The sequence below is a fragment of the Suncus etruscus genome, chromosome 12 (assembly GCF_024139225.1).
Source record: "Suncus etruscus isolate mSunEtr1 chromosome 12, mSunEtr1.pri.cur, whole genome shotgun sequence".
In the NCBI taxonomy this organism is placed as follows: domain Eukaryota; kingdom Metazoa; phylum Chordata; class Mammalia; order Eulipotyphla; family Soricidae; genus Suncus; species Suncus etruscus.
Window position 1 is genome coordinate 96,570,739 of NC_064859.1, and position 144,179 is coordinate 96,714,917.

A 144,179-nucleotide genomic window follows, 5' to 3' on the forward strand; every position below is an offset into this window, starting at 1 on the left:
AGGAAGAAAATCCTGTCAATCTTTCTGCAGTGGGTTTTCCCTTATTTATCATTTACCTAGGACTTGCCTTTCCACTTTCCTAATGGATATTACACACATACCCACAAACACACACAATTGGCACTCATAGTGGGGGCAGCTTCAGACTGATAGAAATCCCCAGACCAGGCGACAAAGGTTCCCCATTGCCTTTTCTAGCTCTGGGTAAATAGAGATAAATTGAAGGAAGTAAAGAGGTATCACTTAAAGGACTCCGCATCATTGAAAAGATAAAAGTATCAATTGCATTTTTGATTAAATCATGATGAGATCATAGAAAAAACAGGGATATTTGTGCCTTATAGGAAGAGATGGAGAGATAGAAAGTCACAAGTTTGTTGTGAGGCACTTTAAATATGAGATGCCTTTAATACATCTGCCAGTGGTTCAATTTCTCACACCATGTACCATCTCTGAAACTAGAAAGCTACGACTAGCAATTTATGTGGAGAATAGATCATAGCTTTCATTATCCCACAGAACCCGTGAAAACCTATGAGAGAATGCATTCTGTTCAGATAGAAGGGAATCCTGTGTCCAGAAAACAATTAAGTATATGAGCCAGAAGCTCATAGAGGGGGGTTGGTTTGGGATGGAGACTTAGAACAGGTAGAAGACATGTCTTGTTGGAACAGATGTCTTGTTTCAAATCATGGAGCCAAAGGGAATTCCCTGAAAGAATAGATAGTAAGGAATCTAACTTAACATTTTTTTTTCTTCATTTTTATAAAACTACCGTGGTTTACAATGAGGCTGATACATTGATGCACATGATCTCAGCACCACAGACACCACCAAGTACTTCGAATATAGGACTAAGGCCTCCTCTTCTACTGCCCTACTCTCTATCTGGTAATCTCTGATCTCTAAACCAATCCTCCAGTTCTGTTGCCTTTGGTCATTTGTTGTTCCAATCCATGTTTCTCACTAATACACAAATGACACAAGTCTTTCTATAACCATTCTCGACCTGACTGTGTTCACCCAAATGATTCCATCTAGTTCTATCCATGTACCAGCTCACAGCATGATACGTTTTTAAACTTACTCTCCTATTGTGTGTATAAGTTTTTTTTTTTATCAATTTCTTTATTCAATTATCTTTTCTTTAATACTTGCTTGTTTACTTGTCTTGGATATTACTACATTGAGGATGAGCACGATGACTTTTAAAAATTATGATAGGTAACCATAGTGGGATTTATCAATTGTTCTGCCTGGAATGCAGAATACCTCAGAAGAGAGAAGTTGCCCACTCTATCTTGTACACTCCTCTTTTGCCTTGCCCCAAAATGTGCCACCACATTTGACATTTTGTTTCCATTTTAAATCTATGTTGTCTGCTTTATTGATGGTCATTTAGTATTTTTGTCCTTAAGAATTATTTTCTGGGGCCGGAAAGGTGGCACTAGAGGTAAGGTGTCTGCCTTGCAAGCGCTAGCCAAGGAAGGACCGTGGTTCAATCCCCCAGTGTTCCATATGGTCCTCCCAAGCCAGGGGCGATTTCTGAGCGCATAGACAGGAGTAACTCCTGAGTATCAAACAGGTGTGGCCCAAAAACCAAAAAAAAAAAAAAGAATTATTTTCTAGGGGTGAGAGAGATAGCATGGAGGTAAGACGTTTGCCTTGCATGCAGAAGGACTGTAGTTCAAATCCCAGCATCCCATATGGTCCCCAGTGCCTGCCAGAGGTTATTTCTGAGCATGGAGCCAGGAGTGACCCCTGAGCACTGCCAGGTGTGACCCAAAATCTTAAAATAATGAAAATTATTTTCTAGCCTTTGATTTTAAACATGTATTAACCCTTTTAGACTTTCTCTTGTGCACAGTAGAAAGTTTGGTTTACTTCTTTAATCCATACTACTACTAAGTGTCTCTTGATTAGTTAAATCACTGGATATTGGTGAAATTATTGAGATTATGGGATTGGTTATATCATTTGGTTCCAAAATCATTTTTTACATTTTGTAACTGCTATTTCTGCTATTTCTCATTTGGATTACTTTCTCAATTAGGCAAGCCCAAGTTTTAGAAAGCTTTTTGTCATTTTTGCCATCAATAGCAAATAAAAAGGGAAGGCAACATTGAGGGTATTTTGTCTTCAGAGCTGACAGTACTATTTTGGAGAGAATAGACATGAGGCTGAAACGTTGAATGAGTTGAATATAGAAAGAGAAGTTATACTGGGGCTGGAGAGATAGCATGGAGGTAAGGCATTTGCCTTTCATGCAGAAGGTTATTGGTTCGAATCCCGGCATTCCATATGGTCTCCCGAGCCTGCCAGGAGTGATTTCTGAGCGTGAAGCCAGGAGTAACCCCTGAGTGCTGCCATGTGTGACCCCCCCCCAAAAAAAAGAAAGTGAAGTTATTAGATATGACATATGGTGGCCATTGGTGACATTTACCTGAACTTGAGTTAAGTGATGGAGACTAAAGTTATTTCAAAATGGGTATTAGAAGAGGTTGGGAAGTTCACTGGGGACCAATAATAGCTCATGTTGGAATTGATAACAGTGATGAGAAAACTCCTGGAGAGGATATGAGAGGCCAAATAAATGGCAGGAGATATCAGATAAGGCAGTTCCTGAGAACACAGGAAAAGAATATAGAGTTTGATGCTACTAATTTTTTCTGTTTGACATGCTCAACCTATCCTGTATTGTCTGCCTGTTTTGTCACTAGGAATGAAATGATCATAAGATTGCAGTTTCATAAACTTGAAGGAAATAAGAGGAACTATTGTGATGCTCCTCTTGACTGATGCTTGCATTTCAACTTTTTCTTTATGCTCAAACACAAACACTCCAAGGTGGCATTGCCAACACACAGTATAATGTTGCCCTTAATGTTGGTCAGTTCATTGTCTTGCCCTACTCCATATAGCTCACTTTCTGCAGATGTAATCTTTGAGCTGATGCATCCACTTCACCCTGTTATTTCACCCATGACATGACATGACAACCATTCCTCTTCCAGTGTCACAAAGGGACACACAAAAAGTGCTCTGCAACAAGAAAAAGCAAAATCATGGGCTCAGAGTAGTCAATAGTAAGCATATCCCCTTTCTTTTTCTTTTTGGTCATAACCTTGAGATCAGGAGCTGAAGAGTTCAAGATAAGTACTAAAGCAAATCACAGAGTGGGCGTAAGTTTAATACTCAGAGCGGTGCCCTCTCAGAGTGGGCTACATGACAGGATCACCAACCAGTGCATATGCTAATTAAGGAAGATAGGCAGAAGCTTCTTGTCCTGGTTTTCGTATCAAGAATAATCAAAAATCTTTCTGGATTCTCATTGCTCCTAAAATGTTTCAGGAAAAGCCCTTTGCACCCCAAAGTCAGTGGGCCTAAATAATGCCGCACTGCCAGAGTCAATCCTCTCCCATGAGACTTAAGCTGCTTGACCATGTATTATAGAAGTGGCCCCTTTGGGCCCCTAAAACATCATTGAACTACCTCCTAAATCTAAGAAAACCTTGACAAGTTTAGAAGAAAGTTCCCATTTATTAAGGTTTACCATCTAAGTCTAATAAATGTGTCATGATAATAAAGATTTTAGAATTATCCTGATAAATACAATTATCAACCACTTTATACAATAGAATACTACAGTGACTGTTCTCACATCTATTTTTCAGAATTCTGCACACTTGCATCTTCTCTTACGAATCTGAGTCTTCATGGGTGAATCCCTGGTACAAACCAGAAGTTACACTTCTGGTTGTTGACCTTGTTGTTGACTTAGAATTCTGTGAGTTCTAAGGCAAATACAAATACATTTCTATCCCAAGATTCTGATATCTTCATGCTGACCTTGCAAACACATAGAACAGAGTGAGCTCCCTGGCTCTGTCTTCTTTTAGGTATCAAACTGTACTCTTTCTCTCTCCAGCTGGAACCTGTTGGCTCTAAGAGCACAGCCTTTAATTTCTCGCACAGTCGAAATAAACTCAAGTGCCCCAGTAAGGTGAGTATAAGTCCCACATAGCTGGTTTGGAAAAGGCTTGGACTTTTTAGAGGGATGATCATCACCTCCTACTGGCACAAAACAAACCCCAGGAGACTTTATCTTCAGCTCTTTCCATTACCCCTTACCACCTGCTTTCTTCTCGCTGTCAGAACAGTTCTCAATTTCTTATGGCTTGGTAGTAGGGTAAGGTGGGAGAGAGAACATGTAATTTCAATGAGGGTTAAGAGAGACTCTCAGAGAGGTAGAGAGTTCACACAGGCAAGTCCAGCCATAAGGCCACATAAGGTTCCAGGAATCCTCAGTCCTACACCAGGAAGAGGAGCTCTCTCAGGCAAAACAGTCTACTAGGCTATGGGAATAATCAAGTAAAGAAAATGTAGGCTAAGAGGCAGGCTGTCTTTCTTTGTCCTGAGGTCTCTTTTACCTCCTATTACAGCCAGTCCCTGGTTCTTTCTGTCATTGCCTGAACCATTGAGAAAGCCCCGCATTAACATCCTGACCAGCCAGAACCTTAATCAAGAGTGCTTGCTGGTCAAAATACTCTACCATGAGGTTTGAATTGCAAGGTTCTCTTCTGTGTTCCTTCCATTTCACATCATTGCCAGAAATGACTAACTCCAGTCTTGCCGAGGCTACTTGAAAACCTTTCCTGATCCCTACCTCCTTTGGGGGAGTCCTAAAGGAGGCCCATATTTCATCACAGGACAAACCTTGTGCTTCTGTGACTGGATCTGACCCCCACAGGAGCCCATGATGGACCCTATCTATTTTGACCTTTCTCCATTCTCCTGCTGCTGAGTCCCTTCCCTGTCTCTAGTCTCTGCCTCTGTAGCATGTTCTCAGCCTTAAAAGCCCAGTATGACTTTCCATAGACAACCACACTGAGCACAGATACATTGATTGGTCTCTGCTGTTTGTCCCTTTTCCTCCTCAGCCCTGACTCAATCTCCTCCTCTATGATGTGCCTGTTTGCTAACATGGCTTCTCTGAGAGAGTAGAGTCACACCCTCTGTGTTTCTAGTTTGGGAATAAATTAACAGGATACTCATATTCCTATGGAAAAGAAAAGAGTTGTGGGGAGAAGAGAAGTATATATCTAATGAGAATGGTTTGTAATCTTTATTCCCCACAATGCTTCCTTGGATCACAAGCTGGACAAAAGAGTTGGACAGGTCTACAAAATTGTGCTGTTTTCTGGTTGGGTACTAAGGCAGCCATATGAATTTTAGTGGTCCTAACTACTGACCTTTCCTCCTAAACAGGCCCATCCCTATTTCTACACTGAGAAGAACAGTGTCTATCATTGGACCCTCTGGCTCATGGTTTTTGTTATATTTTTATTGCTCTTTCTCTTGCTTATCCTCATTTATGTAAGGATGTTTAAAGAGTAATGACTAAATATGATACATAATTTAGACTCACTAAGCACTAGTTTAATAAACCTCAACCCTCTAGCCTTTAGGCCTTGTATGATGATGTTTTCCTCTACCCCAGACTCCTTTCTCACAAATTGTATGCCTCAGCCACTCCTGACCACCAAACAGAGTTTATGCTTCTATACAATATAAACCCAAGGGACCATCACAATGTTTGGGGTCTTGATCCAATTCATTTTACCTCATCTAATTGAAATAAAAGTTTGTTTCTCTGATCTTGGGTGGTTCTGTTTAAAGCTCTAGTCACCCATGTGTTATGCTGCCTTTGGGGTGGGATCTGGAGTCTCTGTATTGTTCCGATCACAAATGCATGAAGACCAAGGCCAGATCTCAGATTGCTGAGGTTCCATTTTAGAGATGAATGTGGGAGAAAAGGTGGTCACCTGGTAATAAATATACAATGATGCTTATGTTGGCATTATAACAAACAACACACAGAATGAATAAATAATCAGGATCTTATTGAGGGAAGTAGAAAACAACAGGAAAAAGCACACTGAACATTGCTCTATTATCTTACATTTGTCCAGTTCCTTGCCACCAGTGGCTTTCAGGAGCATCAATTGGGCTTACTGAGCATTGCTAGCTCCTTTCACTATTGGGTATGTTGGAGGCAGGTGGAAAAGTTAGGGCAACGCTGCATATTCATCCTATGGCTTTTCTTGGCAACCCAACCAGGCTTGCATATCCACCATCATTGAAAGATGTCTTTTCAAAAGTGCAACTGTTGAGATTTTGAAACAAGAGAGACTGGATTTCCACTTAAATCTAAAAAAAAAACCTTAAAAGTGCTAAGAAGCATGAAGGAAATCTCACTTCTACTAAACAGTGGGGACTAAAGACTTTCCTGCCTTTCTCACTGGGTTGTACTGTGATCTTTACAAGAATGAGTTCAATTCACAGTTACCATGTCATCCATTAGCAGTGGAGGAAGCCATAGGAAAAGGATTCACCAAAACTAATTTTGAGGGACTGGAGGTATAGCACAATAGGCTTTTTCCTTTCATGCAGCCGAACTGGGAGGGACCTGGTTCAATTCTCTGCAGCCTAGCCTGCCAGGTCCCCTAGCCTGCCAGGGACTATTTCTGAGTACAGAGTCAGTAATAACCCCTGAGCATCTCCAGGTGTGGCCAAAAAAATCAATCAACCAACCAATAAATAAATAAAGTTTAAAAGAAACTGATTTTGAGACAACCATATCAATTGTTCCTTTTTAAAAATATATATTTATTTAAGCACCATGGTTACAAACATGTTTGTAGTTGAGTTTCAGTTATAAAAAGTTGCATTCACCAATGCAACCTTCCCACCACCAATGCCCCCCTTCTACATCCTTCCTCTGGGTCAAGAAATGGAAAATGTAGCAAGGAAAGCCTCTTCAAGTAGTGCTGGGACAACTGGTTAGCCACATTGCAAAAAAAGGTAACACAGACCTCCATCTAACCCCATGTACAAAGGTCAGATCCAAATGAAATATTGACATGTTGCAGAAATTATACTATTATTTGTTCTATAACATTTGACTTTGCATTCTTTAATAACTTACTAAACTGTTACAGTAGACTTACATATAATTTTTTACTAACTCACTTTAATGAAACATTAAAATTTAAGTTAAATTTTACAGATTAATTTCTTTTATTCACCAAATGCATTCAAATATTAATCTTTTCAATTCTAGGTCTTTTCATTTTCCTTTTTTGGTGACTTGATGAAAGATGGAAACTATAAATTTAAAAAATGGAAAATTTCTTTGTAAAAGATATTGATGAACCGCAACAGAGTTTAGGGAGGGAAGAGGTAACTGTCAATTGCAGAAAAACTGGAAGTTCTAGCCAATGTAAGGCTATTACAAAGTTGCCCATGGTTATTATTTCTACTTGCTAAGTGTGTCTGAAAATGCATGTCTTCCTGTTTTATCCCACTTCCCAGATCACTCACTGATTATTGGATTTAAAAATCTAATTGAAGGGAATCCAATTGAGAGTCTGAAATTATTTGTATGGAATGTACTTGGGGAACGAACCTCTTTCCACTCCTTCCTGTCCACTGTTCCCATCTGCTCCTCCTGCTGGTGGGAAAACATCCTGATTGGACAACATGCTGGGGGGTGGGGGGAAGAGCAGGGCACAGCAGGGCTGGCCTCTGAGACTCTCCAGAATGGGACAGTTCACTTTCTATGGAATCAAGGTAGGGGTAGTGGTATTTAAATCAAAACACTGGCAGTGTTGAGTCTATCTGTGCCTTTCTCAACCCTAAAATTAGATTCCTTAGGAAATCAACTTTAACAATGACTTTAACTTTAGGTTTAACTTGGTTGATTTTGTAGCAATCATGTAAGCCATGTATGTCCCCAGTGCAACTGAGGACAGTTTAATATCCTTGTTATTACATGTGTCATGAACCCTGCCTACTGCAGGAGAATCACAGGCCAAAATGTCACCGGTCCCAGTTGCAAGTGTCAGATGTATGACATTTTACTAAAATATCTCCATCAAATTTATTGTCAGTGTATTAGTTTTATTTTGACATTGGCAGACATAAATATTAAAATCTATACAAAAGAATCAATATTTGAGTCACACCCATCTTTGACAGAGGATTCCAGGGCATGCTGAATGTTGGCCATGGATTTAGGCTCCATCACTGCTCTGAAGTGAGTCTAACACAAAGCAGTTTTTCACCTGAGGGTTAGCTGATCAGGGAAATAAGAGTAAATCAGGGAATCTTGGGGTTGCCTTGCTCTATCACGGTGAGTCCAGGTCATTCACCTATCATGCAGGGCTAATGGCAGGTAACTGGAAAAAAGAAGTGAAGTAAACTACCTTTCCAGGGATGACTGTAGACTCAGGCTCCAGAGACCAAATCTGCTTGTTGAACATCCCCTCCTACTTATAAAAAGGAGTATGATTCAGAAAAGGATCAGGCCCTAAGTGAGAGAAGGCTGGAGCCTACTATTCTTATGTCAGAGGATCTGGGTGTTTTCCTCTGTTCTAAAGAGTTTATCTTCTTATTTGTCAAATCATGACAAGAGAAAATTTCATATTTCCCAAGGAATATTTCACCAGAAGGCACACTGGAATGTCCGTCCCACACCGCCCACCCCACATGAATCACTTTCTTAAATATTCCCAAGGGATATATTACCAGCAGGCCCGCTGGGATGTTTTCCCTCCTATGTAAACCACTGGAAATATTTTTGAATATCAAGTTATGGTACTGACACATCTCCTTCACGTTTATTGGGATTTCTCCCTTCTGCTGTGTGTATGATAAGCAAAAATAGCCTTGATTAATTTTTTTTAACCTGGATAATTTGTGCATCAAATTATAGATACTTGTATAACAAGTGTCTATAACAACCTTTTTTTCCCCCTCTCTGTAAATTTTCCTTGCAGATTCTGCTTCTAGGAAACAAAAAGGATTTGGCCACAGTGCAGATTTGAGCTGTTAAACTTTTCCTAGGAATGAGAATTGCATCTTTTTGGATATAACTCTCTCTCATTCCCTCCAAACTTTTAGCAATAAAACTCTGCCTTTGGACACAGAGTTCCAGCTTCTCACTAATCCCCTAGGTTACATCTGAGGCTGGTCTGCCAGTAAATACTTTGAAATGTTAAAATTAACCCCCTTTATAATTCAGGATTCTTACTACTTATTCCCCTAGACACGTGAATGGTTATGTATATCAAACAAGGCTACTGTTAATGCATATGTGTGACTAGCAATTTACCTTATATATGCCTGTCCCAGGCATTAAACTTAAAACACTGTTTCTTCACACACATTTCATGCTCAATTTTGTTTATAGTTTGCCTCCATGCATTCATTCTCCTCGAGGGAACTCAAAGAAGTTCTCTAACTCAAGAGAACTACTCTGTGGCACTTTCTCTCAAGTCTGATGGGTAGAAAAAGCATGGTGCACCAAAGACAGTCTGTGGCCTACAACAATTTTCTCACTGTCTATAATGAATTTATAAATAGTGAAAGGGAAGGGATCTGAATCTCTCATTGTGTGTCACCTACCCCAAAATTTTGATCTCACAGTCTCTCAGGAAATTTAACTTGCACCAACAAAATCCCATCAGAAAATTTTGCAACCTTCTGAACACCTGCTTTATCTGCAGTAGATTCCTCATAATGCAGCGTGATGGTCAAAAATCAAGAGGCATTAATAATGGCTGGAGTTTTTGTGTGTTTTTGTATTGACTTTAAGACCACACCCAGCAATGCTCAGGAATTACTTGTGGCTGTGTCCTCAGGAACTACTTCTGGTCATGCCTAGAGACCATATGGGATTCCAGAGATCAAATCAGGTAGGCCATTGTGGGTATCTCTTCCCCCAACTTAATATTTATCCAACCTGAAGGATCAGAACTGACCACACCTGGAATGGGCCAGTAGAGGAATCTGCATGGTGTGTGTGTGTGGGGGGGGAGAGGGATTAAGAAGAGTTATTTTTCACTACTGGTGGGAATGCCGTCTAGTCCAACCTTATGGAAAGTGATATAGAGATTAATCCAAAAACTGGAAATTAAGCTCCCATTTGATTCAGCTATCCTAGGTATATCCTAGGGATATACCTTAGGAATAAAGAATTCAATACAAAAATACCTTCTTCACACCTATATTTACTGCAGCACTATTCACAATAGCCAGGCTCTGGAAACAACCATGATGCCCTTCAACAGATGAATGGCTAAAGAAACTGTGGTACATATACACAATGGAATATTATGCAGCAGTCAGGAGAGATGAAGTCATGAAATTTTCCTATACATGGATGTACATGGAATCTATCATGTTGAGTGAAATAAGTCAGAGGGAGAGAGAAGCAGAATAGTCTCACTCATCTAAGGGTTTTAAGAAAAATGAAAGACACTTTTTCAAAAATCCTCAGAGGCAAAGAGAGGAGGGCTGGAACTTTCAGCTCACTTCATGAACTCACTACAAAGAGTGCTGAGTGCAGTTAGAGAAATAACTACACTGAGAACTACCATAATCATGTGAATGAATGAGGGAACTGGAAAGCCTGTCTAGAGTACAGGTAGGGATGGGATGGGGTAGAGGGAGATTTGGACATTGGTGGTGGGAATGTTGCACTGGTAAAGGGGGTGTTCTTTACATGACTAAAACCTAATCACAATCATGTTGTAATCAAGGTGATTAAATAAAGGTATTATAAAAAAAGAAAAAAGAAGAGTTAGAAATAGAACTAGGGGCAGAAGCAAGAATCAACAGCAAGATTTTACAGAGATTCAGTATCAATTCGACAACAGCAAAGAATCAGCAGCAGTAGCATCAGCAAAGGGAGTTTGTCAGCAAGAAAGCCTGGAAAAGCAGCGGAAAGAGAAACAGAAGCTGATAGTGCAGGAAATGTAAAGAAGTAGCTGCCTGGAAAAGGCTAAGCATATAAGCCTTGTAAGGAAATGTATATGTTAGGTTATGACCGTGAAATAAAGCTGGCTGACTTCTGGAACTTCATCTGACTGCTCTGTGATTCTCTCTGCCCTCACCCTGCAACCTTCAGACCTGCCAGGCCATAGGGGCTGTGGGATCTGGGTCGAGCCCAAAAAGGCCTCACCCATCCATACACCAACACTAGGACTCATTAATTTATATTAAAATAACAGGCCATGCACAAGAAAAATGTGCCTACCCTCTTACTCCACCCATAGTGGCCTTTTTTTTTTTATAAATATTTATTTTAATGAAGCTGGTACAGACAATGTCCATTTAAATTCCATCTCCAAGGCCAGAAAGTACAAAAAAAAAAAAAAAAGAGCAGTGTTCAGTTGTATATACTTCTGTATGAAAAGCTTTAACTGCTAATGAAAGAACTTTTCTGGAATCCTCTGACAAGCTTTTTTTTTTTCCCTCATTAATCTTAAAATGCTTTCTCCAGTGAAGCCATCTTTGAAGTTAGTCATGACTCTCATCACAGCTGTCATTTATTTTGTTTCCAATCTGATCTTCATTTTTCTTTTTGGTCCATACCCTCAGATTTTAAAAGTAGCTTCAAGTTAAGGAAAGGTCATTTTCCACAGTTCAGTTCTGAAAAACTTCCATCTCCCACTGAAAGTCGTCATAGTCCAGGAGTGAAGCAATCACATGCTAGAACATCAGGGCCAACTGGAAAATCATTACAGACACTCGCATCGGTTGGCCCTATTTATCACAAGTCTGAAAATGCATAGTCCCTGCAAAAGGTGGCCACTCTGTGCACCGTCATTTCTAAAAGGAGAGCAATGTCAAGGGGCTGAGGCCTGATCACCAAAAATCAGCACAATGAAAACAAATGATAATGAATAATGGGCACTAGAATTCAAATTGCCAGATATTTAAAGAGACTGGGAGCCTGTTCTCAATTCTTTTTTGAACACCACATTACAAAAGAAATATTTTTAAAAATATAAAAGAATTGAGGATAAAGAAAAAAATAAAAAGAATAAGTCCTTGAGCGACTCCCTGTTTGTTCCTGATAAACTTCAATCACATCTTCTTCCTCCATTCCCAGTACTTTTGGAGTGTGATTATCAGCAATTCTCTGATCTTCAAAGAGAAACCTGAGTGAATTCATTGAAACTCCCTGTCTTTGACAGTAAGATTCTTTGAGTTTCTTGAGATATGTGGTCATTTTCACTTTAAAGTGAATCTCACTGCTACTGTCCAATAACTTTGAGTTTTATGTATTCTCCTTCCTTCCTTATCTCCCAAATCCTTAGATGAAGGTTTTGCCTCCTGATCCGACATGGTGCCACTGGGCTGTCTGCAGGGTCACGGGCCTCAGGCAGGCAGGACCTTGCTGGGGCTCCACAGTGCAGACCGTCTCCCACCGCTTCCGGTGCAGTCACTTCCTACTGGCGAGGCCGGGGGGGGGGGGGCTCATAGTGGCCTTTTTATTGGTGAAAAAAACTGACCCATGTAACCTCTGTGACATATTTAGGAGCCAGTGCATGCCAGACACCAAGGCAGACTTCAGATCAACAATACCTTCTACCAACATCTCTGATATCTAAGCCTAAACCTTAGCTTTGACTCCTGTCCTTCTAAATGTAGGTGAAAACTGGCTGGTCCCTTGTCAAAGACCAACCTTGCATTAACTAGTCACCTTATTGGGTAAAGCAAAGTACTGGTCCCTAATAAAATCCCAAATGATAGGATATGACTCAAGGTAAAGCTTATGTGTTATAATGCAAAAGATTTACAAAACTGAATCTGGGAAATAATATAGCAGGGGAAGAATGGGCTAAGTCATAAATTTATCCCAGTGTAAAAATGCACCAGGCAAGCACAGAATAAGACTGTTTAGGCACTTTTATATGAGAGAACAACATGGGCAAACATGAAATAGGCTATACACAACTTTATGTCACAATGTCACATGTTTAAAAGGGCCTGCTGATGAGTTTTGTGAAATACTCCAGTCTCTGATGTCAGCCTAAGTGGGAAGTGATATGATATTGAGTAAGAAACAGGACTAGGTGACCACTCATGGCTGTCATTCAAAGTCAAGATTAGCTGTGTGTGTTTGTCCTCCATTGTTGGTCTCATTCTTTGTGATCAGCCTAACTGGCTGAGGCTTCAGGGCCTATTTGGTAGAATTAAAGACAGTTAAGTCTCTAGAGGCCGCACCAAAATGGAAGTCTATCATTAATCTTTAGAGAAAAAGACAAATCTGAAACAAGAGTTCACATTTGTTTCCTAGCAGGAACCTAGAAGACATGTGATTCTGCTGGTGTTGGGGAGTGTTAGTTCCCTTTCAAAACTTGCACCTCTGAAATTCAAACCAGACAAACATCATTACACATTTGCATTCCCAGAGGAGCTGATAGGAAGTAACGTGAAGATTCTATAGTTCTTAGCTTGTACCACACCCCTTGTCTGATTCCACTTATTCCAGCAAAAGCATGACCGGTCTTTCTGCTTGATCTCATTGAACAAGTCCAAGTTCCTTCCTCTAAGACTCAGAGACAATAGCCAAATAAAATAAAAATAACATAAAACCTTTGAAAACATGTGTTCATATAATTTTGGTCTTCTGTCCAGTTCTCAGATGAAAGCTGCAAATGCAGGACACAGTATATTAGCATTCTGTTACCATAAAACTAGATGAGCTCCAAGATGGGTCCTTGAATTTTATAAGTAAAATTAGTACATATAAACCTCAATGTTTGGGAAATGAAATTTATTCTCACAATTTTAAGAAGGTAGTATTGGATGCCCTGATGTCAGATGGCCAAGTTTTGCTGTTGGTGTTCATCATCTTTGTCTAGGGAGACCTTTACCACTGTCTATTCCTGGAATCACACCTATATTTTCTTTTTTCTTTTTTTTTTTGATTTTTGGGCCACAGCTAGTGATGCTCAGGAGTTACCCCTAGTTTATATTTTCTTCTATAATCACAATCCTAAATAATTATTAATGTGGTGTTGATTTGTCATAACATCAGGACAAGCAGAACTGTAATTTCTGTTATCTGAAATTTCTGTTATTTATGATGACCATAGTTCCTCCCATGTTCAGTGCTGGAATGGAGCCTTCAACAGGCAATATGAGGTCTGGCATGTATGTCCTCAGCAAGTTGTGATTGGGAGAAGACAGGAAAGCTTCCAGTTTCCATACCAAAACAGAATAACAAATAGAGTATTAGAGCTTCAAACAAAATCACTCATTAAAAATTTTTTTTAGAAAAAAAACACTCAATATGAGAAAAGCATAGATTTTTATTTTAATTAGATGATCCAACATGGGTTAAGTCCAGGCACCCAAACATTGTGATAGTCCCTTGGAATTCTGTTGTTATTGGCATTGGAAATATGAAATCTGGTTGTCAGGGGCAACTGAGGTAGGCAACTGGCAAGAAATGAGATTGGGGCAGGGCAAGGAACCTTCACACAAGGTCTAGACAGAGGGCCCAGGTTCACTAAACCTAGGCTTAGTGAACCTAAATTATACACCATGTCTAGGCCTCTTCAGATGACCCTCATCCTCTACCTTTGTCTAATTTGTGGGACGGGAACGAAGCTCTCTACAAATCCTAATAGTAATTAAAATAACTAAGAGGAACAGCACTATACATATAAGAATAGTCAGGACCCATATGATCCATTTTTCAGATGGGCTCTTCAAAGTGGAGAAGTAGGGCTGCTCCTGTGCAGGAGGAAAAGTCAGTAATTAGGACCACTAAAAAATAAAACCATCCATCAGCTCACCTATAGTTGCCTGGTCCCCAACCTGAAAGAATACTTTTCTGTAGACATGTGAGTATAATCTCACATCAACTCTACATATCAGGGGATAAAGATTACAGACCTCACACCAAAAAGCCTGGAAGATGAGGCATGTAGGACTTTCTCTTCATATATATTCTTTCATACTCTACACTACTCTGCTTTCTTTTCCCTGGTAATATTGGGTATCCTGTTAAATTGTTCCCAAACAAGAAGCACAAAGGGTCTGATTCTACTCTCCCTCTTAGAGAAGCCATGTTAGCAAACAGGCGCATCATAGAGAAGGAGATTGATTCAGGGCAGAGGAAGAGAAAGGACAGAGACACCAAGCAGGTGTATCTGCGCTAAGTGTAGTTGTCTATGAAAAGTTCAAACCTCATGGTATAGTGTTTTGTCCAAAAAGATCTCTATTAAAATTCTGGTTGCCTAGTAGACTGTTTTGCCTGAGAGAGCACCTCTTCCTGAGTGTAAGACAGAGGATGCTTGGGTCCCTATGTGGCCTTATGGCTGGACTTGCCTGTGTGAACTCTCAGCCTCTCTGAGAGTCTCTCTTCACTCTCACTGAGATTATATGTTCTCTCTCCCACCTTACCCTGCTATTCAGCCACGAGAAATTCACAACTGTTCTGACAATGAGGAGAAAGCAGGTGGAAAGCGGTAATGGAAACAGTTGAAGATAAAGTCTCCTGGGGTTTGCTTTGTGCCAGTAGGAGATGGTGATCATCCCTCTAAAAAGTCCAAGTCTCTTCCAGACCAGCTATGTGGGACTTATACTCACTTTAGTGGGACATTTGAGTTTATTTCGACTGTGTGACAAATCAAGCGATGTGGTCTTATAGCCAACAGGTTCCAGCTGGAGAGAGAAAGAGGACAGTTTGATTCCCTCAAAGGAAGAGAGAGGCAGGGAGCTCACTCTGTTCCATGTGTTTGCAAGGTCAGTGCAAGATACCAGAATCTTGCGATAGAAATGCATTTACCTTCGAGATCACAGAGTTCTAAGTCAACAATTAGATCAACAACCAGAAAGGACCAGCTGAGACCTGGGCCTGTACAAGGGATTCACCCATGAAGACTCAGATTCCTAAGAGAGAATGTATTTGTGCAGAATCATGAAAAGTGATGTGAGTACAGTAACTGTAGTATTTTATTGTACAAGGTAGTTGATAATTGTATTTCCAGGATAAATCTGAAATTATTTATTATTACCGTGACCCATTTATTACATTTAGATTCTCAACCTCAATAAATGAGAACTTCCTTCTAAGATTTTTCAAGGTTTTCCTAGATTTAGGGGGCAGTTCAAACACTTTTTAGGGGCCAAAAGTGGCCACTTCTAGTAACACAGGGGCAAGCAGCCTAAGTTTCATGGGAGAGGATTGACTATGGAAATGTGGCATTATTTAGGCCCATTGGATTTGGGATACAGGCAAGTATTTCCTGAAACATTTTAGGTGCAATAAGAATTCAAAAAGCTTTTGATTATTACTTGATATGAAAACCAGGCCAAGAAGCTTCTACCTATATTCCTTAATTAGCATATGCACTGGTTAGTGATCCTGTCATGTAGCCCACTTAGGGCTCTGAGTATTGAGCTTCTGTCCATTCTGTGATTTGCTTCAATGCATATCTTGAGCTCTTCAGCTCCTGATCTCAAGGTTACGACAAAAAAGGAAAAGAAAGGTGATCTGCTTACTACTGACTACTTTGAGCCTATGATTTTGTTTTTTCTTGTTGCAGAGCATTCTTTGTGTATCCCTTTGTGAAACTGGAAGAGAATTGATTGTCATGTCATAGGTGAAATAACAATGTGAAGTGGACACATCAGCTCAAAGACTAGATTTGCATAATGTAAGCTGTATGGAGTGGGGCAAGACAATGAACTGACCTATATTAAGAGCAGCATCATGCTGTGTGTTGGCAATGCCACCTTGCACTGTTTGAACATAAAGGAAAGGATGAAATTTAAGCATCAGTCAAGAGGAGCTTCACAATAGTTCCACTCATTTTCTTAAAGTTGATGAAGAGGCATTTTATGATCTTTTCATTCCTAGTGTCAAAACAGGCAGACAACACAGGATAGATTGAGGATGTTAAACAGAAAACAATTGGTGGAATCAAGTTCTATATTTTTTCTGTGTTCTAAGGAACTACCTTATCTGATATCTCCTGTCATTTATTTAGCCTCTCATAGTCTCTCCAGGATTTCTCTCATCAATGCTATCAATTCCAACATGAACTATTATTGGTCCCCAGAAAACGTTCCAAACTCTTCTAGTACCCATTTTGACATAACTTTAGTCTCCATTATTTGACTCAAGTTCAGGTAAATGTCACTAAATGGCAGCCATATGCACATTTCCATATCATAACTTCTCTTTCTGTATTCAACTCATTCAACATTTCAGCCTCATTCACCTAGGTCTATTTTCTCCGAAATAGTGCTGTCAGCTCTGCAGACAAATACCCTCAATGTTGCCTTTGCTATTCATTTGCTATTGATGGCAAAAGTGACAATAAAGCATTTCAAAACTTAGTTGGAATAAGTCAGGGCTCGCCTAACAGATAAAGGAATCTAACAATTCAAATGAGAGCAGAAATAGCAGTTACAAAATATAAAAAAATGATTCTGGTATCACATGATATAATGAATCCCATAATATCAATAATTTCCCCAATATCTAGTGCCTTAGGTAACCAACCAAGAGACACAGAGTGGTAGTATGGATAAAACAAGTCAACCCAACTTTCTGCTGTTTAAACTTCTAAACAGCCAAGGTAAATGCAAGTTCAAAATTAAAGGCTAGAGAATTATTATTGTTAAAGACAAAAATGCTAAGTGATCATCAATAAAGAATAATACATAGATTTTAAATGGAAGCAAATGTCAAATGTGGAGGCACATTTTGGGCCCAGGCCAAAGACAAGTGTGTAAAATAGAGTGGGCAACTTACCTCTTCTGGGGTATTCTGCATTCCAGACAGAACAATTCATAACATCATGTACGAAGGTAAAATCCAAATGGATTAAAGACCTCGATATCAGACCCAAAACCATAAGATATATAGAACAATACGTAGGTAAAACACTCCAGGACATTGAGGCTAAAGGCATCTTCAAGGAAGAAACTGCACTCTCCAAGCAAGTGAAAGCAGAAATTAACAGATGGGAATATATTAAGCTGAGAAGCTTCTGCACCTCAAAGGAAATAGTGCCCAAGATACAAGAGCCACCCACTGAGTGGGAGAAACTATTCACCCAATACCCATCAGATAAGGGGCTAATCTCCAAAATATACAAGGCACTGACAGAACTTTACAAGAAAAAAACATCTAATCCCATCAAAAAATGGGGAGAAGAAATGAACAGACACTTTGACAAAGAAGAAATACAGATGGCCAAAAGACACATAAAAAAGTGCTCCACATCACTAATCATCAGGGAGATGCAAATCAAAACAACGATGAGATACCACCTCACACCACAGAGAATGGCACACATCACAAAGAATGAGAATAAACAGTGTTGGCGGGGATGTGGGGAGAAAGGAACTCTTATCCACTGCTGGTGGGAATGCCGTCTAGTTCAACCTTTATGGAAAGCGATATGGAGATTCCTCCAAAAACTGGAAATCGAGCTCCCATACGATCCAGCTATACCACTCCTAGGAATATACCCTAGGAACACAAAAATACAATACAAAAACCCCTTCCTTACACCTATATTCATTGCAGCTCTATTTACCATAGCAAGACTCTGGAAACAACCAAGATGCCCTTCAACAGACGAATGGCTAAAGAAACTGTGGTACATATACACAATGGAATATTATGCAGCTTTTAGGAGAGATGAAGTCATGAAATTTTCCTATGCATGGATGTACACGGAATCTATTATGCTGAGTGAAATAAGTCAGAGAGAGAGAGAAAAAAACGCAGAATGGTCTCACACATTTATGGGTTTTAAGAAAAATGAAAGACATTCTTGCAATAATAACTTTCAGACACAAAAGAGAAAAGAGCTGGAAGTTACAGCTCACCTCAGGAAGCTCATCACAAAGAGTGATGAGTTTAGTTGGATAAATAACTATATTTTGAACTATCCTAATAATGAGAATGTATGAGGGAAATTGAGAACCAGTTTAGAGTACAGGCGGGGGTCGGGTGGGGAGGAGGGAGACTTGGGACATTGGTGATGGGAATGTTGCACTGGTGATGGGTGGTGTTAAAAAAAAAGAGTATGCATGATTTAATTGACATAGTTGATCAAATAATTTTGTTTTCAGATAAGCATGAGTAAAATTGTTTAAAAATAGAGGGAACAAAAGCACAGTGACAAGCAAATTTGTGAAAATTATTGTTATCTTCAATTGTTATTAAATCATTGTCAAAAGGTTTAAAAAAATAAATCCCACTATGGTTACCTATCATAATTTTGAAAATTCATTGTGCCCATCCTCAGTGCAATAATATCCAAAAAATGTAATCAACAGGTATTAAAGAAAAGATGACTGAATAAAACATTGATAAAAACATATACACACAACAAGAGAGTATTTAATAAGATGAAAAAACGATCATGCTGTGAGCTGCTACATGGGTTGAAGTAGATGGAATCATTTGAGTGAATTATTCATGGTCAGGTCTAGAATGGATATAGAAAGACTTGTGTCATTTATGTATTATTGAGAAACATAGAGTGAAACAACAAATGACCAAAAGCAACAGAACTGGAAGATTGATTTAGAGATCAGAGATTACCAGACAGAGAGTAGGGCAGTAAGAGAGGAGATCTTAATTCTATATTGGAAGTACATGGTGGTGTGTGTGGTGCTGGAATATTGTGCATTAATGTATCAACCTTATGGTACTTTCATAAAATGAAGAAAAATTTTTAGTTGTATTCTATTCTGTCTGTTCTATCAGGGAATTCCCTGTTGGCTTCATGATTTGGAATAAGACATCTGTAATTGTCTTCTACATGTTCTAAATTTCCATCCCAAACCAACCCCCTCTCTGAGCTTCTGCTTCATATACTTGATTGTTTTCTGGACACAACATTCCCTTCTATCTGAAAAGACAGCATACTTTCATGTTTTTGCGGATTCTGTGGGATAATGAAAGCTATGGTCTATTCTCCACATAAATGAATGTCCGTTGCTTCCTAGTTTCAGAGATGGTGCGTGGTGTGAGAAATTGAACCACTGGCAGATGTATTAAAGGCATCTCATATTTAAAGTGCCCCACAACAAACTTGTGACTTTCTATCTCTCCATGCCTCATTCTATATGGCACAAATACCCCTGTTTTTACTACAGTATCATCATAATTTAATCAAAAATGCAATCTGATACTTTTGTCTTTCAATGATGGGTGGTCCTTTAAGTGATATCTCTTTACTTCCTTCAATTTATCTCTATTTAGCCAGAGCTATAAAAGGCAGTGGGGAACCTCTGCAGTCTCATCTGATTATTCATATCAGTTTGAAGCTTCCCCCACTTTGAGTGTCAATTGTATGTGTTTGGGGGTATGTGTGTAATATCCATTAGGAAGGTGGAAAGGCAAGACTTAGGTAAGTAAGGGAAACACCACAGCAGAAAGATTGACAGAATTTCCTTCCTATTCAGGAGTTTCCAACTGCATGTCTGAGGTGGCTCCCAGGTTAATGAGGTCAAATACAAGGAGTCTGGGTATGTTCTGCAAATGGTTCTGGCCATCTATTCCTGAACTCTTAAAGTATTTGCATGGTGAGGTGAAACAAGAGGATGCTCCACATCCTGACTTCAATGTAGAATATGCAGATTCCAGGATATTTAATACAGAAACATGATACCAACAACAGAGACTGTGTGAAAGATAATAGTGTGTTGGCACTACAGACAATGTCTTGGATTGGACAATCTAGCTTGCCCGGAGCTTAGAGTTGGCCTTATGCCAGGAAACTTCAGGGGTCCGGTCTCTATGTATTTAGGCCAAGGTTATTCCTTTCCATGTCCCTCATATTTTGGTGGGACTATGCAAACAATTGCCACTCTAACACCATTTTTACTGTGCTCCTTTGACTCTAATCCTTAAAAAAAACACTTAAAATTTGAGGTTAAGTTAAGGTAATATGCATGTACATGGAAATGTAAAAAATCACTATGCCTCTAATGTTTAAGGAGTTATGTAAGTTTTATGGCTTTAGATTGCCTTGTGTGCTGTTAAGAAATATAATGTGTTACAATCTGGGGACTTGAGGGGCAAAGTAATTTTACATGGATTCTGTTTTATTTATCTTAATGTTCTTTGGCTGAAAGTTCAAAGTTAAGATATCAGCAAGGGGACTTCTTCTGAGAATTATGTTATGGGTGATTGTCCTTCCACTGTAACTTTACCTTGTCCTCTTTCTTTGCATCTTTGTTCTCATAATTAAAAATTTAAAAAAATTAAAAAAAAGAGTTCAGGAATATTTCTTTTTGTTTTTGTTGTTGTTTTTGGTTTTGTTTAGGGGACACACCCATTGATGCTCAGGGGATACTCCTGGCTATGCGCTCAGAAATTGCTCCTGGCTTGGGGGGGGGCATATGGGACACCAGGGATCAAATCGTGGTCCATCCTAGGCTAGTGTTTGCAAGACAGATGCCTTACCTCTAGCGCCACTGCTTCAGCCCCATGACTTCAGGTATATTTGTTTTGGAGATATCACCAGGAGAGAAATAAATAGTTGTCCGAAAACAAATTGCTATACATGAATGTCAAAGTCTTTTTACAAAATGACTGTTCCTGTTCCCTCTGATTGTTTTTAAAACCAGAATGAATCAATGTGTAGCCAAAATTGATAACTGACATAATATGTGTGATTATCATAAATAAAGGTGACTGAGTAACAAACTAACATCACCAGTTATCTGAGGAGAGAAAGATGACATTTTCAGTGGGCAGTCACAGAAATAGAGCATACAACAAAGGAGAAATAAAAATAAAAAAATACAAGCAATGCCTAGTGCTGTGATGTTTTTAGACTTTGGGCAAGTCTCTAGAGAAGCTACTGGTTGATCCTGTATAATTTTTATCTATATTTTGTCCTTGGGAACAAACAGTCTTCATAGAATAATGTAGCTATGGAAGCAAGAGAATTTCACCAAGGATGGCTCCCAAGACACTCCAGAAATGGCAGTATGACTCAGGTATTCCCCAGAAGGTATGTTAAGGTGTTAAGGTAAATTAAGCTATTTAGTTTGTGGCTTTGACACTCAGCAATATTGGTCACTGGGGAAAATCCCATCTATCTTTCTGGGTAGCTCCTCAATCTGCACACTCACCATGTTGTTCCAGAGAGCAATGGCCATTTGATTCTGCATAAGGGATGAGAAGTATTGGCAATTCAAAGATAAGTAGGAACTGGAATCATTCTGCAAGCAAAGGAAAAGAAATTATCTTTCTAAAAGAAGGCTTTCCTCTCCACCTTGCTGGTGCCACAGCATTTTCTCTTGAATACTTTGTGTTTTGCTATAATTCTATTGGTGGATAAATTTGCCACATTGGAATTTATTTAAATAGAATGGAATGCTCAGGTTTCTCAGAATACCTATCCCAAGCCATTTTTATCACCATTGGTCACCCTTGATCATATAAAATGTATCAGAGGAGAGGTTTTAGTTAATTTAAAGCAATCAATATAGAAGATCACATAAACTTTCAGAATCTTGGTCATTGCTAATTTCCTCCCTTTTATTCCCATGAAGTAGCAAGTATGAGTATGGGTAGGGTTAGCAATGAGTCATAGAATATAGCCATAGCATTATTGAGAGAAGTTCGGCTCAAAAAACCCAAAGTAATCAAAGAAGCATACATTTTGGATACAACTTATAGACACAAGAATGGAGGAATATATTTTAGCTGATTCTAGCATCAGTTCAGAGGTTAAAATCCCTCTAGAAAGGAAAATCTCAAGAAGGAACAGAGATTGTGATTAGAACATAAAAGTGCACCACCTAACATTCAAAACTTTCCCTCGACAATGACCCCAAAATTACTCCTAACACAAAATATCATGATTTGAGTGTAAAGTTATAAAACCAACTTTCCAAAGTATAATAGCATCTACACTCACCCCTCAAATTTTGGATCTAAAACTTCTTTATTTTACTATAAGTGGCCTCATTTATCTTCCCTCTGGAGAATTTCACTTATGTTCATGAACAAGTTACTTTTATTTCCTTTAGCATAATATCTGAAAAATACTGTTTTTATTTTACTACAATATTCCTCCTGAAATTCTTTATAGAGAGGAAAACAGATGGACTTGTAAAGAACCTAGACAAGGGTCAGGAATTATTTTCATTTGTCTTTAAAGAGAAACTCATTTTGCACTCTAAATTCATAGCTCCTCAGAAATTTGGCATTGGTGAATAATTCCAATGGCATGTAGTTTAAAAGTTAGATTCAAGTGAAATATGAAAGTTGCTAAATTGAACTGCTAAAATGCAACAACTTATGTCTCACAAGTGCTCCTGGAAGACTTGATCTGATTCTCCTAGACACGTCCCTGTGTGACCACATTAAGAATACAGGAAAGCCGTAGATTCCACTCTCCATGCTATTACCTCTTTTCCCACCACTTTACATAAGTCACCTGCAACACCAAAACAACAAAACTCCATAGATACCCAAAATAGAAAAGAGGAGGGAGATCCAGAATAAAGAACCCTAGGAGGATTCTCAAAACAAAAAGTCTCAAACCCATCCCCAGAATATTATCATGGAGAACAAAGACATATCCTGTAGAGGGGTCTACTCATGTCTTCTCAGAACCACCAGGACATACTTTATGCAGCAAAGTAGACTTTCTGAAGAATGGCTGTGTGACCACCATGAAGTCTTCACGTGATGAAAAGTCTACACTGAAGGGAATCTTATAGGCAACATCCTGGAAGTGGAGAAAAGGCAACTCAACCACTCTGGCATGACTGCATAAACATCTTCAAATTCTGATTACTGGAATGAACTGCAATATGCCAACCCCCATGTTAGCAAAAGAATATATGGGTATTTTCATGGGTTAATAGCCACAGCACCACCCAGTTATGTCATCAATGGAAATCAATGCCAAAGTTCTCCCTTCTTCTAAGATAGCAAAGATATTATTTAAAATATAGGGTTATACATCATTTCAGGGTACATACATCTCAACACTAGTGCCACATGCCCCATGATCTGTGGATGAATATACTTGGTCAGGTGACATAATAAGGACTATCAACTGGATCTACTAATCTGAGAGAGTGGGTGCAGGTCTGAAACCAGGAGATCCACCTCAGTTTTGGGTCAGTGCCTATAGATGAGGAGATATTGGTAGGGAAGTGAAGTAAGGAGGTGCTGGTTGGAAATCGAAATTTCAGGACCTGACCATGACCTTGAGAGCTTGCAGAAGGACAGGAGGTGAAAGTCTCAGGCAAAAATGTAAGAGATCTGAGAAGAGCTGAGAGGGAACAAAGTTGGATAGGACAACACCCCAGAAGTAACAGGAGGGAGACCCTCAGAGACATGGAGGTTATTGCTCCCTCTTATAATAAGGATCTTTTTTAACTAATCCCATAAATTGATCAATGGGGATTCTCCCAGTATCTCTGCTGAGATTTCACCCCTTCTCTCTCCAGGACTGGTGCTTTACTTCCTGGCAAAAATATTTCAGGAGCCTGTACTTGCCTTTAGAACTGCCTAGCTGTAGGTAACTCACCCCAATTTCACACAGGACTTAGTAAATTTTATCAGAAGGTATGTAGGGAATGCATAGAATCCCTCAGGGTTCACCTGAAAGTGCATATTTATTTTCAACAATTCTTCCTTTAATTCATCTCCCATGCCATGAAAACAAGGACAATTTCTGTGAAAGGAGAGAAGTTCTTAAGGGAGATGTGTACACATGAACCCCCACATCCATTCTTGCTCAGTTATGAAGATATTTCACGTGAATAAAGTCAGGGCTACAGTATCCAATGAGTAATTCTTTCTGTTGTAAGTGTTGGCACCTAATGCCAACCCCTTCAAGAAGGATTCTCATGGAAGAGCTTATGTTGGGAAAGAGGTTTATAATGATTCTGTCTATTGCTATATATTCCAGGACTCAGAGCTCCACCTACTTTGCACTTCGTTAAAACATCCATTGTGGGGGGTTTCTTGGGATTCAGGAGACAATCAAACAGCTTGAGATACCAAATAAAGCAGGTACCTAAACCCACGGAGAGTGTAGAAGTCATTCATATTCTCTAGCTACTGGCATTGCCAAGGGAATGAGGAGGCAATTCCTAGCAAGAATGAGAACTGTTTGACCATTTTCTCAGCAAGTCCACTGGGCCCAGATGAAAATAAAATCTGAAACAGATATTTTCCCCTAGAAGCTGACAGCTTCCTCCACAAATATTTCAGGATATAAACTAAAGCCCCCGAAAAACCTTCTCATTATTCCTATAATGACCTTAGTTTTGAATCAGAATCCAAGGACAATCCTCATCCCCTATTGACAAGTGTCCTGGTCTGACACATGTACTTTCCTGACACTTCTCTTATGCCTTGAATCACAAGGATTAACAGACATAAAGGCCTTGTTTCTTGGCATAAAGGGTAACATATTCCAAAGGAAAGAATGAGGATCTTGTTACAAAAGCTTGTATGGACTGCCCTCACTGTGTTCTACTCAAATAGAGACTAGTCCCATGACACAATACTCTTTTCTGGAGCATTTGTTCTGGGACTCACTTTACTGTAACTAAACTGGAGTCAAAGAAATGAGGAGACTTGTAGTCATTAAAATGGCAAATCATTGCCCAGAAAATTGGCCAATGACCAGTTGACCAATCACTCCAGGCTGAACTGCCCTCATCAATCACATCTTTGGGGATTTCAGTTTTTCATGATTCACGAGCTGTCTACTTACAGAGGTGTTTTGACACAGTGTTCTCCTAGTTCAGGATAAAATGAAGTCACGTCCATTACCTCCACCAAGTTGATGAAAACCTTTGGAAGCTGTGGGAATAGAAGGGGACTTTAATTCCACACTGTTTGTGAAGAAAGCAATGATGATGACTCAAAGGGTCCTGAAGTTTATCCAAAACCCAAGTGCCACTTCCCAGACTTACCCTCATTATAGTAGCGAAGCTGAATTAAGGGAATTGTCTCACACAGAGTTCCCATGCCTGTGAGTCTCTTGAAGCACTCCAGGCCAGCTGACTTCAGACCACCCAAAAATGTAGTCTGATTTACTTAGAATAAGTCCACCTCCTCCAATTTAACTGGGGAGCACAGTGAAACACTGTAGCTGCCTCCTCCCATTCAAACCAAGTAACTGTTGACAGTGGGATTTAGGCTCAGCTGGCCTCTCACTAACCTGCTGGCTTAGAGCATTCTAGGGATAAAGCCCATAGGGTGAAGCAAGTTTTGGGAAAGCATCGCATTTAGAGATGATTTTTTTCATACCCTCGTGTAAAAGATGTGAAGTGTTTGATTCATATATCTGATGAATTTCTCCTTTACTTTTGGATCCTGTAAAGAAAAAAGTTCTCCCAAACTACTTTGTTCCCACAAGAGATGAGGAAAATAGTGGTCCAGAGGCAAACACTGAGAACTTTAGAGGGCCATGGATTGGGAATGTTGGTATGAAGGTATTCAATACCCATAAGCTACTAAGCTCTATTTTTGCTATTTGTGGCACCAAGACTATTGTATGATTCAACCTGTACCATTCATAGATATCTCTGCTCCCTTGTATCTCATGCCCAGTATTAGAGTCAGGCAGTCCTGGAGTCCAGATTCATGAAATCTATCTGTAATTGATATTAGCCCTATTGAAAATACTGAAGCCCAAGTGACTATGTTCAAATTACTCTGGGCTTTGTCACAGACTGGCCCCTCTCTGGAACATTTGTTGCTCATCCATCCCTGTAAAGATCTGTCTGTTTTGATTCAGGCCTAGAAACTACTCTTCTGGTCCATTATCAACTGAAGACAAACTTTGCCCTTTCTTTCTTTGCCCTTTTCTTTCTCTGCAAGAATCAATTTTTAGGAATAGTCTCCTTGGTCTTTTCATAAGATTATGCCAAGTTTCTTAGCCATTGTCTCAACAATTAGGGTAAAAAATACTTTTCTTGAAGACTTATGTCAAGAATTTCACCTTGTTTTTTTAGTTCAGGTCAGGAACCTTCTTCTAATGAATAAAATACAAGCTTTCCACAATTTAGGACAAGTCATGGTGTGTCTCAAGTCACAAATTGCCATAGTCTGCAAGTCTGAACATGTATTTCCTCTGAGAAGCACAATTAAAAACAGGCTTCATAGGTAGGAGACTATGGTAAGAAAAAATGCATGCCCACTGATAGCCAAGACCAGCATTTCTATGTACAAAGAACCACCTCCTCAGTAAAGTGGAAGACAAATATATCTGATATTCTAGAATGGGGCTTCATGCCTCATTGCTTTCAGTGAGAATCCCAAGCTGGAGGCCAGGGTCTTGGCATGGCCAACGAAAGGGATAAGCTAATTTTTTTTAGCTTCCCATTGAGGCTTCTTAGGATCCTACCTGATCTTTACAGTAATCACACAAATCATTGATCCCAATGAAGATTGTTATCAGCTTCCAGTCATTATCCATGTCAATATCCTGAGAGAAATAAGAAACTAACTTTAGACTCAGTGAGGAAAGGGTAATCAAACTCAAATTAGTTACTCCTCTAAGATCCCAACTCCTTTGTGGCAACCTGGAAGAAAGATGTTCATGGGATCTCCCTCATCCTGATTCTGGGAACGAGGAAAAATACAAGAGAAGCAGTATTATGACTACATGTGACTGTTCACTATATATAAGGACTGTTTATTTTCTTTGAAATTCAATAATAAAGTTTTTTCAGAGTCCTGAACTTTGTATATGAGAACTATAAGCCTATAGAACAGACATAATAGTCATATTAATAAGCTAAAATTTAAAGCAATTTCTATGAAAATTTTAAAGAAAAGTTGGTGTGAAGAAGTAATGAACTAACCTTCACCGAAACATAATTAAACATCTACTGTGTTCCAGAAGCAAAGTCCCTAAACTATTTCTAAACAGAGTTCTATTCATCTGAATCTATGCAGAGGGAGACTCTGCATCTACTGGGGGCGTTGTATTGAGGCCCTTGGAGGAGCCTATCTCTGTCACCACCCGAACCAGAGTTCTTACATAAGTTGGATGCCAAAACTTGTGAAATGAGAAAGCTTGCGATGTTCTGCCATGAACATTGGTCAGGTTCAATGAGGGAGAAAGAGGAACGTGAGAGGGAATTGTTAGTTTGAGCTGCCAGAACCGCAATGATAGATCTCTGGGAAGTCAGCTATTGGGGAGAATGTGAAGATCATTGAACTTTCCTCATTTCTCTGTTCCTTTCCCCTTCATATTGCAGGTTTTGTTAGAGCATGGCCAGTGCTATTATATAACATTTTTATATAACATTTTTGATTACTAAGACCCACCCTACCCAACCACTGTTGGGAATTTTGGTATCAAATCTTGAAATCAGGGCCAAGGGAATGTATTGGTAACTCAGCACCTAAAGGAATGTACTTTTTCTGAAGCAAGAGTGGCTTGGCACTCACAGAATTGAATTCCATTAATTGCAATAGCTTATTGGCTTGTTCTGGCATGTCCCTGGGAAGAGAAAGAGAGAGGATATTAGTATTGGTTCAGAAGCAAGCATTCAAATGAACTGATTTGCACCTTCTTGACAAAGTTTCAGTGCCTGGTGAGCAGGATGGTCACTATGGACATACGGCAGGGCAGAGTTCCCGATGATGCTCACAGACTAAGCATCCAATCACTATTTTTATTAATTAACATTCACAAGCATTGTTTATAATATAATGTTTTCTAGCATAAAAATAACATCTTATTAGAATTAACAATTCATTTCCCTATACATTTTTAAAATTCTCTCCTGACTCTCACTAGATTGAATGAAAACTCCATTTCATGAACAATTTCAAATGAATTAGCATATAATTCTTACTACTTACAAATTTTCCTATCTGTAAATGGGATATACAGTTTTGTAAAAAAAACTGATCATTTTTTTGAAGCCACATCCGGTGGCACACAAGGGTTATCCTGGCTCTGTGCTCATAAATCACCCCAGCAAGATTCAGCGGACCATATGGGATGCTGTAAATCAAACATGGTTAGACCTCATGCAAAGTGAATGCCCTACCCACTGTGCTATTAATCTAGCTCAGAATGCTAATAATCTTATAGAGGATTGACAAATATGTGTATTTTCAGACATTTTGTTCTTTTGGTCTCTCTGTGTTTAGTTGTTACTTCCACCACAATAAAAATATTTTTCTGATATATTAGGAAGTAACAAAGGAAGAAATAATAAATGCCAATGAATAACTATTGGACATTTTATCTAGAAGAATGAACTTACCTAGGGTTGAGAGTGGATGGAACACCATTGGATAAAAGTGAACACTCTAGGGGGCCAGAGCAACAGCACAGCGGTAGGGCATTTGCATTGTATGTGGCCAACTTGGGATGGACCTGGGTTTGATTCCTGTCATCCCATATGGTCCCCTGAGGATGCCAGGAGTGATTTATGAGTGTAGAACCAGAAGTAACCCCTGAGAGCAGACAGATGGGGCCCAAAACCAAACAAAGAGATCACTCTAGAGGTAGATGTAGTGGTTGAATTGATGAAGTGAAAATGTAGTAGCACTCTATGGTATCTCAAAAAAAATTGGTCACAAAAACTGCATTCATTATAAGTTCTAACTTTAATATAATGCCCAAGGATGGGATACTAGCTCTGATTATCTAAGATGACAAAGAATCTTCCAAGAATGGAATTAGAGAAATGTTTTGTCAGGGAAGAGATCAAAATCTTGCATAAAAGCTTCCTGATTCTGAAGATTTCTAGTCACTTATTAAATAGATATCCACAAGAATGTGGATATGTGAGTTTGAATCAGGTGGCAACTTTACATCTGGAACACAGCAGACACTATGCTTTTCCTATATAGTCCTCCAAATGCCCCTTTCCCAAATCCTTTGTAGTGGTCATAAGAGCACAGGGTCATAGTAAAGTATTGAGCCTTGAAATCCTGGTTTCTTTGATATATTTGGATAGTCAACAGAATCTGAACTTCCTTATTCTTCTTGCTAGATTCTCTTCATGAAGTTGAGAGTTTGTATGAGCCAATATATAGAAGAGAAAAGCTCAGGAACAGTGAGTAATGCTGAAGTACTCTAGGACTGAAGATTGTGTACCAGCTGGGGCAGACTACCAGATGCCTCCAACACCTGTTATCAGTCTAGCTCCTCCTGCATTCTTCAAAACGACTATAGGGGTACCCTTGTGGACTTACTGAACTCTGGCTTCCTCCTCTGCTACATTCAGCCCTGCCAACTCAGGCCATGACCCACGAGAGATACCATGGATGACGGAGGAGAACTTGAGCAGAATGTCTTTCAGAGAGAAGCAGAGAACAACAGTGAGAGAAAAGTGAGTGAAGGCCAGAAGACACAGGCTATATGGGCAGGGAAATTTGGAGTTTCCTCAGGGCTAGTTAATCCCCTCCCAGCATGTGACTTCTACTGCCTCCCTGGGGAAGGTGTTGACTACAACCAGGTGTTGACTACAACCAGGGGTTGACAGAGCCCTAGGAATGGAGCTGAACTGTGTTCCTACTTACTTGGCAGTGTGGTCTGCTTCTCAAGAACCTTATGCCCGCCAGTGCTGGGAACAAGAAAGTCCCCATGTCAAAAATACCCAACCTATGGCTTAATATCCTGCCACATTTTCAGAATCCAAACCAATCTGCCATAACTCTCTGGATGTTTCTATCACTCTGAAAACCAACCTCACTGTCTGAAGCTCAGTTACTAATACTACAGTGAACACTGTCTCACCAGGAGAACCAACCACCTATGCCTATTTGGAGAGATACCAATAATAGAAAAACAGATTAGAATCTCACCTCCAGGAAACAGATTTCCAGGCTTTCGGTATATCATAGGTAAAAGGGCTGGCCCCCCATGCAGACTGTTAAAGCAAAGAGAAGTTTCTATGTCTGTACTCAGCACACTGGACAAATGTCAACTTGCCCTGCTGTAGCAGTCAGGGCCTAGATCAGAATGCTAAGTAGAGACCCTTGGTATGCCCAGTACTCACTGTGACCCAGTCACCCATGGCAGCCACCACTTGAATGTCTGCTGGTTGCAGCTTGCTGGCTAGAAGAAATGCAAAAGGATGAGTTGTTGGGGGATCTATATAGGAATGACATGCCAAGAATTTATGATTTGACTTTAGTTCCACATGGCCCCAGTGCAAATTTGTCCAGGTTCAATCGTAAGAACTCATGTGCCTCTTCTGTCCATTCACAGAAAACAAGACAAGGATGTTTGTGTCTCTCCTGGCTAATTTCCCTCCTGAGAGGATCCCATTCCCAAACTGCATCCTTCACCATATCTAATCATTGAGGATAGGCATGGTAGCTATCTCATAAACCCTCTTAAAACTGAGTACAGATGAAGAGAACTCTGTCACCACTGAGAACCCACCAAACCATATTTAGCTTCCCATCAGGAGTTCAGGTGGAATCTGCACATATCTGGGAATCGAAGATAATCTGTGTTTTTAAGGTGTCCCCACCGTTGATACTTCAGCATTTAATAGAAATGGGGGTTTAGTATTCACTCACCTGAGGATGGGGGATGTGGAGAAACCTCCAAATACATACAATCAAAGTCACTACCCCAGTCCTAAATAAACAGGAAGAAAAGAGTGTCTAGCAGACTCTATAAGAAGGTCAGCCAGCCACAGCAAGGGACACCAGCATAAGGAATGATCAGTAGAGGCTAATCTACAACTTTGAAGGGAGTCCATGATGGGGACAACTATGGTAGATGAGCTCAAAGCAAATCAAGAGAGAAGGAAATGAGAGCCAGCTAACCTGTATGCATAGTACACAACATATGTAGGTGGGTCCCATGTGAACTCTCCATAAGTTCACCCCAAGTTCTATACCTTGCAAATGAATTCACTATATTCATTAAAGCAGAGAGATAATATTAAGACCAAGTTATGGGCCTCACAAAGGAGCATAAATATCAAATGCTGGAATACAGTGCAAAAGGGGGAAAGCTTTTCCACATGTATGACATCCTAGTTCCATTACATACATGCATAAGAACACATACATGTGCATATGCATATATATACTCAAAGAAAACTCTTATATAATTGAAGTGAATTTTGGTTCAATTTAATATGAAGGTAAAAGATACTAATTATAATGCAAAGGATCAAATATTTGATCAGTTTTTTTGGGGGGAAAGCCTATGAACTGTTTTGCAGTATCAATTCCTGGGGCTTTTCCACTGCTTTCATGAATAAGTGTATACATAAATCAGCATATTGACTCAGGAATTTGTATGTGTTCATCATGATTAACCTGGGGGCTTGAAAAATTACCTTTTTTAGAAAATAAAGCAATTGTTTGGAATTTAGGTGAGGGGTTATTTATGGAGAAGACAGCAAAGCTATAACCCCAAATTTTTGTGTATAAAGCAGGGAGAAAGTATATTTTCCTAAGGCCCAAACATATACTCACATGTGAGCATGAGACCTCATTGGACAAACACCTTGCCAAGAACACAGTTCCAAAAACAGATCTTGATTCTACAGCAGCTTATCTAGAGTTGCCTGTCTGTGTGGGCCAAAAGATGGCAAAGACCAGACTTATGAGACACTTCGGAGGAAGCAGAATGGATCCTCGTTGCAATATGATTAACCTTATTCAGAGCCACGAAGTAATTCAGTGAACCTTCTGAAGCACAAGCAAGCCAATGGTCATGCTTTAATGCCCATTTCTCTTGAAAATTCTTGTACTGAAGGAGAGTTCAGTCCAATCTGAGTGCCCAGGAAAAGTGTCTAATATTCTATACATTTTTCAGATGTCTGTCCAAATCCCTGAGATGATTGGAATTCACCATAAGATACAAGTCAACCAGTGATGAATCCCCATCCTCAAACTATGCCCTTTAACTTGGTTCATATTTGGGGTGACTATCTTCAGGACAGATTTGGAGTCATGGCTCCTAAAGCTTTGCTGCCTGAATCCTTGGAATTTTACTTCTACACAAACACTAAATTTCTTTGCCCTGGAATAAAGGCTTCCTACATAGGTATCTCCTCTCAGAATGGTGTTCACATCATACCCAGCTCTGCACCTTTATCCCGTCTTAAAAGTCCACATGACCAATTGGGATGTGGTGGCATGGTCAGAAAATACTCTCCACATAGGCATTTCCTGAAACTGGATGCTGACAACAGGTTAAACCCCAACGTCTCAGTGCAGTTCTAGAATTGTTCGGTTTCTGAAGGCAGCATTTGTACCACCCACCCACCCTATTCCTTTTTAGGAAAGGTGGCTATTGCATATATGTTAATACTCTGAAAACAAATGCATAGCCAAGTTTCTCCCTCACAGCCAGAGGAGTCACAGAGTTACCTGGTCTACTATCTTTGTGGGGTATTTATAGCCACTATTTTTCTTGGTTTTCAGGAACGAGGCAGACTAAAAAATAAAAGGGAGGGAGGGAAGGAAGGAAGGAAGGAAGGAAGGAAGGAAGGAAGGAAGGAAGGAAGGAAGGAAGGAAGGAAGGAAGGAAGGAAGGAAGGAAGAAGGAAGGAAGGAAGAAGAGAAGGAAGGAAAGAAGGAAGAAAGAAGAGAAGAAAGAAAGAAAGAAAGAAAGAAAGAAAGAAAGAAAGAAAAAGAAAGAAAGAAGAAAGAAAGAAAGAAAGAAGAGGAAGGAAGGAAGGAAGGAAGGAAGGAAGGAAGGAAGGAAGGAAGGAAGGAAGGAAGGAAGGAAGAAAAGAAGGAAGGAAGGAAGGAGAGAGTGGGGGAGGGAGGGAGCAGGGGAGGGAAGGAGGGAGAGAGAAAGAAAGAAGAAAAGGAAAAAAGAAAGAAAGAAAGAAAGAAAGAAAGAAAGAAAGAAAGAAAGAAAGAAAGAAAGAAAGAAAGAAAGAAAGAAAGAAAGAAAGAAATCAAGAAAGAAAGAAAGACAGAAAGAAAGAAAGAAAGAAAAAGAAAGAAAGAAAGAAAGAGAAAACACGGTGAAATGCTAGCTGAAAGCATAATATTTCAAGTCAATTATTCTGATCTTTAGATATTTTAACATGAGTCTTACCCATTTAAAAATAACATAACAATTTCTCTTCAATTTATGAGAGTTGAAGGAAAAGGCTACACAATAAAATAAGAAAAATTTTCTATCTGTATACTTCAGCATGTTTTATGCTCTAATTTTTCTTTACTCGGCTCTTGAATATCTATCTTCCTGATTCTCAAAGTGTTTTCTTTATTTTTATTAATTATTTAATTCTATATTTATTTATTTTTGTTTATTTTGAGGAGAAGCCACACCCAGCAGTGCTCAGGGGTTACTTCTGGCTCTGCTAAGAGAAATTGTTTTCTGCTTCTACAAACAGAAATTGTTCCCTGCAGGCTCAGAGAAGCATATGGGATGCTGGAAATCAAACCCGGGTCTGTCTTGGGCTGGCAGTTGCAAGGCTTTAACTGTAACCTCCTTCTGTCATTTCCAAAAATATATCAGCCCATTCATAATCCTCTCTTTCTTTCCCCTCATTTTTTTAGTCTCAAAATCCCATGGTTCCCAGGGAAGGGGGCAAAGAAGAATAGATGGTAGAGAAGGAAGCCCTAGTTTCTGGGTAAGAATCTGAGCAAAGCAAGAGCACACCTATTACCTGATGCATTCCTGGGCACATTAGAGAGTTTTCCACAGAAAAGTCGAATACTCTGGTTTTATTGCCTAAGTCTTCAAGCTAATTGGGAAAGAAGAAACAGACATTTGAGCACATATTCCTGAGACCATCTTGAAGTGCAAAAGTTTAAAACTTGAATTCAGGATCATTGGCTAACTCTTCTACTTCTGCCATTTGCTAGGTGATGAGCAATGGCACATACTTTGCAGCTCTAGGGCTGAACTTTAACAAAAATAATCCTGGTCCATCTCTGTAGGGCTGTTGAAACACATGAGATAAACTTGCCTATTATCCTTGCATGATGTTGGGGTGTCAGCTATGCTGGCCCCATGGGACTAAACTACCCTGCCCAGGAATCTGTTTGCACAAACTGGAAGATTTTGGAATCCAAACCAGTGGATTCCGGAATCCTAAATTACCCCAGAGCTTCACCTTTTGAGCCTTTACAAATGGGCTATCTTCCCTATATTCTATCTTGCTTGTGTCTAGGACTCTAGAGCACTGTGCTCTCTAGATGGTCCAATGTTCTAGATCAGCATTCCAGAGATATTTCACTACTTTTACCATATTATTCCACAGGGCGTAAGCCAGCTTGCCATGTCCTTTTTGACTGATGCTGAGGCAGTCGAAGGAGAAGTACGAAGTATCACTTTTCCCATCCTGCAGGAGAGAAAGAGATTTCACCCATGGTCCTGTTGGTTTTAATAGTGGAAGGGGAGTGAAGGCCCTCATGAGGGAGTTGATTCTTGGAGTCTACCACCTTCAACCTTCTCCCAGTACAGGTGTGTCTACATATTTGGCTCCCTTAAGGACTGATCCCTCTCACCCTCTTGGACTATATCAATCCTAGAGTACTAGACTTGAGTGGTCACAAGGTCATGACCTCTGTTCTGTCTCAACTATTCTCTTTATTTAATAAAAACCATTTTCCATGAATTTTATGGAACCTCTCAAGCAGTGCTCCCAGTGGTGAATATTCTCTCAGTAGTATTGGGCTGACGTTTGTTTGGTGTTGAGACAAGAGATACCATTCCGCTTAGATCGTCCCATTTCTGCTAATTCTCTGGGCTTATCCACAATTCAGGTAGTTTAAGGAGAGGTATGGTGTGAGGGACAGACCATCAACATGCTGGGAGCCCTCCTGTAGTTAGGCCCTGTATGTGATATGTTCCAAAAATTAGTCGAGGTTTGTGGTGAAGAGATCCTTGTCCCAATGAAAGGTTGGCCTGATGCAGGAACAAACTGATAACTGTCCAGAGCAGCTGCTTGCTCCAAAGAAAATCTCTGAGCTTAGGTAGAGCCATGGAGGCAATAAAGAGCAGTGTGTGCTCCCTGGAAACAGCCCTGCTCACATGAATTACCCAGAGGGAGGACTGGGATACAAACTTCTCCATCAAATTTTCTCCACAAGCAAAGACTCCTTGGTTTAAGTCAGGGGAACAGACTCAAGTGGGGCTTTGTAAAACACCCACAGATGAGAGAGGCAACAAGGATGTGTCAATTGAGTGAAATTGGATCTCAATAACCCCCCATCATTGCATCCACAGTAAGTGGTCTGGGAAGCAGAGTAATTGAGACAAACTCCAATCTTGTCTGTTTGTTTAAAAATTCTGTGATCTTAGGCAGGTTAGAATTTTAGCCACAAGACCCTCCATGATGGAGATGAACAAAGGCCCCTCACAAGGCAATCAGAATGGGTTGAGTTAGGAGAGACTTATAACTATGCTTAGTGGATACCAGCCAATATTGGCTGTGGTGAATTAGGGTGCAAACACCTGCATAGGCACCTCTGGGACCCCAGATGTTCTAGGACTTGTGCCATAGACTAGCACCTGGGTTTCCTATTGGGATCATCTTCTCAAGGCTGAGAGGGAGTTTTCCCCTTGACTGTACCCCCTCCAAGGCCATCCCTTGGAATCCATAAGACTCAACTGGCACATACCTTAAAGGCAGGATTAATGATCATTTCCAAGAAGGGCTGCAGTACCACAGTGAAGTCACTGTTGTGTCATAGCGTCCTGACCCAAATCAGATTAGTCAATTCGATCTGGAACACAGATGAGCAAGTTTAGCACAGGCTCCAGATGGGACTGAGCCCCAGTGGGACGGGGAGGGAAGCTCCCTCCCCCTGGACAAACAGCTCATCCCTGGAGGAAGAAGTCAAAGTGCCCTGGCAGGTGTTTTCTGAGAGTCATGGGCACAGGCTGGCCACACAGTGGTTGGAATCACTGCTAGCACTGAAGGGCCAGAGAGCAAGTTCCACAGGACCCAAAGTCTGAAGGCAGTATCTGGAGACTCGAGCCCCTCAGGGCATGTGCTGAGCTATATGCGGGCAATGGGCATTCAGAGTGCAGGAAAGGAAAAGAACTTCCTGGGGTGCTCAAGTTACTTCCCTTCTCCTAGTTATAGACAAGCACTCAATGAAGTGACCCAGAGCTGTTTCATTCATGTCTGTGCACCTGACTTCTTTTTGTGACACTAGGGTTGGAGTGGTTGTGGGTTCAGGAGAAAGAGAAAAAAGTGTTCATCTGTGCCTGAATCTTGGAGCACCTTCAATCTCAGAATGTCTCTTCAAGAAAATTCTGAGGTTGTGTTTTAAGCAAGGGTCACGTGGGGAGTACCAACATGATGCTCTTCTTAATCTTACATTATAGTAGATGGTCAAGTTCTCCAAGTTGACATATCAGTGGAGCCTTTTGGTGGATTCAGAAACACAAGGACATATGCTACTGCACAGAGGGGACCACAGGAAACATAAAAACTCAGTTAGGGATGGCGCTGCTGCTAGTGTGTGGTGAGAAAGAATTGGTGATCTCTTGTGGTCTTGTCCAGGAGAACTATGAATAAAAGTCTATGGCCTTTGATACAAGTGTGTTTGTCGGCAGGGTAGGAGCTAAGATGGATATAATTATATTCCAGATTACAACAATGTTCCCTCCGTTTCACTGGGTACATGATTCTGATGACAGTAGTACAAGGCCCTGAGACAATGACCAGTGAGCTACAATGTGTGTCATTATAGAAAAAATTCATTTAATTACTGATACCTTGCAGTGACACCCTTCATCTACATCATTGGTTTACAACAGGGTCTCCTGTTCCTCTTTGGCTTTGTAGTAATGAATTCAAATCCCACCAATGTACTTGATGTGATAGGAGGCAACTAGATGGAAAGTCCTTGACAGAGGGTTGACTAGGGTTTTTTTTTTTCTGTGAAAGCAACCAATGGACATAGAAGGAAGAAGCAAGTGCACACTTGCTTGCATGCCACAGAGGGAAGGAGAATATGCCTCCAGGAGATCCCTGTCCCTTCCAAATTTTCTTCCCATTCAAGCCACTGTGGGTATGAAGACTGGGAATAATGTTCATTTTCAAGGCTGGATGACTCTGTCTTTACAACATCAGCCTTAGTCTCAGCCTTAGGTTCCACTTTGCTAATGGATCTGTCCTATCACCAAGATACCCACTGGTCACTTGCATCGGCGACAAGGTGTCCTAGACAACCACCTCCCTGTAAGCAATGCTATCCTCCCTGATGCCTTCATAGAGTGTGAGCTCTGAAATACAATGAGGTTGAAACTGTAGAGTTAGTGAGAGTCGTTAGAATAGTGAGAGGCTGGGGTTAGACCATGGAAGTGCAGAAGCAAAGACAGTGCAGAGAGAAGTTGAAGATTATGACAAAGGAGGGGTGAAAGCAGGTTGAGAGTAGGGGTTAAGGCAGTGGAGATAAAAAGGGAGAGATGTGGTGAGCACTACCCCGGTTAGAGAAACTACCTACCGACTGAAAATGCAAGTCTTTGGCTGAGTCAGGAACATCTGCCGGCGCAACATGGGGTCAATAAAGTACAATATGTTGACCAGGGCTTTGGGCACCTAAAGACAAAACTCCTAGTGAGGCAAGCAAAGTTCTACCTTTGTCTTCTTGCCCCAGGTTGTGCAAACAGCTCCTGGAATATCCAGGATGCTAGTTTCTAAGTCTAGTTACTAAGTTTCTAGGGAGACGTCCAGGGGGCCTTAGAGGCCCCATGATCTTGGAATATCCTGCATGGTGTCTATGGCAACCACGGTGGAAATGCGAGTGTTCATCATTTTTGACTTATTAAAGCATTCTTTGTGCTTCTGGGAACAGAGCTAGAAAGACTGGTTCCAGGCATCCCTGCGCCAATCAGTGTCCTGCATAAGAGACATCTAACTGTCCCCAGCAGACTGTTGCCAGAGAACAACAGTGAATGACTCCTTTTCACTCTGCTTCTCTGCTCCAATCCTCTATGTTTCTAGGGGGATTCTGGATGGGATCATTTTCCTTACAAATACACTCCAATCATTTCAAAGAAAGGATTCCAATTCATTGACTTTTTCCTTTAGGCAAAAGGACCACCATCATTCCTCCTCCCCATTGATGGTGAGCTGTATGCAGCTATCAGAGGGCCCCACCTACATTGTTATGCAGGTAGTCCAAGCCTTCTTTAATATACTGAACATATTTATCTGTAGAATAAGATTCCTATGATCGGATTAAAAAAAGAGAGAAAAAATGGTCAGAGTACAAACAAGGAGGGGACATTATCTTATCGGCTTCTTATAATAGGTTCTGACTCTAAGGACTTTTATTTATACCTGAGAGGACAATTTATCATGACTTTTGCCCAAATGGTTTGCCCCCCCCCCCCAGAAACTATAATCTTGTGCCACAGCCAATTGCAGTGACAGACAGCTGCTGGGCTGTAGTGTCTTTGGTTTCTCCATACCCATAGCTGCACGAGAGGGGGTTAGAATCCCCATTTACCAGACACTGGCTCCCTCACCTCACTTAAGACCTGAAGGTAAAGCCAAAAATCTGGGTGCCATAATGTGTCCGTACAACTTGTATGAATCATGCATGTTCTCACACAACAACTTGGATTGGTTTTAAGTATTGTAGTAAAAGAGAATCCCTAAACCTAATCCCAATGTCAGGAGTCATGAGGAGGATTGGTTCTACTCTCATTACCCTCTTATCACAGAAGACACAAAAATCCTGGTATCCAATCATCACAGTGATGAGTTTCCAGTCTTGCGCATAATTTATGCCCTAGAAAGAACAAAGAGGAATGATTTCTCCATAAGCATTTAATAAAACCACCATAGCTTCTCAAAAGTAATTCAACCCATGCTAACTGCTAACATTAGAATCTCCGACTTGAAGGAATACAAGAAGTTTATTTTGAGACTACAAAATTTTTATCTTTTTTCTGTTTTGACTTAAAATAGTATTAATAATGCTTTATTCTGGGGTTGGAGAGATAGCACAGTGGCGTTTGCCTTGCAATCAGCCAACCCAGGACCTAAGGTGGTTGGTTCGAATCCCAGCGCCAGGAGCTATTTCTGAGCAGATTGCCAGGAATAACCTCTGAGCACTGCCAGGTGTGGCCCCCAAAGAATAATGCTTTATTCTGTTTATAATTCCAATATCATACCCATCTCCAGTTGAAATATGCCCCACAAGTACCTGAACACCCCTTCCATCTCTCTTCCAACCCCACCTCAACTCAGTTGTATGGGTCAGTTTCCTCATTGTGTTGCATTTGAATATTTGTTTCTACCTCCCTGTATATGTTTAAGTCCCATATTTTAGAGAGATTATTCTGGACACCAGGATAGATATTGAAGGTAATTGTGAAGAAAACATATCTTCCTTGTTGATATTAATCTCACTTACACTCATAGCTTTCATTCTATTCACCAGCCTCTCGCACTGATCTCGAAACTGTCTGAGGAGACAAATAAGTGTTTTTGTAACAAGTGAATAATTTTTTGTTCCTGCCATAACTAGAACTTTCAAGTAGATTACCAAAACTAGAACTAGCAAGGACATTACACTGCAACTATATGAGCTGGAAGAAATCTTTAGGTTCAGGAACAATTAGCTATTTGCCTCATCTGGAGAGTTAATACAGTAAATAATCTTTGGGAAAATTATTATAGAGTGTTTCCCCTAATAAGGTTAGGTAAGTGTATTTCCAGTTTTATTTGTCACTCATGTTCTCTTTTTTTTAAAGTTCACATTCAAACTCTTTTTGCTAGAAAACCATGTTCTTTGACTCACAAAAAAAAGATATTGGACTTAGTAAATATTTTGACATGTGCTCTTTAAATCTGGAGAGGAAAAATTAATTCTGATGCTCTGATACAATAATCCTGAAAATGCTCATAATGATATAATTTCTTTCTCTCTCCCCTCACTGCCACATCACAGACCTAGATACCACACAATGGCTTTGACTATTCACTTTTCTGCAGTGTCTATTTATGTGTTAATGTATTTAAATACTGTCTCAGTCATAGTTGTACTCAGTACAGGTGCCTGAGTTTGTAGGTCATGGAAGAGTTGATGAACTTACCCTAAGCTCTCTCCAAGTTCAGGCCCCAGGCACAGATCTGGGTGAGATGAACTCAAAAATTTCAGTCTAACCCCTCCTGTTCGATCACCAAAAAAAGATTCTGTTCTTTCTTGTTTGTTTGTTTTTGGGTCACACTCGGCGATATTCAGGGGTTACTCCTGGCTTCTGTGCTCAAAATCGCTCCTGGCAGGGTTGGGGGACCATGTAAAATGTCAGGAACTAAACCCGGTTTTGTTCCAGATTGGCAGCATGCAAGGCAAATGTCTGCCACAGTGCTATTGCTCTGGTTCAAAAAAAAAAGGTTCTTTTGAATCTGAGCAAGAAGAACTTGTTTGTTTCTATCCCAGATATCATGTTTCTGAATAAGCAGTATTTCTTTCTCTCTTTTCTTTTCTTTTCTTTTTCTTTGTTTTGCTTTTTGGGCCACACCCAGCAGTGCTCAGGGGTTACTCCTGGCTAATAGCTTTTGGCAGGCACAAAGGACCATATGGGACCCCAGAATTTGAACCAACCGCCTTTGGTCCTGGGACGGCTGCTTGCAAGGCAAACACCACTGTGCTTTTCTTTTTTGTTTGTTTGTTTATTTTTGTTTTTTTGTTTTGTTTTTTATTAATTTATTTTTAATTATGAGAACAAAGATGCAAAGAAAGAGGACAAGTTAAAGTTACAGTGGAAGGACAATCACCCATAAACAGAATTCTCAGTAGTCCTATTGCTGATATCTTAACTTTGAACTTTCAGCCAAAGAACATTAAAAAAAATAAAACAGAACCTATGTACAATTGCTTTGTCCCTCAAGTCCCCAGATTGTAGTACATAAGATTTCTTAGCAGCACACAAAGTATTCTAAAGACATAACACTTATGTAACTCCTTAAACATTGAAGGCAAAGTACAAGCAGCATTTCTTAAAGCTGGGTAGGTAGCTGCATACTTCAGCTTCATCAGTAGTTGAAGTAAGGAGCACCAGCATAAAGGGTTCAAAGGGATGCGAGAACCATAGGGTTGAACTCCTTAAAGGATCATCATGGGTGACTGACAGTTCTGTTAAGGTCCTGCTGGCTTCTCAACTCCATGCTTTGTTAACTCCTTTACAAGCTAAGGAAAGGGTTAACTCTTTGCCCCAGAAGCCTCTGCTAAGTCTTGTTTATCTCTTTGGTTTATGATTTCTGGTCTTCTGGTACTCACATCCCATGAGGCACACAGAAGAGTGAATCTTTTGAACACTTATGCTATGCTGGGTTTTAGAAAATGTATTCTAGAATAGAGTTGGGCAGTTAAGTGAAGTGATTTGAGATAGTCCATATGAGAGCACCTCCAAATTTTCATTTCCTAAGTGGAGCACCTGACCAAGCCCATTCCCTGGAGACAACAGCTGTGGACTAGGTTCCAAGTCGTCGTTACCAGTGAAAAAATGTCCCCTTCAAGCATATAAAGTTATGTGACAATTAGAAATTATTAATTTCACATATCCTATAGCTTACACCACACTCTTAAATATCATACTGTGTTAATGCTTGGGGAGTAGCGAGATTCAACCAGGCTTCATTGTCTTCGTAAGTTTTGGTAATCAACACGGAATAGCCTTTAATATCACTGTTGAACTTCCGAAGGATATCTGGAAGAGGATACAAAGCTTTCATGATGGAAAGCTAGGGTACTCTCTCCATTCTTGCCTTCCTGCCAAGAGTACTGACTTATCCTCACCTGCAGCCCCTTGGAGAGAGGGGACCAGGAGGCAAACATGCTTCCTAAGCTCCAGGAGCATGTGCCCAACAAGTTGGGATCTCACTGAGTTTAAAGAACTTGATGATAGGCTGGGTCTATGCAGGAGAAGAGCTCCTCAGTCTGATTCTTTCTGTCTCTAGCCCTGCCCTGTGCAATTATCTATGCACCTGTCTGATAAAGCATTTACCCACAGAGCTTCAGAGGTCAGGGGGAACAAGGAAACAGACAAACACACCTGCTGTTCACTTACTTGGTAATGTTTTCACAGAGGGCAGCTCTTTGTCACCTCCAATGCTGTTAGGAATGAGCAAGCCATGGAGAAACAGTCAGTGCCTAGGTATTCAGTAGCAGCAGGTACCACAGCTCCCTCCATGTCCCATCATTGCTCAGTGCTTGAGACATGATGAAATCATTTCATTTGCTACATTTGCAGGCGGATAGAGGAAGGGAGCACTAGTAAGCAATGCGAGTGCCTCACATTTAAAAGCCATGTGCTATTTCACTGAATTATGTTCCTTCAGTCTTCCCAGAAAAAAATTCTCTTCTTGAAAACATTAGATTCCCCAGACACACACTCTCTACTCCCAGGAAAGGCAATTTGGAAATAAATAGTGCTATCTTTCTTCCCCCATATAAAGTATATCCAGTTTCTCATTTTTCCCAAAGAGCTGATGTTAACAAATTAACGATTATATTTTGCATAGTAGAAACCTGAGCCACCCAGATTAATTTTCTTTTTTTAAAAAATTAAAATATTATTTTTCTTTTTTGTTTTGTTGTTGTTGTTGATGATGATGATGTTTGTTTGTTTTTTATTTGGGAACACACCCGATGATGCTCAAGGGTTACTCCTGATATTGCACTAAAAAAATCACTCCTGGCTTGGCAACCATATGGGATGCCGGGGGTCAAACCTTGGTCTGCCCTAGGTTAGCATGTGTAATGCAAATGCCCTACTGCTTGCGCCACCACTCCAGCCCCTGGGATGGATTAATTTTTAAAAAAAATGTAAGAAACCACATATGTCTGAGAAAATCAAGTTGAGTTGGTGACCTTTTGAGATAACTAGCCTCCTCTCTGAACAGTGGTCCATAAGTTCCACTGGAGAGTCAGAGAATGTCTCTTACTACTCTCCGTGTTGAATCAAATTTCACCAAGGTAACCTATACTTATGCTCTTAAATTGTACCTTTATTTACACCTGAGACTTCTCTTCTTTTAAGCATTTTTGTTTGTTTGTTTTGGGGCCACCCCTGGTGATGCTAAGGGGACTTGGAGAACCATATGGGATGCTGGAGAGTGAAGCCAGGTTCATCCTGCAAGGCAAATGCCTGACTGATGTGCTATCATTCTGTTCCCACTTTGAAGCAATTTTGGTGTGATTTTGTTTCTGTTTATTATATCAAACACAGTAGTGTCCTGGGTCTTCTGGTTCTATGATCATACATTACTATAACCATGCATAGGAAATAATAGATGATAATCGGTATGAATGAATATCTCTCTGGCCCACTTTCAAGCAATTTAATTCAATATAATGTGGAAAGCAAAGAGAGAAACAGTTCTCTTTTAGTCAGCTGTAATGTTCAGCTATATGTATTTTTCTTCTGCATCTATCTCTTAAATGTTAATATTATATTTTAGACATATAGACATTGACAACTTGAAGCTATTGTCTAGACTACTAGGAGAAACTTCCAACAGGCCTGCAATCATGAAGCAGCATGACAGTTTTTCATCCAAGAATGTTGGAAGGATATAGCTAAGGGTCTATAGGTTAGGATTTATGGCAAAGGTTTAGTCAGAAGCTCTGAGTGACCAAGAAAAAGCAACTAAGTTTTGTCTTGATATAGAATGGATGTCGCTTCTGGCAGAGGATATTCTAATTCAACTGGGCTGGTGGTAGGTCCTTCTCTTGAACTTCTAAAGCTTATCCCAGAAAAATTATTGTTTTTATTTCTGCTCCTAAATTTTTCTTTATGTTAAATAGTAATAATACATTATGCTCGAAAGATCATTCTAAGTCTATACACCACTTACATTGCTGAGTTGTAACTCTACCAACTCTACCATATTTCCATCAACAAGAACACAGTCTATGGACACACACAAATGCAGGCCTCCAGTCTCTTATTTGGTCATTTCTTATCTTTAGTTATCTTTGTTGTAAAATAAGTGTGTTGGCATATCTCAGAGACAAGAGAGATGAGGGCTGGTAGGTGCAGCTCATGACATGAAGCTCATCACATAGAGTGATGAGTGCAGTTGGAAAGATGACTACACTGAAAACTATAATAACAATGTGAATGAATGAGGGAAGTAGAAAGCCTGTCTTGAGTACAGGTGTGGGGGTGGGGAGGAGGGAGATCTGGGAAATTGGTGGTGGGAATGTTGCACTGGTGAAGGGGGGTGTTCTTCACATGACTGTAATCATACAACTATAATCATATTTGTAATCACGGTGTTTAAATAAAGATAATTATATATAAAAAAAGAAAAAAATAAGTGTGTTTCTACAGGAAACAAATGTTCTGAGTTCATTTCAATTACATATTGATTTTAAAAGTTTAAATAAGGCTTTTGAAAAATATCTAAGAGACAGAGATCTTCTGCATATAATGACACCAAGCAATGGAATTCCTTTCCCATGTTTGTGGGAAGGAAGGTTCTGCAGAAGTTGGGATGTTTTTATGTGATGATCAGAAACCCAAGGATTTGAACTCTTGCTAGTAGCTCCTGCCAATCCATTCCTCCCAAAATCTGCACCAAAAGGTGAAGCTGTTCCATACCTGTGGGCTAGTTGATCTACTTGATGATTGGTTTAAGCAGCAGCAAAGCACAGGGGCTACACCTCTTGCCATATTCTATCATAGGTTTTTCTTAGACCCCCCCAAAGAGTAGAGCAGGGGTCTTCAAAAATTTATCCAGCCTGCCAGGTGATTTTGCCACAGATGCTGTCCTGTTTAGTGGCCAACATGGACCAGGTCCACAATGCTGTGGGTTGTGGGTTATACTCTGACTAAGCCTCCTTCTCTCAGTCTCTTGTTTCCTCCTCTCATTCTCAGGTAGGGTCAAACTATAGCCTGCCATATGCATTCCCAGGTTTCTCATTGAAATATAGGTAAGTTTGTTCATTTAATTTTACTTGTTCTTCATTTTAAACATTGTATTTGTTTACTTTCTGTGTTTTTACTTCAAAACAAAAATAATACTGTGTACATAGAAATTTGTTCATAGCTTAGTTCTTTTAAAAAGAAACTATGACCTATTCCTCCAATCGTCTGAGAGAGAATAAACTGGCCCCATGTTTAAAATTTTTGAGGACCCCAGGTATAGAAAAAGACAAAGACAAGCATTTACCTAAATGCCACTCCCCGAAATTCTAAAAGGTTAGATAGATCAGAGAAGGATGTAGAACCAGCTCCTCTTCCAGCCTTAAAGAAATATCAAAAGACACAGGTCAATCATCAAATCTGAGAAATGAGAGACTGGCAATAGGCTCTGATCCTCTTGCCCTCTGGGACATTCTGTGAAGTCTCATGAGAATATTGGACATGCGGCCAGAGTGTGGAGATTAGGTTTTCAAGCCTGTCCTATTTCCAGGAATTAGAAATTATTAAGAGCACCAGTCACAGTGTTGGAGTCTGACTCCTTTTCTGTAGAGACCAACTATTTTTTGCTTTGTGGGTCTCATAAAGCATTTTTTCTCAAGGGAAAAGGAAACTTAGAAAACTGAAAAGACTCAATATGTTTAGTATAGTTTCAAATTATTTTGTGTAGTTTTAAAGTGCCTTTTGGTATCCAAACCTTCATTCTCAGAGGTATTTTAATACAATCCTGAACATGGTTTTTCTTGAGCAGGTGGCTTCAGAATGCCATTGCTCTCATGTTCTCAGATACTCTGATTTAAGGGACAGGACAACATAGAGTTCAGAAGTTTGAGCTCTACAGTGACATGGTTACAGAATTGGGTATCTCCTTTCTAGTTTCCCTAGCACACTTCTTGGCCCCAGATACTTACATTTAAATAACCTCCCAAAGCAGCAACAATTTTGATGTCTGCAGGTTTCACTTTATCCACTGGAAAGTTAGAGAATGACATTTGAATGTGAGGGAAGCAATTTGCATTTAGAATCTAGTGCTTCCTGCTCTGAAAAGACCAGAATACACTCTGCATGTAGGTCAGTAGGTCACTTTGGGCCAAAATTCCATGGATCATGTATGCTGAGTTTATATGGTCCACTTATCCCTCTGAAAGACAGAGAGGGGACAGAAAACATAGTACAGTGGGCATGGAACTTGTCTCATCAAAACTGATATTTGATCTTAAGCACCCCATGTGGTTCTCTGAGCACAATGAGGGGTGATCTCTGTGTGCAGAGCCAGGACTAAGTCCTAAGCACCACTTGCTATGGCTCAGAAAACAGAAAAAAATAAATAAAAATGAAACACAGAGAAAGAAAACCCTAGATGTCTGAGAGAGCTGTGCCAAAGAGAGAGACAGAGACAGAGAATGACACAAAGATAGAGGTGGGAGGGAAGAAGGGAGGGTTGGATAGATTGGAACAGGGGTGGCAAACACGTGGCTCTTGAGCCACATTCGGCTTCCAGCCAAAAATGAATGCAGCTCTTTGCCTCTTATCATTATTTTGTATACTGAGGCTCTTTGCCGTTTGGATTTTGTTCTGCTGATCTGAGGAGGGATCTCTGAGGAGATCCCGAGCACGTAGTACCACCCCTGACTGCATCATCCTGTCTCCCATCCCTTGGAAACAACTGCACGGGCCAGTGGGGGGGGGGGGAACGAACCGTGTGTTACATATTATGTCACATCTTGCCATTAGTTCTAAGTGTGGAGGACGCAGCACACCCTCACTATTACTGCAGAATTTTTACCCTCACTCAAAATGGCAAAATGCAATATGTGTTTAATATATTATTGTTAAAATTCTATGCTTTGTGTGAGTGTTTGTCTTGGCAGGTCACTGCGTGGTGTGGCTCTCTGACTCTCACAGTTTAAAATTTTGGCTCTTTGTGTGGAACTTGTTCGTCACCCTTGGATTGGAGGGACAGATGTCATGTCAGCTAGGAGAGGACAGCTGTGAGGTGAGGGCAAAAGTGAATGAGCCCTCATGAGGTGAAAGTCAGGAACAGACAGAGAAACAAACAGTGGCCCATTTTCAGGGCATTTTGGGTTTTCACCAAAAATCTCCATTTCATGCCAATCTGTCTTCTGAAGACTCCAAGGAACACTTGCATCTAATCCAACAGCAGGAGTCACAGTTTCTGTTGCCTTGGCCATCAACATCACCAAGGATCTGGGTAACTGGTTCCTGTGGGACTTCCCTGACTCCTCACCAGACTTCTAGGCCTTAATAAGGTTATAGTCAAGTTGTGACTCAGACACACTTGAGTCTCTTAAGAATTACAGAAAAGAAAGGAGTCCCAGAAAGTTTTGCTATTGGCCATAGCAACTGGTCAGGCTGAAATCTGCTGGGAAGAAAGGAGATCACTGCAGGAAAGTGTGGGCAACACTAAAAGAGTGACTCTTTTAGATGACCAGTGACAGGAAAAGCCGCCAAGTGTCTCTTGGGTAGAGCATGACAAGACTTGTCACAGACTTCACTGGGGTGGGTTCTAATCTTGATGAGAATTTGAGGCTTACCTGAGATAGGAATGTTCGTAGATGGACTCATGTCTGGGCATTGGATAACGTCCTCAGAAACCTAAGGGTGGGGAAAAAATCAAAGCATCTCAGGGTTGAAAAGACTAGAAGCACCAGAGCTAGCCCCAGCCCCAGATAACTGGGCCCACCTTGAGAATGAGCCTAAAGGAGTATTTGAGGTTGGCTCCATGGGAATCTGAAACACCAGCCAGATTGGAATCTGTTCCTAGTTCAGGACCCTCTGTGAGAGTAATCAGATCCCATATTATTCAATTTATGCCTTGCTTCTAATTGTTGGAAACATCTTTGTGTGTAGAACCTTGGTTGGAGTTTATGCCATGTAATCTTACTTCTGGGTGTGGTCTGTTCCTTCCTAATAAATGGGTTGATTATTAGGAAAATGTCTTTTGCATTTCAGGACTTTTCACTGAGCTTGCTGCTTCTTAAGGGAGAAAGGCTTACATGTTGGAATTCCTGAATCCATTTCTCCCTCCTTGTGTATGTGTATGGATGATCTTGTAGATCAATGCTTGCTTCCAGACACATGTCTCTCCAGTATCCTGGCTTTAGAACTCAAGGATTAATTCTTTATACTTCTCCATGATCCCAAGTGAAAACTACCATGAGTTACTATCATGACTTACCACCCCGATGGGGTTTTATGCACCCCAGACAAATTTCCCCAATTTTGTGGATAGTGATCTGCTGAGATTGCAATTGATTGGTATCCTCAGGTTCATTCTTAGGGCACATGTGCCCCATATCCTCTTTGATGAATATATGGATGATCTTATTTGGTGGGGGGAGCAGTGTTATACACACCAGGCAGGGTTATTGAACTCCATGAAATGAAACCTAGAAATACCTGGCTCTAAATCATAAATTGCTCCTATCCAGCTTGCGCAATCATATGGGATGCCAGGTTCAAACTCAGGTCAGTCCCCGGTTGGCTGCTTGCAAGGCACAGGCCCTAACAATTTTGATATCACTCAGGCCCTATGGGTGATTTTAAACAAGAGTGGGGCAGTGCCAAGGCAAAACATAATGGAAACCCCTAACATGTTTCCCTGCCCCTACCTGCTGGGCTTCCCATAAACTGTCACCAAATATGTAACAATAAGCAGGTATACATACACTGTTCTTGCTGGTCATCAGGTAAGGATGTCCCTGCGAGAAAGAAGAAGCTGGTGTAATTCTGTGTCACCCACCCTATCCTGAGCTCATCTTAAGAAATGATGACCTGGACATGTTGATCATACTTCTCCAGTGCTCCATATTTCCTAGTTCCTACCCCAAAAGGCTGAGGATACTGGTTTCCTGCACTGGGACAACAGTTCAACTAACAAGAACAACTAGAATAAAGCCTCAGTGACTCCCAAGAAGTCTGTTCTCTCCCTGCTACCAAGAAAGCTGAGGTGAGTATTCACTCTTGTTCTTAATCTACTCAGAGTTTTCAGAAAAGCTAGTGTACCCCCACTTCATCAGTTCTCAAGACACCCATGACGCTATCTCCTTCCATTACTGGGCTCCTTTCGTCACAAGGAAGAATAGTCAGACATAAAATGTTTCATTGGCAGTCCATCTAGGGGTTTGTATTCAACAGCCAGAGTATCTCTAGAAATAAAGAAATTGAGAGATACCATAGATGCAACACAAAGCACCAAGTATGTTTCTGACAACTTAGGTTCCTGAACGCAACCCAAGGTATCAAACATGCATAGAATGACCATTCTGCTGAAGTGCATGTCTCATCTCTCTGAAAACTTGGTAATAAACATGGTGCTTCACTCTGAGGACTTCAAGGGAAACTTCTCCTGCCTGCGTCTATCTGCCTGTGTTTCTGAATCCCTGAAGATTTTCTTAGAGGTCGAGGGAGTGCACCCCCAAAAAACTGTCAACTAGAAGCAGCAGAAGAGCGCAGCGTGGCCATGCACTCTTTCAAACCAATGAACCCCACCACAATATGCAGGAAAAACCACACTACAAGCGTGACAATGGGGAAACCTCGCAGGCAAACACCATCCATAGAGAATGAAGATGAAAGCTCAGTAATAAACATGGTGAAGAAAATGAGCTAAGGCACAAAGTCCTTTGATTTACAGTTTCCTGGGATCTCTGTCTCGACTATTTTCATCATGGATGACATCTTATTCTGCCATGGGAACTCTTATTGAGAATGTCACCACATCTATAGATCCCTGCCTTCCTCTAAATTTTTGCCCTATTGCTGCACTTCAGAATGTCAGCTGGAAATTGCTAACATTTCTCGCTTTCTACTTAAAAACTGCTTTGTGCAGCTCAAACTTTTGCGAGTTCACTAAGACACAAAGGTGTCCCAGATGTTCTTAATCCTTCCAGCAACTAGGAGTTAGCATCCCTCAAATTACAAGATATAAAACTAGATTCTGATTAACCAGAATCAGAATAAGACAGAAAAGTGAGTATTAAGGAGACTGTTGAGGACCTTGATGAGAGGCTTTCAAAGACCAAATAATAAGCTTTCCCAAGAATCCTGAGAAGAAATGGCTTCACTCTACCTGTGTGGGACATGCGAAAACAATATTGCCTGTGAAATTATGCATCCTGGACTTCTGTCCCACAGGTTGTAGCTAAGAAAAAAAAACAGGAAGGTTGGAATTTAGGAAGAGGTATTATAAGGGAAAGATTGAGGTGCAGGTCAGAACTAAATTATAGTAGGCACAAATAAGACAAGGGGTTTCAGTACAGTGGAGAATGTGCTGCTGTTTACGGCTGATATAGGTTTGAGCCTGTCCACCAAATTTTTTCCCTGGGACTTGCTGTAAGTTATCTCTGAATGTAGAGCCATAGGTAATGACTGGCTATATCAGTGTGTTTCCCAAAGTAAATAAAAAAAGAAGACATGGGGCTTTTATTGTTGGAAAGAAATCCCAGCCTTAAAATGGATCTCTAAAGCTTCTGGCCATTTCCCCAAGTCTTTTCTGTACCAGAGGGAGAAATCTACATCCCACACCCTGACACCTTACCATGCTGTTCCAGAGGGCACTGGCTATATGGCCAAGTGTCTTCTGACTGAAGTGGAAACAATCGGGGTCAAAGTAAGTCAGGTCAGGCAACCCCTCCTATTTACAGGGAGCAAGAGGGGCTATGCTGAGATGATGGACGAAACAAAATACACTCAGAAATAATAAAACATTAGCTTTCTTTACCTCAGTCCTGGGCATTTCAAACCTTTCCAAGAAGGGCTGCAGGACCACGGTAAAATCATGTCTTTTGTCATAGTGCCCACTATAGATTAGATCTTCTACAAGCCTCTGCAGAAGGAGAAGAAATCACATGAGGCCAAAAGAATTTGCCTCTGCTTCTATAGGATTATTCTCTTTATCCACATCATTCAACAGCTGACTTAGGAGAGAAATTTATCTGCAAAAAATTCTCAGGTCCTCAGGCTCTAGCTCCCTTTTAATCACCTATCAACCCAAACCCAGTCCCAGACACTTGACATAAGATATGGTAATTGAAGAAAAGGGGAAACAATGCCATGGTTTTATATTCTTTAAATTGACTCTGATTAGGAATCTTGAATGACCACAGTAGTACATGTCATTTTCCTTGGATAATTCTGTCATTAGTTTATTTCCCCTGGTTTGCTAGTTAAGAGTGACACAGCACACTCAATGCTCTCTTTTTGATTGTTTTTGTCAAACCTGGCAGTTTCAAGGGGTTACTTCTGGCTCTATAATTCTGGCTGATTCAGGGGACCATCTGGGGCACATTGAAATGAACCTTAGTCAGTTGAATTCAAGGCAAGTGATTTATCACTATCACTCTGACACCCACACTTGCTTCTACCACTTGTGTAGTATGTAAGATATATGCCTGGGTGCACATGTGTTCCTGAGTATGCCCACTCCCTGCTGAAGGCTCAGACAAGACAATCTAGGATGTATACTGTGATAGAGGCATGATTCCCACAGCTAACACTTAAGACTCAGTGGCATGAGAACCAATGCCCTAATTCTGACCCCATGTGTCATACTCTGACAGTTCACCACTTGCCAGAGTGACACCATTTGGGGTTACAACCCTGGGCTGTGTGCCAGGAAACAGGAGTGTGAGAGGACCCAAGGCCAGCCTGAGAGAAAACTAGAATGCTGACTCTAACCCTGATCTCTAGGGAGTCTTCTCTAGCCAGTGGCTCCATGAAGGGAAAAATGGGTGCAATATTCTAGGGAAGATCTTTGCCAATTGAATAACTGTGGGAATTTTCACCAATCCTTTTATCTCTTGTGAGCCCTTCATCTGTATCTTCATCTAGTATAAAGGGTTTTCAACAAGACCTTACCTATCCATTAAATCCCTCCCAGTGCTACTGGTTAATCTTAGTATTGGCCCCAAGGGATCACAGAATTTACATTCTAAATAGCAGAGCAATGTTGTGAAGTGTGTCCAGCACACGAGGTATTTACTATAAGCATCATTTTTTGTTTGTTTTTTGGTTTTGGGGCCACACCCCTGATGCTTATGGGGTACTCCTAGCAATGCGCTCAAAAATCGCTCTGGGCTTGGGGAACCAGATGGAACACAGTGGGATTGAACCGCGATCTTTCCTAGGTCAGCGCATGTAAGGCAAACACCCTAGAGATTGTGCCGCTGCCCTGGCCCAAGTACGAGCATCTTTCAAAAGTATTATAACACCTTTATCTAAGCAGGGAGTGGAAATAGAAGGAAACCAAGAGACGGCATGAGGTACGCATATCCTTTCACAGGTAATGATATTCCCCTCGAGTGTGCTGGGGAATAGCTCTATTCCAAGAAGTCCATGAACAGTTCAGACACCAAGCCCACATAGTGCTTGTGTGTCATCCAGGAAGGATGAAAGTCTACTACAGTTGTTCCAAGGGACTACTTTGAGGATTTTTTTGGTGGTTTTGGGGGTTACTTCTAGCTATGTGCTCAGAAATCACTCCTGGCTTGGAGGATAATATGGAATGCTGGGATCGAATTGAGGTTTGTACTGGGTCAGCCATGTGCAAGGTATATGCCCTAACACTGCACTATCCCTCCGGCCCCCTTTGCGGACATTTTGTCATTTACCTGATACTTCTTATTGAAGTTAACAACTTGATCAAATTCTTGGGCACCTTCATTAAACTTCATGACACAGGGACATAACTTCCTGCAGGGAAAATCAAAGATCTGTTCTTATCTGAGCAGCACTGATTGCAGGCATGATGCACTCAGAATACATTTCATTTGGAAGTATAAGTCAGGACAAAGAGGCTAGTCAGGACAAGGAGAGGGTATCAGAGCTGATTCAATGCCCTGGAAATAGCATTCTAACATGAATTCATCATTTTACAGCCATCTACCTACTCAGTACTCTCATGCCATCTTCACAGGATATATGTGGTCTGCATCATGTGATATTTGGCATGGATCTTCAGGGAAATAGCTAAGATGCACTGTCCCTTCCAAGAGCTAATATAAACTTGGTTAATCATTCATCAGACCTTTCATCAGACCTGCAATGAGCATCTCTATATCCCATATTTTGCCTGCAGTGAATCAAGTGCAATGATCTCTGGGGAAGTGGTTCATGAATAATTTCCATAATATCTTCCATGGTGGTGTGATGGAACCTGAAGAAAGCTACAGGTTTAACATAATAGGGGCATTTCAGTGAACTTTTTTAATTGACCATTTACAAGCTGACCTTTTGGAGAAGTTAGTCCTAGTTAGAAGTTAGTCCCTAGTGAACTAAAAGATAATCTGCAACACCAGGACAGCAGCATAGTTGATTTGGTTATCCAGACTTCAAGGACAGCAGAAGCCCATAATAGGGCCAGGAACACAGGAGTATTCTCATGTTAGCTGTTTTAAATTTGAAATCTGATTGCCTTAACATCTATCCCTCACACTGCCATCCTTGGGTTTTGTAACCAGTAAAATAGACTTTCTGCTGAGGGATCTATGGGACTTTAGGAAATACAGAAAGAAGCTTCCATCTCACATTAGTTGATCTCGAGGACAAATGTTTTCTGTCTCCTTGTATATCGCATTCAGGCTGGTAATCTCCAGTGGTGATACCACATTCACCACCATCCTGGGAACCTGATCAAAGAGGAAATGATTTGCTGAGAGATCCCAAGGTGGGTGGTACTTAGTCTCTCATCTGCATCAGGATCAATCTTTTTGCTGACTCTGAGGTCTATAACTGACTCTGAGGTCTATGGCTGACCCTGAGGTCTATAGCTGACTGAGGTCTATGGCTGACTGTCTCTCAGGTTTCTGGACTCCTCCACTGCTTCTTGGATGCTAACTCTTACTCTTGGTCTTCATGAAGGAACCTGGCATGTAGGTCCCAGCTGAAAGCCATATCTGCCACCAAGCTCTTTCTTTTTGGAAGAAACATCAGTCAGGCCCAGCCTTCATACCTCTCCCTGCAGAATGTCCAGAGCATGCTGAATGCCATTTTGAAGGATTTCAGGAGTAATGTTGAACTACAAGAGAAAAAATGTCTCCAGCACTAATTAATGGTTATGACCATCTCCATGAATAATAAATATATATGTACATATATATAAATATATATAAGTATATATGAACCTTCCTTAAATACCATCGACAATGGGTGGGAGATCATTCACTATGTCTATGTCCTATTTCAATTCTCCGATTTTAGGGTTTCACAAACAAATAAAATAATCTTGGGATAACAATGTTTTCTTAGGGTATCCAGCAACCCAGTATCATCTGAGGTTGCACTATTTTAAAAACATACATGAGGAAGTCAAGGTCCATTTATGTGGCCGCGCCAACGGAGTAGGTAAAATATTTTAATATTTAAATTTAATGTGTAATGATTAGAATTAATCTAATATGATTATAATAAATTATAATTAATGGATTAATTATTTAAGCATTACTAATATTTAATAAAAAATATATTAATCATAATGTGATATATATTATATCTAATATAAAATATCTAGTATTTATAAACTCAGAATGAATTTTGTTTTTATAATGATTAAGTTACTAATATCAAATTTATATGTATATGATATTAAACTATTTATATAAAATTTATGCTTTAATATAAAATTATTTTATACTAGTATTTAACATATTTAAATTATTAGATTAATATTTAATCATTATTAATCATGTTTATTATTTAGCTATTAGAACAGGGATATGCCTTTACCAATCTACAAAGATAGGTAGAGTTTCTCTTGGTGATTGGGAATTTCTCTTGGATCTAGATGGCTATACTCAGGTGGCCTTGATATAAAACAGATTCAAAATCCATTGCTTTTACTTTTGAATATCTTTATCTCTGAAGGCAGTAGCCTATCAGATATCAACATAGGTTTCATACTTGGTGATATTCAAGGCACATCACAAGCATGTAGCCAACATGCCAACCAAACAACCTACTGACTGATCAGGCTGCACTGCTCAGAAACACTTTTCTGCTGAGGTACACTGTTTTGAGGATCTGAAAACCTACCTTTTCTATACAGAAATAACAAAGCTCTTGGCCTCCTATAAACATGGTGAGTAACTTCCAGTCATCCTTATAATTTATTTTCTGAAATGAACAGAAAACAGCCATATGAATGCCATGACTCAGAATCATGCTCAGTAGCAGGTGCAGTAGCAATGGATACTACACTGGTTGGCTCTTCACACACCAGAGATTTTAGTAAACATTAATATCCTCTATTCTTGGTTTGAGGATCATAGGTAATAGATCCCAGGTCCTTGGTTCCAGATCAGTGGGTGCTGTTTTGTAAAGATATAATTTCTTAAATTCTATCATACCTGTCTGACAATAATAGTTTACCCCCCTCTGTCTGATGGATTTCTCCTGCCCTCTTTCACTTCCAAGGTATTTTACATAGCATGGTCGCATCTGGTGCCATCCATTTCCCATAGACTCACCTTGTCATTTTTCATCTTTCTTATCACCTCTGTGACTTGGTTAGACATGTCCCTGTGGATACACACAGGAAGAATTGATATGAAGAGCAGAAATGCAGAAGGAGAGTGTATCACAGAAAGCAGAAATTCAATAGCAACTTCTCCTGGTTTGTGGGAGGGTGGAATGAAGGCCTGCCCTGTCACAGAGCCAATTCCTCACTCAGGGTCCACCAGGTTAGGAAGGCACAGTTCATTATAGGATGCGTAGAGCAGTGAAGGTTATGAGGGTGGGACCTACAGTCGGGATTCTTTCTGATTGGCTGATTTCTTCCTCTCTTTAGAGCCTGTTCTTTCAAGATTAACATAGCTGGGGAGGCCCTCATTTCCAGTAAAGTTCAGCGGCTCACTGTTAAACACACATGGTGGGTCAGACATATCTGCTCTGGACTCTTCATTACCTCTTGCAATCATGAATTCCTATTATTTATCCCCAAAAATGGCACAAGGGGTTACAAAATACTTCTATGAGAGGATGAGAGCCACAGGGTAGTCAAGCCTTACTCAGTAAGTGAAAACCATGCGTGAGGTCCCTAACTTTCCAAGAGTCTCAGTTATATGGAAATTTTGGTTCATTAAAATAAAATTTTCTAATTACTTGGATGGAGAAATAATACAATGTAACAGTGCCTGCACTTGCCTTACATGTGGGTAACCTAGGTTTGTTCCCTGGCACCCCATTAGGTGCTTCAGTACAAGCAGGAGTAATTCCTGAGCTCAGAGCCAGGACTGAGCCCTGAGAACTGCCAGGTGTGTCCCCAAAACAAAAACAAAATCCAAAATTCCAAAGGAACACACTCTTTATGAATATAAAATATCACATTCAATAGTAGAAAAAAATCTCGTTAGAAATAATTTAATTATTTCTGTAATCATGCCGACCACCACTATTGGTATCATCATGATCATCAGGAACACAATCTTTGCCACTATGCCTAGCAGAATATAATAGTGACATGAGCTATTAGTGCAGTTGATTGGGTTTTAGTTGTAGTCAATTATTTACAGATACCTGGGTTAGACTTTGAATAAGCCACTTAACAATATGAAGATTAATTTTCTCATGTTAATCTGAAATTATTAGGGCACCTTCTACTTTCATGGACCAGCATTTTAAAATGCTAAATTTATGACCATTAATATAATCAGGATGAAATCATGTATTTGACCCTATGATCTGTATAAACAGAGTAAATCAAGGAAAGATAAACATATACTTCATAAATGACATAATAGTAACTATATAGTTGGAATTTTTACAGAACTTGGAAAAAAGCAGACAAAGCAGGAGAGCATAGGGTCAAACGCATGCATTTCTTTATGCTGCTTGGTGTGGCAGTTTCATCTGTGACATGGAGATAGTAAATTATCCCAAACTTACTTGTAGGCCAGAATTGACTTCTCCAAAATTGACTAGCACAAAAGAGCTCAGACCCCTGGGCAAGCGTGCAAATATACCCAGGGTTTTATGTAAACTTTGGATAATTTTTCTCTGCAAGGTTTAAGTCTTGGAAAACATACTGACTTAGTTATGCTAAACAATGACCCCATATTTTTTATTGTGAGTTGATTTATGCCTGAAACAGCATATATTTCGTAAAGTAAAACAAAGTTCGAATAGGAATGGAGCTATTGTACAGGAATTAAAGCTCTGGACCTTCACACAATCAAGCCTGGTTTTGTCCCTGGTATCACAAACGAATATGCCATCAAGAATGATCTGTGAGTGCAGAACTAGGTGTAAGTCCCTAACACCTTTTGGAAAGACCAACACCCCCTATCTACTACAAACACTAAACCTCTAGACTTTTACTTTTTCCCCATAAAATGGAAAGTAAAAGTACAGATTTTATTACAAAATCTGTTAAGTTTGTAGAATCCAGCATTTTAAATTATGTGTTCCCTTTTTAGTCATGACTTGAGTAAAAAAAAAAACCTGCAGTGATAACAGAGTCAGCAGGAAGCAGACATCAAAAATCTAATACCTCTAAGGTGTTAGGTATAAGAGCTACTAGCTATCTGTGCCCCCAAGAAAAGATGCACTGAAAGCGGCATCCCAATTAGTCAAGAACTAGCCTATAATGCCCCAGTTTCTAATCAAACTACTGTTTAGACCAACTCCCTCCACCAGGTTCACAAAGGACGTGTGCGATGCTTTGTAGGGTGCCTAGCTCACATTGAGATGTCTCTGGACACAGCCTGGTTGAGTCTGGCTCCAGCACTGTATTTCATTCCATGTCCAAGAGTGTAGCCTATCAGTTCAGAGTTGAATTTCCGGAGAATATCTGGAAGTACAGGAAAGGAATGTGCTTAAATGCTCCCCCCAAATAATGTACCATGACTTTTATGAGTACCTGAGAACAGACATTGGGACAGAGAAGACTCTAACTTATGACCTTAATCTTTATTCGTCTTGGAAGAGAAAGAAAAATCTATGTGTAAGAGGCAAAACCTAATATACGGTGCACATAGGTGCTTGTGTAGTGAGCAAATGAGTAGTTTCTTCTTTCATACACAATTTCAGTCTCAGAAATAACAAACTGATGTATATCACAATAATCGAGCCACTTAACACATTATGTAGCAATTATTTTATATTCATGTATGCCTTCCAATATTATGACAATTTACATTAGATATTGAGACAACCCACCTACCATCCCCTCCTTTATTTGCAGACATTATTTGTGTTTGCTAAAGGTCTTTTCATTCAAACATTTCAAACATAATACTATTCCCTTCTAACTTGTAGTTTCATTTGATTAATCAGCATATATCTCAGTCTCTGTTTTTTATTCTGCTTAAAAGATTTTATCACTATTTCTGATTTTAACATTTTAATTTTAATAAATATTTTTCTAAAAATGTTTTGGATTTTTGGGCCACACCGGTGATGCTCATGGGTTACTCCTGGCTATAAACTCCGAAATAGCTCCTGGCTTAAGGGACCAAGTGGGGTGCTGGATGATCAAACTGCAGTCTGACCTGGGTCAGCTACATGCAAAGCAAACACCTTACCTTTGTACCATCCCTCTGGCCACTCAAATTATTTTTATAATAATATCTTAATATTATTTTTAGTTTTCATCCTAAAAGTGATTATCTGAAGCTAAAAAAATGAAAAGTTACACTTAAAGATACAAAAAATATACATATTAAGATGAGGAAATAGGAAAGAGATTTAAAAAAAATGAAGCACAAGTAAGGGAAATTATTCAGAATATCTAGAGGAGTTCTTTCAGAGTTATAGATATCTCAGGTATCCATAGAAAGTTAATAACTATGAAAGAGAGAAGACAGACAGTGAAACAGATAATAGGGGAAATTTTCTTATATCTGTGCTCCCATATCAATCTTAACGTTGGAAAATTTTCCCCAAAACCAATATCACACTGATATCAGAATAGAGACACTAATAAAATAAAATAAAAGTATGGACCAACAGCTATGAAAATGTCGTCAACAATATTCTATAGAACTAAATCAAGCAATATATTCAAAGATTTCAGGACCTGATTTTTTACATATAAATATACATATATAAAATGTAATATACCATATTTAATAGAAAAAGAGATATCCTAGGCAGATATTCTAAAGAAAACCCTATTCATTGTTGGTAGAACTGGTCATCTGGTCATCTGGTTCTACATTTATGGAAAAAAATATGAAAATCTATCCAAAACTATAATAATAAAACTATCCTATGATCACAATACTGCATTATGGCATCCAACTCTCCTAAAAGAAATTCCCATTAATTTGAAAGTTTATATGCACACCTATGAACATTGACACACTTACTACAATAACTAAGATATGTGAACAACCCAAAAAAGAAGACAGGATTCCTAAGAATAGCAAGCCTGGGGTCAGAGAGATAGCGTGGAGGTAAGGCTTTTCCTTTCATGCAGAATGTTCTTGGTTCGAATCCCATATGGTCCCCCTAGTCTTCCAGGGGGTGATTTTTGAGCATGGAGCTAGGAGTAACCCCTGAATGCTGCTGAGTGTGACCCAAAAACAAAAACAAACAAAAAGAATAGCAAGTCTTTATAAATTGTGACTTTTAGGGCTGAAGAAATGAAAGAAGTGTTAAGAATCAGTATCAGTTGTTGCATATGCCCACCCTGGATATCATCCCAGCATCCCAATAATACATGGTGCCTCTAAATTACCAAGTACAGCACCACAGCCAGTGTTGTGGTCCCCAGCAACACAGGGCCCAACGATACACATTTTGGGGCTCTAGGTCTGATACACCTGCCTGATCAGCCAAATATTGCAGGCAATATCCCCGAGTTCATGAACAACACTTGGACCCCAGAAACAAAACCATATAATAAAGAAATGTTTGCGTAAATATTAGAATAATATGTAAATTTTATACTTATTTATATGTGAAACTCACATAATAAAATAATATAATGATTTTTAGTAATGCAGCTAGTGATAAAATTATCCTAAGGACTATATTAAGTTGAGAAGCTTTTGTACCTCAAAGAAAATAATGAAGAGGACACGAAAGCCACCCACAGAATGGGATAAACTATTCACCTAATACCCATTAGATAAGAGGCAAATGTTTAAGATATACAAATATTGACATATTTAAACAAGAATAAAACATCTAGCCCCATCAAAATTAAGAAGAAATGAACAAACAATTCCTCAAAGAAATATAAATAGCCAAAAGAAGCATAAAAATGCTCCACATCACTAATCATCAGGGGAATACAAATCAAAACAACAATGAAGTACAATTTCACGCCACTGACACTGGCACATATCACAAAGAACAAGAACAATCTGTGCTGGTGAGGGATATAGGGAGAAAGGAACTCATTCAGTGCTGGTGAAAGTGCCATCTAGTCCAGCCTTTATGGGAAACAATATGGAAATTCTGCAAAAAACTGGAAATTGAACTCCCATATGATCCAGATATACCATTTTGGGGAGATAGCCTAGCAACACAACAACACAATATAAAAATGCCTTCTGCAGTGCTATTTAGAATATCCAGAATCTGGAAACAACCCAGATGCCAGACAACATATGAAACGGTGGTATATTTACACAATGGAATACTATGCAGCCATCAGAAAAATGAAGTCACAAATTTTTCTATATATGGATGAACATGAAAATATTATGCTGAGTGAAGTAAGTCAGAGGGAAAGAGATAAACAAAGAGTTTCACTCATCATTGGGTTTTTAGAAAATAAAAGACATTATTGTAATAATACATAGAGACAATAGAGGTGAGGGCTGGAAGGTCCAGTCCACCAGACCTTACCAGAAAGTGTGGTGAATTCAGTTGAAGAAATAACTACACTGACAACTCTCATGACAATAGAGAGTGAGAGAAAAAGAATGCTTGTTTCAAATACTGGTAGGTGGTAGGGGCAGAGGAAGTTGGGGGACACTGGTGGTGGAAATGTTGCACTGGTAAAGGTGTTATTCTTTTTTGTAACTAAAACCCAACCACAAACATCTTGTAATCATGGTGCTTCAAGATATTTAAAAGAATAAAAATTATCCTAAGGAAGTTGTTGGCAAAATCCCTCAAGGTAAACGTTGAGAGCAAATTTAGTTGCTCGCAGATCTTACATCTTACTATGTCAAAAGCAGAGCATCCAAAGCATGGTGTTGTCACATAATACATTTCAGAAATAGAGCTGCGTCATCTTGGGAAAGATATCCCTCCATGTAATGGGTAAAGGGAGGTAAATTTATTGAGGAATCTCTTTGTAATTTGTAGTAAGAATTTGACTGTGTTTTGTTTCCTCCCTCACTTGTTTCCTTTATTGAATACAACTTTCCTTTTTTTATTTAACAAAGAGAACTTAATTGAAGTATAATTAACCAATAATAGACCACATATAATTCATTTAATAGGATAACATTCATCCCATTAAATGATTATACATGTGCAGCATAATTATGATCAAGATAATAAGAGCAACATCTTTTCTATAAAATTACTTTTGTTGTATTGCGATCCTTGACCCTGGTCTTCCCATGTTCTAGACAACCACTATATTGCTTTCTGCTCTATGGCTCACTTGGTATTTCTATAAATAGAGCTTTCTACTAATGAAATCTCGCTATATATTCATAAAATCAAACTACATGCATTGTTTTGTTGTCTTTCACTCTAATTTTTTGAGATTTATTTATTGAATTATTTATTTGTAATTTGTACTAATAATAGGACTGTTTTGTTTCCTCTCTTTATTGAATACAATTTTTCTTTAAATAAAAGTAATTCATTGTCACCATGGACCTTATATATAATGGATATACTCAATTCATATTGGTCTCAATAAAATAAAAAAGTAACAATCTGTAGGGATTTCCTCAGACTGAAGAAGTATCACACACCAGTAAGAACCACCAACACCACCACCACCACCACCACCACCACCACCACCACCACCACCACCACCACCACCACCACCACCACCACCACCACAATCGCAGTCACAGCCATCATCACTACTACCCTACAATTCACCCTAGGTTCTTTCCTGTCTTCTAGTTTCCTACCAAACCCATGTTCACCTCCGGGAGACCCACTGAAACACACTGGTAGTGGATGATACTCACTGGGCAGGGTGAGAACATTTGTCAGGGTCTCATTTCCAGCATTGCTTCTGTGAGACCAAAGGAAAAAGAGAAACGTTGAAATGCCAGTACTGCCAAGTAGCCCTGATCACAGATGAACTAGAAATGTCTTTCTGGTGGGCTAGACATTTTCTCCTGCTATTTTATTTGGGTGCCAGAACTGAAAAATGACCCATCAGACAGCAAATCCTCTATCCTCAAACCCCCAAATCAGAAAAGTGATTGAACTTAAAATGCCACGCAAAATTCCTTTGCGTTTTAATCTGTGGAGCTTAGACATTTAAGCAGGGAGACATTTAAGAGGGTAACTCAGAGTCCTTTATTTGTGACTGAAATCTATATTCACCCCTAGAACAGAATTAAGAACCCAACTGGTTCACAAGACATCGAGACATTGAGGCTGTGTTTTTGTTACTGGGAACACAGGAAGAAAGGCTAGCTCCTAACATTTTGTCTCCAGAAACCCTAAAGAGATAATACAGGAGTAAAATAATGCTTGCCATGGAGGTGGCTGAACTATATTTATTCAAATGTGCCACATAGAGAGCTCTGGGCAGCTCATCACCTGAGATCTTGTATCCTTCTGGAAATGGGAGCTTTTTTCCTGTACAGGAGAGTCCCCAGGACATTGTCACACCCTCACTCACCGCCATGTTAGGCTGTGATGGTCACTCAAGGAACTGTTGAAGGTCTGAAGTCTGTGCTCAGCCCCAGCAGCTGCCTAGAGGAAACAAGGGGTTCTGAGTGACTTGCCAGCCAATAGGCGTGTGTCTTGGTGCTGAGGATTCGATCTGGATGTGTGATAGATTAAGAGTCTAGGCAACCTTTGCATTGAACTTTCCCTTTATAGCAGTGCTTCTCAAAGATTTTCTGTCATGCCCCACCCCGAAGAAGAAAACATTTTTCAAGCCCCCCGTGCGACTGTAAATAGTAACTTTATTTAAATAAACTTTAACCTCCAAACAAAATTATATAAAATAATTTGAGCTGATATTTTCATCAGGGTGATGTCTGTATTAATAGCTACAATGAGCATGTTTGCAATGCATAGCTTTTCGAAGCGAGGTTTGAAGCAGGACACAGCAACTCTCAGCTCCAGAGACATACAAACATAAGCACGAGGCTTAGCTTGTTATGACAGTGTTTGCCGAGGTCAAACGCGCCCCCCTTTATGGAGCCTCTGTGCCCCCTGGGGGGCACACCCCACTATTTGAGAACCACTGCTTTATAGAGATGAAACAATGCCTCCCTTGGGATCCTGGCCCATCTATTTGCTCATCCCTATTTAGGAAACTCCTCCCATTTGGGAACAGTAAAAAGAGGCTCATAAAATGAACTCTCTATAACGTGCGGACTTTTTATGAAATATTCTTATTTTTGGCTTATTCTTATTATTGTTATGTTTTATAACAATTATTTATATTATTATATTAACAATACACATAATATATAAAATAATATATGTGTACATAATATGTATATGCATATCACCATATATCACATACTATAAATTAGTTAGATTTAATATTTATATTATAATTATATGTTATAATAAAATTGTTTTTTTTATAATTATTATCCTTATTCTTTAAGTTATTATCTTTATTCTTATTATCGGCTCTCTCAAAGTCAACAACTTGTCCTACTCTAAAGATCTGTGTCTCTGGTCTTCTAAACAAAGTCATTCATGAGTAGTGTCCTCCCAAGCTCATGCTATCGAAGGTCTTCCTAGGACTACATAGCATCTGTACCCAACTCTTTTGCCACATACTTGGAACAATGTAGTCCCGGCATCAGTCTCAGGAAGTGGCTGCATACTGTGTGCACCATTGATGGGGACTCATCCTAAGAGCATACTAGAGATGACTGAGGCCATATAATTTGCTGGTGGGCCATAAACAGAAAGAAGCCAGGACATGCATTGTGCTCATCAGCCTGCTGCTCCTCCCTGGGAGGCCCTGGGCAGAAGGTCCAGTGCAGATCAAGGTAATGGAGCTAACTCCACTGGTGGAACTATACACCTGGATTTGGGAACTACAAGCTCTGTCTTGTCAATCACCTATAATTTGGGGACTAGAGTACTCTCTCTCTTCTCATTCAACCTCAGCTTTTTATTTAAAAACATTAAATATGTGGCACGTTGCAGGGTAGGTTGAGTATGAAATATCAAATGAAATATCAAAGAAAATGGCTCACAAAGGGCAAAGATGTCAGCAAGGCTTTGAGAAATATTCATTTGGGTGCTATGAAAACTACTGATCCACAGAACAGCAGTGAGAGCTCCCTGCATTGACAGTGTCTGAACAAAATTGGTGTGCAACAACCTGGCTCCACACCACCACATCACCAGGAACTCTTCAAACTTAATTTTGTTTGGAATAGGTAGATGTTTGTGAGCTCTGGACTGTCACCATGGAATGGATTCAGGGAGTGGTTCAGATTAGTTTCAACCTGTTTCTTGATGGACTCACTACGAAACACATAGAAGTTAGTCCTGCCTGCTTCAGCCAGGCTTTTACAGCTCTTGATACATTCCCTTGACTCTCTCCCCTGACCTTCAGAAGAGCCTCACAGTGACGAGGAAAACCGAGTAATTCTTTCACACAACCAGGTCACTTCTACCACAAATGTCTGGCATACTTTGTAATCACTTTAAGCCTAGTGCCACTATAACAAAAAAAAAATAACAATGGAGTCAAGAAAAACTTGGAAGGGTAAAACTGCATATTGGAATGGTTCGGGGATAGAGAGGGATGGATGGATGGATGGGAACCAAGATGGCAACATTCCAGAGTTGGGATTGAGGTTGTCCCTGAATTTTTGTAATCAGGCCACATGTCTATTGCTCCATTTCCTCTATAACTGGAACTAACTCACCAGGACAGAATCACCTACAGCCGCAACCACCTTGATGTCAGCAGGCTTCAGTTGGTGAACTGAGAACAGAAGCAAGAGAAAGTGTGAGATTTGGGTTCCTCTGTCACTACAAACACAAAAAAGGTCTTCACAACTATAAAACTCTGGTTATAGAGACAATCAACTAGAACAAGAATATTAAAAGTGTGTCATTTTCCTGAGCTTACAAAATAGCTACTGGGTGTCTTACATCTGGTTATCCCTCCAGGCATATGTATGTACATTGGGTGCAAAAAAAATTAGGTATCTATAATATATGGTTATTATATAGATTATACTGGTCTTGCATAATATTTGCAAGTATGGTCAAAATATCCACAAATCGAATATAAAGAAAGATGCTTTTGACTCGTGACTTATGAAATTATCTTTCTAATTGACTCCTTGTGACTAGAACTCAAAATGTAGGCCCAGCATTCCTGTAGGTGTCTTCTCTGCCCAGTCGCATAAGTTCAAACAGGCCTGAATCTGTCTGTTTATCTACTTCTTCAAAAGCTCCAACCACCCAGTTTTTTTCTCACCATAGGTTGGTGGTGTTCTGTTCTTAGACCTTATAATGCCAAAAAAAAATTATAACCTAAAATCAAATAATAAAATAAGGCCCACATTTTACCTGGCTTTTTGATATTAAGATATGTTCTCTTTGATTGGTTCTTTATCATAACCATTACAGAAACTATCTAGGCATATTGCCGAGTGTTTTGTGGACCATGTTTTTTAAAAAATAATTAATAGGGGACATTTATTGTTTAACTAAAGAGAATATAGCTATTTAAATACATGAGTTTCTTTCCATCTCCTCATATGTGTTACTTAATATATACTAAGCATATAATAAATTACTCAATATATTAATTAATATATTAAATTACTTTATATATTAAATATACTTAAGAATTTGCACATAAGACCCCCAGCTAACATCATGTACGAAGGTAAAATCCAAATGGATTAAAGACCTCGATATCAGCCCCAAAAACATAAGATATATAGAACAATACGTAGGTAAAACACTCCAGGACATTGAGGCTAAAGGCATCTTTAAGGAAGAAACTGCACTCTCCAAGCAAGTGAAAGCAGAAATTAACAGATGGGAATATATTAAGCTGAGAATCTTCTGCACCTCAAAGGAAATAGTGCCCAAGATACAAGAGCCACCCACTGAGTGGGAGAAACTATTCACCCAATACCCATCAGATAAGGGGCTAATCTCCAAAATATACAAGACACTGACAGAACTTTACAAGAAAAAAACATCTAATCCCATCAAAAAATGGGGAGAAGAAATGAACAGACACTTTGACAAAGAAGTAATACAGATGGCCAAAAGACACATGAAAAAGTGCTCCACATCACTAATCATCAGGGAGATGCAAATCAAAACAACGATGAGATACCACCTCACACCACAGAGAATGGCACACATCACAAAGAATGAGAATAAACAGTGTTGGCGGGGATGTGGGGAGAAAGGAACTCTTATCCACTGCTGGTGGAAATGCCGTCTAGTTCAACCTTTATGGAAAGCGATATGGAGATTCCTCCAAAAACTGGAAATTGAGCTCCCATACGATCCAGCTATACCACTCCTAGGAATATACCCTAGGAACACAAAAATACAATACAAAAACCCCTTCCTTACACCTATATTCATTGCAGCACTATTTACCATAGCAAGACTCTGGAAACAACCAAGATGCCCTTCAACAGACAAATAGCTAAAGAAACTGTGGTACATATACACAATGGAATATTATGCAGCTGTCAGGAGAGATGAAGTCATGAAATTTTCCTATACATGGATGTACACGGAATCTATTATGCTGAGTGAAATAAGTCAGAGAGAGAGAAAAACGCAGAATGGTCTCACACATTTATGGGTTTTAAGAAAAATGAAAGACATTCTTGTAATAATAACTTTCAGACACAAAAGAGAAAAGAGCTGGAAGTTCCAGCTCACCTCAGGAAGCTCACAAAAGAGAAAAGAGCTGGAAGTTCCAGCTCACCTCAGGAAGCTCATCACAAAGAGTGATGAGTTTAGTTGGATAAATTACTACATTTTGAACTGTCCTAATAATGAGAATGTATGAGGGAAATTGAGAACCTGTTTAGAGTACAGGCGGGGGTCGGGTGGGGAGGAGGGAGACTTGGGACATTGGTGATGGGAATGTTGCACTGGTGATGGGTGGTGTTAAAAAAAAAAGAAAAAAAAAGAATGAAAAAAAATAAAAAAGTTAAGTGGAAAGACCGTGCTTGCCATTCCTACCCGAAGCTGAAAAAAAAAAGAATTTGCACATAAATAGTTAAAATAAACATAAATACTTAACTTCCTATGTACACATGTATTCATTTTTTTTGCTAGAGGAATGCCAACATATGAAATTAAGTATTTGTTTCTACTGCTAGGTCAGTAGTTCAATCAAATGAGTATCTACCAAGTTGAGAGGGATCTGGAGAAAATATGTTCTTGACATATGTGCCACCTCTCCTTTAAACTAGAAGTTGAAAAAAGGGGCCAATATAGTTTTGTTGAGAATATTTTTAACTTACTGGCCAGTTCTTTGGCTTATTTTGTGACTGGAGCTCAGAGATACAGAAAGCACAAATAAACATAAAGAGGGCATCTCTGAAATGAATAAATCAATAATCATGTATGACACACTATCAGATTAAAAAAAAAGAAAGATGTTGTACATGACTGCAGAAATATTTGCAAGGGAGGGGAAGATGCTTTGTGTTGCCTGAGTCATCATGGCCATCCATCCCTCCCTTTTCTGGTTCATGCATATAGCCATATTTCTAGGTAGCTTGTCTGGGGCATGAAGCTTCCACCATGTAGGAATCACTTCCTCTCAGGGAAATATTGCCTTTAGCATTCTAGGCTCTCAGCTTCTTGGTCTAGTCACTGATGTTTTGGTCCACTCAGAAGCAGTGAACAAACAATTAGAAAATGTCACACTTCCTTGTTCTATGTGATGTTATTTGTTGTTATATTTTTATTGGTGTTAAAAATGTTTGTGCAACATGCTTAGAGTATAATTAACTTTACAAATTCTACCAAAGTTTCCCATGGGGACACAGATTGGTTAGTTTTGCTTCTCTCTTAGGTTTCTTTTTTAACTTATTTGTTTTTGTTTTGGGGACACACCATTATATTTAGTGAAGGAAATCTTACTTGAATTAAAGGTTGTGTACCTGAATTGGGAATAGTCCAGGATGGATTCATGTCAGAGCACTTTAACCGCACATCATTGGGCTAAAATAAGACAAGAAAACAATAACATAAAGACAGCCATAGGAAAGAGAGAGAGAAATAATAATAATTTTCCCACTTGACACAATAATGCGATGGTTATTTGTGACTTCTTTCTTTCCAATTTCCCTACCTAGGATTGCTCACTTTGCTTCCCAAAAACTCCACTCATGTGCTGTATCCTTCTCCTCAGTTCTCTCTCACTTCACTTTCCAAGTTCTAGCCAGTGTCCCTATCCTCACACTCAGTTTCTTGGGTTTTCTCCTAACCCTTCAGAGGGACCAATATTTCTACACATTTAAAAACATTGCCCTCACATTAAGGACTCAACTTATTTAAAAAGAATTTGTTGAAAACTTGGGAAGAGTCTTAAAATTTTGTCTGCATAATAAATGGGAACTTGGGGCCAGAGAGATAGTAGAGTTGGTGGTGGTATAATTGCCTTGTATGCAGCCTATCAGGGTTTGATCCCCAACCATCTCAGATGGCCTCCCAAGAATCACCAGCAGTAGTGGTTCATGAGTGCAGAGTTAGGAGTAATACCTGAGAAGTGCTAATCATGTACCCCAAACAAAAATTAATATAAAGGGGAGAAGTCAGTATTTAAATCAGTCAGGGCTGATTTATCTAGCAAGGAGGCTCAGGGTGCTGGTTATCCAGCTGTTCTAAATATGAGGTCATAGAGAAGAGAAACAGCACAAATGGTAAGGCTCCTGCCTCATACATACCCAGCCTAGATTTGATTCCTGGCACCCCATATGTTCCTCAGTCCTGTTAGAATTGATCCCTGGGGACTGGAGCTATAGCAAAGACATAGTGCGTTTGCCTTGCAAGTGGCCTGCTTCGATTCCTGGCATCCCAAATTGCCAGCAGCAATTTCTGAGCACAGAGTAAGGATTAACCCCTGAGCACCTCTAGGTGTGACCCAACCTTCCCCCCACCTAAAAAAGATTTATCCCTGGGTGCAGAACAAGGAGCAAGTTCTAACAACTCTTGTGTGCAGCCCCCAAACAAGAACCCAAAAATAATATGGGAGGTCTGAAGAAGATCACCTAAGAGATGGAGAGGGGATTTTTGGAGGATAAATAGAAGAGATGAGGAGGAGAGATTGAGAGAGATTCAGCAAGAGAGATGGAGAAAGAAGCAGAGCAAGCTGAAGAGAACAAGCTTAAATAGCTTTAAGATTACAGGCCACACAAGTGGTGCCTAGGGCCTTGAATAAAGCTGATAACCCCTAAAGCCTGACTGTTGTGAATTTTCTCCCTGCCTCTATCCTGAACCCTCAGACCTGTCAGCTGAAGGAGTTGCAGACATGTTGTCTGAGCTGGAGGAGAATGTCCCCTCCATCGATCCACCACCATTCAGCCCTATCCAAGGGCTGTTACACAACATAATGGCTCTCGAACTGTGATTTGAATCCTGGACCAAGACAGCATGGTGAGATTCCTGTTCTTGTGTTTGATTTTGGGTCTTTTCAGCTGGTGTGAGCACAAAACCTTGGGCCACGTGGAGCCACTTTTAAAGATTGTCAAAACCCTTTCTGGGGGCAGAAGGGCCAGTGAAATAGGGAAGGTGAAAGATTGGATCACCCCATCCGAGGCCCAAGATTGAGACTATGCTGCAAAAAGTCTTCTGTCCAAAAATCTCAGCCTCCTCAGAGATTGATGGAGAGCCCTAATTGGAAAGGGCCAGGAAGAAAAACCTTATCTACACGGACTGATTTCCTGAGTATGACCTTCAGCCCGAGCATGAATTTCAACTTTGGAAATTTTGGACTCAACTTGTACCACTTTGAGCTATGTACACCCAGATAAGCCTGGTGGAGAAACTGTGACCCAGAAGCTTTTGACAATGGCAGCTGTAGTGGCAGCCGGCAACTCTCAGTGAAAAGCACCAGACTGCTCCCTCTCTGATAGCAGATAAGTGGGCCTGCTTCCGAGGATACAGCAGCAGTTTTGAGCATCCTAGCTGTGGTGCAGAAGCTCCCAATCAAACCAAAGTTGGCAGGTGCTTGCAGTTCCCGCCTGGACCTGCTGCAGAAGCCTAGGATTCCATGGAAGTGAAGCCACATGGTGAGCGGTCTGGGAGAATCCCAGCGTCCGGACAATTAGTTTTAGATGAAGGGTTAAAATAAATGTCCACAGACTTTTGGCAAATTGGTGGTGGTATGAAAATGGGGGGGGGAGATAACTGAAAGATCTAATTTAAAACCTACATCTAACTTTGATCTGTCATTTTCTTGATGGTTTAAATGAGCTTTATAGTTTTCTGTAATTAAAGTTCCCAATTGCATGTTTTAATGTGTATTTTAATGTAGCAGACTGTTTTCTTTTTATTTTTAATATATTATTTATTTAAACACCTTGATTACATACATGATTGTGTTGTTTGGGCTTCAGTCATGTAAAGACCACCACCCATCACCAGTGCAACATTCCCATCACCAATGTCCCAAATCTCCCTCCTCCCCACCCAACCCCCACCTGTAATTTAGACAGGCTTTCTATTTCCTTCATACATTCTCATTATTAGAATAGTTCGAAATGTAGTGATTTCTCTAACAAAACTCATCCCTGTTTGTGGTGAGCTTCATGAGGTGAGCTTTAACTTCCAGCCCTCCTCACTTTTGTGTCTAAAAATTATTATTGCAAAAATGTCTTTTATTTTTCTTAGAACCCATAGATGAGTGAGACCATTCTGTGTTTTACTCTCTTTCTCTCTCTCTCTGACTTATTTCACTCAGCAAAATAGATTCTATGTACATCTATGTATAGGAAAATTTCATGACCATCTCTCCTGACAGCTGCATAATATTCCATTGTGTATATGTACCACATTTTTTTAGCCATTTGTCTGTTGAAGGGTATCTTGGTTGTTTCCAGATTATTGCTATGGTAAATAGTGCTGCAATGAATATAGGTGTGAGGAAGGTGTATAGTATTTTTGTGTTCCTAGGGTATATTCCTAGGAGTGGTATAGCTGGGTCATATAGGAGCTCGATTTCCAGTTTTTGGAGGAATCACCGTATGGCTTTCCATAAAGGTTGAACGAGACGGCATTCCCACAAGCAGTGAATGAGAGATCCTTTCTCTCCACATCGCTGCCAACACTGCTTGTTCTCATTCTTTGTGATGTGTGCCAATCTCTGGGGTCTGAGGTGGTACTTCACAGCTGTTTTGATTTGCATCTCACTGATGATTAGTGATGTGGAGCATTTTTTCATGTGTCTTTTGGTCATTTTTATTTTTTCTTTGTCAAAATGTCTGTCCATTTCTTCTCCCCATTTTTGATGGGATTAGAAGCAGTCTGTTTTCAAAATGTATGTTCTGTATAAATGTTCTTGTACTTGTGTTTAGGGAAAGGTTAAATGTAACAAAGTTCCCGGGGAAATGCTTGGTTAAATAGCATTAAGAATTATAAGAACAAGAAAGTTCCAGAATAAAATGCTTGGTTAAATTGCATTAAGCAAAAGAGGAACAAGGAAGTTCCAGGAGAGTGCTTGGTAAATAAGCATTAAGAACATTTTAAGTTACAGGTATATTTTGCAGAAAAGTTATGTTTATGAAAAGGCAGATATGTTAATTTTACACTTTAAACTTTGTTTCTATGGAATATTAAGTCTTCCCTTTAGCTAAAGACGGAGTCAGGAATACAAACACTTACTACAGTTCATTTATATTCAGGGAGTGGGAGATCCCTCAATAGGGCATGAGATCCCCCATCTTCAACATAACTTTTCCTATAAGTCAGACCTGCCCATTTCTTGGAAGGGTCTTTGGGAAGTCTGAAGATCACCTGAGTGGTGGAGAGCGATTTTGAGAGTTTTGATGGAGGAGACGAGGAGGAGAGATTGAGATTCAGCAAAAAGGATGGAGGAAGAAGTAGGGCAAGCTGGAGAGAGCAAGCTTAAATAGGCTTAAGATTATTGGCCACAAATGAGGTGGTTAGGGCCTTGAATAAAGTTGATAACTCCTGTAGTCTGACTGCTGTGAATTTTCTCCCTGCCGCTATCCTGAACCCTCACACCTGCTGGCTGAAGGGGTTGCAGACAAGTGTTCCGAGCTGAAGGAGAAAGGCCCCTCCATCCATCCACCTCCATCCAGCCCCATCCAAGGACAGTTGTACAACAGTAGGTAATCCCCAAAGGCAGGAGAATTAATAGAAATTTTGCCACTGGGGAAGGGTGGATAGACTAGAGGTAGGATCACTAGAACAATGACTGAGAGGTCAATCCAAATGAGGACTGGTTAATGAAAGGAGGGAAAGTAATAAGCAAGACACTGATCAGTAACACTTGCAAACCGAAAGTGCCAAAAAGGAAAGGATAAAAGAAAACAGTGGCTACCATAGAGGCAGTATCTGGGTTAGAGGGAAATTTGACACATTGGTGGACAGATGTGGACACTGGTGAAAGAATTGATGTTGAAACATGGCACATCTGTAACCCAATCATGAACAAATTTGTAACTTTTAAATTCACAGTTATTATGTTTGAAAACAATAATAAAGATGGCATCGTGAACTATGTACTGTGGGCTCCAATGGAAGAGCCACATCATGGGTCTCTCATTCATTACATCAGGATCAGACAACATTCCAAGATTCAGCAAGAATCATGGCCCCAGTGTTATAAGCATGTTTGTCAATCAAAGAAAAAAACACATCCTACCTGAAATAGTTGGTTGGCAGGAGGAAACCTGGGCTGGAAGTTGCTGTTCTTATAGGTGAACAGATAGGGATGTCCCTGAAGAGAAAAAGGAATAAGTTGGGCCCATGGTCCTGGAGTTCCTTCTTCATCAGTTTTACCACCCCTTAGTAATAATATTCAGCCAGTTTAGTCATCCTTCATATGATGCAAGAGATTATTCTCTGTGCTTTCTCCTTTGTAGTGCCTGTGAATTTCCCAAAGGAAGTACATAATGCTTTAAAAGAGCCTTTCCAAATGAGGCAAGACACCTTGATCTCTAACCAGAGGATCAAAATTTCAGATAAAACAATATTTTTCTATGAAAATATACCTTAATTAGAACTCTTGGACATCCTAAGCAGAGGGGGAAATAAAATGAGTTATATAGGTATTATTACATAGCAACAATTATACTTCATAGAATTCATCAAGAAAGCCAAATATTTGGACAAAACGTATTTCTATAATACTACTATGGGGCAGAAGAGATAGCATGGAGGTAAGGCATTTGCCTTGCGTGCAGCAGATTGCTGGTTACAATCCCGGCATTCCATATGGTTTCCTGAGCCTGCCAGGAGCGTTTTCTGAGCACAGAGCCCGGAATAATCCCTGAGCACCTCTGGGTGTGACCCAAAAACCAAAAACCAAAAAAAAAAAAAAAAAAAAAAGAAAGAAAGAAAGAAAAAAGAAATAAAATCCTACTCATTTATGATCAGTAATTTTTACATTTAATTCCTCATCAGCATTATATGCACACCTAGTACTTAACATAAACATGCTTAAACATGCTTAGAATCACATTTTGGGGTAGATGAGATGCAGTATTGTTTCATTAGGATAGAAAGGATTTCAGTTCTTCCAAAGAACTAACCTCCTGAGCCCAGGTGTAATCGTGGATCTAGACCTAGACCTTGAAAATCCTGGACCTAGACTTAGAAAAATAGACCCAAAAATTGGTGCTAATAATTCAGACACCAAAACATCCTTTTGGTACCCCGATTTCTCTGAAAATCAGAAGGTGACTCCATCCTCCACCAGTCCTTGTGTACCTTAGGGGGACAGGCCAACAGCCTCCTGTATCTTAGACTGTATGGCTTCACTTTCTGTCCTGCTGGCTCCATCTAGAAGAGAAGCTGAATTTAAGAATAGAAACGTCTTGGAGAGGGAGTTTTCTGGGTGATGTTGACAAAGATACACTCCTAGATTTCACTGAGCCCTACCATGGGCCTCAGAAACACCTTGAAATGTGTTAACTAAACAAACCAACATTGCCAGTGAGTTGAGTCAGAGAGACAGGATTTCTAGGAAACTTCTTCCTGTCTCTAGTTCCTCCTATGGGCTCCCACAAAGTAAAAAATACTACTTAACTGTGGGACACATATGTCTGAGGCTCAGTTCAGCCCTGAAACAAGGCAATCAAATACGAGATCATCACTTGTATGGGACATATATGTGTGAAGCCTGGTGACCCAGAGCCTCTGGACTGGGTCATGCTGGAACCCTGCAGTCAGGGAGTGACATAGACAGTGTGGTGGGGTAGTAGTAATGTCCATTTCTAAAGTCAGTCCTCACCCTGAGCCAGTATGGTTCTCTCCCAGAACCCAAGGACTCACCATGAGGTTCCAAAGGTGCACCCCCAGGGAACTGGGGTCCTTTAGCTGCTGATCCTCCTGAAAGAGAATCAATAAGAAGTCTGTGCCCAACATCCTGAAGACAGGGTGCTTCCCCACATGTGAAAGTTCTCTCTGGAAACTGGGGCTGCCCTGATCCATCCTGATGCATTCTCTCTAACCAGCACACCCCCGCAACAGACTGTACTCATAGGGACATCATCTGGTATTAAGCCAGGAGAAACTGTCTGGGAATACTCATTGTCATCATGGGGATCTCTGAAGGGGAATGAATAGTAGAAGCAGACACAGGGTCATGTCTGAGCATGGCTGACAGCAGAGGAATAAGGAACTAATGCACCTCCTATACCATTTGCATTCAAGCTACAAATATTAGGGAAGTTCTACCAATTTATTAAGGTTATGTCTCCAGAATATTCCCAGGCCCTTGAGAAATTATACCAGACAGTTAAGATCATAAACACCTTTCCCTCCACATGGTGACATTCTGTGACTTGTAGAAGACAGCAATTGCCAGGGAAGGGGTCCAGGCTCACCAAGAGATGGGACAAGTCAGGATCATAGAAGAAAGGCTGGAACACCACAGCAAAGGACTCCTTCTGGTTGTACTTGCTGGAGGACAGGACACTTTCCCATAGTTCCTGAAGGAGACACCAGAGTGACATGAATACAAAATGCCTCTGTTTCTATCAACTCATCCTCAATCTAAGAAACACATGCATGCTACTCCAAATTCCTTACTATTCAGAAAGATCCTCCTATCTGATAATTCCATATTTTTCTAAACACTAAATTGAGCTCATTTTCTTCCAAACCCTACCCTTCAATAAACACCAAAGACAGACTTGAAATATTTTCTAGGGAATTTCAGGAGGGAAACGATAGTGCACCACTGGGCTCTCAAACTCTATGTAAGGGCTAAGTTTTGTACAAGAAGTAGACACTTAAGTACTCAGAAAGTAAGTGTCATTTCTAGAAAGAGAGGGGTCCTCTACACTTCATTTATAATGTTGCCTTACAGCAGAATCATGTTAATATGTGTTGGGAGCCAGATCCTTTGAAATATAGCTTAGCATAAGTACAGCCATTTTCCATGGACAGATATTTTGTACGAGTATTGCCTTTAATCTGAACTTAAGATGTGTACTTGCCAAATGGGCAGGAGTTATCGCAGACTGCCCTGCAAGAATTTGACCACACAGGAAGGCTTGTTATATAATTAACATGTATGTAGTTACAGGAGGTATACTGGCAGAACATTGTGATTTTTATGAATACACCTAGAGATTGCGTTGTTGTGTAACCACCCATTATAAAATCTCCACTATTGTTCACTTCCTAAAAAAGTCCCTGCTTGTTTGAATAAAATTGACACCTTGATCAGCATCTTTGTCTTGGTGTCCCCTTTTCTCCCACACTTCTTTCTTTCAGGTAAAAGTCCTTTCCACGACCACGAAAAACTGTGAGCCGTGGGCCAACTCAAACATGCTCAGAAGACAATAATATGAACAGTTTCTCCACCCTCCTTGGGTCTAGTGTCTCATCTAGAAAACATACTTCCAGGAGCCGCGATTGGTTGTGGTTGTGACCTGAAATCCGGATTTGAAAGCCAGTTTGGAAAAACCTGCCAACCAGACATGTCCTAGTTCTGTTGCAGAATTAAGCAAAATAGCTTCAGTAAAAACCTTAAAGTTTTTCAATATCTTCCTCTTATTATCTACTTAAGTATCATTTCTGCCCCCAATAATGGTTCTCCTATTCACTGACCTATGCCACAGAGGTAGGAAGATAATTAAAAGCACCTCCATTAGAGCTTGAGTCTGCCCTGCATACAGGTGAAGATATTCTAGGCAATTCCAGGCACATATACCTCCACGGTTGCAACTACTCCTGTCCTCCTCCTAGACATCAGCTCCTGAGAGACAGCAGCCAATGTCCTTGTGTAAGCTTACCTGGTAGTTCATTCGTGCATAGGCTTTATAAGGAACTCTGTCCTCTGAACACTTGCAGAACTTGGTGTTGTTGCTGCAGATAAAATCATACATAAGAAAGGCCAAAGAGTGAGAACATAAATAGAAAAGGTGCTGCCTTGCATGCAGCAGACTGAACCCAACCAGAATCACTGCAATGGGCCCTAGGCTTTCTGAAAAATCCACCCCACCCCCAACAAGAAGAACAATAAAAATGTCTAAATAGCCAGCATGGACTTTGAGAATGCTTCTAGGGTTTAGTGATGAGTCAGCAGGGAGAGAGTGGAACCTGGAGAACATGAGGTTGACTTCAGCCATCATGAAAGTGAAGATAGTCATGTAGGAAGGTGTAGGAGAAGAAAGAAACACATGGTGGAATGCTGAGTCATGTGGGAAGTTCTATTTAGGCTCCTGGTACAACACCTCCTGAATCGACATCCCCACTCCAGCAGAATGTATCTCCTTTCCCTCAAATTCCATCTCTCCTTCAACATCCTTCCTCTTCAAAACTACACTTAACCCCAGTTTATTCCTTCCATTTAATAGCCCCCAGATCCAGATGTCTCTACTTCAATATTTGTTACAGGACCCAATTTACAGTTTGGCTTTAAGATATTTCAATTCCATTTTTCAAAAGTCAGAAATACTTGGTATTCGAGTTCTGGAAAGAAAATATTTCCCATTGTAGAAAACCTCCAGGTCAACATTTACTAAGCTATAGATATTTTTGTCAAAGTTTATGTACTTTTTGACTGAAGTGAAGGGATATCTGGATTTTCTTAGGATCTCTACCCTGAGGGCCAGAGGGGGGCGCAGGGGGTTGACTTGCATGCACAAACATAGGGCAGACCATGATTCGATCCCCCAGAAACCAATGTGTTTCCCTAAATCAGAGGCAATTTCTGAGAACAAAGTCAGAAGTAACCCTTGAGCATCACCAGGTGTGCCCCCCCCAAAAAGATCTTCACCTTGGTCATTGCTCAGGGGTCACATAACCAGCAGGAATATGAGGAACACGAGGTGCCAGTGTTTGTGTTTAAGGTTCCTACATGCAAACGCTGGAATGTCATCCTTTGGAGTGATCTCCTAACAACACTCCTTTGGTGTTTTTAGCATCATAGCTGGGTTTTAGACTCTTAACTCATTTAACTTTGAGTGAGAGAGAGAGAAAGAGAGAGAGTAAGAGAGAGAGAGTGATTACAAAGCTCCAGCCAAGGACTTCAGATTTACAAAAATGTTAATGTGCTACTGAGCTAAATCCTTGCCAAATCACAAATAATTCAAATTGGTGGGGGAGAGTGTTCTGGCATTAACCATCCAGAGCTGATACGTTATTTCCTTGCTTTGCTTTTCCTCAGTCTCTCGCTTTTCACCTTAGATTTCCTGTCTCTCCTCCCTCCTTCATCAGTCCTCTCCTCCTCCACTTTCCATTAATTTAATTTTTAAAATGTACATGAAGGATAGCAGTGAGAGTATCGAGAAAGTGCTCTAACACAGGACTATATTCCAGGTACTCACTGTCTTACTCCCTTTAATATACATTTGGGGGTCCTCATCCTTTGTCTATTTACCACTGATAATAGACAGGGATCTGAATCTTCCCTCTCTACTTCCAAACTTTGGATATACTACAAATATTTATGCAACTTGAGGGTGAATTCAGCAATTGCTTTTTTTAATAGTACCACGTGAAAATGCTGGTTGGTCCCACTCCATTGCTTTCTCACCTGTGTTGAGTCTTCATCCCAGGCAAAGCAATGAAATCCAGGAGATCAGTAAGATCCACCAGGTTTACAAATGATCTAGGCACCTAAAAAGTAGACAAGGGCAAAGCTGGTCATGTGAAAAGTCACTGGTCTTGACTAGGTGATGTCAGGAATACTTGGCTGGATGCCGGGTTTAGGACTGGCTCAACGTGACTGGCCCTTGAGGAGGTGGCAGACTGGGGTAGGTCATAAGAGCTGGAGCTGCAGTTGGGATGGTCCAGAAATTCCCCAGTGGACGGCCCCTCCTCTTTGGTGTCAGCAGGATGTCAATTTTCATGGAACCCTGGGATTGCTGTGACATGAGTACCATTAGAATTCACCATAGTGGAAGAATCTGCAGCACTCATCATGGTCATCATTCTTGAAAAGGATGTTAAGAAGGAGTCAGGAGTCCTTCCAGGAAGGCACGGCACAGAAACAATCTTAGGAAAAGGGTAGCCACAGAGACCCTAGAACTATGTCAATGACCTGAGATCTCATCCAAAAGAGAGAAGGGCTTCGCCAGAGTTGTTCTTTCTCTCGATCTCCACTTCCCTTCTTCAGACCCTCGATTTCTCCCAGCTCAGTGGAAGAGCTGATGGTCCCACAGAAACTGAACCCCCAGTCCTCTTAGCTGGGAGGAGTCATCAGAATGTTTCAGGACTAAGACCTAGGGTGATGAGGAAAGGATCCTTAGCCTCACCTCTTGCTGCAGGTAGTCCAGGGTTTTAGTCAGTTTGTTCATGGCACTCTTCACAAAACTGCTCTGTGGAAGGAAAAAATGCTAAGCATAGAGAGGATCAGGGATGTGGGAACTGACATGTCCAGGATTACATCTGGCTAGTCTTGTTATCATTCAACTCCTGATATAACAATGGTAAAAGGGTGTCTAGAAGCTTTCCCACATACAATTGTTCACTTTTAAGACCTTACCCAGTGTTTCTGAATTATCTCATACACTAACATAAAAAGAAAAATAAAAAACTTTTCCAATGAAGACATTTTATGCAAGGAAAGGACAATTCTGAATCTCACACTAAAAGATGGGAGACCAGATTCACTCCAAAGCTGCTGGTGGGATTGTGTGTGTGTGTGTGTGTGTGTGTGTGTGTGTGTGTGTGTTTGTGTGTGTTTATTGACAACGGTCAAAATTAGGCAATCATACATAAGCATCCCAAGCTTCTACATTAAGTTACATCTTGGCAGTTTATTTTGACTGGCAGAATTATTTTTATTGGTGGAATATTTGTTCAAGGAGAAGCACAACTGAGCAAGGTGTAAGTCTAGAGAAGTTTCAACCCTTGTTTGAGACCTCTTTAAGGAGATGGGTGACTGAGGTAGGTCAAAAAAGCTGGAGCTCTTTACATGACTGAAACCCAACTACAATCATGTTTGTATTCAAGGTGTTTAAATAAAATATTAATTTTTTTAAAAAAGAGCTGGAGCTGCAGTTGAAATGGCCCTTTCATAGCCCACCTGTCCTGCTATTCTTACCTGAGCACGAGTGGCCTCTGTGCCTGACAGTGCTGAAAGACACCTCCTCATTACCCAAGACTTCAGAGATAATTCAGTGAAATACCATAAATTAACTTCTATAAATTATAGCATATATAAACACTACGATAAATACATAAATATAATATATGTACATATTACATATATTCACTTTATATATGAATATAATCTATTTATTTATATATTCATAACATATTTATATATAACATATATCATATATTATAAATTATGTAATACTAGAAATACAATTAAATCACCTTAAAATTGACCCAGCTTTTACCATCAGAGCAGAAGGAAATGCAAATAAACTCAGTTGCAAATTTTGGAGGTAACCTGTACCAGATGTGAAGAACAGGGGGATTTGGCAGTGGGATCTCTATAATTTTGGAAAATGCACCAACCTTAACTGGAAGTCAGCTGGTTCTGCACATTCACTCTGCTCCCAATCCCATGCTTGCATTCCTGCTCCTCTAATCCTGAAGCTTACCTGACCCACAGCTGGACAGAGGTAACACTCATGGGTGTTACTGAGGAACAAATTGATTATCTTCCAGTCATTTTTAAAGTCGAGTTTCTAGGAAAAAAATGAGACAAGAAAAACAATATTAAAATTGATATAGGTGGATCCTGGAGCGAGGTCTTATTCTTTACTTTTTAATTTTTTTCTGTTTCACAATCTACCCAAATGAAATCATTTGACTGGTTCTCTTTTCATGTATTTTGGTTTGTTTTAGGGTCACACCTGACAATGCTTATGAGTTACTCCTGCCTCTGCATTCAGGAATTACTGCTTCCTGCACCCTGTGGACCAAATGGAAGACCGAAGATTAAACCTCCTGGGCTAGCTACATGTAAGGGAAGTGCCCTACCGGTGAGTAAGAGGCTTCATGCTTAATTCTTTTTTTAACTTGGTTATTGGGCTGCAGTAAGCAGCACTCATGGGTTATTCCTGGCTCTGCACTCAGGAATTATTCCTGACAGACTTGGGGGAATGACAATATGAGATATTCCCCACCTGGTCAGCCACATGCAATATAAATATCCTACCCACTTTGCTATCACTTTGGCCCCCCATGATTCACTCTTTATGCCAAAATAAACACATGTTATTGAAATCTAAAATTTTATCCATATGACAATAAAGCCAGCTGATAACCCCAGGCTCTGAGTCAGAGCTTACTCCTGACATTGCTTGAGGGACCCTATGAGATGCAAATCCAGTCTGACTGCATGCACTGTGGATGCAAATCCTGGCCACAAAGAACCTATTCATTTACATGTCACCAGGCCCTCCAAATTTTTTATCATGAAAATTACCATTTATTGTCAACCAGAAAACCTACAAAATGAAGGCAGCTCTCACTTAATGAGCACTTCATTGTTTCTAAAAGTTAATTTTATATCTCTTGTTCCAATGAGACAGATTTATGTAGGAATAGCTATTTATTCCATATTTTATTTTTATGATTCATATTGATTCTAAAATTTTCATATTAATTTTTATTTTGACCAAAGTGAATTACAAATCAATCACAGTTGTAGTTTAGATACAGAGTGATATTGAATCAGGGGCATTCCCACCATTAATGTTGTCCTCCCTCCACCCCTGTTCTCAGCATGCATCCCATATTGCTCCTCCTTTGCCCCCCCCCCCCATGCTGCTAGTATAAGTGGTCCCTTCTGTGTCTATCTTGTTGTAGATTGGGTATCAATTCTGTTGTAGTTGGCTTTGAATTTGGTGTTTAAGACTGATCATTTTTTTTTATTTCTACTCAATGTTCATATGCCTGTTTGCTATTGGTGCTCTCCATTATCTCTCCCTCAATTTTGAGGCAGAAAAAGAAGGTTCAAGTTATGTGGTTCTGTTTGTAGTAAAAAAAAAAAAAAAAAAAAAAAAAAAAAAAAAAAAAGAAAGAAAAAGAAAAAGAAAAAAGGGGGGCAAAAATTCTAACAAGAAAAAAAATGGGAGAAGTTCTTCTAGAGACTATAATCATCAGTTTAAGTAAAGAAACTGGAAAAGGAAAGAAAACATAAAAATAATACAAAAATTCAAACCCCCCAAAAAGCAAAAAAAAAAAAAAACAAAACAAAAACAAACCTACAAACAAAAACCCTGAAAAGCACCACAGCAATAAAAACAATAACCGAATACTAGCTATGTTACCAAAATAGAAACAAATTGTAGCACAGGAAAAAAAGAGAAAAAAAGGCAAAGAAAAGAAGAAAAAAAACCAACAATAATTACAAAAAATATTAATTAGTGCTATTTTTTGCATAGGCACAGTAAAAATTGGGGAGATTAGACAGGGCATTCCCCTGTCCCAAGAGATACAGGATTTCCCGGCCCTTGAAGTATACTCTCATGGGTATAACTACAGGCTCCGTACATGCTCTTTTACTCTCCCCCAGGTCCTTTAGTCATGTCTGGAAGTTTTCCGCGCTGTCGTGGATGCTCTGTTCCATAACTTTTGTTTTAATCAGTCTTCTATAGTTGGTGGTCTTGTTTTTTGCACCAATTTTAGGATAAAGCCTAGGATAAAATCTTTCAATAGTTATCAAAAGTTCTGATCAATTGCAGCTGTCTCAGTCAGACCTCTGGAATTAGAGTTCTTGGTTGTTGTAGAGATTATAGGCCAAAGCCTAGATTAGGGTCATTTTTGTTGGTCCCAGATTACATTCTGTCCAATTGTGGGGGTCACAGTCAGTCTTCTGTAGATAGAGATCTTGTCTTTTGCACAGATCAAAGGATGATGTATCTTTAGATTTTAGCTTATCATTAGGTGTTGAGATAACCTGCTCTTAGACCAAGTTGTTGCCATTTCCTCATTGTCAGAATTTCATATCTGATGCATATATATGTCCATGTCATATATGTGTCCACATCACATGTGTCAGAGCAGTATTAAGAATGTCCCAGAGGGAGTATGGTTCCCGGAGCTCTTACTGAGAACTGTGTCAGTTCTATATCTGAGATCTAGGGTTTGGGGTTGACAGTCACTGTCTAATCGCATGGAGTCTAAGTTGGGACCTCATGTCAAATGTTCAAGGTGTCAGAGCAGTATTAAGAATATCCCAGAGAGAGTATGGTTCCTGGAGCTGTTACCGAGAACTGTGTCAGTTCTATATCTGAGATCTAGGGTTTAGGGTTGGACAGTCACTGTCTAATTGCATGGAGTCTAAATTGGGACCACATGTCAAATGTTCAAGGTAGGAAGTTCCCCTGTATTGTAAAATGTGTAAGTTCTTATGCCTAGTAGATAAGAGCTTGTGTCTATATGTAAAATTTCCCTCTTTTTTGTATGCCTCTGAAAAAATAAATGGTGCTATTTTAGATTGCTGGTGCATTTGGTGGTGAGAGTGTCAGGCTCCATCATCTCTGTGCCCTGGTTTTGACCTAAATTTTAATGCAAGGCAAGACTTTTTCTTGTAAGGTTTTGTACTCAGCAGAACCAAAACACCAAAAACAGTTGAAGTTAAGGAAAAAAACAAAAAGAGGACTCATATATATATATATTATTCTATAAATATATATACATATATACACTCATATATATAAAAGAAAAATAAATAAAAATGAGTTTATAAAAGTAATTAAAAGAACCAAGAGTTACAGGAGACTACCTTGCATTTAGAAATAAACAGGTTAAAAGGTAGTATTATAAAGGTCTTAAACTTATAAAAACTTATAAAAACTAAATTAACTAAATTAAAAACTAAAATTTCCCAGGAACAGTAAGATACAATAGTGTTAAGGCTCTTGCCTTGCAGAAAGATAATGTAGATTAAATCCTTGACAGCATTAATAAATTCCCTGAATCTGATAAGGACTAATCTCTGAGTATAGATCCAAAGGATGAGAAAAAAAAGAGAAGGAAAGAAGGAAGGGTTAGAGGGGAAAAAAGAAAAAGGAAAGAAATAAGTAAAAAAAAAAGTGTGAGTGCTAGAGAACCAGAAAAATTGCTAGAGACCTCTGACTCAGAATTTAAATGACAATGGGAATTAATATCAATTCTCACTTAATAGACAATTGCTTCTCTACCAGTCTCATCCTCCATCTCACTTAATTGTCCATATCTCTGATGTGTGGACCACTTATTAACCTCATTTCATGACATAGAAAACAGAGAAAAGATACTAAATGCTGTATCCAACATTATAGAGCAATTGGAAAGAGAACTCAGGATCTTGGTCCAATGATATGTAATTTGAAAGCAATAGCTCCAGGCAGTTCCTAAGATAATGAGGTCATTTGCTTCCTGCCAATATAGGAAAGAGCACTGTCTGTTCTGATGTCCCAGACAAGAGAGAGGGTGGGTTTTAGAGAACCAGGCCACTAACTGTTGAGCTTTTGCTATTAGAACCATGGAGCCTGGTGGGTTATGTCCACTTGATTCCAGCAGGCACAGGCTGCCTGAACATGGGGACCAGCAGTCTTCTTACCTCATTTTCTTTCATGCTCCTCACTAGCTCTGTTGCCTGAGTCCACAAGAAACTGTGAAGAGGGAGAGAAGAAAAGAGAGAAATAGTTTTGTTTCTGACGGCCAGAAGGCTGTTCACCACCCGAGTCACAGGAAGCTTTGAGACTGACATGATATTACACCACTCTGGTTTCTGGGATACCAGCTATCATGTAATATTGTTATGATTTTTGTTGGCTCATCCTAGGGTATAGAGTTTGGGCAATACTAGGTGATCTCAGGGTTTGAGTCCTGAGTCTTTCCCTCAGAGATCACTAATGGGGATGCTTGGTGGACCACATCATGCTAGAATACGTGATCCAGCCAGGGTCAGCTACATGCAAGGACATGTGCATTGATCCTGAAATATAAGCTCCCTTAATTCTAATTTAAGGCCTTTGTCTCCACATCTTTATTAACATTCCAGCATATACACTGTACACTTCACAGTCTCATAGAGTTCTAGAAAAGGTACTTACTCAGCATCAGTCCAAGATGACATTTCTCTTCGAAGGAGACATATTGGTGTCAGAACAGTAGAATTGAATAATCTTATAATATCTGAAAGGACTAAAGAGAACATATTTGAGTCCATGGCTTTGAAATTGGGGATCATCTGAAGAAAATGACCCCCTCTAGGTGGGAGTACTCAGGTCAGTGACCCTTGCCAAAGCTTTGCCCTCATAGCCAGTCTGCACTCGGATGTCAGGTTTCCAGATGCCTATTGCAGTGAATGGAGCAAGACCTTGACCTGAAGCCAAGGCCTGTGCCACAGAGTCCCATTTCACAGAGCTCTCTGGCCAGCTGAATATTGTGTATGAGCAAACACATGTGTGTGCATGCTTATATGTGCATGTGTGATTTGCGTGAAGGCACCCACACATGCAAACATGCAATCCTGCAATTATATACACAAGGAAGTAGGAAAATGGAGTGGGAGAAGATATTTTGTCACAATAATCTTAAGGACTAATTAAAAAACTGATATCTGAGATCAGGTCACTGAGGAAGAATGGGTTCCCATATATATTGCATTACTGCTTTGGAATCCAGCATGACTATAGATAATTTTTCAATTATGTCTGTCCATTCTCTATGGTATTATTGGAGATTTTATGGTGGTTTTTTTTTTTTTTTTTACAATAACCAGCATTGTATTTGGAGAATCGAGGCATGCAGGGATTTTAAGATAGAACTAATATTCACAGCAGGAGTCTTTTTTGTCATCCACTATAATTGCTTTTTAAATGTATTTCTACTCTATTTCTTGTTTCTTTTTGCAACCTCTCAGCTATGCAGAACAAAGGACTTCAGACCAAGAACAAGTATGTGCAAGAATGTGGCCTCCCAGTTGTTTCCACTTCCAAGAGAGTGGTCATTTTTAATAAGACCCTTTTCTAATAAGATCCACATTTGTAGCATCATGCACACTACAAACAACCAAACTTCCAATGAGACCCTGCATGGTTTGATGGCAGGTCTCACTCTCCCAGGATCATTAGTGGAGGCCAGAGCAGGCATGGGATATTCACGTTCCTATCCGGACTTAAATATCTTCACAGAATCTCTAGCTCACTAGAAAGACCACAGGTCTGCTCCTTGATGATTGGGTCCACTGGCAAACAAACTCAACGGAGCATCTTCTGCTGTGCTCTGATGCTTTATACTAAATGATGATAGAAAAGAGGCTGCTTGGTTTCTGTCATGACTATGAACCCAAGTGCAGGTGATTTAGCATCCCATCAAGTTAATCTATCTAACAATAGGGATGAAGAGATTTCAGGATTATTATTTATTAACATTTTTTTAAACAATCTAGGTTTCCAGAGCTCACATTTCCTATTGCTGGCTGATTAAAAGAGTATAAGCATTGAAATATAAAGAAAATGCTTCGCAGTAAATTAAAATTGGTTCCTATATCATTTGTTTTCAGTTTCTTATAACCAACTGTTTTTTATTTTGTTTGTTTATCTGGTTTTGGGGGCCACACCCAACTGTGTTCAGGGTTACTCCTGGCTCTGCACTCAAATTATTTTTGGTAGGCTCAGGGAACCATAAACGATGTCAGGGAACAAACCTAGGTTGACCGTGCAAAGCAAATGCTTTATTCACTGTGCTAATCTTTCAACACTGAATTTTGTTTTGGAAGGGAATTATTTCTTTGTGAAAAGTCAACCTGGATCTTCTCATTGCTGGATTTTGAGGGAAAGAAATCACAGCCAGAATTTTTGGAGATGAACATCTCCAAGGAGTTTTGGCAGCTCTGTGAGAGAAATCTGATCAAAATGCTCCAAAACTATTTCCTGATGTCGCACCATTCACCCAATACCAGTTGATGTCTCTGTATTCAAAAATTTGAACAAATTCTCACACAAAATTCAGGTGGGCGTTCTACATTCTGGTTATATAAGTCCTCTCATTATACCTTATTCTTATAAGACATGTGACCCATGACTCAACAGTGCCTGTTCTGCTCTTAATCTGGAAACAACCAAGATGCTCTTCAACAGATGAATGGACAAAGAAACTGTGGTACATATTCACAATGAAATATTATGCAGCTGTCAGGACAGATAAAGTCATGAAATTTTCCTATACATGGATGGACATGGAAACTATTATACTGAGTGAAATAAGTCAGAGGGAGAGAGACACAGAATAGTCTCACTTATCTATGTGAGGACCAAGTCATGATATAAAGCTGGAAGGGCCAAGTCATGATATAAAGCTCACCACAAAGAATGGTGAATGAAGTCAGAGAAAAAACTACACTAAAAACTATCATGACATTTTTAGTAAGTGAGAGAAGTAGGAAAGCCTGTCTCAAATACAGGCAGGGGCTGGGAAAGGAATGAAATGGGGACGTTGGTGGTGGGAATGCTGCACTGTTGAAGGAGGGCGTTCTTTTTATGAATGAAACCAACTATGATCATGTTTGTAATCATGGTGCTTAAATAAAATATCGTTTAAAAAGTAAATAAATAAAAGTTTAAAAAAATACAAAATCGATTGTATCTAATGGGATTAAAAAATACGGTATTCTAAAAAAATGTAAAGCTCACCTTTCCCCATTCCCAGGCATATGTCCTGGGATGTTTCTTCTGTCCTGCAAGCAGAGGCAAACACAAAAGCATCAAACAGAGCTCGTCTCACTGCCGATACCTCAACCCTTGAACTCTGTGCTCTGCTCCCTTCAGAGCCTTGACTCCCTCTGGCTCTGGCCCTGAGTTTATCCTTCAAAGAGTCACATACACATTGCAAATGACAACAAAGATACCAAGATAGGATGATATGTTGAGTAGTTTCCCTTTGAGTTTGACCCCAAAGGCCTGCAATTTGATCCTTAATTGAAAGAGATGCTGGCCTGGATGTGGCATGGAATTAACCTGGTCTCACCCTGAGTTGGAGAAAACAAAAACATGAAGAGTCATATCCATGCCACATTTGCTCCTTTATTCACCTAGAGGAGTTAGGGAGATTCCATGGTGCCCCAACTGTTAACCAAGTGTGCATGTGACTAGTTCCTGTGTTGGCACTTCTTTCTAGGGAAAGTGGAGCAAGAAGCTCCCTTTAATTTGAGTTTTTTCATCAGAGAATTTTAAAAGCATGGCCTCAGGGGCACCTCATAAGATTATTCTGGGTCCAGCCAACTCACCTATTCTGTTTCTCCATCATACCAACAGAATTTAGCAATATCAACTGGAAAAGAGATAATACTTGAATCAACATCCAGGGAAGACTGTAGATCAGCTTCCAGAGACAATGATGCCTGTTGGAAAGCCCACTCCCACAGACAGGGATATATGGTTCAGAGAACAGTTGAGACCTCCATTTTGCTTTACATGGTGGGATTATTTGCTTTCCTGAAACCTGGGGTTCAAAGCTCAGAGCTATAGAATGTGAGAATGTTTACACTGGCACGAAATCTATGTCTGGATGATTTAGATCCAAATGTATCATTAAACCTGATGGAAATTCTACAGGGAAACATATCAGAAAATAGACAATGACCTTACATAGTCTCAAATCGAGTTTTCTTTCTGTCTGTCCACAATGACTAGAATATTAGTAGAAATGTCAGGATTGTGTGTGTCTGCTTTGTGACCACATATCTGGATCCTAGAACTGTGTCTGTGCTACCAAAATTCAACAAATAATTTTCTCTAAATATTATTTTAGTGACTGAAAAGATTCATATACTTCTCTTGCTCAAATATTCCATGGAGAGGACACACAGGAACAGAGAATGTCACTGTACATTGGAGGCAAGGCCATACATAGTTGAGTCAAAATTCTGTGGTTTAAAATGTTCTAGAGATGCTCGAAACCATAATCAGTAGATACAAAGTCCTACAGTAACATGAACTATGATGTGGTCTATTATTTTCAAACTTTCTGACATGAATGATCTTTTGCAAAATCTCTGGAAATTGCAATTTTCAGCTATGAGTTGATAACTGAGTCCAAAGGCAATATAATGAGATAACATATCCACACAATTGGGGTTGGGGGGGGGGAGTTGAGGAGGCAGAGGAGGAGGAAAAAGTGGAGGAGATGGAGGAGGAGGTCTGAGGAGTGGGGTCCTTGGGAGAAGGAGGTCTATTAAGTGGTGATATATGCTGTGTTGGAATTATGTACATAAAATCATTATTAAGAGTATTATTAGCATCGAATATCTTTAAAAACATAATAAATAATAGTTTTTTAATTCTTTGTAATCTTTGACATAGCAAAGGATACCTTTAATTATATAAAATAAAATATATTTAATGTGTGAATTAATGTTTTTACTATTTCTAATCTTTGACATAGTGAAGAATACATTTAGGGGCCGGAGAGATAGCATGGAGGTAGGGTATTTGCCTTTCTTGCAGAAGGTTATTGGTTTGAATCCCAGCATCCCATATGGTCCCCCGAGCTTGCCATGAGTGATTTCTGAACAAAGAGCCAGGAGTAACCCCTGAGCGCTGCAGAGTGTGACCCAAAAACCAAAAAAAAAAAAATTAATACAGGGCTGGAAAAATAGCACAGCGGTGTTTGCCTTGCAAACAGCCGACACAGGACCTAAGGTGGCCGGCGTCTAATATGGTCCCCCATGCCTTCCAGGAGCTTTTTCTGACAGAGATCCAGGAGTAACCCCTGAGCATTGCTGGGTATACCCCCCCAAAAAAAAGAATACATTTAATCACAAAAATTTAAATATATTTATCAGCTGTAAATAAGTCCAATAAATTTGAAATCCTAGACTACACAGCTTCTTGCGTGTTTTTTCCCAACTTAAAATGTTGTTCTTTCTGCCAAATGAAGTATTGCCTGTTCCAAAGAACTCATCAAAGGGTTGCGAGTTCAAAACCTGTTCCTCACCTCCCTATTTCATAAATACTCACAGTTTCCTTAATGCCAATGGAAGCCACAAATTTCACATCTGAAGGATTCAGTGTATTGACTGTAAAGATAAGAAGCCATTAAGGAGGTCTCAGGTCTTCATTCCCTATAACTTGCTCCATATGCCCCATCTAGGATTAGCTGCTGAGAAGTCTATGGACTATGGGATGTAATAACTGAAGTATAGGTAGTCCCTGGCAGTTCTGAAACCATGCTCTAAATTTGTCAAGTCTTCTCTTGAGATCTCAATTTTAAGGGATCTAGAGTATCTAAACAATGACACCATTGGTCCTCTCCCAGACCTCTTTTGCCTATTGCTCCCTTCCATTCACTGTCTTTGCATTTTGAAGGCACTATAAATCAGGAAAAGCAACAAACTTAAAGGAATCTATCAGGGAAAAAGAAAAATTATGACAGTTATAGATGGCCACAGAACAGCAAATTCTATGAGCACTAAAACACCAGAGGAAATGTACATGCAAATAGGTCACAAGAATCATGGCAGCCCAACTGGGAATTCAGAATATCTTGGATTTCTAGAAACCTGGTTGTGTGATAGAGCCCTAAAGCTAAAAATTTATCAATTTTAATTAAAAATGTATCTAATTATCAAATTTGAAACTATATTATAAAGCTAGTGATCAAAATGACATGGCACCCAAATAAAGATAGGGTATTTAATCAATGGATCAGAATGTAATGCCCAAAGGCAAACCCCAGATATGTGACAGATAATTTTGATAAAGGAGTTGAGATATCAAAATACATAAAAATAACCTCTTCATCAAATTGAAAAACTAGTGATTTACCTGTAAGAACAAAGCTTGAGCTATTATCTCACACTTTACACAAAAGTCAATTAAAAGTGTTTCAAAGGGGCTGGATTGACAGCACATCAGTAAGGCATTCGCTTACAGGACTACCAAAGGATGGACACAGTTCAAACCTCAGCATCCCCAATGGTCCCTCGAGCCTGCCAGGAGAGACTTTTGAGTGCAGAGACAGGAATAACCTCAGAGTGGTGACAGGTGTGGACACCTCCCCCAAAAAAAGTGGTTCAAAGACTTTGAGGTCAACTAGAAGCTATAAAGTACATTGAGGGAATATTCACAGTCTCTGGGTGTTACAACCAATGTCAGCTATGTAGGTAGCCAATCTATTGAGAAGTCATTGGAGGTACTCTGCAAGAATGGAGAAAACCTGAGGTAGCTAAGACACAACCCACAGCTTCCATGTCATGGGTTCCCCAAAATAAGTATGGGCAGTGGCCCTCATCCAGGCAAGCCACCCCAGAGATATGTTGGTTTCATTTCTTAAGGGTATGTTGGTCTGTGTCCCTCCACAGAAATAACTGAGGTACAAGAGACAAAAATAGGGTAAGAGAGAGGTACTAAGCATAAGGTGCTTGCAAATTAAAACATTTTAAGAGAAAAAGTGATCAAGATTCTCTTGATCACTCAGGAGAGAGGGCCAAGCATGGCCCATACACACAGAGACATACCTGATACAGAGTATATGTTGGACTTTAAAATCTTCGGGTCACAAGACAATGGCAAATGCTTCACAATCTCCAACTACAACAAAACATAAGGCATATCATTTTTTTGTTGATACCAGAAAGCACTGTTTTAGATAGAACACCTCCCTCTTTATTTTATTTTGTTCTAGGTAGGCTATAAATAAAAAAAATAATTGTTGGTGGCCATGATCTTCTAACTCTTCCCCATTTTGCCAACAAATTATGTGACCACTGCGACTAACCACAATGACTTGCAATGTGGCCGTTAAAGAAGGAAACTCCAGAATTGTCAGTTGAGAGTGAAGGAGATTAGATAAAGGAAAATGAATATAAGCTCTTATCATGGAAAACAAATAATAAGAGAGTTTTTCTCATAATGTTATTGTACTGATATATTTAAAACACTCAAAAATGAGGGACGTGATTAATTATAGGTTATGCATATTTTATGACAATTGGAAAATTTAAGGAGATACCTAATAGATTAGATTAAGAATAAAGCTTCCTTCTGTTTTTATCATATTTATTCCTATCCTTCCTCTTTTCATCTATTTTACACAGTATAAGGCATATGATGTATGTACTAATTGTATCAGTTACTGGAAACAGAAGATAGAAAAATTAGAAACATTCAATTCTCCAGATAAGTGTGTCCGAGTACATGTGGAATTTGAGCAAAAAAGATACTCAAAACTAGGTAGGGTTTCCTCAATACACAGGTTTCTTTTAATTTTTCTGGATTCCTTGAAAGGGAAGTCTGACTTATTCTCCCTGGAAATTAGACTGAGCTATAAATCAAATAGGTAACTTCACAGTAACAAGGTTTGTGAATTCCTCTCACCATCACAAGAAGAAAGTTATTTTTTCCAGAATTACTGATAGTAGAAAGAGAGAAAACTCTGTCAGCTCTGATCTTGTTTATATTTTGGGAACACTTTGCCCAGATGCTACTAGAAGGTTCCCAGAATCTTTTTAAGATCCAATCATATAAAAGTGAATTAATAAATTTTCTGGAAACTTCCTGGTCTGCCTAGTCAACAAAAAAGAATAACTAGCACCAAATCTTAGGAAAAGTTGGTGGCCAAAGCAATAATACAGCTTGTAGGGTGCTTGCTTTGCACATATCAATATGATTTTTTTTGTTTGTTTTTAGATTTTGGTCCATACCTTGTAATGCTCAGGTTACTCCTGGCTATGCTCTCATGAATCACTCCTAGTGTCAGGGACCATATGAAATGCTGGGGGATCAAACTGTGGTCTGTCCTAGGTTAGCGCATACAAGGCAGATGCCCAACCGCTTGCACCACTACTCCGCCTGCCAAAAATTATTTCTATCTTAGGCTACCCATATGATCTCCAGTCTCTCTCCTGAAGCTATTCCTGAGAGCAGAACTAGGAATAAGCCTTGTATACTGCTTAGTGTGGCCCTAAAACAAATTTAAGACAGGTGGTTCTGCCACCATTGTTCTGCCAAAATGTGTGAATATTATTATTTTCTTTATTTATCTATTTATTTATTTTGGGTTTTGGGCCACACCCGGTGACGCTCAGGGGTTACTCCTGGCTATGAGCTCAAAAGTCCCTTTTAAGAGAAGCAGCTCTTCTGAGTCCTTCCAAAGAGGCTTTACAGAAGGGCATGCCCACTTATGGAATCTAGTCAAAGAGGAAGGACCCTCCACAAACAGATATCCCATCAGAACCAAGCCTTACCTTTGGCCACTCCTCCTCTCTTTTTGAGTTGTTAGAAAAAGCTTGGTCCTGGGTAGCCCCTAAAAGAAAGAAAAAACATTTCTGATCATTTAGTCAGAATTAACTCTCATCCATATTTTCAAGCTTCATTCCTTGCTTCTCAACTCTCCCTGGATTCCATAAGCAACATTTGTGAGGAAACCCAACAATTCCTTCAAGATTATCTCCATTAATGGGTACATGATGTTCTCTTACTGTCTCCTATTGATGCAGAATATCCAGGTTGAAAAACAAAAGTGCTATCTAAGAAAATAGGAACAAGAGCTCTCTACCATATATGGGCAGTTGATGTCAGATTCCTCAGCAAAAGAATGGAGCAGTAAAGTAAGAGCAATTCAAAGGAGATCTAGTACAATGTGTGGAAAGGCAGTGAACGTTCTGGAGTATCTGATGGGTGATGTGAGTTTTGCAGAAAATCTCATCATGGCCATCCAGCACCTGTGACTACACTTCAGAGCTGGATGAACACTGTGTTGCAGTCGTGCGGAATATGAGGTACAGAGGAGGAAAGGGATGTGGGAAGGCCACATGTAGATTCTTGTCTCAGCCCACTTCACATGGGACTTAAAAGGAATAATATACATTTCTCTCCCACACTCAGTTGAGACATGGCACACACTTTTTTGTTGAAGCATGAGAATGATTCTTGCAGTGAACTACCAAGTCTCAGTGTCCCTTTAAACTTCTCAGATTAAAAAGAAACTGTTCAGGAAAAGATTGTGTAAGTGACGTAATTAAAGTTAACAAAATCTTTGTAAGTAAAGAAAAGGTGACACAGTGGGAAAAATCTATTCAACAAGTGGCATTGGACATGTCTTTTTTGTGTCGTGGCTATTTTTATAAGTAGTGCTGGAATATCTATAAATCACAAAAAAATTTAGACATGTGAGAGCCACTCTGCTGTAGTATGGCATAGAACACAAAGGAGATGTTGATTGCAGCACATTAGAGTCACATTTTCCCAACACAATGATCACAGTGGTGTTTCAACTGATAGTGAAATGAGATTTTCAAGGCAAAATGAGAGAGTGATCAGAAATAACCTTTGGCTTTGGAGCTTCCTGATGGGAGCCTGTATTTCTATTTCCACCACCAAGCTTGTTGCTGCTCCAGGGCATAACTGGTCCTTTCTAGAACTTTCCAGAGAGAAAATCAATTTCTCAAAGTGAACTAAACTCTCATCCTTGATGTCCCATTCAGTCCAATTTCTTATACTCTAGGCTGTATGACTATGACTGGCTGAAATAAAAAGTTACAAAAGAGGTCAGTAGAAGAAAGCCTGAGATTTAAATTTTATTATAAAATATTTAATAAAAGAAGGTTTAGACGTTACTCTACATTGTTTATATAACTTAGCAAATCCACTATAATATGACCAATTCTGCTCCTTGCTCAAGTGCTCAGTAAGTTGTTTGATTACAGTAAACAGGACATATTTTTCTTTTTATACAATCTGGGAGAATTAAATGTCATTACTTTGCATACTATCGTCACAGTCAAATTAAAATATTTGTCAGAGAGCTGGTGCCAGCTGAAAAAGTCCTGTTGTAGACTCTCATCCTAAAAGGTCTTCAATGTGAGCTCTTCAAAGGCTGATTTTTAAAGCCACAAAAAAGATATCCAGTCTCTTTTTTTAGAAACCGTCATGACATCTTTCAACCTGGTTTTGTTCCTCTGCAGATAATTGTATTCATTTCTACATTCAGTGAGTTTCTATGTTCATGTGTCAATGTATGCCCATTAAAAGTCATACCTAAATCAAGAATCTGAGGGTTGGGCCCGAGAGATAGCACAGAGATAGAGCATTTGCCTTGCAAGTGGCTAACCCAGGACCAAAGGTGGTTAGATACCTGGCATCCCATATAGTCCCCTGAGCCTTGCACGGGCAATTTCTGAGCAAAGAGCGGGAGGAACCCCTGAGCTTTGCCAGGTGTGACCCTAAAACCAAAAGAATCTGAGGCTTCAAGAACCCAGCTACAAGGCAAATGAGGCAATTGAGCATATATATTGGTGTTTGGGAGAGAAAGGAACTCTCATTCACTGCTGGTGGGAATGCCATCTAGTCTAGCCTTTAGGGAGAACAATGTGGAAATGCCTCAAAAAACTGAAACGTGAGTTTCTATATGATACGACTTCTAGAAATATACGTTAAGAACATACACACACACACACACAAATAAACATAAAAACACAATACAAAAATGCCATCGGCATGCCTATGTTCATTGCAACTCCATTTACAATATCCATCATCTGAAAAACCCAGATGCCCAACAATGGATGAGTGGCTAAAGAAACTGTGATACATATACACAATGAAATATTATGTAGCTGTCAGGAAAAATTAAGTCATAAAATTTTCCTATACATTGGTGGACATGGAAATTATTATGCTGAATGAATGAGTCAGAGGGAGAAAGATAGACACAGATTAGTCTTACTCATCATTGTGTTTAAAGAAAATAAAGGACATAATTGTATAATATATAGAGACAATAGAGATGAGGCCTGGAAGGGGCGGCCCGTGTTATGAAGCTTAGCAGAAAAGATTGGTGAGTGCAGTTAGAAAAATAACTGCATCAAAAGCTATCATGATCATGAGAGTGAGTAAGAGAAATAAAATGCTTGTCTTGAAGACATGTTGGGGTGGGGAAAGAGTAAGGTAGGGGGCATTGGTGGTGGGATGATTTCATTGGTAAAGGGGGCGTGTATATTTGAATGACTGAAACCCAAATACAAATATGTTAGTAATCATGGTACTTAAGTAAATATTAATATATACAAAAATTAGGTGTTGTTTGAACACTGATCTATTATTTTTCAAATCATTCAACAAATTAGCAAGTCCAATCCAATATTGTGGTCGGCAGTCCATGTCATTTAACCGAGCCAATTGATGCACTGCTCAGTATCCAACAGGGGGTTCCTGACAGGTAGAAAAAAATTTGTTTTGTTTTCTTTTGTTTTGGGTTTTCGAGCTACACCCATTTGATGCTCAGGGGTTACACCTGGCTAAGCACTCAGAAACTGCCCCTGGTTTTGTGGGACCATACTGGACACCAGGGGATTGAACCACGGTACTTCCTTGGCTAGTGCTTGCAAGGCAGATACCTTACCTCTAGCGCCACCTTGCCAACCCCAGAAAAAGTTTTTAATTGGCACCTTACAAAACTCTACCATTGAGTATTATGCAAGTAAAACATACTATAATGCAAAAAAAAAACCCAAAAACCAGATAAAGCATTGTATTAATGGTGAATTCCAAGATCACCTTCGACCCAAGTGTCTAGGAAAGAGCAGAACAAAGAAAAAAATAATCAAGGCAGGAAGTAAGTAGAGAGAGATGAGAAGCAACAGGAGGCAGGGATCATGTGATCTCTGGTACATCCATGGTTTACATCAATTCTCTATTTAAACTGCAGAGTTAACAACACTCAAAACCTAAATCCAAACTTGAAGAAACAAACTTAAAAAAATTTTCGGTCAAAGTCAACAATGATGGTGGAAACTTGATACTGCTTTTGGGATTGGCATTGGATGATTGTTTGCAAAAAACTCAACTATAAATAACTTTATGAATAATGGTGTTTTAAAAATATAGAAGGGAAAAGAAAGTAAGTCTAGGAGCAATAGTATAGAGGTAAGATGCTTGCCATCAATGCAGCAGATGTGGGCTCAATTCCTGGCATCCCATATGGTCATCCAAGAACTACCAGGAGTAATCCCTGAGTGCAGAGCCATGATTAACACCTTAAGATCATTGGGTGTTACTAGAAAATTAATTTAAGAATTGCACAATTTACTTGCAGCTAAAAGTTAAAAAATAGTAGAACAGCAATGAATACTTTTAGTTCTGGTTTGAGTGTTCTACTACTACCTAAATGAATTTCAAAGAGAAAAATAAAATATTTTACTATGCAGAATATAAAGCTAGAAAACTTCTTACAATTACCTAACCTTCATAAAAAACTACAAGAGACAACATCAATTTTTCAGTAGAACAGAGGGTGTAAGAGAGAAACAAACCAGACCCCAAAAAATCAGTGAAAGTGGTGTCTAATGTGGAACAAAATTGAAAAAAAAATTCACATCTCTGGTAGTCTTGTTCAATTGAGGAGAGAAGTTGATTATATATTTATTAGAAAGGCTAATATATGATTATAAAACTATGACTCATGGAGAAACCTATATAATTGTTCAGAACACATGAAAAACTACAAGTAAGTTTAAGAAAAAGGTGGAAATATTTCGTAAGATTGTATTTATTCCCCAATCTAAAGACAGATCAATCAATAATCTTACAATCAAATCACTCTGGGAATCATTTAACCCTAAAACAACCAGAGCTCTGGATGATTTCTAAAGAGAAAATGTTAAAACCATCAGTAGAAGGAATTAAAAACTGAGTAAAGACTCTCATTCAGATGCTGGGTTTTGTAATAAAAATCTCTACATCTTCAGTAATAAATATGTTCAAGAAAAAAAGTTAAACCAAAATTAAGATAAAAAAGGAGACCAATGGTAACTGGACAAGGTTCGATTCCTAGCATCCATAGAGTACATACCATTGACACTTTAAAGAGGTATCCCTATGTGCATTTTAAAGGGTAAGTCCTGATTGCGTTTGAATGTGTCACAACAATAACACACACATAGAATAAGTAGGATACCAAGCCTCCTAGCACTCCCTAAGCTAGGGAGAAAGCCTTTGGCGTGGGGTGTCCCCTAACCCCATACCTGGGAAGAGCTGGCCTCTAGAATCAGAGAGAACTGGAAGCCTGTCCTCCTCCCCATGCTCCTCCCCCCTAGAGTAGGAGGGGAAGCCGGAGAACCCTAAAGAGTCCACCTGGAACCCACTTCAGGCCACCTGAGCTGGCACCTAGGGAAGGCCTGGAGTCCAGGGGAGAAATAGGGGAATAGCTTGGGGGGTGCAGGGAGGCTTGGCAGGCCCGACTATTTCTAATGACATAAAAGGGACATGCATATCTCCTTTGAATATTGTAGATATATTCCCTCAACCACTAAAACTATTATTGAATATCTCCTTAAAAGGTGACAATTGTGTCCACTGTCTTATGTTAGATTGTTCATTTTCTCCACTTTTTATCTTTTCTTCTCTTTGTGAACTGTTCAATTAGGAATTTTGGTGAAAGAGTCCCTCAGTTTTATGCTTATGTTTGAACCAAGTCATGGGGTTTGTTGGACTTGTTCTTGCGGCCACCATATGCGCTGATAATGCCACATGGCATTATTCCTTGTTTGCATAGGCATATTAAAGTGGAAAATACTATGCATACGAATGAGTTCTTATCTAATAGCGATGGGAACACACAAATCTTGTGTGTTACACCCTGAACATATGACCTGGCACAGGTCTCAGAAGAATGGGCTTATTCCATTCACCCTGAACTAGGGAACCATCTATGAAACATCCAAAGTTATCTATAACATCACCTGGAAGCAATCTTCTACCAGGGAAGACCCTACTGCTGCTCTGACATCAATCTACTCAAAAGAATCTTCCCTTAACCCTGAGAAGACTAAACAACAACGACCTCCTTACTGGACAGGGCTTTCTGTATTGCCCTTAAATTGTGAGTTGAAATTAGAGGACGCTCCACAATATCTTGACTTCAATGTAGGATATGCAGATTCCGGGATCTTTAATACAGAAATCTGATGCCAACAACAGAGACTATGTGAAAAATAAAACTGTATTGGCACTACAATGACCTGGGTTGGACAAACTAGTTTGCCTGGAGCCTAGATTTGTTCTTATGCCAGGAAACTTCAGGGGTAGGGTCTCCTTGTATCTAGGCCAAGGTTTGTCTTTCCATGTCCCCCATATTTTGGTGGGCCTATGCAAATGATAAATGCCACTCTAACACCGTTTTTACTGTGCTTCTTTGACTCTAAACCGTAAAAGAAAAATCCACTTAAACTTTTGAGGTTAACTTAAACTAATTTGCATGGGCATGGATATGTAAAAAACTACTATGCCTTCAAGTTTAAGGAGTTACATAAATTTTATGGCTTTAGATTGCTTTGTGTACCACTAAGAAATGTTATAATGTACTACAATCTGGGTCTTGAGGAACAAAGTAATTGCACATAGGTTCGGTTTTATTTTTCTTATTGTTCTTTGACTGTAAGTTCAAAATTAAGTAGTCAACAGGGTGATTACTTCTGAAAACTCTGTTTCTGGGTGAGTGTCCTTCCACTGTAACTTTACCTTGTCATCTTTCTTTGCAGCATTGTTCACATAATTAAAAATTAAAGAAAAAGTGAGAGAGAAGAAAAAAGAATTACAAAAGGTCATTGTAAGGATAATGATCATTGTAAAAGGTCATTCTCTAATAAGAAGAGAGAATTCAGATGAGCCTGGGGCTGGGATCAGGCTTTAGTGTGCAGAAGGATGGGAGCTCAGACATTAGGGCGCAGTTGGACTCCTGTTGCTGGGATCTGACCCCACAACACACAGCACCATGACCCCAAATTGGCTGAAGAGTCAGAGCCCCCTCCCCCCACAAACACACACACAGCTGCTTGACCATAAAGCAAAACCTGATTTTGAAGTAGTCCTTCCTGTGCCAGGCTTCCAGGACATGAATTTAAATAAAATGGTAATTTAATGCTTGCGACAAAAGAAAAGAGGAATAAGTAGGATGAAAAGGCAAATGGAAAATTATGACATAAAATGACAAGATCAAAATACAATGTGAGAAATCAGTAAAAAAAAAAATAATGTCAAATCTCTCCAGCCCACAGTAATGTTGTTTTTAAAGAAATTTAACATAAGTTGCCCAGGACTACTCAGTAATAGTGTAAACATTATTTTTGCCCCTACTTCACTCATATGGTTGACTCTGTTCTTTGCTCTCAGGCCAACACACTCTGTACTCATTGAGTAGCACTCCTGTCTTCCTAGGACTCAACTGAGCATGTTGCCTTATCTTGACAGCAAAACACCTTTCTCTCCAGGGCTCCAGCTAAGACATCCTGGCGACCAGCAGGAATGGCTCTTCTCTGAGGGACACTTACCCCAGCTCAGCAGCAGCATCAACCCCAGGCACAGCTGCAGCTCTAATGACCTCCAGGAAACTTGTCCACAGGTCAGAGTGTATACTTCTTCCTTCCTCTTCAGCTTCCTGGGTTCCCAAAATGCACGTGTCATGTCTTACTGTATTCTCTTTTTGCAGCACCCAACTGGGAAAGAAAAATAGATCATATAGGTAGATATGGGGTAGCTGGAGGAATGAAGGGTAGCATTTTCTAGACAATAAGACCAGCACCAAGGCAAAGAAATGAATACAGGAATTAAACTAAATTAAATTCCTACAAAAATTAAGCTTCTTACTTGCATGTTGCCAACATGGATTCAGTCTTTGGCACAGAATATGGTCCCTGAGCACCACAAGGCATAAACCTTAAGCAAGCTATGGCTATGGCCATGACACCAAAATAAAACAAACATAAAATCCAGCCCCACTTGCCTCTTCATTTCACCTTCCATGTTGATGTGTGCACAGAGATTGCTAGACAGAGGTCAGGTTACTAAGAACAGCATGAAACTGAGCACCTTAGAGACTGAGCAGGAAAGCCATTCTTACTAGAGCAGAGAGAAGGTTTTTTACTGGGTCTCAGTATCCTCATCTATACAAGCTAGAGAAATACTATCACAAATGGAGTGGAGCTGCCTTATGTTAGGAGAAAAACAGTGAGCTCGTGTGCAAACTCTGGGAGAGCTGGCACCCCTGTTTGCACATGGAGAGAGATGTCTGTCTCTCCAACTGTGTCACAAAACCCCTATGTATAATAGATGCATATAGGAGTATTGGAGCAATAGAATATTGCATGTACACCTCACAGATGTCCTCTGACTCTTAAATTGAGACTAACATGCCAGATCTGAGAACCCTGGGGTTAAGAATCAGCAGCTTGTTTGTGCAAATAAAATCAGAAATTTTGGTCCAGGGTGAAATGGGACAGAGAGATCTAAAATTCAAAGCTAGGGTTTCCAAATATCTGGAGCATAAAATTATAACATTATACTACAGACACCAAGGAACAATTATGTAAGGTGGATAAGATAAAATGTATCAAGATATTGTACACAGTCATAAGAAAATCAATTGGATAAACTTAAATTTCAACTAAATGTAACTAATATGCAAAATATGCTAAATTATAAGAAATGCCTTTTGGGGATAGAGTTATGGTAAACATGTTTGCAAACCATTCCCTTGTTGGATAGCAGTTTTAAAGCACAAAGAAATCCCTAAACTTTGACAAAAAATAATACAAACTCATTATATTCTCAGATCAAGATAAAGTTTGAACTAAGGCCCTTGAGATATGGACTAGAGGCAAAATGTTTTCAGGCATAAGTTAGTATCAATACAATCTGGTGTTAATAAAAGTATATGAAAAAGTTCTTAATGGTGATCATTAAGAATATATTGATATTTTAACTAGATAACTTAGTGCCTGTCTTTTGGGGACCCTCCCAAAAATCTGTACTCTGACAGTGGTCTGACACTAGACACTTGCCCATTATTACAGAGACTCTCAGTGGGAAGAGGAAGTTTCTATAGTAGACTTTGGGATGTTGGAACAAATGGATGAAGAGTGCATCTACCATAGGTCATAAGGACATTGTCTCACCTGCCTCAAAGAACCAATCAGATTAAACAGGATCCAAATAATTATCTCAGGGCCAATTCCCAAGATGAGCTCCAACCATCCAGAGCAACTGTCACCAGGAGTGGTTTAACTGTCCCTTAGAACCCTGTGGGTGAAGTGAGGGAACCCCACTTTCATGCAGAACAGGGCTTTCCACCTCAGCTCCTGCCCTGACAGGCCAAAACCCCTAGACAAATCTCCTAACTCTAGGGGTCTCTTTGACAGGAAAGGTGCCTGCCTGGAAAAGCTGGGTACCCAGAAGTGATAACACAGAGAACCTGGTTCAGGGCATTGTGAGTCCTGCTCAGGTTCATTCTCTCCCTGCATGTAGCCTTGGAGTTGAGCCTGTGAGCCTACTCAGTTTCACAAAAAACCAAAGACAGGGGACAACTTTGTGCTCTCTGTCACTCGTCATTCCATCAGTATGTCTCTGTGCAGTGGGAGGTTCCAAGCCCTGGTAACTTGGTCCTGTTCTTTGTCCTCAGCAGCCTTGTCTGGGTGACAGAGAGTCACAAAGTTGTCCCCTGTCATTGGTCCATCAGTATGTCACTGTGCAGTGGGAGGTTCCAAGCCCTGGTCACTTGGTCCTATTGTTTGTCCTCAGCAGCCTTGTCTGAGTGACAGAGAGCACAAAGTTGTCCCCTGTCATTGGTCTTTTGTGAAACTGAATAGGCTCACAGGCTCAACTCCAAGGCTACATGCAGGGAGAGAATGAACCTGAGCAGGATACAAAATGCCCCGAGCCAGGTTCTCTGAGTTATTATCTCTGGGTACCCAGCTCTTCCAGGCAGACATTTTCCCTACAAAGGAGACCCCCAGAGTTAGGTAACTGGTCTAGGGGTTTGGCTTGTCAGGGCAGGAGCTGAGGTGGAAAGCCCTGTTCTGCATGAAAGTGGGGTTCCCCCACCTCACCCACAGGGTTCTAAGGGACAGTTAAACCACTCCTGGTGGCAGTTGCTCTGGATGGTTGGAGCTCATCTTGGGAATTGGCCCTGAGATATTTGGATCCTGTTTAATCTGATTGGTTCTTTGAGGCAGGTGAGACAATGTCCTTATGACCTATGGTAGATGCACTCTTCATCCATTTGTTCCAACGTCCCAAAGTCTACTATAGAAACTTCCTCTTCCCACTGAGAGTCTCTGTAATAATGGGCAAGTGTCTAGTGTCAGACCACTGTCAGAGTACAGATTTTTGGGAGGGTCCCCAAAAGACAGGCACTAAGTTATCTAGTTAAAATATCAATATATTCTTAATGATCACCATTAAGAACTTTTTCATATACTTTTATTAACACCAGATTGTATTGATACTAACTTATGCCTGAAAACATTTTGCCTCTAGTCCATATCTCAAGGGCCTTAGTTCAAACTTTATCTTGATCTGAGAATATAATGAGTTTGTATTATTTTTTGTCAAAGTTTAGGAATTTCTTTGTGCTTTAAAACTGCTATCCATCAAGGGAATGGTTTGCAAACATGTTTACCATAACTCTATCCCCAAAAGGCATTTTTTATAATTTAGAATATTTTGCATATTAGTTACATTTAGTTGAAATTTAAGTTTATCCAATTGATTTTCTTATGACAGTGTACAATATCCTGATACATTTTATCTTATCCACCATACACAATTGTTCCTTGGTGTCTGTAGCATAATGTTATAATTTTATGCTCCAGATATTTGGAAACCCTAGCTTTGAATTTTAGCTCTCTCTGCCCCATTTCACCCTGGACCGAAATTTCTGATTTTATTTGCACAAACAAGCTGCTGATTCTTAACCCCAGGGTTCTCAGATCTGGCATGTTAGTATCAATTTAAGAGTCAGAGGACACCTGTGAGGTGTACATGCAACATTCTATTGCTCCAATACTCCTATGTGCATCTATTATACATAGGGGTTTGGTGACACAGTTGGAGAGATAGACATCTCTCTCCATGTGCAAACAGGATGCCAGCTCTCCAAGAGTGCACAGGAGCTCATTTTTTTCTCCTAACATAAGGCAGCTCCACTCCATTTGTGATAGTATTTCTCTAGCTTGTATAGATGAGAATACTGAGACCCAGTAAAAAAAAAAAAAAAACTCTCTCTTTTCTAGTCAAGAATGGCTTTCCTGCTCAGTCTCTAAGGTGCTCAGCTTCATGCTGTTCCTAGTAACCTGACCTCTGTCTAGCAATCTCTGTGCACACATCAACCTGGAAGGTGATATGAAGAGGCAAGTGGGGCTGGATTTTATGTTTGTTTTATTTTGGTGTCATGGCCAAAGCCATAGCTTGCTTAAGGTTTATACCTTGTGGTGCTCAGGGACCATATTCTGTGCAAAAGACTGAATCCATGTTGGCAACATGCAAGTAAGAAGCTTAATTTTTGTACTAATTTAACTTAGTTTAATTCCTGTATTCATTTCTCTGACCTTGGTGCTGGTCTTATTGTCTAGAAAATGCTACCCTTCATTCCTCCAGCTACCCCATATCTACCTATATGATCTATTTTTCTTTCCCAGTTGGGTGCTGCAAAAAGAGAATACAGTAAGACATGACACGTGCATATTGGGAACTCAGGAAGCTGAAGAGGAAGGAAGAAGGGCACACTCTGACCTGTGGACAAGTTTCCTGGAGGTCATTAGAGCTGCAGCTGTGCCTGGGGTTGATGCTGCTGCTGAGCTGGGGTAAGTGTCCCTCAGAGAAGAGCCATTCCTGCTGGTGGCCAGGATGGCCTAGGTGAAGCCCTGGAGAGAAAGGTGTTTTGCGGTCAAGATAAGGCAACATGCTCAGTTGAGTCCTAGGAAGACAGGAGTGCTACTCACTGAGTACAGAGTGTGTTGGCCTGAGTGCAAAGAACAGAGTCAACCATATGAGTGGAGTAGGGGCAAAAATAATGTTTACACTATTGCTGAGTAGTCCTGGGCAACTTATGTTGAATTTCTTTAAAAACAGCATTACTGGGGCTGGAGAGATTTGACATTTCTTTTACTTATTTTTCACATTGTATTTTGATCTTGTCATTTTATGTCATAATTTTCCATTTGCCTTTTCATCCTACTTACTCTTTTTTTTCTTTTGTCACAAGCATTTAAATTACCATTTTATTTAAATTCATGTCCTGGAAGCCTGGCACAGGAAGGACTACTTCGAAGTCAGGTTTTGCTTTATGGTTGAGCAGCTGTGTGTGTGTTTGTCGGGGTAAGGGGCTCTGACTCTTCAGCCAATTTGGGGTCATGGCGCTGTGTGTTGGGGGGTCAGATCCCAGCAACGGGAGTCCAACTGCGCCCTAACTTCTGAGCTCCCATCTTCTGCACACCAACGCCTGATCCCAGCCCCAGGCTCATCTGAATTCTCTCTTCCTTTTAGAGAATGACCTTTTATAATGATCATTATCCTTACAATGACCTTTTGTAATTCTTTTTTTCTCTCTCTCTTTTTTTTAATTTTTAATTATGTGAACAATGCTGCAAATAAAGATGACAAGGTAACATTACAGTGGAAGAACATTCACCAAGAAACAGAGTTCTCATAAGTCATCACCCTGTTGGCTCCTTAATTTTGAACTTACAGTCAAAGAACAATAAGAAAAATAAAACCGAACCTATGTACAATTACTTTGTCCCTCAAGACCCAGATTGTAGTACATTATAACATTTCTTAGTGGTACACAAAGCAATCTAAAGCCATAAAATTCATGTAACTCCTGAAACTTGAAGGCATAGTAGTTTTTTATATTTCCATGCCCATGCAAATTAGTTTAAGTTAACCTCAAAAGTTTAAGTGGGTTTTCCTTTTAAGGTTTAGAGTCAAAGAAGCACAGTAAAAATGGTGTTAGAGTGGCAATTCCCATTTGCATAGGCCCACCAAAATATGGGAGACATGGAAAGACAAACCTTGGCCTAGATATAAGGAGAACCTACCCCTGAATTTTCCTGGCATAAGAACAAATCTAGGCTCCAGGAAAACTAGTTTTTCCAACCCAGGTCATTGTCTGTAGTGTCAATAGTTTTATTTTTCACATAGTCTCTGTTGTTGGCATCAGGTTTCTGTATTTAAGATCCTGGAATCTTCATATCCTACATTGAAGTCAAGATATTGCGGAGCGTGCTCTAATTTTAACTCACAATTTAAGGGCAATACGGAAATCCCTGTCCAGTAAGGATGTCGTTGTTGTTGTTGAGTCTTCTCAGGGTTAAGGGATGATTCTTTTGAGTAGATTGATGTCAGAGCAGCAGTAGGGTCTTCCCTGGTAGAAAATTGCTTCCAGGTGATGTTATAGATAACTTTGGATGTTTCATAGATGGCTTCTCTGGTTCAGGGTGAATGGAGAAAGCCCATTCTTCTGTGACCTGTGCCAGGTCATATGTTCAGGGTGTAAGGTCCCATTGCACTATAACATTTGTGTGTTCCCATCGCTATTAGATAAGAACTCATTTGTATGCATAGTATTTTTCATTTAATGTGCCTATGCAAACAAGGAATAATGCCATGTGGCGTTATCAGTGTGTATAGAGGCCACAAGAACAAGTCCAACAATCCCCATGACTTGATTCAAACATAAGCATAAAACTGAGGAACTCTTTCACCAAAATTCCTAATTGAACAGTTCACAAAGAGAAGAAAAGATAAAAAGTGGAGAAAATGAACAATCTAACATAAGACACAATTGTCACTGTTTAAGGGGATATTCAATAATAGTTATAGTGGTTGAGAGAATTTATCTACAATATTCAAAGGAGATATGCATGTCCCTTTTATGTCATTAGAAATAGTCGAGCCTGCCAAGCCTCCCAGCACCCCCAAGCCATTCCCCTATTTCTCCCCTGGACTTAAGGCCTTCCCTGGTTGCTGGCTCAGGTGGCCTGAAGTGGGTTCCAGGTGGACTCTTTTGGGTCCTCAGGCTTCCCCCCCCTACTCTAGGGGGGAGGAGCATGGGGAAGAGTACAAGCAAATATCTGACTTCCAGTTCCCTCTGATTCTGGAGGCCAGCTCTTCCCAGGTATGGAGTTAGGGGAACACCCCACAAAGGAGGCCTTCTCCCTAGCTTAGGCAGTGCTGGGAGGCTTGGCATCCTACTTATTTTATGTGTATTTTATGGATGTGACACATTAAAATGCAATCAGGACTTACCTTTTAAAATACTCAGAGGGATACCTCCTTAAAGTGTCAAAGTACCTACTATACTGGTACTAGGAATCGAACCTTGTTCAGTTACCATTGGTCTACTTTTTTGTCTAAATTTTGGTTTAATTTTTTTTCTTGAACATATTTATTACTGAAGATGTAGAGATATTTATTACAAAAGCCAGCATCTGAATGAGAATCTTTACTCAGTTTTTAATTCCTTCTACTGATGGTTTTAACATTTTCACTTTAGAAAACATTCATAGGTCTAGTTGTTTTAGGGCTCAATGATTTCCAGAGTGATTTGGTTGTAAGATTATTGATTGATCTGTCTTTAGATTGGGTAATAAATACAATCTTGCCAACTATTTCCACCTTTCTCTTAAACTTACTTGTAGTTTTTCTTGTTTTCTGAACAATTACATAGGTTTCTCGGTGAGTCATAATTTTATAATCATATATTAGCCTTTGTAATATCTTACTTTGATCCAATAAATATATAATAAACTTATCTCCTCAATTGAATGAGACTACTAGAGATGTCAAATTTTTTTTTCAATTTTGATCCACATTAGACACCACTTTCACTGATTTTTTTTGGGTCTGGTTTGTTTCTCTCTTACACCCTCTATTCTACTGAAAAATTGATGTTGTCTGTTGTAATTTTTCATGAAGGTTAGGTATTTGTGAAAATTTTTCTAATTTTATATTCTGCATGGTAAAATATTTTATTTTTCTCTTTGAAATTCATTTAGGTAGTAGTAGAACACTCAAATCAGAAATAAAAGTATTCATAGCTGGTTCTACAATTTTTTTAACTTAAGCAGCAAGTAAATCATGCAGTTCTTAAATTAATTTTCTAGTAACACCCAATGATCTTCAGGTGTTATTCCTGGCGCTGCACTCAGGGATTACTCCTGGTAGTACTTGGATGACCATATGGGATGCCAGGAATTGAGCCCAGATCTGCTGTATTGATGGCAAGCATCTTACCTCTATACTATTGCTCCTAGACTTACTTTCTTTTCCCTTCTATTTTATTAAAACACCATTATTCATAAAGTTATTTATAGTTGAGTTTTTTTTGCAAACAGTTATCCAATGCCAATCCCAAAATCAGTATCAAATTTCCACCATCATTGTTCTGAAGTTTCTTCTACCTTGACCGGAAATATTTAAGTTTGGTTCTTCAAGTTTGGATTTAGGTTTTGAGTGTTGTTAACTCTGCAGTTTGGATAGAGAAATGATGTACACCATGGATGTACCAAAGATCACATGATCCCTGCCTCCTGATGCTTCTCATCAGTCTCTTCTTTCTTCCTGCCTTGATTAATTTTTTCTCTGTCCTGCTCTTTCCTAGACACTCGGTTCATAGGTGATCTTGGAATTCACCATTAATACAATGCTTTATCTGGTTTGTGGGTTTTTTTGCATTATAGTATATTTTACTTGCATAATACTCAAGGGTAGAGCTTTGTGAAGTCCAATTAAAAACTTTTTCTGGGGCTGGCAAAGTGGCGCTAGAGGTAAGGTGTCTGCCTTGCAAGCGCTAGCCAAGGAAGGACTGCGGTTCAATCCCCCATTGTCCAATAAGGTCCACCCAAACCAGGGGCAATTTCTGAGTGCTTAGCCAGGTGTAACCCCTGAGCATCCAATGGGTGTGGCCCGAAAACCCAAAACAAAACAAAACAAAACAAATCTTTTTCTACCTGTCAGGAACCCCCTGTTGGATACTGAACAGCGCATCAATTGGCTTGGTTAAATGACATGGACTGCCGACAACAATATTTGATTGGACTTGCTAATTTGTTGAATGATTTGAAAAATAATAGATCAGTGTTCAAACAACACCTAATTTTGTATATATTAATGTTTACTTAAGTACCATGATTACTAACATATTTGTAGTTGGGTTTCAATCATTCAGATGTACATGCCCCCTTTACCAATAAAATCATCCCACCACCAATGCCTCCTACCTTGCTCTTTCCCCACCCAACATGTCTTCAAGACAAGCATTTTATTTCTCTTACTCACTCTCATTATCGTGATAGCTTTTGGTGCAGTTATTTCTCTAACTGCACACAATCTTTTTTGGTAAGCTTCATAACGTGGGCCGCCCCTTCCAGGCCTCATCCTATTGTCTCTCTATATTTTACAATTATGTCCTTTATTTTCTTTAAATACACAGATGAGTAAGACTAATCTGTGTCTTTCTCCCTCTGACTCATTTCATTCAGCATAATAATGTCCATGTCCACCCATGTATAGGAAAATTTCATGACTTAATTTTTCCTGAGAGCTACATAATATTTCATTGTGTATATGTATTACAGTTTCTTTAGTCACTTTTCCGTTGTTGGGCATCTCGGTTTTTTTCAGGTGATGGCTATTGTAAATAGAGTTGTAATGTACATAGGCATGCTGATGACATTTTTGTATTGTGTTTTTATGTTTGTGTGTGTGTATGTTCTTAAGGTATATTCCTAGGAGTGGTATCATATAGAAACTCAAGTTTCAGTTTTTTGAGGCATCTCCACATTGTTCTCCCTAAGGCTAGACTAGATGGCATTCCCACCAGCAGTGAATGAGAGTTCCTTTCTCTCCAAAACACCAATTTTTATGCTCAGTTGCCTCATTTACCTTGTAGCTGGTTTTTTGGGTTTTTTTTTGGTTTTTGGGTCACACCCGGCAAAGCTCATGGGTTACTCCTGGCTCTTCACTCAGAAATTGCCCCTGCAGGCTCAGGGGACTATATGGGATGCCAGGTATCTAACCACTTTAGGTCCTGGGTTGGCCACGTGCAAGGCAAATGCTCTATCTCTGTGCTATATCTCGGGCCCAACCCTCAGATTCTTGATGCAGATATGACTGTTAATAGGCATACATTGACACATGAGCATAGAAACTCACTGAATGTAGAAATGAATACAATTATATGCATAGGAACAAAACCAAGTTGAAAGATATCACGACAGTTTCTAAAAAGAGGGTCTGGATATATTTTTTGTGGCTTTAATAATCAGCCTTTGAAGAGCTCACATTGAAGACCTTTTAGAATGAGAGTCTGCAACAGGACTTCTTCAGCTGGCACCAGCTCTCTGACAAATATTTTAATTTGACTGTGAGGATAGTATGCAAAGTAATTCTCCCAGATTGTATAAAAAGAAAAATATGTCCTGTTTACTGTAATCAACACAACTTACTGAGCAATTGAGCAAGGAGCAGAATTGGTCATATTATAGTGGATTTGCTAAGTTATCTAAACAATGTAGAGTAACGACTAAACTTTCTTTCATTAAATATTTTATAAAAAAATTTAAATCTCAGGCTTCTTCTACTGACCTGTTTCGTAACTCTATATTTCACCCAGTCATAGTCATAGAGCCTAGAATATAAGAAATTGGACTGAATGGGACATCCAGGATGAGAGTTTAGTTCACTTTGAGAAATTGATTTTCTCTCTGGAAAGTTCTAGAAAGGACCAGTAAGGCCCTGGAGCAGCAACAAGCTTGGTGGTAGAGATAGAAATAAAGGCTCCTATCAGGAAGCCCCAAGGCCAAAGGTTATTGCTGTCACTCTCTCATTTTACCTTGAAAACCTCATTTCACCATCAGTTGAAACACCACTGTGATCATTGTTTTGAGAAAATCTGACTCTAATTGTGCTGCAATCAACATCCCCTTTGTGTTCTATGCCAGACTACAGTAGAGTGGCTCTCACATGTCTAAAATTTTTGTGACTTACAGATATTTTAGCACTACCTATAAAAATAGCCATGACACAAAAGAGACAGGTCCAATGCTACTTGTTGAATATATTTTTCCCACTCTGTCACCTTTTCTTTACTTAGAAATATTTTGTGAACTTTAATTACTTCACTTACACAATCTTTTCCTGAACAGTTTCTTTTTAATATGAGAAGTTTAAGGGGACACTGAGACTTGAGGGTTCACTGCAGCAATCATTCTCATGCTCCAACAAAAACGTATGTGCCATGTCTCACATTGAGTGTGGGAGAGAAATGTATATTATTCCTTTTAAGCCCCATGTGAAGTGGGCTGAGACAAGAATCTACATGTGGCCTTCCCACATCCCTTTCTTCCTTGTACCTCATATTCAGCAAGGCCCCAACACAGTGTCCATCCAGCTCTGAAGTGCAGTCACAGCTGCTGGATGGCCATGATAAGATTTTCTGCAAAACTCACATCACCCATCAGATACTCCAGAACGTTCTCTGCCTTTCCACACATTGTACTAGATCTCCTTTGAATTGCTCTTACTTTACTGCTCCATTTTTTTGCTGAGGAATCTGACATCAACTGCCCATATATGTAGAGAGCTCTTGTTCCAATTTTCCTAGATAGCACTTTTGTTTTTCAACCTGGATATTCTGCATCAATAGGAGACAGTAAGAGAAATTCATGTACTCAATAATGGAGATAATATTGGGGAAATTGTTGTTAGGTTTCCTCAACAAATGTTGCTTATGGAATCCAGGGAAAGTTGAGAAGCAAGCCATGAAGCTTGAAAACATGGATGGGAGTTAATTCTGATTAAATGATCAGAAATGTTTTTTCTTTCTTTTAGGGGCTACCCAGGACCCAGCTTTTTCTGAGAACTCAACAAGAGAGGAGGAATGGCGAAAAGTAAGGCTTGGTTCTGATGGGACATCTATTTGTGGGGAGGGTCCTTCCTATTTGATTAGATTGATTAGTGTGCAGGTCCTTCTGTAAAGCCTCTTTGGAAGGACTCAGAATAGCTGCTTCTCTTAAAAATATTCACACATTTTGTCAGAACAATGGCGGCAGAACCACCTGTCTTAAATTTGTTTTGGGGCCACACCAGGCAGTATACAAGGCTTATTCCTAGTTCTGCTTTCAGAGATAACTTCAGGAGAGAGACTGGAGATCATATGGGTAGCCTAAGATAGAAATAATTTTTGGCAGGCGGGAGTAGTGGTGCAAGCAGTAGGGTGTCTGCCTTGTAGGCGCTAACCTAGGACAGACCAAGGTTTGATCTCCCAGCATTCCATATGGTCCCTGACACTAGGAGTGATTCATGAGAGCATAGCTAGGGGTAATCCTTGAGCATTACCAAGTATGGACCAAAATCGAAAAACAAACAAAAAAATCACATAGATATGTATACAGCAAGCACCCTACAAGCTGTATTATTGCTTTGGCCACCAACTTTTCCTGAGATTTGGTGCTAGTTATTCTTTTTTGTTGACTAGGCAGACCAGAAAGTTTCCAGAAATTTTACTAATTGACTTTTATATAAGTGAATCTTAAAAAGATTCTGGGAACCTTCTAGTAGCATCTGGGCAAAGTTATTCCAAAATATAAACAAGATCATAGCTGACAGTTTTCTCTCTTTCTACTATCATTAATTCTGGAAAAATTAACTTTCTTCTTGTGATGGTGAGAGGAATTCACAAACCTTGTTACTGTGAAGTTACCTATTTGATTTATAGCTCAGTCTAATTTCCAGGGAGAAAAAGTCAGACTTCCCTTTCAAGGAATCCAGAAAAATAAAAAAATCTGTGTATTGAGGAAACCTTACCTAGTTTTGAGTTTCTTTTCTGCTCAAATTCCACATATACTCGGACACACTTATCTGGAGAGTTGAATGTTTCTAATTTTTTCCTCTTCTGTTTCCAGTAACTGATACACTTAGTACATACATCATATGCCTTATAATGTGTAAAATAGATGAAAAGAGGAAGGATAGGAATAAATATGATAAAACAGAAGGAAGCTTTATTCTTAATCTAATCTATTAGGTATCTCCTTAAAGATTTCTTTTCCAATTGTCATAAAATATGCATAACCTAAAAATCACATTCCTCATTTTTGAGTGTTTTAAGTATGTCAAGTACAATAACATTACAAGAAAAACTCTCTTGTTATTTGTTTTCCATGATAAGAGCTTCTATTCATTTTTCTTTATCTAATCTCCTTCACTCTCAACTGACAATTCTGGAGTTTCCTTCTTTAACAGCCACATTGCAAGTCATTGTGGCTAGTAGCAGTGGCCACATAATTTGTTGGCAAAATGGGCAAGAGTTAGGAGATCATGGCCACCAGGAAGTATTTTTCTTTATTTTGAGCCTACCTAGAACAAAACAAAATAAAAAGGGAGGTGTTCTATTTAAAACAGTGCTTTCTGGTTTCAACAAAAAAGTATATGCCTTATGTTTTGTTATAGTTGGAGATAGTGAAGCATTTGCCATTGTCTTGTGACCCGAAGATTTTAAAGTCCAACATATACTCTGTATCAGGTATGTGTCTGTGCGTATGGGCCAAGCTTGGCCCTCTCTCTTGAGTGATCAGGAGAATTGAGCCCTTTTTCTCTTAAAGTGTTTTAACTTGCAAGCACCTTATTATGCTTAGTACCTCTCTCTTCCCCTGTTTTTTTTTTCTCTTGTACCTCAGTTATTTCTGTGGAGGGACACAGATCAACATACCTTTGAGAAATGAAACCAACATGTCTCTGGGGTGGCTTGCCTGGGTGAGGGCTACTGCCCATACTTATTGTGGGGAACCCATGACATGGAAGCTGTGGGTTTTGTCTTAGCTACCTCAGGTTTTCTCCATTCTTGCAGAGTACCTCCAATGACTTCTCAATAGATTCGCTACCTATATAGCTGACATTGGTTGTAACACCCAGAGACTGTGGATATGGTCAACTTCTAAGATTTTTATCCATAGAAGGAGCTATACCAGAAATTTTTCTCAATGGCTGTATTTCATGTTGTTTTGATTACCCAGAGTTTCTCGTGAAGGATACTACCTCACTCTTTTATATAGGTAGAAAAATCAAGGGGCATTATTGTTAGGAAATTATCATGTATAATATAATGGGAAGGAAAATGTGACAATGTGACAATGATGGGGTAAGTGTAAACTCTGAAAGGAAGTTGCCCTAGAATGGTTTATGCATGGAATATTATCATTAATAGTATAGACAACCACAGTGGTTAAATTAAAAATTCTTATTTAATTAAATAAAGAACTGTGACTTACAATGTTATTGATATAATATTTTAACACTTGTTCCTCCTCCAATGATCTCATATTCCATCATTATGTCCTGAGTGTAGATACCCAAAAGTGGAATTGCTAGGTCATATATCACAGACCGAAGTTTACTAAGGACTCTTCATATAGTTTTTCATAGGTGTTGAACCAGAGAACATTCCCACTAGTCATGGATGGGAGTCCCTTGCTCACTACATACCCACCATAACAGATTTTTCCTATAATTTTCCTATTTGCCATTCTCACTGGTGTGAGATGACATCTTATTGTTATATTTATTTGTCTTTCCCTAATAATAGTGATGTTGAGCACTTTTTCATGTGCTTATTGGTGATCTGCTTGTCTTCTGAGTTCTGTTCATTTTCTATCTTCATTATTGATATGGTTTCTGAAAATTTTTGTTCATCTTTGCAGGTACTTTATACATTCTGTATATCAAGCCAAAACCTGATGTGTTGATTGCAAATATTTTCTTCCTTTGTTTTTTTTTTTTTTTGGTCAGGCAGAAACTGTTTAATTTGATACATTCGCATTTGTTTATTTGTGGTTTTGTCTCCTTTGCTGGTGGTATCAGATCACTGATGATGCCTTTGAGATCCAAATCTTGAAACTTTCTGCCTAATTTTCCTTCAATGTACTTTATAGCTTCTAGTTGACCTCAAAGTCTTTGAACCACTTTTTTTGGGGGAGGTGTCCACACCTGTCACCACTCTGAGGTTACTCCTGGCTCTTCACTCAAAAGTCTCTCCTGGCAGGCTCGAGGGACCATAGGGCATACTGAGATTGAACTGGTCCATCCTTTGGTAGTCCTGTAAGCGAATGCCTCACCGCTGTGCTATCACTCCAGCCCCTTTGAAACACTTTTAATTGACTTTTGTGTAAAGTGTGAGATAATAGCTCAAGCTTTTTTCTTACAGGTAAATCATCTAGTTTTTCCATTTGATGAAGAGGTTATTTTTATGTATTTTGATATCTCAACTCCTTTATCAAAATTAGCTGTCACATATCTGGGGTTTGTCTTTGGGCATTACATTCTGATCCATTGATTAAAAGGCCTATCTTTATTTGGGTACCATGCCATTTTGATCACTAGGTTTATAATATAGTTTCAAATTTGATAATTATATAAATATTTAATTAAAATTGATAAATTTTTAGCTTTAGGGCTCTATCACTCAACCAGGTTTCTAGAAATCCAAGATATTCTGAATTCCCAGTTGGGCTGCCATGATTCTTGTGATCTATTTGCATGTGCCTTTCCTCTGGTGTTTTAGTGCTCATAGAATTTGCTGTTCTGTGGCCATCTATAACTGTCATAATCTTTCTTTTTCCCTGATAGATTCCTTTAAGTTTGTTGCTTTTACTGATTTATAGTGCCTTCAAAATGCAAAGACAGTGAATGGAAGGGGGCAATAGGCAAAAGAGGTCTGGGAGAGGACCAATGGTGTCATTGTTTAGATACTCTAGATCCCTTAAAATTGAGATCTCAAGAGAAGGCTTGACCAGTTAGAGCATGGTTTCAGGAATGCCAGGGACTACCTATACTTCAGTTATTACATCCCATAGTCCATAGACTTCTCAGCAGCTAATCCTAGATGGGGCATATGGAGCAAGTTATAGGGAATGAAGACCTGAGACCTCCTTAATGGCTTCTTATCTTTACAGTCAATACACTGAATCCTTCAGATGTGAAATTTGTGGCTTCCATTGGCATCAAGGAAACTGTGAGTATTTATGGAATAGGGAGGTGAGGAACAGGTTTTGGACTTGCAACCCTTTGATGAGTTCTTTGGAACAGGCAATACTTCATTTGGCAGAAAGAACATTTTAAGTTGGGAAAAAACACTGAAGAAGTTGTGTAGTCTAGGATTTCAAATTTATTGGACTTATTTACAGCTGATAAATATATTTAAATTTTTGTGATTAAATGTATTCTTTTTTGGGGGGGTATATCCGGCAGTGCTCAGGGGTTACTTCTGGCTATCTGCTAAGAAAATGCTCCTGGCAGGCACGGGGGACCACATTGGACTCGAACCAGCCACGTTAGATCCTGGTTCAGCTCTTTGCAAGGCAAACACCGCTGTGCTATCTCTCTGGCCCTGTATTAATTTTTTTTTTGTTTTTGGGTCACACTCTGAAACGCTCAGGGGTTACTCCTGGCTCCATGTTCAGAAATCACTCCTGGCTAGCTCGGGGGACCATGTGGGATGCTGGTATTCGAACCAATAACCTTCTGCAAGAAAGGCAAACGCCCTACCTCCATGCTATCTCTCTGGCCCCTAAATGTATTCTCGACTATGTCAAAGATTACAAATAGTAAAAACATTAATTCACACATTAAATATCCTTTATTTTATATAATTAAAGGTATCTTTTGCTATGACAAAGATTACAAAGAATTAGAAAACTATTATGTATTTTGTGTTTAAAGATATTCTATGCTAATAATACTCTTAATAATGACTTTAAGTACATAATTCCAACACAGCATACATCACCACTTAACAGACGACCTTCTCCCAAGGACCCCACTCCTCACACTTCCTTCTCCATCTCCTCTAACTTCTCCTCCTCTGCCTCCTCAACACCCCCCTAACCCCAATGTGTGGATACATTATCTCATTATATTGCTTTTGGACTTAGCTATCAACTCATAGCTGAAAATTTTGCAAAAGATCATTCATGTCAGAAATTTTGAAAATAATAGACCACATCATAGTTCATATTATTGTAGGACTTTGTATCTACTGATTATGTTTCCAAGCATTTCTAGAACATTTTAAACCACAAAATTTCTACTCGACTATGTATGGCCTTGCCTCCAATGTACAGTGACATTCTCTGTTCCTGTGTGTCCTCTCCATGGAATATTTGAGAAAAAGGAGAATTTAAAAATTTTCAGTCACTAAATTAGTATTTAGAGAAAATTATTTGTTGAATTTTGGTAGCACAAACACAGTTCTAGGATCCAGATATATGGTCAGGAAGCAGACAGACACAATCCTGCCATTTCTGCTTATATTCTAGTCATTGTGGACAGACAGAAAGAAAACTCAATTTGAGACTATGTAAGGTCATTGTCTATTTTTTGATGTGTTTCCCTGTAGAATTTTCATCAGGTTTAATAATACATTAGGACCTAAATGATCCAGTCATAGATTTTGTGCCAGTGTAAACATTCTCACCTTCTATGGCTCTGAGCTTTGAACCCCAGGTTTCAGAAAAGCAAATAATCCCACCATGTAAAGCAAAATGGAGGTCTCAACTGTTCTCTGAACCATATATTCCTGTCGGTGGGAGTGGGCTTTCCAACAGGCATCATTGTCTCTGGAAGCTGATCTACAGTCTTCCCTGGATGTTGATTCAAGTATTATCTCTTTTCCAGTTGATATTGCTAAATTCTGTTGGTATGATGGAGAAACAGAATAGGTGAGTTGGCTGGACCCAGAATAATCTTATGAGGTGCCCCTGAGGCCATGCTTTCTAGATTCTCTGATGAAAAAACTCAAATTAAAGGGAGCTTCTCACTCCACATTCCCTAGGGAGAAGTGGCAACACAGGAACCAGTCACATACACTCTTGGTTAACAGTTGGGGCACCATGGAATCTCCCTAACACCTCTAGGTGAATAAAGAAGCAAATGTGGCATGGATATGACTCTTCATGTTTTTTATTTCTCCAACTCAGGGTGAGACCAGGTTAATTCCATGCCACATCCAGGCCAGCATCCCTTTCAATTAAGGATCAAGTTGCAGGCCTTTGGGATCAAACTTAAAGGGAAACTACTCAACATATCATTATATCTTGGTATCTTTGTTGTCATTAGCAATGTGTATGTGAATCTTTGAAGGATAAACTCAGGGGGAGTCAAGGCTCCGAAGGGAGCAGAGCACAGAGTTCAAGGGTTGAGGTATCGGCAGTGAGACGAGCTCTGTTTGATGCTTTTGTGTTTGCCTCTGCTTGCAGGACAGAAGAAACATCCCAGGACATATGCCTGGGAATGGGGAAAGGTGAGCTTTACATTTTTTTAGAATACCCTGATTTTTTAATTCCATTGGACACAATAGATTTTGTATTCTTTTTTAAACTTTTATTTATTTACTTTTTAAACGATATTTTATTTAAGCACCATGATTACAAACATGATCATCGTTGGTTTCAGTCATAAAAGAAAGCCCTCCTTCACCAGTGCAGCATTCTCACCACCAACGTCCCCATCTCATTCCTTTCCCAGCCCCTGCCTGTATTCAAGATAGGCTTTCCTACTTCTCTCACTTACTAAAAATGTCATGATAGTTTTTAGTGTAGTTATTTCTCTAACTTCATTCACCACTCTTTGTGGTGAGCGTTATATCATGACTTAGTCCTTCCAGCCCTCATCTTTATTATCTCTTGGCATTATTACGATAATATCCTTTATTTTCCTTAAAACACATAGATAAGTGAGACTATTCTGTGTCTCTTTCCCTCTGACTTATTTTACTCAGTATAATAGTTTCTATGTCCATCCATGTATAGGAAAATTTCATGACTTCATATATCCTGACAACTGCATAATATTTCTTTGTGAATATGTACCACAGTTTCTTTGTCCATTCATCTGTTGAAGAGCATCTTGGTTGTTTCCAGATTAAGACCAGAACAGGCACTGTTGAGTCATGGGTCACATGTCTTATAAGAATATGGTATAATGAGAGGACTTATATAACCAATATGTAGAACCGCCCACCGTAAATTTTGTGTGAGAATTTGTTCAAATTTTTGAATACAGAGACATCAACTGGTATTGGGTGAATGGTGCAACTTCAGGAAATAGTTTTGGAGCATTTTGGTCAGATTTCTATCACAGAGCTGCCAAACCTCTTTGGAGATATTAATCTCCAAAAATTCTGGCTGTGGTTTCTTTCCCTCAAAATCCAGCAATGAGAAGATCCCAGTTTACTTTTCACAAAGAAATAATTTCCTTCCAAAACAAAATTCAGTGTTGAAAGATTAGCACAGTGAATAAATTATTTACTTTGTACGGTCAACCTAGGTTTGTTCCCTGACATACTTTATGGTTCCCTAAGCCTACCAAAAATAATTTGAGTGCAGAGCCAGGAGTAACCCTGAACACAGTTGAGTGTGGCCCCCAAAACCAGATAAAAAAACAAACAAAATAAAAATCAGTTGGTTATTAAAAACTGAAAACAAATTAAATAGGAACCAATTTTAATTTTTACTGTGAAGCATTTTCTTTATATTTCAATGTTTATATTCTTTTAATCAGCCAGCAATAGGAAATGTGAGCTCTGGAAACCTAGATTGTTTTAAAAAATTAATAAATAATAATCCTGAAATCTCTTCATCCCTATTGTTAGATAGATTAACTTGATGGGATGCTAAATCATCTGCACTTGGGTTCATAGTCATGACAGAAACCAAGCAGCTTCTTTCCTATCATCATTTAGTATGAAGCATCAGAGCACAGCAGAAGATGCTCTGTTGAGTTTGTTTGCCAGTGGACCCAATCATAAAGGAGCAGACCTGTGGTCTTTCTAGTGAGCGAGAGATTCTGTGAAGATCTTTAAGTCCAGATAGGAACGTGAATATCCCATGCCTGCTCTGGCCTCCACTACTGATCCTGGGAGAGTGAGACCTGCCATCAAACCATGCAGGGTCTCATTGGAAGTTTGGTTGTTTTTAGTGTGCATGCTGCCACAAATGAGGATCTTATTAGAAATGAAATGGGTCTTATTAAAAATGACCACTCTCTTGGAGGTGGAAACAACTTGGAGGCCACATTCTTGCACACACTTGTTCTTGGTCTGAAGTCCTTTGTTCTGCATAGCTGAGAGGTTGCAAAAAGAAACAAGAAATAGAGTAGAAATACATTTAAAAAGCAGTTATAGTGGATGACACAAAAGACTCCTGCTTTGAATATTAGTTCTATCTTAAAATCCCTGCATCCCTCGATCCCCCAAATACAATGGTGGTTATTCTTAAAAAAAAAACATAAAATCTCCAAGAAAACCATAGAGAATGGACAGACGTAATTGAAAAATTATCTATAGTCATGTTGGATTCCAAAGCAGTAATGCAATATATATGGGAACCCATTCTTCCTCAGTGACCTGACCTCAGATATCCGTTTTTAATTAGTCCTTAAGATTATTGTGACAAAATATCTTCTCCCACTCCATTTTCCTACTTCCTTGTGTATATAATTGCAAGATTGCATGTTTGCATGTGTGGGTGGCCACACGCAAATCACACACATGCACATACAAGCATGCACAAACATGTGTTTGTACATACACAATATTCAGCTGGCCAGAGAGCTCTGTGAAATGGGACTCTGTGGCACAGCCTTGGCTTCAGTGGTCAAGGTCTTGCTCCATTCATTGCAATAGGCATCTGGAAACTTGACAGAGTTCAGAGTGGCTGTGAGGACAAAGCTTTGGAGAGGGACACTACACAAGTACTCCCCCTTAGAGGACGTTATTTTCTTCAGATAATCCCCAATTTCAAGGCCATGGCCTCAAAACAGTTCTCTTTAGTCCTTTCAGATATTATAAGATTATTCAATTCTACTGTTCTGACACCAATATGTGTCCTTCGAAGAGAAATGTCATCTTGGACTGATGCTGAGTAAGTCCCTTTTCTAGAACTCTGTGAGGGTGTGAAGTGTACAGTGTATATGCCGGAAGGTTAATAAAGATGGGGAAATAAAGGCCTTAGATTAGAATTAGGAAGCTTATATTTCAGGATCAATGCACATGTCGTTGCATGTAGCTGACCCTGGCTGGATCATGTGTTCTAGCATGATGTTGTCCACCAAGCATCCCCATTATTGATCTCTGAGGGAAAGACTCAGGAGTCAAACCCTGAGATCACTTAGTATTGCCCAAACTCTATACCCTAGGATGAGCCAACAAAAATCATAACTATATTACGTGATAGCTGGTATCCCAGAAACCAGAGTAGTGTAATATCATGTTAGTCTCAAACCTTCCTATGACTCGGGTGGTGAACAGCCTTCTGGCCCTCAGAAGCAAAATAAACTGATTTCTCCCTTTCCTTTACTCCCTCTTCACAGTTTCTTGTGGACTCAGGCAACAGAGCTAGTGAGGAGCATGAAAGAAAATGAGGTAAGAAGACTGCTGGTCCCCATGTTCAGGCAGCCTGAGCCTGCTGGAATCAAGTGGACATAACCCACCAGGCTCCATGGTTCTAATATCAAAAGCTCAACAGTTAGTTGGCGGGTTCTCCAAAACCCACCCTCCTCTTGTCTGGATATCAGAACAGACAGTGCTCTTTCCTATATTGGCAGGAAGCAAATGACCTCATTATCTTAGGAACTGCATGGAGCTATTGCTTTCAAATTACATATCATTGGACCAAGATCCTGAGTTCTCTTTCCAATTGCTCTATAATGTTGGATACAGCATTTAGTATCTCTAACTCTGTTTTCTATGTCATGAAATGAGGTTAATAAGTGGTCCACACATCAGGGATATGGACAATTAAGTGAGATGGAGGATGAGACTGGTAGAAAAGCAATTGTCTATTAAGTGAGAATTGATATTAATTCCCATTGTCATTTAAATTCTGAGTCAGAGGTCTCTAGCAATTTTTCTGGTTCTCTAGCACTCACACTTTTTTTTCCTTATTTCTTTCCTTTTTTCTTTTTTCCCCTCTAACCCTTCCTTCTTTCCTTCTCCTTTTTCCCATCCTTTGGATCTATACTCAGAGATTAGTCCTTATCAGATTCAGGGAATTTATTAATGCTGTCAAGGATTTAATCTGCATTATCTTTTTGCAAGGCAAGAGCCTTACCACTATTGTATCTTACTGTTCCCGGGAAATTTTAGTTTTTAATTTAGTTAATTTAGTTTTTATAAGTTTTTATAAGTTTAAGACCTTTATAATACTACCTTGTAACCTGTTTATCTCTAAATGCAAGGTAGTCTCCTGTAACTCTTGGTTCTCTTAATTACTTTTATAAACTCATTTTTATTTATTTTATATATATGAGTGTATATTTGAATATATATTATACTATATATATTTATACAATTTATATAAGTTCTCTTTTTGTTTTCTTCTCTTCCTTAACTTCAACTGTTTTGTTGTTTTGGTTCTGCTGGTTACAAAACCTTACAAGAAAAAGTCTTGCCTTGCATTAAAATTTAGGTCAAAAGCATGGCACAGAGATGATGGAGCCTGACACTCTCACCACCAAATGCACCAGCAATCTAAAATAGCACCATTTATTTTTTCAGATGCATACCAAAGTGGGAGAAATTTTACATATAGAAACAAGCTCTTATCTACTAGGCATAAGAAATTACACATTTTACAATACAGAGAAATATCCTACCTTGAACATTTGACATGTGGTCCCAACTTAGACTCCATGCGATTAGACAGTGACTGTCCACCCTTAAACTCTAGATCTCAGATATAGAACTGACACAGTTCTCGGTAACAGCTCTAGGAACCATAATCCCTCTGGGACATTCTTAATACTGCTCTGACACATATATGTGCCATATATGACATGGATACATATATGACATGGACACATATATGACACATATATACACCAGATATGACATCTGACAATGAGGAAATAGCAACAATTTGTCTAAAAGCAGGTTATCTCAACACGTAATGATAAGATGAAATCAAAAGACACATCATCTTTTGATCTGTGCAAAAGACAAGATCGCTATCTACTGTGACCCCCACAATTGGGCAGAACGTAATCTGGGACCAACAAAAATGACTCTAATCTAGGCTTTGGCCTACGATCTCTACAACAACCAAGAACTCTAATTCCAGAGGTCTGACTGAGACAACTGCAATTGATCAGAACTTTTGATAACATTGAAAGATTCTATCCTAGGCTTTATCCTAGAATTGGTGCAAAAAACAAGATCACCAACTATAGAAGACTGATTAAAACAAAAGTCATGGAACAGAGAATCCACGACAATGCAGAAAAATTCCAGACATGACTAAAGGACCTGAGGGAGAGTGAAAGAGCATGTACGGAGCCTGTAGTTATACCCATGAGAGTATACTTCAAGGGCAAGGAAACTCTGTATCTCTTAGACCAGGGGAATTCCCTGTCTAATCTTCCCAATTTTTACTGTGCCAATGCAAAAAAATTGCACTAATTAATATTTTTGTAATTATTGTTGTTTTCTTTTCTTCTTTTCTTTGCATTTTTTTCTCTTTTTCCTGTGCTACAATTTGCTTCTATTTTGGGACCATAGTTAGTGTTTGGTTGTTGTCTTTATTGCTGTGGTGATTTTCAGGGTTTTTGTTTGTAGGTTTGTTTTTGTTTTGTTTTGTTTTTTGCTTTTGGGGGGTTTGATTTTTTGTATTATTTTTATGTTTTCTTTCCTTTTCCATTTTCTTTACTTAAACTGATATTTATAGTCTCTAGAAGAACTTCTCCCATTTTTTTCTTATTAGAATTTTTGCCCCCCCCCATTTTTTTCTTGTTTTTTTTGTTTGTTTTTACTTTTTTAAACTTCAAATAGAACCACATAACTTGAACCTTCTTGTTCTGCCCAAAATTGAGGTGGAGATAGAGCACCAATACCAAACAGGCATATGAACATTGAGTAGAAATAAAAAAAATGATCAGACTTAAACACCAAATTCAAAGCCAACTACAACAGAATTGATACCCAATCTAAAACAAACTAGACACAGAAGGGACCACTTATACTAGCAGCGTGGGGGGGGGCAAAAGAGGGGCAATATGGGATGCATGCTGAGAACAGGGGTGGAGGGAAGACAACATTGATGGTGGGAATGCCCCTGATTCAATATCACTCTGTATCTAAACTACAACTGTGAATGATTTGTAATCCACTTTGGTGAAAATAAAAATTAATATAAAATGTTTAGAATCAATATGAATCATAAAATTAAAATATGGAATAAATAACTATTCCTGCATAAATCTGTCTCATTGGAACAAGGGATATAAAATTGACTTTTAGAAACAATGAAGTGCTCATTAAGTGAGAGCTGCTTTCACTGTGTAGGTTTTCTGGCTGACAATAAATGGTAATTTTCATGATAAAAAATTTGGAGGGCCTGGTGACATGTAAATGAATAGGTTCTGTGTGGCCAGGATTTGCATCCACAGTGGATGCAGTCAGACTGGATTTGCATCTCATAGGGTCCCTCAAGTAATGTCAGGAGTAAGTTCTGACTCAGAGCCTGGGTAATCAGCTGGCTTTATTGTCATATAGATAAAATTTTAGATTTCAATAACGTGTTTATTTTGGCATAAAGAGTGAATCATGGGGGGCCAAAGTAATAGCAAAGTGGGTAGGATATTTATATTGCATGTGGTTGACCAGGTGGGGAATATCACATATTGTCATTCCCCCAAGTCTGTCAGGAATAATTCCTGAGTGCAGAGACAGGAATAACCCGTGAGTGCTGCCTATTGTGGCTCAATAACCAAGTTAAAAAAAGAATTAAGCATGAAGCCTCTTACTCACTGGTAGGGCACTTCCCTAACATGTAGCTAGCCCAGGAGGTTTAATCTTCAGTATTCCATTTGGTCCACAGGGTGCAGGAAGCAGTAATTCCTGAATGCAGAGGCAGGAGTAACTTATAAGCATTGCCACGTGTGACCCCAAAACAAACCAAAATACATGAAAAGAGAACCAGTCACATGATTTCATTTGGGTAGATTGTGAAACAGAAAAAAATTAAAAAGTAAAGAATAAGACCTCGCTCCAGGATCCACCTACATCAATTTTGATATTGCTTTTCTTGTCTCATTTTTTTCTAGAAACTCAACTTTAAAAATGACTGGAAGATAATCAATTTGTTCCTCAGTAACGCCCATGAGTGTTACCTCTGTCCAGCTGTGGGTCAGGTAAGCTTCAGGATTAGAGGAGCAGGAATGCAAGCGTGGGGTTGGGAGCAGAGTGAATGTGCAGAACCAGCTGACTTCCGGTTAAGGTTGGTGCATTTTCCAAAATTATAGAGATCCCACTGCCAAATCCCCCTGTTCTTCACATCTGGTACAGGTTATCTCCAAAGTTTGCAACAGAGTTTATTTGCATTTCCTTCTGCTCTGATGGTAAAAACTGGGTCAATTTTAAGGTGAATTAATTATATTTATAGAATTAAATAATTTATAATATATGATATATGTTATATATAAATCTGTTATATATTATTTTCATATAAAGTGGATATGTGTAACATAAACTTATATAATATATATTTATGTATTTATGTAGTGCTTATATATGCTATAATTTATAGCACTTAATTTATGTTATTCACTGAATTATCTTTGAAATCTTGGGTAATGAGGAAGTGTCTTTCAGCACTGTCAGGCACAGAGGCCACTCGTGCTCAGGTAAGAATTGCAGGGCAGGTGGGCTATGAAAGGGCCATTTCAACTGCAGCTCCAGCTCTTTTTTAAAAAAAAAATATTTATTTAAACAACTTGAATACAAACTTGATTGTAGTTGGGTTTCAGTCATGTAAAGAGCTCAGGCTTTTTTGACCTACCTCAGTCACCCATCTCCTTAAAGAGGTCTCAAACAAGGGTTGAAACTTCTCTAAAGACTTGCTCCGTTGTGTTTCTCCTTGAAGAAATATTCCACCAATAAAAATAATTCTACCAGTCAAAATAAACTGCCAGGATGTAACCTAATGTAGAAGCTTGGGATGCTTATGTATGATTGCCTAATTTTGACCATTGTCAATAAACACACACACATACACACACACACACACACACACACACACACAATCCCACCAGCAGCTTTGGAGTGAATCTGGTCTCCCATCTTTTAGTGTGAGATTCAGAATTGTCCTTTCCTTGCATAAAATGTCTTCATTGGAAAAGTTTCTTATTTTTCTTTTTATGTTAGTGCATGAGATAATTCAGAAACACTGGGTAAGGTCTTAAAAGTGAACATTTGTATGTGGGAAAGGTTCTAGATGCGCTTTCACCATTGTCATGTCAGGAGTTGAGGGATAACAGGACTAACCAGATGTAATCCTGGACATGTCAGTTCCCACATCCCTGATCCTCTCTATGCTTAGCATTTTTTTTCCTTCCACAGAGCAGCTTTGTGAAGAGTGCCATGAACAAACTGACTAAAACCCTGGACTACCTGCAACAAGAGGTGAGGCTAAGGATTATTTCTTCATCACCGTAGGTCTTAGTTCTGAAACATACTGATGGCTCCTCCCAGCTAAGAGGTCTGGGGGTTCAGTTTCTGTGGGACCCTCAGCTCTTCCACTAAGCTGGGAGAAATCGAGGGTGTGAAGAAGGGAAGTGGAGATCGAGAGAAAGAACAACTGTGGCGAAGCCCTTCTCTCTTTTGGATGAGATCTCAGGTCATTGACATAGTTCTAGGGTCTCAGTGGTTACCCCTTTTCCTAAGATTGGTTTCTGTGCCGTGCCTTCCTGGAAGGGCTCCTGACTCCTTCTTAACATCGTTTTCAAGAATGATGACCATGATGAGTACTGCAGATTCTTCCACTATGGTAAATTCTAATGGTACTCATGTTGTAGCAATCCCAGAGTTCCATGAAAATTGACATCCTGTTGACACCAAAGGGGAGGGGCTATCTACTGGGGAATTTCTGGACCATCTCAACTGCAGCTCCAGCTCTTGTGACCTACCGCAGTCTGCCACCTCCTCTAGGGCCAGTCCTTAACCTGGCATCTAGCGAAGCATTCCTGACATCACCTAGTCAAGACCAGTGACTTTTCACGTGACCAGCTTTGCCCTTGTCTACTTTTTAGGTGCCTAGATCATTTGTAAACCTGGTGGATCTCACTGATCTCCTGGATTTCATTGCTTTGCCTGAGGTGAAGAATCAGAACAGGTGAGAAAGCAATGGAGTGGGACCAACCAGCATTTTCACGTGGTACTATTAAAAAAAGCACTTGCTGAATTCACCCTTAAGTTGATAAATATTTGTAGGATATCCAAAGTTTGGAAGTAGAGAGGGAAGATTCAGGTCCCAGTCTATTATCAGTGGTAAATAGACAAAGGATGAGGACCCTCAAATGTATATTAAAGGGAGTAAGACAGTGAGTACCTGGAATATAGTCCTGTGTTCGAGCACTTTCTCGATACTCTCACTGCTATCCTGCATGTACATTTTAAAAATTAAATTAATGGAAAGTGGAGGAAGGAGAGGACTGATGAAGGAGGGAGGAGAGACAGGAAATCTAAGGTGAAAAGCGTGAGACTGAGGAAAAGCAAAGCAAGGAAATAACGTATCAGCTCTGGATGGTTAATGCCAGAACACTCTCCCCCACCAATTTGAATTAGTTCTGATTTTGGCCAGGATTTAGCTCAGTAGCACATTAACAGCTTTGTAAATATGAAGTCCTTGTCTGGAGCTTTGCAATCATTCTCTCTCTTTCTTTCTTTTCCTCTCTCTCTCTCAAAGTTAAATGAGTTAAGAGTCTAAAACCCAGCTATGGTGATTAAAACACCAAAAGAGTGTTGTTAGGAGATCACTCCAAAGGATGACATTCCAGAGTTTGTACATAGGAGCCTTAAACACAAACACTGGCACCTCGTGTTCCTCATATTCCTGCTGAGTATGTGACCCCTGAGCAATGACCAAGGTGGAGATACTTTTGGGGAGGCACACCTGGTGATGCTCAGGGGTTACTTCTGACTTTGTTCTCAGAAATTGCCCCTGATTTGGGGGAACACATTGGATTCTGGGGGATCGAATCTTGGTCTTCCCTACATTATTAGTGCATGCAAGTCAAACACCCCTCTGGCCCTCAGGGTGGAGATCCTAAGAAAATTTAGATATCCCTTCACTTCAGTCAAAAAGTACATGAAATTTGACAAATATATCTATAGCTTAGAAAATGTTGACCTGGAGGTTTTGTACAATGCGAAATATTTTCTTTCCAGAACTTGAATACCAAGTATTTCTGACTTTTGAAAAATAGAATTGAAATGTCTTAAAGCCAAACTATAAAGTGGGTCCTGTAACAAATGTTGAGGTAGAGACATCTGGATCTGGGGGCTATTAAATGGAAGAACTAAACTGGGGTTAAGTGTAGTTTTGAAGAGGAAGGATGTTGAAGGAGAGATGAAATTTGAGGGAAAGGAGATACATTTTGCTGGAGTGGGGATGTAGATTCAGGAGGTGTTGTACCAGGAGCCTAAAGAGAACTTTCCACATGACTCAGCATTCCACCATGTATTTCTTTCTTCTCCTACACCTTCCTACATGACTACCTTCACCTTCATGACTGATGAAGTCAACCTCAGTGTTCTCCAGGTTCCACTCTCTCCCTTCTGACTCATCACTACATCCTAGAAGCATTCTCAGAGACCATTCTGGCTATTTAGACATTTTTTTATTGTTCTTGTTGTTGGGAGTGGGATGGATTTTTCAGAAAGCCTAGGGCCCATTACAGTGATTCTGGTTGGGATCAATCTGCTGCATGCAAGGCAGCACCTTTTCCATTTATGTTCTCACTCTTTGGCCTCTCTTATGCATGATTTTATCTGCAGCAACAACACCACGTTCTGCAAGTGTTCAGAGGACAGAGTTCCTTATAAAGCCTATGCACGAATGAACTATCAGGTGAGCTTTCACAAGGACGTTGGCTGCTGTCTCTCAGGAGCTGATGTCAAAGAGGAGGAAAGGGGTAGTTGCAACCATGGAGGTATATGTGCCTGGAATTGCCTAGCATATCTTCACCTGTATGCAGGGCAGAACTCAGGCTCTAATGGAAGGTGATTTTAATTATCTTCCTGCCTCTGTGGCATAGGTCAGTGAATAGGAGAACCATTATTGGGGGCCAGAAATGATACTTAAATTAGGATAATAAGTAGAAGATATGGAAAAACTTTAAGATTTTAACTGAAGTTATTTTGCTTATTTCTGCAACAGAATTAGGGCATGTCTGGCTAGTTGGCAGGTTTTTCCAAACTGGCTTTCAAATCCGAATTTCAGGTCACAACCAATCACGGCTCCTGGAAGTATGTTTTCTAGATGAGAGAAGCGACCCAAGGAGGGTGGAGACTGTTCATACTATTGTCCCTCTGAGCATGTTTGAGTCGGCCCATGGCTCACAGTTATTCCTGGTCGTGGAAAGGACTTTTACCTGAAAGAAAGAAGTGTGGGAGAAAAGGGGACACCAAGACAAAGATGCTGATCAAGGTGTCAATTTTATTCAAACAAGCAGGGCTTTTTTAGGAAGTGAACAATAGTGTGAGATTTTATAATGGGTGGTTACACCACCAACGCAATCTCTAGGTGTATTCATAAAAATCACAATGTTCTGCCAGCATACCTCCTGCAAGCACATGCATGTTAATTATATAACAAGCCTTCCTGTGTGGTCAAATTCTTGCAGGGCAGTCTGCGTTAATTCCTGCCCATTTAGCAAGTACACATCTTAAGTACAGATTAAGGGCAATGCTGTGACAAAATATCTGTCCGAGGAAAATGACTGTACCTATGCTAAGCTATATTTCAAAGGATCTGGCTCCCAACACATGTTAACATGATTCTGCAGTAAGGGCAACATTATAAATGAAAGTGTAGAGGACCCCTCTCTTTCCAGGAATGACACTTACTTTCTGAGTGGTTAAGTTTCTACTTCTTATACAAAACCTAGCCCTTACAGAGAGTTTGAGAGCCCAGTGGTGCACTATTGTTTCCCTCCTAAACTTCCCTAGAAAATATTTCAAGTCTATCTTTGGTGTTAACTGAAGGGTAGGCTTTGGAAGAAAATGAGCTCAATTTTGTGTCTGGAAAAAATCTGGAATTATCAGATAGGAGAATCTTTCTGAACAGTAAGGAATTTGGAGTAGCAGGCATGTGTTTCTTAGATCTGAGGATCAGTGGATAGAAACAGAGGCATTTTGTATTCATGTCGCTCTGGTGTCTCCTTCAGGAACTATGGGAAAGTATCCTGGCCTCCAGCAAGTACAACCAGAAGGAGTCCTTTGCTGTGGTGTTCCAGCCTTTCTTCTATGATCCTGACTTGTCCCATCTCTTGGTGAGCCTGGACCCCTTCCCTGGCAATTGCTGTCTTCTACAGTCACAGAATGTCACCATGTGGAGGGAAAGATGTTGACTTTCTTAACTGTCTGGTATAATTTCTCAAGGGCCTGGGAATATTCTGGAGACATAACCTTAATAAATTGGTAGAACTTCCCTACTGTTTGTAGCTTGAATGCAAATGGTATAGGAGGTGCATTAGTTCCTTATTCCTCTGCTGTCAGCCATGCTCAGACATGACCCTCTGTCTGCTTCTACTATTTATTCCCCTACAGATATCCCCATGATGACAAAGAGTAGTCCCAGACTATTTCTCCAGGCTTAATACCAGATGATGTCGTTATGAGTACAGTCTGTATCGGGGGGGGGGGTTTGCTGGTTAGAGAGAATGCATCAGGATGGATCAGGGAAGCCCCAGTTTCCAGGGAGAACTTTCACATGTGGGGAAGCACGTGTCCTCAGCAGGTTGGGCACAGACTTCTTATTGATTCTATTTCAGGAGGATCTGCAGCTAAAGGATCCCAGTTCCCTGGGGGTGCACCTTTGGAACCTCATGGTGAGTCCTTGGGGTCCTGGGAGAGAACCAGACTGGCTCAGGGTGAGTGAGGGCTGACTTTAGAAATGGACATTACTAGTACCCTACCACACTGTCTATGTCACTCCCTGACTGCATGGTGCCAGCACAACCCAGTCCAGAGGGCTCTGGGTCACCAAGCTACACACATATATGTCCCATACTAGTGATGATCCTGTATTTGATTGCCTTGTTTCAGGGCTGAACTGAGCCTCAGACATGTGTCTCCCACAGTTAAGTAGTATTTCTTACTTTGTGGGAGCCCATAGGAGGATCTGGAGACAGGAAGCAGTTTCCTAAAAATCCTCTCTCTAACTCAATTCACCGGCAATGTTGGTTTGTTGAGTTAATACATTTCTAGGTGATTCTGAGGCCCATGGTAGGGCTCAGTGAAATCTAGGAGTGTATCTTTGTCAACATCACCCAGAAAACTCCCTCTCCAAGACGTTTATATTCTTAAATTCAGCTTCTCTTTTAGATGGAGCCAGCAGGACAGAAATTGAAGCCATACAGTCTAAGATACAGGAGGCTCTTGGCCTGTCCCCCTAAGGTACACAAGGACTGGTGGAGGATGAAGTCACCTTCTGATTTTCAGATAAATCGGGGTACCAAAAGGATGTTTTGGTGTCTGAATTATTAGCACCAATTTTTGGGTCTATTTTTCTAAGTCTAGGTCCAGGATTTTCAAGGTCTAGGTCTAGATCCACGATTACACCTGGGCTCAGGAGGTTAGTTCTTTGGAAGAACTGAAATCCTTTCTATTTTAATGAAACAATACTGCATCTCATCTACCCCAAAATGTGATTCTAAGCATGTTTAAGCATGTTTATGTTAAGTACTAGGTGTGCATATAATGCTGATGAGGAATTAAATTTAAAAATTCCTGATCATAAATGAGTAGGATTTTCTTTCTTTCTTTCTTTCTTTCTTTCTTTCTTTCTTTCTTTCTTTCTTTCTTTCTTTTTTCTTTCTTTCTTTCTTTTCTTTCTTTCTTTCTTTCTTTCTTTCTTTCTTTCTTTCTTTCTTTCTTTTTCTTTCTCTTTCTTTCTTTCTTTCTTTCTTTCTTTCTTTCTTTCTTCTTTTTTTTTTTTTTTGGTTTTTGGTTTTTGGGTCACACCCAGAAGTGATCAGAGATTATTCCTGGCTCTATGCTCAGAAATCGCTCCTGGCAGGCTCAGGAAACCATATGGGACGCCGGGATTGTAACCAGCAATCTTGTGCATACAAGGCAAATGCCTTACCTCCATGCTATCTCTTCAGCCCCATGAGTAGGATTATAGAAATACGTTTTGTCCAAATATTTGGCTTTCTTGATGAATTCTATGAAGTATAATTGTTGCTATGTAATAATGCCTATATAACTCATTTTATTTCCCCCTCTGCTTAGGATGTCCAAGAGTTCTTATTCAGGTATATTTTCATAGAAAAATGTTGTTTTATCTGAAAATTTGAGCCTCTGGTTAGAGATCAAGGTGTCTTACCTCATTTGGAAAGGCTCTTTTAAAGCATTATGGATTTCCTTTGGGAAATTCACAGGCACTACAAAGGAGAAAGCATAGAGAATAATCTCTTGCATCATATGAAGGATGACTAAACTGGCTGAATATTATTACTAAGGGGTGGTAAAACTGATGAAGAAGGAACTCCAGGACCATGGGCCCAACTTATTCCTTTTTCTCTGCAGGGACATCCCTATCTGTTCACCTATAAGAACAGCAACTTCCAGCCCAGATTTCCTCCTGCCAACCAACTATTTCAGGTAGGATGTGTTTTTTCTTTGATTGACAAACATGCTTATAACACTGGGGCCATGATTCTTGCTGAATCTTGGAATGCTGTCTGATCCTGATGTAATGAATGAGAGACCCATGATGTGGCTCTTCCATTGGAGCCCACAGTACATAGTTCACGATACCATCTTTATTATTATGTTTTCAAACATAATAATTGTGAATTTAAAAGTTACAAATTTGTTCATGATTGGGTTACAGATGTGCCATGTTCCAACAACAATCCTTTCACCAGTGTCCACATCTGTCCACCAATGGGTCAAATTTCCCTCTAACCCAGAAACTGCCTCTATGGTAGCCACTTTTTTCTTTTATCTTTTCCTTTTTGGCACTTTTGGTTTGCAAGTGTTACTGATCAGTGTCTTGCATATTACTTTCCCTCCTTTCATTAACCAGTCCTCTTTCGGATTGACCTCTCAGTCATTGTTCTAGTAGTCCTACCTCTAGTCTATCCACCCTTCTCCAGTGGCAAAATTTCTATTAATTCTCCTGCGTTTGGGGATTACCTACTGTTGTACAACTGTCCTTGGATGAGGCTGGATGGAGGTGGATGGATGGAGGGGCTTTTCTCCTTCAGCTCGGAACACGTGTCTGCAACCCCTTCAGCCAGCAGGTGTGAGGGTTAAGGATAGAGGCAGGGAGAAAATTCACAGCAGTCAGACTACAGGAGTTATCAACTTTATTCAAGGCACTAACCACCTCATTTGTGGCCTATAATCTTAAACCTATTTAAGCTTGCTGTCTCCAGCTTTCCCTACTTCTTCCTCCATCTGTTTTGCTGAATCTCAATCTCTCCTCTGCATCTCCTCCATGAACACTCTCAAAATCCCCTCTCTGCCCCTGAGCTGATATTCTTCAGACCTCCCAAAGACCTTTCCAAGAAATGGGCAGGTCTTACTTATAGGTAAAGTTATGTTGAAGATGGGGGATCTCATGCCCTATTGAGGGATCTCCCTCTCCCTGAATATAAATGAAATGTAGTAAGTTTTTGTATTCCTGACTCCATCTTTAGCTAAAGGGAAGTTTTAATATTCCATAGCAACAAAGTTTAAAGTGTAAAATTAACATATCGCCTTTTCCATAAACATAACTTTTCTGCAAAATATACCTGTAACTTAAAATTTTCTTAATGCTTATTTACAAAGCACTATCCTGGAACTTCCTTGTTCCTATTTTGCTTAATGCAATTTACCCAAGCATTTTATCCTGGAACTTTCTTGTTCCTATAATTCTTAATTCTATTTAACCAAGCATTTCCCCTGAAACTTTGTTACATTTAACCTTTCCCTAAACACAAGTACAAGAACATTTATACAGAACATACATTTTGAAAACAGACTGCTTCTAATCCCATCAAAAAATGGGGAGAAGAATTGGACAGACATTTTGACAAAGAAGAAATACAAATGGCCAAAGACACATGAAAAAATACTCCACATCACTAATCATTAGGAAGATGCAAATCAAAACAACTGTGAGGTACCACCTCTCACCCCAGAGATTGGCACACATCACAATGAATGAGAACAAGCAGTGTTGGCGGGGATGTGGGGAGAAAGAAACTCTTATTCACTGCTGGTGGGAATGCCATCTAGTTCACCCTTTATGGTAAGCAATATGAAGATTCCTCTAAAAACCGGAAATCGAGCTCCCATATGACCCAGCTATACCACTCCTAGGAATATACCCTAGGAACACAAAAATACAATACAAAAATTTCTTTCTTACACCTATATTCATTGCAGCACTACTTACCATAGCAAGACTCTGGAAACAGCCAAGATACCCTTCAACAGACAAATGGCTAAAGAAACTGTGGTATATATACACAATGGAATATTACACACCTGTCAGGAGAGATGAAGTCATGAAATTTTCCTATACATGGATGTATATGGAATCTATTATGCTGAGTGAAATAAGTCAGAGAGAGAGAGAGAGAGAGAGAGAAACACAGAATGGTCTCACTCATCTATGGGTTCTAAGAAAAATGAAAGACATTTTTGCAATAATAATTTTCAGACACAAAAGTGAGAAGGGCTGGAAGTTAAAGCTCACCTCATGAAGCTCACCACAAACAGGGATGAGTTTTGTTAGAGAAATCACTACATTTCGAACTATTCTAATAATGAGAATGTATGAAGGAAATAGAAAGCCTGTCTAGAGTACAGGTTGGGTGGGGAGGAGGGAGATTTGGGACATTGGTGATGGGAATGTTGCACTGGTGATGGGTGGTGTTCTTTACATGACTGAAAACCAAACAACACAATTATGTATGTAATCAAGGTGTTTAAATAAATAATATATTAAAAAATAAAAAGAAAACAGTCTGCTACATTAAAATACACAGTAAAACATACAATTGGGAACTTTAATTACAGAAAACTATAAAGCTCATTTAAACCATCAAGAAAATGACAGATCAAAGTTAGATATAGGTTGTTTTAAATCAGATCTTCAGTTATCTCCCCCCCGCCATTTTCATACCAACACCAATTTGTCCAAACGTGAAAAGTCTGTGGACATTTATTTTAACCCTTCATCTAAAACTAATTGTCCTGACGCTGGGATTCTCCCAGGCCGCTCACAATGTGGCTTCACTTCCATGGAATCCTAGGCTTCTGCAGCAGGTTCAGGCGGGAACCGCAAGCAACTGCCACCTCTGGTTTGATAGGGAGCTTCTGCGCCACAGCTAGGGTGCTCCCAGCGGCTGCTGTATCCTCGGAAGCAGGCCCACTTATCTGCTATCAAGAGGGAGCAGTCTGGTGCTTCTCACTGAGTTGCCGGCTGCCACTACAGCTGCCGTTGTCCCAAGCTTCTCGGTCACAGTTTTCTCCACCAGGCTTATCTGGGTGTACATAGTTCAAAGTGGTTCAAGCTGAGAGTCCAAAATTTCCATCCATGTTCGGGCTGAAGGTCATACTCAGGAAATCAGTCCGTGTAGATACGGTTTTTCTTCCTGGTCCCTTTGCAATTAGGGCTCTCCATCATTCTCTGAGGAGGCTGAGGTTTTTGGACGAAGGACTTTTTGCAGCGAAGTCTCAATCTTGGGCCTCGGATGGGGGTGATCCAATCTTTCACCTTCCCTATTTCACTGGACCTTCTGCCCCCAGAAAGAGTTTTGACAATCTTTAAAAGTGGCTCCACGTGGCCCAAGGTTTTGTGCTCACACCAGCTGAAAAGAGCCAAAATCAAACACAAGAACAGGAATCTCACCATGCTGTCTTGGCCCAGGATTCAAATCACAGTTCGAGAGCCATTATGTTGTATAACAGCCCTTGGATAGGGCTGAATGGTGGTGGATCGATGGAGGGGACATTCTCTTCCAGCTCAGACAATGTGTCTGCAACTCCTTCAGCTGACAGGTCTGAGGGTTCTGGATAGCGGCAGGGAGAAAATTCATAACAGTCAGGCTTTAGGAGTTATCACCTTTATTCAAGGCCCTAGCTACCACTTGTGTGGCCTGTAATCTTAAACCTATTTAAGCTTGCTCTCTTTAGCTTTCTCTGCTTCTTTCTCCATCTCTCTTGCTGAATCTCTCTCAATCTCTCCTCCTCATCTCTTCCATTTATCTTCCAAAATCCCCTCTCCGTCCCTTAGGTGATCTTCTTCAGACCCCCCAAAGACCCCATCCAGAAATGGGGAGGTCTTACCAATAGGTAAAGTTGTGTAGAAGATGGGGGGGTGGGGTAACAACCTACCTCCCCAGTAGGCTTCCCTTTATCCTACATATGTGTAATATAATTCTGCCTGTCCCTCTGACTCATTTATCTTATATGCACTAGAATCATACATGTATCAGCAAATTTGCCATGACTTTATCTTTTCTTAGAGCAGAGAAGTATTCTACTCCATATACCTATCAAAACTTCTCTATCCAATCACCTTTTCTTGGGCACTTGTGTCTTTTTCAGATTCTGGCTATTGTGACTCATTCTGGTTTAAACATAGGACTTCCTGAACGCAGACTTCTTTTCTGCATTGTGTTTTTGAGACCTTGGGGGTAAATTCCAGGAGTAAAATTGCTGCATCATATTATTTTTGTTTTTTTTGTTTGGGGGCTGCACACAAGAGTTGTTAGAACTTGCTCCTTGTTCTGCACCCAGGGATAACTTCTTTTTTTTTGGGGGGGGGATGTTGGGTCACATCTAGAGGTGCTCAGGGTTTAATCTTTACTCTGTGCTCAGAAATTGCTGCTGGCAATTTGGGATGCCAGGAATCGAAGCAGGCCACGTGCAAGGCAAACAAACTATGTCTGTGCTATCTCTCCAGTCCCCAGGGATCAATTCTAACAGGACTGAGGAACATATCGGGTGCCAGGGATCAAATCTAGGCTGGGCATGTATAAGGCAGGAGCCTTACTGTTTGTGCTTTTTCTCCTCTCTATGACCTCATATTTAGAAAAGCTGGATAACCAGCACCCTGAGCCTCCTTGTTAGATAAATCAGCCCTGACTGATTTATACTGACTTCTCCCCTTTATATTTTTGTTTTGGGTACATGACTAGCACTTCTCAGGTATGACTCCTAACTCTGCACTCATGAACTACTACTGCTGGTGATTCTTGAGAGGCCATCTGAGATGGTTGGGGATCAAACCCTGATAGGCTGCATACAAGGCAATTATACCACCAACTCTACTATCTCTCTGGCCCAAGTTCCCATTTATTTTGCAGACAAAATTTAAGACTCTTCCCAAGTTTTCAACAAATTCTTTTTAAATCATTTGAGTCCTTAATGTGAGGGAAATGTTTTTAAATCTGTAGAAATATTGGTCCCTCAGAAGGGTTAGGAGAAAACCCAAGAAACTGAGTGTGAGGATAGGAACACTGGCCAGAACTCAGGAAAGTGAAGTGAGAGAGAACTGAGGAGAAGGATACAGCATATGAGTGGACTCTTTGGGAAGCAAAGTGAGCAATCCTAGGTAGGGAAATTGGAGAGAAAGAAGTCACGAATGACCATCGCATTATTGTGTCAAGTGGGAGAATTATTATTATTTCTTTCTCTCTTTCCTATGGCTGTCTTCATTTTATTGATTTCTTGCCTTATTTTAGCCCAATGATGTGCAGTTAAAGTGCTCTGACATGAATCCATCCTGGACTATTCCCAATTCAGGTACACAACCTTTAATTCAAGTAAGATTTCCTTCACTAAATATAATGGTGTGTCCCAAAAACAAAAACAAATAAATTAAAGAAACCTAAGAGAGAATGAAAACTAACTAATCTGTGTCCCCATGGGAATCTTATGTAGAATTTGTAAAGTTAATTATACTCTAAGCATGTTGCACAAACATTTTTAACACCAATGAAAATATAAAATCATATGAAAAATTAACATCACATAGAACAAGGAAGTGTGACATTTTCTAATTGTTTGTTCACTGCTTCTGAGTGGACCAAAACATCAGTGACTAGACCAAGAAGCTGAGAGCCTAGAATGCTAAAGGCAATATTTCCCTGAGAGGAAGTGATTCCTACATGGTGGAAGCTTCATGCCCCAGACAAGCTACCTAGGAACATGGCTATATGCATGAACCAGAAAAGAAAGGGGATGGATGGCCATGATGACTCAGGCAACTCACAGCATCTTCCCCTCCCTTGAAAGTATTTCTGCAGTCATGTATAACATTTTTCTTTTTTTAATCTGAGAGTGTGTCATATATGATTATTGATTTGTTCATTTCAGAGATGCCCTCTTTATATTTATTTGTGCTTTCTGTATCTCTGAGCTCCAAAGTCTCAAAGTAAGCCTAATAACTGACCAGTAAGTTAAAAATATTTTCAACAAAACTATATTGGCTCCTTTTTTCAACTTCTAGTTTAAAGAAGAGGTGGCACATATGTCAAGAACATATTTTCTCCAGATCCCTCTCAACTTGGTAGATACTCATTTGATTGAACTACTGACCTAGCAGTAGAAACAAATACTTAATTTCATATGTTGGCATTCCTCTAGCAAAAAAATAAATACATGTATACATAGAAATTTAAGTATTTATGTATGTTTTAACTATTTATGTGCAAAATTTATTTAATGTTTAGTATATATTAAGTAACACATATGAGGAGATGGAGAGAAACTCTTCATGTATTTAAATAGCTATATTCCCTTTAGTTAAAAAATAAACATCCCCTATTAATTATTTTTTAAAAAACATGGTCCACAAAACACTCAGCAATATGCCTAGATGGTTTCTGTGATGGTTATGATAAAGAACCAATCAAAGAGAACATATCTTAATATCAAAAAGCCAAGTAAAATGTGGGCCTTATTTTATTATTTGATTTTAGGTTATAATTTTTTTTGGCATTATAAGGTCTAAGAACAGAACACCACCAACCTATGGTGAGAAAAAAACTGGGTTGTTGGAGCTTTTAAAGAAGTAGATAAACAGACAGATTCAGGCCTGTTTGAACTTATGTGACTGGGCAGAGAAGACACCTACAGGAATGCTGGGCCTACATTTTGAGTTCTAGTCACAAGGAGTCAATTAGAAAGATAATTTTATAAGTCACGAAAGAAAAGCATCTTTTTTTATATTAGTTTTGTGGATATTTTGACCATACTTGCAAATATTACCCAAGGCCAGTGTAATCTATATAATAACCATATATTCTAGATACCTAATTTTTTTGCACCCAGTGTACACACATATGCCTGGAGGGATAACCAGATGTAAGACACCCAGTAGCTATTTTCTAAGATCAGGAAAATGACGCACTTTTAATATTCTTGTTCTAGTTGATTGTCTCTATAACCAGAGTTTTGTAGCTGTGAAGACCTTTTGTGTCTTTGTAGTGACAGAGGAACCCAAATCTCACACTTTCTCTTGCTTCTGTTCTCAGTTCATCAACTGAAGCCAGCTGACATCAAGGTGGTTGCAGCTGTGGGTGATTCTGTCCTGGTGAGTTAGTTCCAGTTATAGAGGAAATGAAGCAGTAGAAATGTGGCCTGATTATAAGAATTCAGAGAGAACCTCAACCCCAACTCTGGAATGTTGCCATCTTGGTTCCCATTCATCCATCCATCCCTCTCTATCCCCCAAACATTCCAAAGTGCAGTTTTACCCTTCCAAGTTTTTCTTGACTTCATTGTTATTTTTTTTGTTTGTTATAGTGCACTAGGCTTAAAGGGATTACAAAGTATGCCAGACATTTGTGGTAGAAGTGACCTGGTTGTGTGAAAGAATTACTCGGTTTTTCCCATCCGAAGGTCAGGGGAGAGAGTCAAGGGAATGTATCGAGAGCTGTAGAAGCCTGGCTGAAGCAGGCAGGACTAACTTCTATGTGAGTAGTAGTGAGTCCATCAAGAAACAGGTTGAAACTAATCTGAACCACTCCCTGAATCCATTCCATGGTGACAGACCAGAGCTCACAAACATCTACCTATACCAAGAAAAATTAAGTTTGAAGTGTGCCTGGTGATGTGGTAGTGTGGAGCCAGGTTGTTGCACACCAATTCTGTTCAGACACTGTCAATGCAGGGAGCTCTCACTGCTGTTCTGTGGATCAGTAGTTTTCATGTCCCCCAAATGAATATTTCTCAAAGCCTTGCTGACATCTTTGCCCTCTGTGAGCCACTTGCTCTGATATTTCATTGACTATACTCAACCTACCCTGCAGCATGCCACATATTTAATGTTTTTAAATAAAAAACTGAGGTTGAATGAGAAGAGAGAGAGTTCTCTAAGAGCCCAAATTATAGGTGATTGACAAAACAGAGCTTGTAGTTCCCAAATCCAGGTGTATAGTTCCACCAGTTCGAGTTAGCTCCATTACCTTGATCTGCACTGGCCCTTCTGCCCAGAGCCTCCCAGGGAGGAGCAGCAGGCTGATGAGTACAATGCATGGCCTGGCTTCTTTCTGTTTATGACCCACCAGCAAATTATGTGGCCTCAGTCATCTCAAGTATGGTCTTAGGATGCGTCCCCATCAATGGAGCACACAGTATGCAGCCACTTCCCGAGACTGATGCCGGGACTACATTGTTCCAAGTATGTGGCAAAAGAGTTGGGTACCAGATGCTATGTAGTCCTAGGAAGACCTTTGATAGCATGAGCTTGGGAGGATAGTACTCATAAATAACTTTGTTTAGAAGACCAGAGACACAGATCTTTAGAGTAGGACAAGTTGGTGACTTTGAGAGAGCCAATTATAAGAATGAAGATAATAACTTAAAGAATAATGATAATAATTATAACAAAAACAATTATTATTATAACATATAATTATAATATAAATATTAAATCTAATTAATTTATAGTATGTGATATATGGTGATATGCATATACATATTATATACACATATATTATTTTATATATTATGTATTGTTAATATAATAATATAAAATAATTGTTATAAAGCATAACAATAATAAGTCAAAAATAAGAATATTTCATAAACAGACCCCACGGTTTAGAGAGTTCATTTTATGAGCCTCTTGTTACTGTTCCCAAATGGGAGGAGTTTCCTAAATGGGGATGAGCCAATAGATGGGCCAGGATCCCAAGGGAGGCACTGTGTCATCTCTATAAAGCAGTGGTTCTCAAATAGTGGGGCGTGCCCCCCAGGGGGCACCGTAAAGGGGGCACTTTTGACCTCAGCAAACACTGTCATAACAAGCTAAGCCTCGTGCTTATGTCTGTATGTCTCTGGAGCTGAGAGTTGCTATGTCCTGCTTCAAACCTCTCTTCGAGAAGCTATGCACTGCAAACATGCTCATTGTAGCTATTAATCCAGACATCACCCTGATGAAAAAATCAGCTCAAATTATTTTATATGTTTGTTTGGAATTTAAAGTTTTTTTAAAATAAGGTTACTATTTACAGTCACACGGGGGGCTTGAAAAATGTTTTCTTCTTCTGGGGTGGGGGCATGACAGAAAATCTTTGAGAAGCACTGCTATAAAGGGAAAATTCAATGCAAAGGTTGCCTAGACTCTTAATCTATCACACATCCAGATTGAATCCTCAGCACCAGGACACACTATTGGCTGGCAAGTCACTCAGAACCCCTTCTTTCCTCTAGGCAGCTGCTGGGGCTGAGTACAGACTTCAAACCTTCAACAGTTCCTTGAGTGACCATCACAGCCTCACATGGCGGTGAGTGAGGGTGTGACAATGTCCTGGGGACTCTCCTGTACAGGAAAAAAGCTCCCATTTCCAGAAGGAAACAAGATCTCAGGAGATGAGCTGCCCAGAGCTCTCTATGTGGCACATTTGAATAAACATAGTTCAGCCACCTCCATGGCAAGCATTATTTTACTCCTGTATTATCTCTTCGAGGTTTCTGGAGACAAAAGGGTAGGACCTAGCCTTTCTTCCTGTGTTCCCAGTAACAAAAACACAGCCTCAATGTCTCAGTGTCTTGTGAATCAGTTGGTTTCTTCACTCTGGGCTAGGGGTGAAGACAGATTTCAGTTTCAAATCAGGACTCCGAGTTACCCTCTTAAAATCTCTCTGCTTAAATGTCTAAGCTCCACAGATCAAAACACAAAGGAATTTGGGGTGACGTTTTAAGTTCACTTGCTTTTCTGATTTGGGGGTTTGAGGATAGAGGATTTTCTATCTGATGGGTCATTTTTCAGTTCTGACACACAAATAAAATAGCAGGAGAAAATGTCTAGCCCACCAGAAAGACTTTCCTAGTTCATCTGTTATCAGGGCTACTTGGCACTACTGGCATTTCAACGTTTCTCTTTATCCTTTGGTCTCACAGAAGCAGTGCCGGAAATGAGACCCTGACAAATGTTCTCACCCTGCCCAGTGAGTATCAGCCACTACCAGTGTGTTTCAGTGGGTCTCCTGGAGGTGAACATGGGTTTGGTAGGAAACTAGAAGACAGGAAAGAACCTAGAGTGAATTGTAGGGTAGTAGTGATGATGGCTGCGACTGTGGTGGTGGTGGTGGTGGTGGTGGTGGTGGTGGTGGTGGTGGTGGCGGTGGTGGTGGTGGTGGTGGTGGTGGTGGTGGTTCTTACTGGTGTGTGATACTTCTTCAGTCTGAGGAAATCCCTAGAGATTGTTACTTTTTTATTTTATTGAGACCAACGTGAATTAAAAGTCTATCAGCTACATATAAGGTCCATGGTGACAATGAATTACTTTTATTTAAAAGAAAATTGTATTCAATAAAGAGAGGAAACAAAACAGTCCTATTCTTAGTACAAATTACAAATAAATAATTCAATAAATAAATCTCAAAAAAATTAGACTGAAAGACAACAAAACAATGCATGTAGTCTGATTTCATTAATATATAGCTACAGTTTATTAGTAGAAAGCTCTATTTATAGAAATACCAAGTGAGCCATAGAGCAGAAAGCAATATAGTGGTTGTCTAGAACATGGGAAGACTAGGGTCAAGGATCGCAATAAAACAAAAGTAATTTTATAGAAAAGATGGTGCCCTTATTACCTTGATCATAATATGTTGCACATGTATAAACATATAATCATTTAATGGGATGGAAGTTATACTATTAAATGCATTATATGTGGTCTATTATTGATTAATTATACTTCAATTAAGTTCTCTTTCTTAAATAAAAAAAGGAAAGTTGTATTCAATAAAGGAAACAAGTGAGAGAGGAAACAAAACACAGATTCTTTCTACAAATTACAAAGAGATTCCTCAATAAACTTAACCTCCCTTTACCCATTACATGGAGCGATATCCCTCTCAAGATGATGCAGCTCCATTTTTTAAATATAATTTTTATTTTGATCATAGTGGCTTACATATTGTTGACAATATTTTGGTAAAAATATTTACATAAAATCAGGGGGGATTCCCATCACCAAATTGTCCTCCCTACACCTCCGTTTTTGTCCTACCTCCCATATCCTCTTCCCTCACCCCCAGGGCTGCTAGAATATGTGGTCCCCTATGTACCTATCCTACTACATAGTAGTCTTGCATCTGTTTGGTCTTGGTGCCTCCCTTATTTCCCCCTCTAATTGGGAGGCAGGACTAGCTAGTTCAAGTTGTGTGGTTTTGTTTGAAGAAGAGAAAAGTAATAAGCTGGGGTAAAAGTCTAATACTCCGAAAATGGGCGGAATCCTTCTAGAGGTTCTCATCATCGATTTGAGAGACGAAGGAGAAAAAGAAGATGAAACACTCCACCAGTACAAAAAGAAGTGTCAAATATCCAGTGAGGACTCCAACAATAACGATAAGCACCACTAAAAACATAACAAAAAAAAAGCCATTGTCTTGAGATAAGAAACATGGCATAGCACAGAAAGAAAGAAAAGAAAAGAAGAGAAAAAATAGGTATAACTGGGGACAACAAGTT

At 39.6% G+C, this 144,179-nt stretch overlaps 1 protein-coding gene and 1 pseudogene across 1 annotated transcript; both read right to left on the minus strand.

Moving 5' to 3' along the window:
- Positions 1–11,617: 11,617 nt before the first annotated feature.
- LOC126024304 (small ubiquitin-related modifier 1-like) lies at positions 11,618–12,195 on the minus strand (annotated as a pseudogene).
- Positions 12,196–15,271: 3,076 nt separating this feature from the next.
- On the minus strand, positions 15,272–101,164 carry LOC126024306 (phospholipase B1, membrane-associated-like). Its single transcript, XM_049784694.1, has 52 exons — positions 101,145–101,164; positions 100,693–100,857; positions 98,389–98,456; positions 93,613–93,671; positions 91,885–91,957; positions 90,386–90,444; positions 88,654–88,697; positions 85,667–85,802; positions 81,029–81,115; positions 79,730–79,792; positions 79,009–79,091; positions 77,264–77,336; positions 75,848–75,952; positions 75,294–75,350; positions 74,730–74,801; positions 73,663–73,737; positions 68,936–68,996; positions 65,702–65,760; positions 63,472–63,545; positions 62,747–62,853; positions 58,377–58,485; positions 56,165–56,216; positions 54,652–54,717; positions 54,228–54,328; positions 53,312–53,393; positions 51,424–51,528; positions 51,241–51,336; positions 49,313–49,402; positions 48,236–48,296; positions 46,592–46,650; positions 45,931–46,004; positions 42,822–42,865; positions 42,350–42,461; positions 40,163–40,214; positions 39,455–39,535; positions 39,270–39,281; positions 38,903–38,968; positions 35,029–35,124; positions 34,447–34,524; positions 31,379–31,439; positions 30,850–30,908; positions 30,656–30,720; positions 30,371–30,414; positions 30,044–30,143; positions 28,280–28,331; positions 27,228–27,308; positions 25,590–25,678; positions 24,467–24,539; positions 23,481–23,582; positions 21,976–22,065; positions 17,627–17,641; positions 15,272–15,301 (listed from the first exon to the last, which is right to left on the minus strand). The coding sequence occupies exons 1-52, from the start codon at positions 101,162–101,164 to the stop codon at positions 15,272–15,274; spliced, it is 3,837 nt and encodes a 1,278-aa protein (XP_049640651.1).
- Positions 101,165–144,179: the final 43,015 nt, after the last annotated feature.

Excerpts from the sequence above, each read along its gene's own strand:
- LOC126024306 (XM_049784694.1), bottom strand. The coding sequence starts at position 101,164 with ATGGAAGGTGAAATGAAGAG. Across the intron at positions 79,092-79,729 it reads TGGACTACCTGCAGCAAGAG|GTGCCTAGATCATTTGTAAA; the intron begins GTGAGGCTAAGG and ends TCTACTTTTTAG. Across the intron at positions 30,415-30,655 it reads TGGAAATCTGTTTCCTGGAG|CACTGGCGGGCATAAGGTTC; the intron begins GTGAGATTCTAA and ends TCTTGTTCCCAG.